The 144,179-nt window shown below is 42.4% G+C and overlaps 5 protein-coding genes and 2 pseudogenes across 7 annotated transcripts in view; 3 read left to right on the top strand and 4 right to left on the bottom strand.

The window, feature by feature from the left end:
- LOC142840284 (protein ARMCX6-like) overlaps positions 1-1,733 on the bottom strand; it is an 8,481-nt gene extending 6,748 nt beyond the window's left edge. The window contains exon 1 of the mRNA XM_075956874.1: positions 1,508-1,733. Coding sequence (XP_075812989.1) covers positions 1,508-1,733 — 226 coding nt within the window. The remainder of the gene's footprint in view (positions 1-1,507) is intronic.
- Positions 1,734-9,811: 8,078 nt separating this feature from the next.
- On the bottom strand, positions 9,812-14,130 carry Armcx1 (armadillo repeat containing X-linked 1). Its single transcript, XM_075957855.1, has 4 exons — positions 13,766-14,130; positions 12,821-12,899; positions 11,995-12,090; positions 9,812-11,729 (listed from the first exon to the last, which is right to left on the bottom strand). Exon 4 carries the CDS (start codon positions 11,596-11,598, stop codon positions 10,207-10,209), a length of 1,392 nt encoding a protein of 463 aa, XP_075813970.1. The 5' UTR covers positions 11,599-11,729; positions 11,995-12,090; positions 12,821-12,899; positions 13,766-14,130; the 3' UTR covers positions 9,812-10,206.
- Positions 14,131-40,305: 26,175 nt separating this feature from the next.
- Armcx4 (armadillo repeat containing X-linked 4) lies at positions 40,306-50,551 on the bottom strand. Its single transcript, XM_075957521.1, has 7 exons — positions 50,417-50,551; positions 49,836-49,913; positions 48,980-49,069; positions 48,607-48,689; positions 48,249-48,318; positions 42,917-47,933; positions 40,306-42,784 (listed from the first exon to the last, which is right to left on the bottom strand). Exons 6-7 carry the CDS (start codon positions 47,804-47,806, stop codon positions 40,640-40,642), a joined length of 7,035 nt encoding a protein of 2,344 aa, XP_075813636.1. The 5' UTR covers positions 47,807-47,933; positions 48,249-48,318; positions 48,607-48,689; positions 48,980-49,069; positions 49,836-49,913; positions 50,417-50,551; the 3' UTR covers positions 40,306-40,639.
- Positions 50,552-61,928: 11,377 nt separating this feature from the next.
- On the top strand, positions 61,929-84,455 carry LOC142840283 (lamina-associated polypeptide 2, isoforms beta/delta/epsilon/gamma-like; annotated as a pseudogene).
- Positions 84,456-129,392: 44,937 nt separating this feature from the next.
- Hnrnph2 (heterogeneous nuclear ribonucleoprotein H2) lies at positions 129,393-135,263 on the bottom strand. Of its 2 annotated transcripts, none has more exons than XM_075958916.1 (3): positions 135,053-135,263; positions 133,664-133,734; positions 129,393-131,592 (listed from the first exon to the last, which is right to left on the bottom strand). In XM_075958916.1, the coding sequence occupies exon 3, from the start codon at positions 131,537-131,539 to the stop codon at positions 130,190-130,192; it is 1,350 nt and encodes a 449-aa protein (XP_075815031.1). In that variant the 5' UTR covers positions 131,540-131,592; positions 133,664-133,734; positions 135,053-135,263; the 3' UTR covers positions 129,393-130,189. The 2 variants fall into 2 exon arrangements, with proteins under 2 accessions (XP_075815031.1, XP_075815032.1); XM_075958917.1 differs by having other exon boundaries at positions 133,664-133,725; positions 135,045-135,160.
- LOC142841904 (small nucleolar RNA U13) lies at positions 132,448-132,543 on the top strand (annotated as a pseudogene).
- Positions 135,238-144,179, top strand: part of Gla (galactosidase alpha) — a 9,057-nt gene continuing 115 nt past the window's right edge. Inside the window, exons 1-7 of one of the 2 annotated variants that reach the window (XM_075958918.1) lie at positions 135,238-135,655; positions 138,847-139,021; positions 140,089-140,266; positions 140,950-141,041; positions 142,588-142,749; positions 143,103-143,300; positions 143,926-144,179. The exon at positions 143,926-144,179 is cut by the window's right edge and continues 115 nt beyond it. In XM_075958918.1, coding sequence (XP_075815033.1) covers positions 135,462-135,655; positions 138,847-139,021; positions 140,089-140,266; positions 140,950-141,041; positions 142,588-142,749; positions 143,103-143,300; positions 143,926-144,179 — 1,253 coding nt within the window. In that variant the 5' untranslated portion in view covers positions 135,238-135,461. Of the gene's footprint in view, positions 135,656-136,056; positions 136,164-138,846; positions 139,022-140,088; positions 140,267-140,949; positions 141,042-142,587; positions 142,750-143,102; positions 143,301-143,925 lie in introns of those variants that run through there. The other variant, XM_075958919.1, reaches the window with a different exon arrangement.

The raw sequence follows: 144,179 nt of genomic DNA, 5'->3' as shown, positions 1-144,179 counted from the left end.
GATACTGGACTGTTAAGCTAAATATCATAAATGCATTTGTTAGGTATTTTGTCTTAAGTCAAACCTCTCTGCCGATGCAAATAATTCCAATCAAACCAAATTAGACCAAATAAAGGATGTCCATGTTTAATAGATTGCCTTACTCCCAGGTGACCCCGGGAAAACAAGGCGAGGAAAAGAGAGAGAAGGGGAGACCACGCAAAACCCAGAGACCATATGTTCATTCTCTGGGGGGCAATTTAAATAGCCTGTGGGAGTGGTCCTGGCCTTCCCTGGAGCGAGGTTATCATTTGGTGGGCTTTCTTGATCCTCCCTGAGGAGGAGTCACCATTTGGGCAGGCTTTCTTGGAGATGGGGTTTGGACTGAGGCAACTCCCCAGGGGAGGGGGCTTATGCCAGGAGCTGGGGTGAAACCCCCAGGCAAACAATCCAGACTTTTTGTATAAAGGGGTATTAGGGAGCTGGGGTGATGCTTCTGACCAAACAACATTAACTTTTACCACATTGGTCTGTGGATTCAGTGCAATCCCAATAAAAATCCTAAACTATGTGTGTTTAACAAACATTGTTTAAAGCCTATGTAGAAGGATCAGAGTGATATAGCCCTGGCCTAGCATGCCCGAGTCCCTGCATTCAATTCTCAGCTCTAAAAACAAAAACCTTACGTGGAAACAGAAAGGGCCAAGAATAACCAAGATAATCTTAAAAGTTAACAATCAAGATAATCTACAGTATCAAATTTATATTACATTATAAAACTATATTAACTGTGACAAGATGCAAGGACATTGATGCAATGATAAAGGAATAGGAAGTCTAAAATACACACCAACATAACCAACACAAAGCTGACTTGGCAATGTAGCGGGGAAAAAATGTTACCCTGCAGAAAAAGGTTCTGGGTCAAGCTAGCCACTCAGGAGAAAAATGCAATCAAGATGCCTTACAAAATAAACTGCAAGTGAATTATAAATCCAGATCTGAATGACAAAACAACAAAACTTCTATAATATAATGTATATAATCTTCATGGCATTATAATATGGGAAACTTTTGAAGAGACTAAAATTCAATGAAGAAAAAATTGATAAAATTTCTCTTTATTGGGGGATATTTCTGGGCTGAGCATGATGTTGTGCACATGTAATCCCAGTACTCTGGAGGCTGAGACAAGGGGATATCATGATTGAGTTTCAGGCCAGTTTGGACTACATAGTGTTATTCTTTTGGTCTCTGGTCCCTGTAAGGGACAAGCCACGCCTACTCCCAGTGACCTCTGACCCCTGCCCTGCCATCTTGAATCTCTCTCACTGTCCCTTTTTAGCATGTGCACACGTGTCTCTCTGTCTCTCTGTCTCTCTCTCTTTCACTCTCTCTCTTTCTCTCTCCTCTAAGTAATAAAGGTTCAGTTCTAATTCATACTATGTGTCTGTCACATGTCCCTACCCATGTGCCCACTCGCTGTTGGGAACCCGCCACCGCTCAGGTGGCAGGACCCAAGACCTACTGCAAGCTGCTCCGGGGCCCAGCACCCACCCGGCTGTTCTGCGAGCCTGCCGGGGACTTGCCAGCATTTCCCGCTTATTAGCTGCTCGGGGAACTACCTGGGGATCTTGGGCAGGCTGCTCGGGAACCTCCCGGGGATTTTGAAACATTAATTGGTGCCATGACTCGGATGATTCGCCAGCCCCAGACTTCCACCCGGGCCCGGAGTTTCCAACTTCAGGCCCCATCTGGGGATCGGGACTCTAAGCTCTGACTTCTGGGGACAAATCGTAACCAAGGAACTTCTCAACAAGGACCCACGTGTTCTATCTGCCTGGGTGCGGCCCCTCCGAACAACACCGGCTTCTAATCATGAGTGTCCCCATTTTGGCCAGTTTAATGGTCCCTTTCAACCCAGGAATTGACCGTTGAGCTCCCAGCAACCCCCCGGTGTTTCTAGGGTCGGGGGGACTTCCCCCAACCGCGGGTCTTCAGGGCCTCAGTTGTTCCCTTCGCTGGCATTCAATTCTGGCTTATCTCCTTTGCTAAGCCTGTGCCTGGGACAGCGCGGCCTTAGCCAGCCCCTCAGCTCACCCGAGCCTGGAGGCCCAGGGTCTCCAATTCTTCCTCTTTTTCTTTTTTCACTTATTTTCTTCCTTCTTTTCATCGTGACCACTGCTACAGTGCGGCCTGGCCTCTGGTTTCTGAGTACTCTGCCCAGATCCAGCTAGGCCCTTAGCACCCCATTCGTGGACCAGGGACGCCCAACCACATGTCCTGGGTGTTCATGCCATCTGCATCTCGCCTGAACAGGGAGCCCTTCTCATTGTAGGCTTTGAGGTGCCGTGTTTTTTTGCTGGTGTTTTCATGGGCTTGGCTATGGGGAGCAAGCCATCCAAGCCTAAATTGTGACTTTTTTCATACAACATGTGGCTGTCACCATCTTGGCTGAGGGCCAGGTGGGTCAGGCGACTTTATCGCCATCTTGGCTGAGGGCCAGGTGGGTCAGGTGACTTTATCACCATCTTGGCTGAGAGCCAGGTCCCCTGGCTCTCGGACCTGGCTCTCCCATTCTTAAGTATACCCTGCCTTTCCCCCAAGTGTTCACTGAAATCCTCTTGTTAACTCTATTACATGTGTTTTGCGCAATGGCATGCCTTTGATAGGGCCCATCAAAGGCATCCACGCTGCCCAATTCCTGTTCACTCTTTCTGTGTATAATAATTGTTCATTACATCTCATTTCAGATAACAAAATCATAAGTCTCATATTTTAAACTGGTATGTACTTTTAAGTCTCTTAAAAATACATTAAGCTGTTCTCTACCATTGCTAGTTCTGCTATCAACCTTATATTACAAACATTTTTCTTCTTTCTGCCTTTTTAGGAGTGTAAATCTTACCTGTTAAGAGCCAGTATAGTCAAGCTCAGACCCAACCTTCCAGACAGATTCTATACTGCAGCTATACCTAATAAACAGCCTCAACTGCTCAGAGATCTGGGGATGTGATATTTAAGTATTTAATTATTTAAAAACTTTTCATAACAAAAAGAGACAGGTTGGCTCCTAGCAGCATCTCTCTGCTCCCTCCAAAGAAGACAGAAGACAAATGGGTGCACAGAACAGTGTCCTTCTACAGTTCACTTCAACTGCTGAGCACTGACCATTGGGCAAAACTGCCTTTCGTCTAAACTAAAGACCTCTAGACGTGGACGGAATCGCTGGAATCGACAACCTAGCTGTTCAAGTCAAGGTAGGCCTGTCTTCCTACAGATTTCTTAGCCCACAGGGACTTCTGGAGCCTGACAGGCCTGGCGCTAACCAGCAAAGGTCAAGTGCAACCTTCAGCGACCGTGGAGGACCCAAAAAGAGTAGCTCTGGGTGCCAACCAAGTAAGTTCTCTGTCATTTTTTTAATTGGTAACTCAAGTAAAATCTTATCCTTCTCAAAGATCTCTGACAGTTTGATAGCTGAGAGGTTTTTCCAGGTTAACTCACCAAATAAATTTCAAATTAAATTTCTCTCTTATGCTGCCTTCCATGTGTCTAAAACTTCTGTTTTCACAAATTTGAGGAGTTCTTGTGAGTTCCAGGGAACCGAATTAAAGGATATTAAACAGGTCAGATACCCCCTCAATTCCCTGGTCCAAAAAAATTTTTACCTTAATTTAACTTTGTTCTTTGTCCTGCCAATACCTTAAACAGGATAAGGGACACCAGACATTTCCGTGCCACAGACACCGGTTGGAAACAAAGAGACCAGCTATGCCAGCATGTGGCCAGCACCCAGCCTTCCCAGGTTCCCCACCCCCAAAAGATGACACCCACAAATCAGCTGGAAGCAGTCTTGAGAATTCGCCGCCCCAATTCCTTCAAACTGTGGTGTCTAATCTCCTGTTTTTTATTGTAAGGAAGACGTAGGAATGTTATACTTTTGGTCTCTGGTCCCTTTATGGGACAAGCCACGCCCACTCCCAGCGACCTATGACCCCTGCCCCACCATCTTGAATCTCTCTCGCTGTCCCCTCTTGGCGTGTGCACATGTGTCTCTCTGTCTCGCTCTCTCTTTCTCTCCCTCTCTCTCTCTCTCTCTCTCTCTCTCTCTCTCTCTCTCTCTCTTTCTCTTGATGGAGGAGAGTCTTCTGTTCTGTGTTAATTTCATTGGCTAAATAAAGAAACTGCCTTGGCCCTTTGATAGGACATAAAATTAGGTAGGCGGAGTAAACAGAACAGAATGCTGGGAGAAAGAAGCCAAGTCAGGCAGTCACCATGATTCTCCCACTCCAGACAGACACAGGTTAAGATCTTTCCTGGTAAGCCACCTTGTGGTATTACACAGATTATTAGAAATGGGTTAGATCAATATATAAGAGCTAGCCAATAAGGGGTTGGAATTAATGGGCCAGGCAGTATTTAAAAGAATACAGTTTCCGTGTAATTATTTCGGGTAATGCTAGCCATGCGGAGCTGGGCGGAAAGGCAGCCCACCGCTGCTCCTCACTACATTCCCCCCCCTCTCTCCTCTAAATAATAAAGGTTCAGTTCTGATTCATACTATGTGTCTGTCACATGTCCATACCCACGCGCCCACTTACCATTGGGAACCCGCCACCACTCGGGTGGTGGGACCCAGGACCTACCAAGAGCCACTCTGGGGCCCAGCACCCACCCTGCTGCTCTACAAGCCTGCCGGGGACTCGCCAGCATTTCCCGCCACTAGTTGCTTGGGGAACCCCCCCGGGGATCTTGGACAGGCCGCTCGGGAACATTACATAGTGAAACTCTGTCTAGAATGGAAGGGAAGAAAGGGGCTGGAGAGATGGCTGAGCAGTTAAGAACACTGGCTGTTTTTAAAGATCATCTAAGTTTGATGGCCAGAACCCACATGGTGGCTCACAACCATCTGGTAGTGCCCTCTTCTGGTGTCTCTGAGTACCATGCACTCATGATGCACAGATATACATGCAAGCAAAATATCCATGCACATATACACACAAAATGTTTTTAAATGATATAGCTTTCTATATCAAGATAGAGATATGATTATGGATGTGAAAACCGAGCAAAATAACCTAATACCAATACTTGATAAAAATGATTTAAAATTACTCATATCTTCAAGATTTAATTATGCTTTAGCTATTATATTTTAGTGTCTATTCTTTGTTTGTAATGCACAGATTGACAGCATACATATTATATGTTGAGTAAGAAGACTGGCCAATAAATTTTATAATACTCAAATGTGCTGATTAGCACATTTATTGCAATGCTTCCTGAAGGGAAAATCGTATATATGAGCACTTCAATTGCTGACTCCAAAATTTTGGTCCAGACCACTTTTTCAAACCAAATAATTTTCAAAGCCCTAAGTGTAGTGTATCCTATCTTGTGGTCCTTATAGAACCCTTCATAATGGACTCATAATGTGGTAGAAGGAGGGACCCCTAGAGGGCTGTGAGAAAGAAAAACAAGAAACAGCCATGCGGTCTGATCAGTGTCCAGCACAGGCATGTGTGCAAGCTGTCACATACTCAACTGACCACATAGCTCCCCTGAAGCCCCTTGCCTTTGCCCTCCCTTCTCATTCTAGCAATCACTGCCTCCTACTCTAAAATAGCCAAATCACAATGTATTTAACTAGAAGACACAAAAAAAATGTATAAAAGTCCCAATCTTTGAATAGTGAAGGGTTTGGAATTTGGGGACTAATCTACCCTGGGCCTTGCTGTACACATAGAGAAAACTGTTCCTTAGAACACAGCCTGGGCATTTCTTCCCTTGGTTTCCCACAGCAGTCACAAGACTGTGGGCATAATGGCATCTCCTTCCTACTTCAATTTTATGTGCCAGCCTAGGCCCATTTGACTCTTGCCTAATCCTGGAGCCTAGTTAACTGCTTTATTTTCTGGCCAGAAGAAAGAAAACAAAGATTCACATGCTTGGACATTCCTAGAGCCCAAGTCATTGCCAGCCCTGTTTCCAGCTCCAGCTTGAGTTGTCACATGACATAGTGCCACCTAACAGGTAATGGAGGCACAAAACGAGCCTGAACCCACCCGAGGACATACACAAAAAATAATGTCCTGTAAGGCAGACTTTGACCAAGAGATAAGACACTTGGGAAAGGTGACAGAGGCTTAGGAATGTGGCTCAGTGGCAGAGGGCTCACCTGACTTTATCAAAAGCCCTGGATTTTCTCTCTAGCACCACATAAAATAAACACACACACGCTTTACATTTCCTGCCGCTGACCCTGTTCTCGGGAACTGCAATTTCATCATCTGTGCTTTGAAACATTATGTCTAGACAGTAACTAACTTTTGTGTTTGCTTTTCATCTAGGCTTACCTTAGTTCCCCCTTTTCTTTACTCGTGGTTCCTCATATTGCGTATCCGACTAAGGTGTCACCAGGTAAGGTTTTGTTTCTGGCTCTATTTTCAAGTCCTGAGCAAAGAAACTAGAAGACTTTTAATTTTTAATGAAATGAGCTCTGTGGTAAAACACAGAGCTTTGCTGCTCCTCAAAGGTAGCAGACATAAAAATAAGATTTCTATGATGGAATAGAGCAACATGTCACAAATAGTCAAAGCCTGATGAAATATAAAAGCCCCTCCACAAACCAAGTCCTTTGTCCTGGAAATTGTATTGAAAACGGATGTTTACTTGTAATGTACATGTTTAGCTATAACTAAGGTTTTATTGTTTAGATTTATTTTTCTTATTTTATGTGTATTAATATTTTACCTGCGTGTATGTCTGCATCGTGTGCATGCCTGGTGTCCACGGAGGCCAGAAAGGGTGCTGGGTCCCCTGGGACTGGACTTACACATGATTGTAAGTCATCGTATGGGTGCTGGAAATCACACCTGTGTCCTCTGGAAGAACTTAGTCAGTGCTTCTAACCACTGAACAGTCCCATAAGCAATATTTTCAATAAAAGATTAAATACATTTATAAAATAATAATATATTTTATGAGATCCTAGGTATTCTATAGTATGACCAAAACCTAGAAGCTAAAAAGAGAAAATAAGGAAATGTCAGTCACTAATCACATTTTCAGGAAAAAGAAAACATAAACAAAGCTAAATGAAGCAGTTCTCCACCAGGCCTCCTACTTTGATGGGAGCAGTATCTATCGAAATTACCCAAATTCCAGACCATTAAATAAACAACCTTCTATGAAGACGCTGATCGTAATCAACATTGATCTTAGGGAGAAAATGCTATAAGCAGGAAACATTAAGAATCTGTTGTGCTTATTAATTCTATTTCTCACAGTAATAAATTATCATTCTGTGTTTTATTTTGAAAAGGAAGTCCCATTTTATTTGACAACAAGCTATACCCTCTGCAAGCTCAGTAGACTGAGTAAATAAGGAGGCCACAAGCTCAAACAAAGCTGCCTTTATTAGAGCTCCTCTTTCACCTTCCAGGATGGTAATGGTCGGCCCCCTCTCAATAGGGGATCAAATTACAGTTGCAGGAACCTATGCAGACAGAGTTAGCCCTCCACCAGGGCTTCCATCCCTGGCCTTCCCTCCCAATACTCCCACACCCCTCTTCAAGCCCACACATGGCCCAACTCTCAACACAAACCTGACAAGGCCCCATTGGAGAGGGTGAGGCACTGTCGGTTGTAAATACCCCTTCCCTGCCCCCACCTCACCCTCAGCCTGAGCACACAGGAGACCTAACAATAAAGCTGAGACTGTTCTGGCTCAAAAGCAAGGAAGAGCCACAACTTAAACAGACAAACCAGGGACAAACTTCAGTCTGGGAAGTGGGGTAAGTGTAATGTAAGCAGCCAGCATGAAAAAAATAATCTTATGTTTTCACTATGTTCAAAGCCACTCTCCAGAGAACCTAGCAAAACCAGAGAGTCAAGAACATGAAATGTATATCACCTGCATCAATTGTCTACCCCACGCTGGAGTTTCTTTAGAAACAAGGCCGATGAAGTATGAATTAAAGAAAGAAAGCCTGTTCCCTGAGTCTTGAAAAGTTCGGCTTCATGGGGAGTGGGGACGATTTAAGCAAATGAGCCCCATTCTTAGAAAATTATCCTTGAGTGCACATTTAGATGGACACAGATCCTAAAAGTGTTTGATGAGAAAATCAAAATAGCAGGCTATCCCCTGAGTCTCTTAACATCATCCTATAGTGGCATTTCACCTGTGTTTTAGTAAATAAAACTTGCCTGAGGATCAGAAAAGTAAAACAGCCACACTGGCCAGCCTTCTAGACCAGGCCGCAATAACACACACCTTTCATCCCAGTAGCCACACTAGTTGCCATAGAAACCAGGTGGTAAGAGAAGATTATAAAACAGGAGGAGACAGCTCTCAGTCACAGTCTCATTCTGAGACTCCTGGAGGCAGGATCGCCATTTCGAACTGAGGTGGAGGTAAAAGCCAGTAACTGTTTTGCTTTTTGGATCTTCTGGTTGAATCCCAATTTCTCTCTCTGAGTTTTTATTAATCGTACTTTATCATCCTTAAAAAGAGAAGAAACTGCCCTGTGGTAAGTCCTAGGTCCTCCCCTCTCCGTCCATATCTAGGAAGGTGAACATCCAAACTGGCTAGGCTCCCACAAAGCCAGCACATTACGTAGGATCAAAACCCCGTGCCATTGTCCTTTGCGTCTCATCAGCCCTCACTGCTCTTTGGACTGGAGAGGGAGGGGGAAAGGAGTGGGGGGAGGGGGAGAAGGGTGGGAGGAGGGGGAGAAGGATGGGAGGAGGGGGAGGGAAATGGGAGGCTGGGAGGAGGTGGAAACTTGTTTTCTTTTCTCCTTTTCTCAATAAAAAAAAAGAAAAGAAAAGAAAAAAAGAGAGAAGAAACTGACTTCTCCCTGAACACAGACAATCACAGGCCAGGATTCTGCTCTTCCTAAAATGAGAGCTGCAGCCTTCCAGGTAAACACTGGTGCATCAGGAAGTGGGCCACGCCCCACACTAGGCTCACCCAGCACTTGTTGGATCCAGCTTATCTTATAATCAACCTAAATAAAAACAAATAGATGAAAATGAAACACCAGAGAGAAATTAACCAAAGAATTCTGATTCTTATTTGAGAGTAACAGGGGACATTACCACTCGAATCCACAGAGCACAGTACACCGTGCGCGTACTCAAAGAGTCTGAGGCGAAGCAAGCAATAATTCCTGACCACAGTGATTGATAAGAAGTGTAGCATCAATTGAGTGTTGAGCAGAGGGCTCCTGGGCAGACAACCTTCTTAAAGGGCTCTTTGTGTCAGGTTTAGCAGCATCCACACATGCCTGTGGTTCTGCTAATCTTCTGTTATTCTCGAACAATTATCTGTAAAAATCCTTCCTTAATAACCTGTCAGCTCCATTGATGTTTTATGAATATTTCTATAAGGACCTCCTCTTTAATCCTGACACGGGTTCACCAGCCTGCTCTCTGAAGCTGAAGTCCCACCTCCAGGCCTTTCTTCCACCAGTCTGCCCTCAATAATCTTCAGACCCTTTGTTTCTTATTCTTCAAACTTACCCTTCCCCTTAAAACATTCCCAGGGTACCACTGTATACAGTAGTTTCTGCTGCCTCTTAGCACCAATAGGAAGGGTTTGCCCATGACTAGAAGATCTTCCGGATTTTATAAACATACAAAAATAGTCTTTAATTTTATGTATTCTCTGTCTCTCTGTCTCTCTCTCTCTCTGTCTCTCTCTCTGTGTCTCTTTCTTTCTCTCTCTCTCTCTCTCTCTCTCTCTCTCACACACACACACACACACACACACACACACACACACACACACACACCTTGAGCCCAAGGACGAAGACAATGTCTTTTCTTTTCTCTGTTACTAAACATAACTTTATTGATAAAGCACAACTCTTAGATGAACAAATTTAAACCAATACAAAAGTATAGCTCATTTATGACATATAGTTACTTTACTGTCAGTTTGGGCAACCAATAAAAATATCTCCACCTAGGTAAGCAAGTTGAATTCATAAATGCTTTCTTTGTGTAAGCTCTAATATGTATTTGGCATATTTAAGATGGCTCAGTCTAAAGCCAGCATCAAGGGCTATTGATAATCTGTGATGCTCATCATCCCTAAATAGCAGCTCAGAGAATCTCTTTGCCACGCAAGCACAATGAAAATCGGAGAAGTTACAAAGCACATTGTCCCCACGTGCAGACTGAAGAAACGTTATGTCAGCAGGGCTTGGGGCACATGACAAATTACAGTTTGGTTAGCACTTTGAGAACTTTCACTTTGACCACCAGATCCTTATGACTGGCTAATGCTCTGATTTTTTTAACACAAACTCCAGACTCCTTGAATAAAAAAAATAGCGAGCTCCTGCTGAATTCTTTCCGGGAGGATGCAAGCCCTTCACTTTTTATGTTGTCATTTATATTCTCAAAAAGGGTAAGGATGTTAAGAAGAATCTCTCTATCCCATTCCTTATTAAAGAGGGAAATCAATTCTGATGGTACTTTACAACTGACCAGCTCTCTTGTCATGGCTGGATTTTCAGTAAAGTTTATAATTAGTTTCATAGTCTGTATCTTGGTGAAGTGATTTCCCAGGAATAACAAGGCAAAAAAGTCTGGAAAAGAATAGGACAGCAAATGTTGGTAATGATTGGTCACAGTCATGTTGGTTAGCAGTCTTAGTCCAGCCATCTGCACGGCTGAGTCCAGGCGACAGATCATGGTGTCGTCACACACTTGACTGATGTAAGTCTTAATCTTGCCCTGATTTTCGGAATTAACACTCAAGTTATTAAGGGCATTGTAAGTCTTTTCCCTAATAATGGGGTCTCTTGTTTTGATCAGTTTTGCAATAATTGGGACCCCACCCAGTTCACGTATGGCATTTTGATTAAATGAATATGCTGCATTGTTACCCAGTGTGACCAAGGCCACCTCCTGAGTAAAAGGGTCATTTGTTCTCTCCAAGATGTTAAGGACCTTTTGAAGGTCAGGAGCACTCAGAATATCATCAATTTTATAGGGAAAGCTGAACTTGGTCCTGCGTACAGGCCACACTGTGGCTGGGGTCTTGGTGCTCTTAGTTCGATTCTTTTTCTTCGGTTTTCCACTTGCCCTGTTTTTAGCCCTAGATCCACTCCTGCCCGGGTGGCAACCTCCACCCCTGCCTCCTGGGCAAGGCAAACTCGATGTCAGGGTCCTTCTCCCAGAGATATTACCAACCCTGATCCCTCTGCCTGCCTTCGCACTTGCTTGTTCCTTCAGGATCTTGAAAAGGGCCTTAGCCTTAGCTTCTAGGCCCCCTCCACCCTGGGATTCTGGGTGTGCTTCCTTCTTTACACCTGGACCATTCTCAGGTCCCACATCTACATCAACCTTGGCCTTTGAGTCATCCTGAGGTTTGTCTCCTGCCTCCACCCCAACATTAGCTTTAACTCCTTTCTCAGTTTTGCCCCCCGTTTCCAGTTTGTCACTACAAGACTCTTCCACCTCTTCCTCCTCCTCTTCCTCCTCTTCATCATCCCACAGTTTCTCATTCTCGTCTTTTCCCCAAGTCAGTCTGTATACACAGTAGCAGGCACCAGCCCCAATGACCATGCCCGCAGCCACACATCCAGCTTCCCGGGTGCGGCCCATGGTACAGCTGGGGTGAATTCCTTAACCTGGATACAAAGCTGGCTTGCTCTGGTCCGCAATATTCCCAGGTCAGGGGTAAAGTCTTCCGATTTTGTAGGTAGGAGAAGCTACAACAGCAGATACAGTGAGACCTGGAGGGAAAGAAGATTTCAGACTTGTGACTTATCCAATTGTGCCTTTGTACATAAGGAGACTGAATCACTTGCCTGCAAACATACAAACATACAGAGATACTGGCTAGCATTGGGGACTTGGTATCCTCTTTATTATTCCTTTCCTTTATCTGGAAGCAACTTAAGAAATTTTCCAAACACCCAGATTCTCCAATCTTATGTTCTTCTACCCATCCCAAGAATGCTAAATTGAATAAATTGATATGTTGCTTATGATCTTTACCCTTCCAGATGTCCTGAGTCAGGGTCACAGGGTCACCCTCGCAAACACTACCAGAGATCCCAGTAGTCCCTTCCTTCTTTCCAGCTTCTTGCAGATCTGCAAACAAAAGAATACAGAGGTCTGATCTGAGAATTTAAGAACCAGATAAATCACACCCAACCCAGGATATAATCCATCTCCCAGGCCCTTGCCCTTTGCTTCAGTCTTTCTTAACTTCTATTACCTTCCTCAGTGCACAGGAATATGGCATTATCTCCTTTCCCTTCCTCCTTGGATGATCAGTCTCCTGCCCCTTCCCCACTACTCGATCTGACACCTCTCCCAAAGATGACAGTATCCACCCTTCCTTGTAAAGAAATGGACAGCAGTAGCTAGAAATCAGATACACTGTAAGTGCATCCACACTTGCTTCTGCCACCCCAACCATCTTAAAGAGAGCCTATCACTCGACTGGACGATTATATATCGCTTCCCACAGCTCTGCGAGATTTCTTTCCTCCCTCATCTCAGCTTCTAAATTCACCAAACTTAAGGACTAACAAACTGGGTGCCTATTAGACCAACACCAAGGACACTGTACCACACAGTATTTTAGAATAATGTCTTCCCTGTCTCCAACCCAGCACTCGCTACAGTTAGTTCCACCTAACCATCTCCTCAGCTTCTTATCTGCAAAATGCTTCCCTTGCTAAGCTCAGGACCAAAGTAAAGAGATGCAGGGAAAGTCTAAATCCACTCGAGTTCCTTGTCATCATTATTGTCTACCCCAGTAGCCCTCCCCCCCCCCTGCACCCCAAACAGTGTCATCACGTTTCTTCCGACCTACTTGATTCTGGAAATCGGTTCTGCCTCCCTGCTTCTCGTTCGGACTGGTCTTCAGGAGCAAGATCCAACAGATACAGGCGCTTAAGCAGAGACAGAACACAAAACTTAGACCGTCTAAATGCCAGCGTTCCCAAATCTGACCTGGTTGATCAGACGGCTTTCACGTTTTTATCTCTCACCCAACCCCCAGTTCTCTAGACTCCGCTGACACCACCCTGACTCTATAGTACTACACCCTGGCATTCCTTTTTGCGGTGGTCGGCCATTTTCCCAGCAAAAACCACACCCCTTTGGGAAGCGCAGGGCTGGAGGCGGGCCCAGCGAGTAAGAAAAAACGCGAGCTATGGAAGATGACAGATCTCTTCTGTTCTTCCCAACCCAGCCCACCCCCAAAGATAGCCATTTTTTTTCTGTAGGACTATGAGAGCTGTTCTTTTTCCTGAGGTGGGGACATGGGAGGACAGGCACGTAGACTGCTAGAGTCAGTAATGATCCCGAGTTATGATAAAGCCCTAAGCCATCACCACCCTTTTATGGTCCCTGGGCAAACTCAGCTTTTAGACTGACATGCAGAAATTCGATGTCGATTATCCTTTAGCTCTTAAAGGTACTGCGCCCTACTTAATGGCAGAGAATAACAGTCTTCACTGCTTCTAAATTCTGTCTTCGTGGATGGATCCATGCACCAAATCATAATAGTTGCCCTTCCAGATTCAGAACATGCCAAAGACCCCCCCCCCCAACTTCCAAACCCTAATCTGGGGTCTCCCCTGAAATCTCTCCCTCCAATGTACACCGTTTTTTGTTTTGAGGTTTTGTTTTTTTGTTCTAAGACGGTCCGAAGACATTGCAAGAGCGTGAAGAGAGCAGACTGAGTGGCTAGCATCTCTGTCAACAGCTACCCAGAAGACAGCGATCCCAGACATCCCCCATTGGCAACACAGACCTGTTGGGATCCAGGCAACTTCTCCTGCTTCCGCAGCACGCCTGCCCGCTCAGCAAGAACACCGAGAGAGCAAACACCAAACGTAGAGCAGAATTAAAACGATGTCTGCACACGTCGGCTTCTGCTCACGTGACTGTCACGTCACCAGTGAGATCAGGACACCAACTACACTCCAGCCAGCATTGCGACAGGAGGCAGCATTTCCCTTCCTTCCCTGCCACACCAGGTCCTGATACACTGCGACAGGAGGCAGCATTTCCCTTCTTTCCCTGCCACATCAGGTCCTGATACTCATTTCCTCTTTGTTTTGTTCCCAAACTAGGAGCTTCTTTTGTGGTTAGAATTTGCCTTTCTATGGTTAACACAGAGGCAGGCTGCACTGGCCTTTTCTTTCTCTTCTAGGAATAATCCTGGCTTTTCTCTATTCCTGCCTCAAACGCTTTTCCCTTCTTCCCTCCCCCTTTCAGCTGGGAAATCCCAGCGTTTCCTGGGCACTCCTATACCAAATAGGATTTCAGAAAAGGAGACAGGGAGTGGAATTATGTTTCTTAACATTTTCTGCCCATTTGTTAAAAATCAGCTTTACTTTTACATTGAGGATATAAAATTATGTTTTTCATTTGTGTGAAGAAAAAATGAAGTAAAAGAGGAGAACCCAGGGGACCTAACTAATTGTAATATATATGCATTTATCACACAAACATTTTCTACTGATTGCAAATAGTTGCTTTCAAAATGCACTAATTTGTTTTTAAAACTGAAAACTGGAATGTTTTGAATGACTTATGAATATTCTAAGAAAAGATGGCTAGTTGTCTGATTTGAACCATTTTATATAAACTGCTCCATTTTTTTCTACTATTGCCTCAACTTGCAATTTGGTAAAATAAAAGCAACATAATCAATCCTAACTTATTTAATTAAAGTAAAACATGTATTTAAGTACCCAATATCTTTACTGCTTGCTACAAGAAAGGTTTGATGGCGCTAAACACCTGCCCCTGGATTAGACTGCAGGCTACTGAAGCTGAGACAGCTGAGAGTAGGGGGGGGGTCCCATTCTCCTTGCCCTACCAAGTGAGGAATGTGCTGCCTCCTACATTCCAGAGCCTCTCATTCCCTGTGTTCGAGCAGCTGTTTGTTGCTCAGTCCAAATACACACACACATACCCATGCATACACGCATGGGTAACTACAATAATATATGCCACCTTTATTCAGATAACACACGTAAGTGAATTTATCTGGCTCCTGCAATGCCTTTCCCCAAATTCCCAATAAGTATCTAGGCATTGCACAGGAGATCTTACTGTTTTTGCCTCCCTCTCTGCCCTTATTCATGGTGCTCCTGGTCCTGCTGCTAGCAGTACCTAAGAATACAGCTTGCTAGGCCTCTCTGGCCTCCTGAAGTCCCAGAGATCCCGGAAGAACCTAAGCTTATTTCAGGGTCACTGCCGACAAGTTCACAGTCACATTGATGACTGCTTGGCCAAATGTATTCCCAGGCCTACTGCCAACACTGACCACACTTAACCTAGAGCAGGCAGTTTCATCTGGACAACTGTTACCTAAAGTTGTGTTGAGACTCTGTGCATACAGTTGTTCATTTTAAAAGGGAAAAGAGTAAGAGCTTTTACTAGACACATACGAGTTACAAACAACTGGAAAACCCCTAAACCCAACCACTCAAAAAATATAGATATATATTCCCTCATAGACTTGCTTATCCTATGAACACTAATTTCCTTTAAATCTGTGCAAAAGTGCAGTACTATATAGAGACATCCCTGGTTTTTTCCTTGTGCAAATAAAAAGAATTAAACGACCTACAGAAAAAAAGTTGATGCAGCACTTCCAATAAACCTGCATTTTAATTTGAGAAGTGACATCTTTTTAAAATGGAGCCTTTCTGTCACACATTTATATCAAGAAAACATAAGGAACTGAAACAATTCAGAAATAGGGGAAAATAAAATAAATAATCCAACTGTTTAAATGAACAAAGAATCTGAGCAGATATTTTTACTTAAAAAAGATTGAAATATCCAACAGATTATATGGGAAAATGCTCAATAACAAGCTGAGACATCACCTCATTTTAAGTATGAATTTCTCTTCTCAAAAAGAGAAAAACAACTACTGGGAAGGATGTTGAGAATTTAAACCCTGGTACAACACTCTGCTGAGGAATAGAAAATAGTGTAACAATTATAGAAATCAGTAAGAAGTTGTTTCCAACAGTCAAAATATGTAAGTATTGTCTTAGTTATGTTTCTATTGTTGTGATAAAACACTGACTAAAACAAGCAGTCAACAAAGTCATTGTATGTTATTAAAAAGCAAACAAAAAAGAACACTTACTAACTTCCAACTTGAGGAAGAAAGTGTTTTTCCATGTTCAAATTTTCAGGTAGTTGAGGAAAGCTAAGATAGGAGCTCAAGACAGGAACTTAGAGGCAAGAACGAGCTGAAGCGGAGAACGTGGAGGAGTGCTACCTTCCAGCTTGCTCTCCATGGTGGGTTGGATCCCCCCACATCAACCAGTAATCAAGAAAATAGCCCCACAGGCTTGCCTGTAGGTCAGTCTGATGGAGACATTTCTCAATTGAGGTCCCCTCTTTACAAATATGTCTAGATGTGTGTCAAGTGGACAAAAACAACTAACTAGCACACATGCGCTCATATATACATGCACACACACACATGCACACACGCACACACATACAGATATACAAGGGAGAGAGAGAGATTGCAAAGAGATAAAGAGATGTCCGCCTGCACTCTGATGTTCAATGGAGCATCATTCACATTAGCCACATTATAGAAACAACTAACAGATGACTGAGAAAAGAAAATGTAGAATACACAGCAGGATAGCAGGGTATTCAGCCTTAGGGAAAGAAGGAAATCTTGCCATATGTGATGATATGGATATCTCTAAGAAAGATCATGTTAGGTAAAACAAGCTGGTAGAAGGACAAATAGTGTGGGATCTACAACAGTCAAACTCATAGATTCCAAGAGGTTGTCAGGGGCTCAACAGAAGGGAAAATAGGGAATTGTTCTTAAATAGGTAAAATGCTTCAGTTATATGACATGAATAAGTTTTAGAGCTCTACTGAACATTGTGCCTAAAATGAACAGAACTGAAGATTATGGACAATACATCATGAATAATGGCTTCTTCACTAATCCCAGCACTCGGGAGGCAGAGGCAGGCGGATCTCTGTGAGTTCAAGACCAGCCTGGTCTACAGAGCTAGTTCCAGGACAGGCTCCAAAGCCACAGAGAAACTCTGTCTCGAAAAAAAAAAGACTTTAAAAAAGGGGGGCTGGAGAGATGGCTCAGTGGTTAAGAGCATTGCCTGCTCTTTCAAAGGTCCTGAGTTCAATTCCCAGCAACCACATGGTAGCTCACAACCATCTGGTCTGGTGCCCTCTTCTGGCCTGCAGACATACACACAGACAGAATATTGTATACATAATAAATAAATAAATATTTAAAACTGTGTAAAGCTGACCAAAAGACTCACAGTCAAAGGAAAAACACCTTTGTCACATTTAGCCAAATAAATGTGAATTTTATATATCACAAGTTAAAATAAAATGACTATCATGGATTTTGCAATTTTATCACAAGCTTTATTTTCCCTTTAGCTGATTAGCTACTAGTCCAAATTGTGGTTATCTGCTTCATTCCCAAGAACTATTATTTGTATATTTCAATGTTATACTATTTAGCAAAGTTTCCTGTTATATATTCTTATTGAATCATAATATTTTAAAATATAAAATAACTTTTTGTACTATTTAATTCATTTTGCTTAGTTTATCCAAAATTAATTTTAACAATCCTATTTAAATTCTCATGCTTTTGATCCTTTCCCATTTCATTTTCAGTCTTTCTATGTCTATTTTTATGTGTCTTGTAAAGCATAGTTTAGTTTTCTATAAAATCAAACTGAAAGTACTCTAGTTGGGGGATTCAGCCATCCATATTAATTATAATTGCATATTTGAGGCCTTATCCCTAACATCTTATGTTGTGTTTTCTATTTTGTGTAGTTTTTTGTTGTTGCATCTTATGGGGTCTTCCTGATATGTGCCTTTCCCTTTTGCCACTGAAAACTTCTATACTATATAATAATTTTATTGGTACTTACAATCATTCATACATACACACACACACATATATATATAAGTATAATAATAAAAGTATATATATATATATATATATATATATATATATATATATATATATATATATATATTTTTGGTTTTTCGAGACAGGGTTTCTCTGTAGCTTTGGAGCCTGTCCCGGAACTAGCTCTTGTAGACCAGGCTGGCCTCAAACTCCCAGAGATCCGCCTGCCTCTGCCTCCCGAGGACTGGGATTAAAGGCATGCGCCACCACCGCCCGGCTATATATACTTTTAATATTATATTTAATATAATATTATTAATATATACATACATACATACACACAAACATACTTTTTTGGTTTTCCAAGACAGGGTTTCTCTGTATAGCCGTCACTATCCTGGAACTTTACCTATAGACCAGGCTGGCCTCAAACTCACAGAGATCTGCCTGCATTCCCAGCAACAATTATATTTTCATCAAGCATGTAAACATATTTTCTGCCAATATCACAATTTAATCACTATCAACAACTACCCTAACCTCCAGCAAGATATGATTTTTAAAGATTTGTTATTATTATTATTATTATTATTACTGTTGGGGATAGCACATGTGTATATTACTACAGGTGCCCTCAGAGGTCAGAAGTCACTGATATCCCTGGAGCTAGAGTTACAAAGAATTGTCAGTGGCCACATATGGGTTCTGGGAACTAAACTCAGGTACCTACAAGAGCAATAGTTGCTCTTGATTGCCAAGCCATTTCTTCAGTTCAAGATATGTCTTTTAATATTGTATCCTAATTCCAATTGCAAATTTGTTTGTATCATTTTGAGTATAGAGGCACAATAATATCATTATATTATTGTAGTACAACACTATGATTTTAGAAGTTCTTTCTCAACAATTACATCAAACTTTATAGATTATTTCTGTACTGGCTAGTTTTATATGTCTACTTGACACAAATTAGAATCATCAGAGATGAAGGAGCCTCAATTGAAAAAATGCCTCCCTGAGATTCAGCTCTAAGGCAGTTTCTCAATTAGTGATCAATGGGCAAGAGCCTAGCCCATTGTGGGTGGTGCCATCCCTGGGCATATGGTCCTAGGTTCTGTAGGAAAGCAGAAAGAGGAAATAGCAAGAAGGATAATTAAACTGTGGATGTTTGAAGAAACCATAGGAAGGAAATTTTATCAGGCATATTTGTAGATGCTCTTTGAATATATTTTCACACTCTGAAAATTTTGCTGAAATGCAACTCTCCTTTACTTTCCTTCTCTAAAGCGTGAAACATATATAACACACCTCAGGAACGCTTGCCCATCCATGTTGATTGCTTCATTGATTAATACAAGTATTCAAAGGAACCAGTCTACTTGCCTATCAACAGATGAATGGATAAATAAAATGTGATACATGTACATGGTGTGGGAAGTTCTATGTGTTGTTTTTATTGGTTAATGAATAAAGAAGTTGGCTTGGCCTGTGATAGGTTAGAGTAGATCTAGGTGGGGAAAACTAAACTGAATGCTGGGAGAAAGAAGGCAGAGTCAGAGACACCATGTAGCCCCACCTAAGACAGATACCGGGGACGGAACTTTACCCGGTAAGCCACAGCCACAGATTAATGGAGATGGGTTAATGCAGAATGTAAGAGCTAGCCAATAAGAAGCTAGAGCGAATAGGCCAAGCAATGATGTAAATAATATAGTTTCTGTGTGGTTATTTCAGGGCTGAGCAGCCAGGAGCAAACAAGTAGCCTCCTACAACTTGTACACAATGGAATTTTATGTGACCTTACTGTAGTATGAGGAGCGGCAGGCCGCGTCCCACCACCCGGCTAGCTTTATACCCGAAATAATTACAAGGAAACTGTATTCTTTTAAACACTGCTTGGCCCATTAGTTCCAGCCTCTTATTGGCTAATTCTCACAACTTGATTAACCCATTTTTAATAATCTGTGTAGCACCATGTGGCTTACCAGGAAAGATCTTAACCTGCGTCTGTATCAGGTGGGAGAATCATGGTGACTGCCTGACTCAGCTTCTTTCTCCCAGCATTCTCTCTGTCTACTCCGCCTACCTAATTTTCTGTCCTATTGAAGGGCCAAGGCAGTTTCTTTATTTAACCAATGAAATTAACACAAAACAGAAGACTCTCCCCCATCACCTTACAAAATGAAATCATGCTGTTTACAAGTAAGTAGATGGAAATGGAAACTACATTAGTCAAAGCAATCAAGATTAAAAAAGAGCTACCATATTTACTTTTATATGAAGAACTGAGATTTCAAAGTGTGTGTGGGGAGGTGATGTTAGGGGATCAGGAAGAGGGTGAAGGAGTCGGAGTCGTGAGGGAAATGGAAAACAGAGAGAGTAATGGAATACTTGTGACAAGAAAGGAGAAAAGAGGGTTAGCTAGAGGTAGGAAGGGAACCAGACAGACGGGGACAGGGAGAAAGGGGAAGGCTGGAGGGAGGGAAACAGGTGAAAACCAAGTATATATGTGTGAAGATGTTGTGATGACACCCAGTGCTTTATATACTTAGCTGAAAAACAATTTAAAAGAAGTGAAAGGGATACAACTAACAAAATTTTAATTATGCCCTATTCATATGATTTAAGTAACAATATTGTTTTTATCATCAAGTAATTAAAATAATGAAGAATCTACAATCCAGCAGGTTAAGTCGTGCTCCAAATTTTCAGTGCAGATGTAAGGTTTGGGTTTTAGTTTGGTTTGTTTTTTGTTTTGTGGGTGTTTTGTTGTTGTCATTGTTGCTGCTGCTGCTGTTGTTGTGATGTATTATAGACATACAACAGTCCAAACTCATGCAGCTTTGGGGAAGAACCCTGTGACCTTCTGCAGATGGCAACTTTCCTTTAAAGAAATGGATTCTGACTTGTCAGTGGGCCTTAATGGAAACTGAATATCAAATCACGGATCACCACAATATAACCTGAATTGCCCATTGTGAACTGCATGCTGCATGACCTAGTATGCTGTATGAAAATAGGGCTTCACCAGGCCCATAAAGTAAAAGTTATATGAGAAGTTTGTTCAAATGTTCACGGTTCTCACTTCTAGTTAATTCATTATACCATCTTTCCTAACCTGTACCTGGCCTCATGGAGATTTCCCTACAATTGACTGACTGAGGAAAAATAAAGTCTTGTCTAGGTTACAAATGGGTGTGCATCATCTTCAAGTACCCCCCATAGCTGTAAGACCTGTACATGATGATCCTGTGATGGTTAGGGTTCACTGTCAGCTTGACAGAATCTAGACTCACTTGGAAAGGCATCTCAGTGAGTGAGTGTCTGGATGCAGTTGTCCAGTGAGCGTGTCTGTGTGTGTAGGAGTGGTATCTTGATTATGTTAATTGAAGTGAGAAGACATGCCTGTTGTGGGTGGTAGCATTCCCTAATCACAAGGTTCCTGAACTGAATAAAAAAGAGAAAGCTAGCTCAACACTGGTATCCATTAATCCACTGTTCTGAAGTCTCGACTGTGAATGCGATGTTAGCAGTTCTCTCAAGTTCCTGCTGCCGCCGTGTCTTTGACATGATAGACTGCTACTTGGATAGACTGCCGTGTCTTTGACATGATAGACTGCTACTTGGAACTGCAACCCAAATAAAGCCTTTCTCCCATGAGTTGTTTTTGTCAGAGCATTTCTATCACTGCAACAGGAAAGGAAAATTAGACAGGTCCATTCTTGAACAATCTCTAAGGGGAGCTGTGAAGTTAAGTTGTGGGTAGAACTTAAGCAGTGCTCGTGGTTGTTTCTTTTTCTCAGAAAGAAAAATTATGGCCAATACAAGCTATTACCAGTGCTCTCTGGTACCCTCTAGAATTTGACAATAATACCTTATTGCTGAAGATACCACATTTTTGAGTCATAGAACATGGAGAAATCAATCTGGTACTCAACTAAAGGCTTCATCGCTGCTCATTAGCTTCATAGTGCTCATAGCTGCCATGACCACTATGGGGAGGGGAGAGCAATTATCAGCCCTACTCAGATGTGAATCCTGTGGCCTGCAATAATGACTGACCCTACACACAATATCCCCATTATTATAATGGGGCATGAACGTTAATGGAAGTTAACTAACCACTTTCTGATGAATCTAAGGTTTGCTCCGTGAAATGAAACCCATTTCTGGCATTAACGGGCAGGAACTTGTGGCTATATAGGTCATACCATAGGAGAGAACTTAATACTGTTATTCTGCTAACTGACATGCTATTAAAACAACTCCTAATTACTTATTGCTATGCATATCGATTAGAACATTTCTCATCCTCATCAGAGAAACTTCTTGCAGTAAATGGCAACTAACATTAAGTGGTCAACATGCCAAAAATTAGAGACTGTGCCATGCTCAGCCCTAAAAATGGGACATCTATGTAACACTCCTCACCCTAAGGCTCAGGGATCATTGCAGAAGAGGGGGTAGAAAGATTGTAAAAGTCAGAGGTGTTGAATAACTTCAATGGAACAGTACTTTCAGGCTATAACAAGGCGCTGTACATGGAAACTCATAACTATGGTGATAACATGTGAAAGGCCTATGCAAGCTCAAGGAAGACAAATGTCAGCATGAGGGGAGTGTGGCCATGAAATCTCACCCCTGCCTGGGGAGCTATTAGCATTTGATAGCCGCTAAGTGAAGGAGAGTCACTTTTCTTCAATGTGAGCCAGGCCCCAATTCTTCCAGTTAATTTAGCAATACAAATTGTACTTGATAGGTTTGAAAAAGAAGAAAACCTGAAGTTGGGTAGATAGGGAGGTAAGGAGGAAGAGGGTGGATCTGAAAAGAGTTGGGCAAGTAGGGGTGACTATTATCAAGATATGATTATGAAATTCTCAAAGTATTAATAAAAATATGTAAATAAGTAATAAAATGTTTTTAAAGGAGAGAAAAGGAAAATGTCCAAGTGATATATTGTGTTACAATTTATGTGTTTCCATCGATTTTGCTGAGTGGTAGGAACTTCAAAGGAATACAGTTGGAAAACTGATAGCTAAGAATTCTGGGGACATATATACACATAGGCCTTTCTCAGTGGACTAGAGAGATACGAAGGTATTTGTGACCCATGTGAACATTCATGAAAGCGTGACCACAGCAGAGAAAGGCCTTAATCAGTGGACATTCTGATCTGTTCAGTTGGTACCGATCAGCCTCTTTCTGCAGCTCTCTTATGTGTTTTGCAATAAGCTTATTCACAGAACTGCCACTGTGGTAAACATGGGCTCAGCAACACAGGATTATATTCCCAAAGACCGACCTGCTAAAGCCACTGCTGATTGTCCAATCCTTATGTACTGATAATGAGTCCAATATATGGCTCCTTCCCTCAGAATAACCAGCCAGATACCAGGTGACAGGCTTATTACATTGAACTATAGCCATCATTCTGAAAGAGCATGTATTTTTATTCTTACTAGAGCAGATGCTCACTCTGCATATGAATTTGTCTTCCCTAGTTTCAATGCTCCTGCAAAGCAATCATCTGCAGACTTGCAAAATTCCTCGTGCATCATTATAGTATCCAACATAACATTGCTTCTAATCAGGGAACTCACTGTACAGCAGATGAGGAACAGCAACAGGCTCATGCTCGTGGGATTCATTAGTCTCATGCCAAAGTGGGATGGCTTTTTGAGGATTCAGTTAGTACAAACTGGGTGGCATTTCCTTACAGGTAATTCCATATGAGAGTAATATTATCCAAGGAGCTGAATGTCCTGCAAATCAGTATCAAATTTATGGTGCTGCTTTTCTAATAACCGGATTTCATGGGTCCTGGAATCAAGGAGCGACAGCTCTATCATCTCTATTGCTCTGCTAGTAAATTTTTGTTTTTTAAATGCTATATCCTGCTTTCAGCAGCAAACTTAACAGTGACTCCGGTGAACTGGACATTATAACTGCCACCTACAACTTCGGCCTCCTGATGCCTCTCACTCAATAAGACTTGTGATACTACCTTGTGTTGTTGATCCTTATTCATAAGGAATTGGCTGAAAAACTATAGGTAATCTAATCCATGGAGGATTAAAGGCTCATACCCATCAAGAATGAACCATTGTCAGTTGAGGTACTTACCAAGGGCAGAGAGAGAGTAAAGAATAGGTAGAATAGTTACAGAACCCGGCAATAACCACAACTAGTTGCAGGAATGAGGGCCATGATTCTTGTGTGTGGCTCTTCCTTATTATAACGGTATAGAGAGCAAATATGTTTGATTCCATCCCTCCTTTATTATTTTTATTGTACAGCATGAGATTTATTAACTTTATATCCTGCTATTTAGGTTACAGGATAGCAAAGGGAAGTGTAAACATCACCCAAGGACTTTGTATACTCTGGAAAAAGCCTCAGTGCATTTTCAGTGGTGCAGAGAATATCTGCATTATATTAAAGAAACAAATCACTCTAGTGGTATTTTATTTATATTTTAACAAATAATATTAAGTGCCTGTCCACAGTCAAAACATCCACTTTATTTGAGCTGGAAAACTCATTAAATGAAAAAAAACAGTTATATATATATAACTATATATATATATAACTATATATATAATATATATATATATATATATATATTTAGGAGACTAATGAATCCCACGAGCATGAGCCTGTTGCTATTCCTCATCTGCTGTACAGTGAGTTCCCTGATTAGAAGCAATGTTATGTTGGATACTATAATGATGCACGAGGAATTTTGCAAGTCTGCAGATGATTGCTTTGCAGGAGCATTGAAACTAGGGAAGACAAATTCATATATATATGCTTTTTTTCTTTCCCATACATAGAAGATTCAATTTTTCAACCAAAAATACAGTTCTCAAAAGAATTGGTTTGGGCAAAATTAGTCTACTTATTTAAAATAATATTTTTCTCTCAACTACAGTTTCAATATTGATATTTCATGGACCTGTGAGTAGGTTTTAACATTTACTTTCGTTATGTCCTACTATAGTTCAAAAATATAATGCAATGTTCCACCTGTAGGTTTTAAGTAGTTTTGTCATAAAGTATTGCAATTATATATTTATATATTATATGGTATAAATTAAGTATCATTGTTATGTTTTATATTATTATTATATTTATTTCTTGTGCATTGGTGTTTTGTCTGCATGTATGTCTGTGTGAGGGTGTCCAATATGCTATTATTGAAATTATAAACAATTGTGGGTTGTCATGTGGATGCTTGGAACCAAACCAAAGTCCTCTGGAAGAGAAATCAATGCTTTCAACTGCTGAGCCATCTCTCCAGCCTCCAATATATTTTTACTTTATGATTTGTTATTGTTATTAATCTCTTTATGATACTTAATCAATAATATATTATACACATAATATATGTCGCATATATTTATGTTATATATATATATGTGCAAATACATGTAGGATTGATACTGTTTATGGCTTTAATAATCCACTGGTATCTTACAAAAAGGTCCTCTGTAGATTGATAGGTGGCCACTGCCATATGATTTCTAATTAGCTGCTTATTTCCCCACTTCTGTGCATTTATTCCTATGAAACATGTGTCAGTCATATTAAACTCTATTATAGTTTCTGCATAGCTAAGTGGTTAGACCTGACAATGCATTGGAGTAGCCAAGTATCCTCTGAGATTTTAAATAATGACTTATTTTATACTGACAAGTTTCTGCGACCAAAACCCAAAAGTAAATTACTAATTTCTTTCTGAAATATGTGATCTTAACTCCAAGTGTGAGTGTTCAGCTCCAAAGTAAGTAAAAGTCCAGAAAGAATAAAATCAGGAAAAGTAAAATAGAACTGGTTTTATGACAGTTAAAAATGTGCCCCCCAAGCAAAGTATCTCTGTATAAGTCCTCAAATAATTACACACACTTTGAAATTTTATGCAAATTTTAGTTTACAGATAAGTTTTTGTGTATTGTGGTGAAAGCAGTGTCTCAGAGAGTAGGTTCTTAAGGTTTGTGGACTCAAATTCCTGGAATTATGAAAAACAGAATTTTTATTGTTTCTATCCTTTATATGTCTGGATTGTCAGTCACCTAGGAGAATCTTGAAATGTAAAAATTGGTATAAGCCATTTGATTGCCTAACTAAATAGCTCATTATTTCATTTTCCTTTCATAGGCACAGACTGTTCAGTCAGAATGTTATTTTTGTATTTTTTTTATTTTCACACCTAGCTCTAATAGGATAAAAGGGTAGATTATTGAATCTACTCTGAAAAGAAGGGAGAATATAGATATGATAAGATAAAAAGATAGATTGTTGAATCTACTTTAAAAAGCAACTGCCAGTTTTAAATGTTTTACATTGGACTGGACTTTTGCATCTTGTATATAAATTTTGTATATTGATATAAATTTTAGATTAATTTTGTTAAAACATACTGTATATACATTTCTACTCTTGTTCATGGTATTGTACCTATATAACTCATCTAACAATGTAATACAAATTTCTAGTCTTTGAAAATTATTACCCAATTGTTTAGGATAAGAAGAAAATATAGATTAGTAGTTAGTCACAAAGTATAATCGAACTTGTAGTCACATTAGGTATGTTTTCAAGGTCAAACAAAGGTATATTTTAGATAGGTCATCTTCAAACACTTCAGAGATCTACTAAATATGGCTTTTAAGATGTTTTAATAACCTAGATTCTTTTTTGGCAATGAGACTTGTCTATTCCTGGCAGCACCAATCTACTTCAGAGAAGATAATGGGCATTGAAGAAATTCCACATGGAGTTTACTTTCTTTGTGTTGAAAGTAAACCACTGGGAAAGAAAATGGCCTTGCCTCAACTGCTGACAGTATGCTATCCGAATTGGACAAGCAGAATACAAAAGAAAGTGACTGACTGGCAAACATTGTCAAGACAAATTCAGATAAAATATTCCATATCTATTCTATCTTGGTGAGTCCCAAGTCTTGTACCTAATTTACTTTCTATCATAACTTGATTTCTGTGTCAGGTAAACAAGAAAAACTATAATATATTTAATATTCAACTCCATAAGAGACCCAAGAAAGAAATGAGTAAGCAGAAAGTGTGAGCAAGTGACTTCCAAAAAAAATGTGAGAAATCACAGAAACAGCTGATTGCCTGGACAGTCACCCAAAATTCCTCTACAATGTTTCAGGACATCTATCTTCAGACTACAGGCCTAGCATACTCGATAGACTATTCTGTGAAGCATGATATTCTGAAGGGCTGTTCCTCCTTGTCTTGACAATATTTGGCAGTCAGTCACTTTCTTTTGTGTTCTGCTTGTCCAATTCAGAATGATAGTGTTCAGCTCCCTTGTTCCCCTTAAAATATTTTAGAATTTTATTTTGTTTTTGTGTAGCAGATCAGAAAAACAAAGCATCCAAGCCACTAGAGAGTTTACCTCTATGAAATCTTCAGACTGAAAAGAGAGCAAGTTCCTGTCTCATTCCGCTTTATAATCCTCTCTAGTGCTGGGATTAAAGGCGTGCACCACCACTGCCTGATCTGTAGGGATGGCTAGTGTGTCTGTTTTGCATTCTGTTCTTCAAGCAAGCTTTCTTTATTAAAATACAAATGAACTATCACTACATTTGTGTATGTGGATATGAGTAGAGACACATGCATTCCCACCATATGCATGTAATGGTACAGCTATGATCTTGGCCTTGGTCAGAGAAATTTCTTTACAGTGTGGGAGATGTTCAATGCAGAGCCCAACCCTTTGCCCGCTGGCCCCCCAGCCCCTCAACCCCTAGGCCCACCATTGCACTCATGAACTCAGCATCTGTGGTTACCTGCCGACCACTGGGTCCATCAACAACCCATCATGGATTGGGAGGGAGCTCATGAGCCCTTCCCACCTTGAGGAGTTTTGGGTAATTAATGGCTGCTTGGAAAGAAGAAATTATTTTTTTTCAGTAAGTATTTTTTTCAGGAATGTAGTCACTGGTAATTGCTTGCCCTCAAGTAATTAACAACACATGCTCATGTAACTACCTAATTTAACTCAGTGGGTTACAAGAAAACAACAATAATAAAATAAAGACATGAGAGTTAGAGGGGAACTCATTGAAGAGAAGGGGTTCCGTAGCAGTAGGAAGGAGATGAGAGGGGGTAATGAGGAGAGGAAGTGACCAAAATACATTAGATTACATGCAAGTGTGAAATTGTTTAAAAGTAAAAAATAAATTTTAAAAAGGTATAACCATGCCAGGCAGTGGTGGCCCACACCTTTAATCCCAGCACTTGGGAGGCAGAGGCAAGCGGATCTCTGTGAGTTCAAGGCCAACCTGATCTACAAGAGCTAGTTCCAGGACAGGCTCCAAAGCTACAGAGAAACCCTATCTTGGAAAACAAAAAGTCTAGCCACAACAAGATATAACTATTTATGAATAGACATTTTTGCTGATCACCAGATTCTGTCAAGGGCACTAATGGAATGTATACTGAGTTATTTCTGAGTCTTAGACATATAATACCTCAATGTTAAAACATATTTTTTTGAGGGCCAGAGAAATGACTCAGCAGATAGAGGTGCTTGCCACCAAGCCTGTTGACTGGAGTTAGATCCCTTAGATCCGCATGGTAGAAGGAGAGAACCAGTTCCCACGAGTTATCTTCTTACCTCCACATTCATGCCACCACACACACACACACTTTTTAAACTTGTGATTTTGAATGTCTGGTAAGAATTAAACAATTTTTCATAGAAATACTAACATGTTAAAGCTAAAAGCCACTTAGCAATTTCTTTTTTCCAGATTTTTTTTAAATGACCTTTTAGATTAGCATAAAAGATAATGGTTTTTGTTGTGGCATTTTCATATGTAAGCTTCATATCTCCTCCTCCACCAGCCTCCCTACACTTCCCCACCAAAACTAAAATTGTTTCTTATGTATTTGGCTGTGAGTGAGGGGTGGGTGTTCATACCACAGCACTTGTGCGGAAATCAGAAGACAAGTGCTCGCCTTCCATCTTTACATGGCTTCCAGGGACTGCACACAGATGGTGTTAATCCCAAAGAATGGAGGAGAAAGACTAGCAACTCAAATCATCATGCCCAAATTAATTAAAGTAAGTTTCGTATTTGTGTACATAGGCTGCCTCCCCCAAAGGCAGGGTTTGAGAGATTAGCATTGGATGTGTGGAAGACGAGGCTTTGATAGCTCAGGGGTAGAAGGTTTTCAGATTGGGGATTTGGTGCACAAAATAGGCAGGGTGACAGGAGCAGAACAAATGTATAACAACTTAGTGCGGATGACCTCCTAAAACAAAGACACGGTCGCAACGTGGGCATAACAAGGTGATCACAGCAAGGTAGTCATAGGTGGTCATATAACCTTTGAAACAGAGGGAGGGTTGCAAGGGGTTATAAAGAACTATCGAAACAAAGACATGCTTCTGTTCCTGTGAACCTTAACTATTTGTAGTTAAGGTTGCTTACAGATGGGGCATAGTCCAACCCTTGAGAAACAGAGGTTTAATGATAAACAGGAATGAACCTAGTTTCTTTACTATAAGATGGCTTTTAAGCTTAAGATGGAGGCAAGCTGGTTCTTCAATTGCCCTTATGTTCTTCTAAAAGAAGACACCAAGCCGGGCGGTGGTGGCGCACGCCTTTAATCCCAGCACTCGGGAGGCAGAGGCAGGCGGATCTCTGTGAGTTCGAGACCAGCCTGGTCTACAAGAGCTAGTTCCAGGACAGGCTCCAAAGCTACAGAGAAACCCTGTCTCGAAAAACCAAAATAAATAAATAAACAAACAAATAAATAAATAAAAGAAGACACCAAAGTGTTGACAGAGATTTCTGTCCTGCCCGGTCCTGCAGCTGTTCAGTCCCAAAGAAACACACGGAGGTCTACATTAATTATAAACTGGTTGGCCTATTAGCTCAGGCTTCTTGTTAATTAATTCTTACATCTTAAATTAGCCCAGGCATTCTCATCTTGTATCTTCTGAGTTTTGGTGACAACTGCAAAACTGGTTTTTTCCTCTTCCCAGAATTCTCCTGTTCTTGTCGCCCTGCCTCTACTTCCTGCCTGGTTGCCCTGCCTATACTTCCTGCCTGACTACTGGACAATCGGCATTTTATTAAAACAATACAAAAACATTGTCTCACAGCACCAAAGAGCTCCTTTTCTCTCCCCCCCCACCTCTTCTTTTGTCCTGTCTTTCCCCAGTGCATCAAGAAAAAGTTGTATGAGGACTTAGTGAGAAGGCAGCCTTGAAGAAAGCCCTCCCTAGAAACTGCTGACATCTTGATTTCAGACTTCCCAACTTCCAAAAATTAATTTCTGTTGTTTAAACTAACAGTTCATTGTACGTTGCTTTAGTAACCTGAACAGATAAATTCAAAAACATTATGCTAGGTGAAATCAGCTGATCACAGGACAAATGTATGACCCCACTTACATGAAGTTCCTGCAGTAGTCAAATTCATAAAAAAAAAAGAAAAGAAAAGAAATATTCAAATCCTTCATCCACAACTCCAGGTTATCCAGCCCTTTCTTTGAGGGGAAAAATTAATTCACATGATTCCCTTAAGAAGTCCTTCTGGTCCAGGAAGGAGGGTTGCATTTTCATCTTTTTTTTATTTATTATGTATACAGTGTTCTGTTTGTATGTATGTCAGCAGACCAGGAGAGGGCACCAGTTCTCATTACAGATGGTTGTGAGCCACCATGTGGTTGCTGGGAATTGAATTCAAAACCTCTGGAAGAGCAGCCAGTGCTCTTAACCTCTGAGCCATCTCTCCAGCCCAAGGCGGATACTGTGCATTGGCCGGGAATCGAACCCAGGGCATTTTCATCTTTATAAGTGATAGTAAATGTTTCCTCAAGTGTGCATAATCCTACAAAAGCCAATAAACCAAACCTTAAACTAAGCTCTGAAACCAAGGCTATTACTGAAACATTAAAGTAAAACCTAGGGATCTGAAACCAGTATTAAATACAGACTCTCTTAACTCTCATGGAATGTTGTCCACTAATGTCTAAGCCCCTCCCTCACCGTTACACTTAAAACCCTTGGGACTGGTCATGGAAGCCTTAATAAATTCCATGCTTTGTGCTCTCTTTCTCTGTCTCTGTGTCTCTCTGTCTCTCTCTCTCTCTCTCTCTCACACACACACACACACATACACACACACACACAATTATAAAGGAACACATGGATGCCTGTGCCATGTGGATTCTGATGCTCTTTGTTAGCACAGTGCAACTTGTAACTCTAAACGTTTACACTTTGACACACTGTTTAGGCTCTAGGGAAATGCCTCTTTATATCTAAACAAAAGGCAATTGTGTCCAAATGGCATCAAGATTTGTGAATTATGTCACTCCTCATATAAAAGATAAACATTATTTCATGCTGCAGGAAACAAAAATTCAAAAGGTGAAAGATTTAAGGAAAATACTAGCTAACTTTCCAAAGCCAAAAATCTATGAACATGATGCATTTTTGCTTAATAAACTATCATTCCCTAGTAATGTACAGTGTCTTTTTATTGTTTCTCTGCATTTTCCAGCTTTTCTTGCACAATCAAAATTGGTGCAATATTTGCAACATATGGAGAAAAGTTGAAGAAAATTTTGCAATATTAAACAACCTGTGTAACTCTTGATTTTAGGATCTATACATAAATCAACAGACAGACAGAAAGATAGATGATAGATAACATTGGTAAAACTTTACCAAATTGTGTTCTCCCAGAGAGCAGATTGTGAGATGATATTTTGAGGGAATACTGAAATCAACCATTATGAGAAGGAAACAGGAATAAACTATAAGAGAAATCAAATTTCGCTGCACAGGTAGTGGAATTTCTCAGCATACTCTGTCAAGAATCCTGAAGAATGGGAGAAAACCTCATAGATCCTCCAAATTGAGTCCTGGCATCATCAGTGGGACACTTTATGACATCATCAGTGGATCACTGGATATGTGCCACCCTGCGAATAGGATCTACTCGTAAATAAGAAAACACTCTTCAGCCGAGGCTGTCCCCGAAGAGTTCTGTCCGCTACATTCTCTTTGGTGGCAACATTTCCAACAAATGAAGGGAATTTTAAAAAGTACCACACTCTTCTTCTTGTAAATTCTAGATCACTTTGTATAAGTTCTGTGATCAGTTCCTCAAGGATCAGGTGAAACTAAGGACAAAGTATATCCCCCGTCTCTACATTGTCTCAAAGCTACAAATAGCTACCTCTGTTTGTTGCTATCAAATATAGATCAACATCATTCTTAGAATTTGGGTTATGTGACCAGATTCTCACTTCTTGAACACATTGCCCTCTCAAGCAAAAGTTCCTACATTGTCTGGTACCTACACAATAAGCTTACTAATCTATGAACAGCACTTGTTTTTTTTTTCCTTTCTTGGAAAGGTATCTTTTTTAAGATTTATTTATTATGTATAACATGTTCAGTCTGCATGTTTGTCTGCAGGCCAAAAGAGAGCATCAGATCTCACTATAGGTGGTTGTGAGCCACTATGTGGTTGCTGGGAATTGAACTCAGGACCTCTGGAAGAGCAGCCAGTGCTCTTAACCTCTGAGCCATCTCTCCAGCCCCCAGGATGTCAATGAGGCCATAGGCAACAAGGTGAAAGGAAGGTATTAGAATAGCAACAATAGATGTGTGTGGAAGACCTGAGCTTATTCAGCCTTCTACATTCACAGGTCTGACGTAGCCCAGCTCAAATTAGCCATTTGATTTCCTGCAATCATGCATGTATTCCATCTCTACCAGCATGTGGTAGCATACCAGGCACTGTTTTTCAAAGGTCTGCTATCCTCCCCTGTAAAAGAGCTCTGCTCCAGAAACTCAGCTAGACTGTAACTTCTCCACTAACGCTTTCTTTATCAACACATGCAACGCTGATACCACATACCAGAGGGTCTGTCTTTTGTGTGGGCCAAGTGTCTGGACTGCTTGAAACTTTACTTGGGGCCATAAAACCTCCTTCCACTCCAGGCCCCACTTAACATTGGAAGTTTCTTTTGTTCCCCAATATGCAAACTGAAAAAGGGAGGAATGTGCTCCTTCCAGAACCTAAGAGGCCAGTCAGATGGTGAGATGCTTTCTTTGTGAAGAACTCTGGGAATTTGTCCCTTATGTAGCAGGATTCCTAACATTCCCCAGACCACTCAAACACTAAAAGTCACACTTAATATGGTCAGTCTCTGGTCCTTTCTGGAGTTTGGCCCTTATCTCCTATAGTGTATGTGTCTTGCCAAGGTCACCAACAAGCTACCTCTTTTGAAAGCATTGTGCAGACTCCTTTAGACTGTATTAAAGCGGGAGATATGAGAGTTAGTAGAGCTTTGGGAAAAAATGAGAAATGGAGGGTTGCCCACTCTATGTGAGTACAAGCATTTTTTGGTTTTAATGATAGGAAGACAAGCACATTTTTCAAAGAACTGAATGCTATGTGCAAAGGTCATGATAATTGCCTCTAACCAAAATACTACATATATCTGACATGAGTTTAGAGTTGCCTTAATATTTGGTTGCATTGACAATAATTTACTATCATCTTCCAGGCACCATCCACATTTTTCAGGCCACAATACTGGCTAATTAAAAGAAAGCATATGGAAATTGCATCTCTATATTTTCTAGGTCTTTAGAAGAGGCACAAAGATGTGCCACAGCCCCTCCATATAAATACTAAGTTGGCTAGGGAAAGCATAAACAATTTCAGAAGCAGTCACTTGGTCCTTTCCTCTACTAATAGCACTGCTCTGATAGGCCAAAGAACAATGGGGCTGGGACCAAATAAAACTTCAGAGATCACAAAAGTAGCTACTGTGTGCTGGACCTGGGATTTGATCTCGTTTAATACCTAATGTCCATATTTTCATGGGAACCTCGGGACTATAATGACATTTTGGGTCTCTGAGTATCCGTAGCAGGCAATTGAAAACCAATGTTTGTCCTCAAAATATTTGGTCATTCGTCTTTCCTTAGCATGTAGCTACCTAAGTCATCAAAAAGAACTGAGGACACATTCCTATGAAGTCCTATGAAGGTCATCAAGAGATAGTCATTCCAATAGCATAACCTAGAGCAAAAGCTCTCAACAACTTAGGACCGCAAACTGGATAGGGACTAGCATTTTTACTTACTGAGTTCTACATTTTTCTCTGCTCCCCACCCTTCCTCTCCCCTCCCCTCAACCCTCTCCCATGGTCCCCATGCTCCCCATATACTCAGGAGATCTTGTCTTTTACTACTTCCCATGTAGATTAGATCCATGTATGTATGTCTCTTAGGGTCCTCATTGTTGTCTAGGTACGGGACTAACTTTTTATTAAGGCAACTTTCTTCAGACTCCCAACCACCTTTGATTTCTTTTGAGTGGCTTATTAGCTGATTATTGACTGTGTATGCCTCATTAATCATGCCTTAACTGCAGTAATATTTCATTTGTATTTTAATAAACAAAGCTTGCCTGAAGATCAGAGAGTAAAACAGCCCCACTGATCAGCCTTACAGACCAGGCAGTGGTGACACACACCTTTAATCCCAGTAACCACAGAAACCAGGCGATAGTGGTGCACGCCTTTAATCCCAGCCCTAGAGTGGAATATGAGATGAGAGGAGACAGCTCTCAGACTCGGTCTCATTCTGGGGATTCCTGGAGGCAGGATCGCCATTACGGAATGAGGTAGAGGTAAGAGTCAGTGGCTGTTTTGTTTTTCTGATCTTCAGGTTGAACCCCAATTTCTGTCTCTGGGTTTTTGTTAATTGTGCTACACTTAACCCGTTCTCCATCTATAGCGCTGTTGATCATCCCTATGGGTCTCTGTAAGCTTTGACACTCGACCCCCTGCTCTGATCTTTCAGGGCGTGTTACATTCTCTTGACCTCTGAAAGCTAAGGACATCCCTGAAGGATCTATTGTCTCAGAGTCATCAGCATTTCTACTGTTACTCCTCCACTCTTAGCACACTCTTCTTCTCTGAGCCCAGGCCCCTAGAGAGGAACATCACTGAAATGATCCTCATAGCTTTGCTACCAGTGTGCACTTGGAGTTTTCCAGTAGAATATAGTCCTTGGAAAAATTTTCCTACATTATATAATACATTTTTCCTATGATTCGCCTTTATTTGATTGCTTTTAAAAATTATTTTATGTATATGGGTTATTTGTCTGCATGTATGTCTGTATAGCATGTACGTGTTGTGCTTGGGGAGGCCAGAAAAGGGGATCAGATTCCTGAAACTGGAGCTACAGATGGTCGTTAGTCACCAAGTCGGTGCTGGTATTTAGGCCTGGGTCCTCTGGAAGAGCAGCCAATGCTCTTAACCTCTGCAGCCTCTTATCTGAGTTTTTAATCCGTTCTTCCAGCTTCCTTGATGACAATATGTCTCAATAGGAGCTTTTGTTTTCCTATACTTTAAGGAACCATCTGAGCCATTAATTCACATGATTTCCCGGATCTTTGCTAGGGTTTTAAATCTTGTAAACACTCTCCAGTTGATTTATTTTCCCATCTTCCAGTGTGTTCTAGATCCACTAATCTTGTTCCTGAGATTTCACGCCTGTGCACACTCTCTCGGTACCTACGGGTGGGTACTGATAGCTAGTCAGATCTTGCAGCCACGTTCACCCATATTCTCTTTCCTATCTTATTACTTTCTATACACCCAAGAAGGTTATTCTGTGATTTAGACCTAGTTACAGGCCCAGTGGCCAAGATGAGAAGTAAGAGCAGGTTTCAAGGTTAATCAATGCCAACTTAAAGAGGAAAGGCATGTTTAAATCTTCAAGAAAGGTGAGGTTCCAGACTTCAATAGTCAAAAGTGAGACAGTTTTGAGTAATTAAAGAATTTAGAGAGATGTAGGAGATACAAAATATTCAATGGACAACATTCAAGAGGTTCCATCCGGTGAGCCACAAGGTCATATTTCTTTCTAACCAAGGCTTGGGTCTAACATAGAAGATTTGGTAATGATTATAACTTTCCTTGAAGCTTACTTTTTTAAAATAATTCCCGTACCTGCTGTTCATATTTCTCTTCCTGTACATTAAAGCTCATATAATCTGTGCAAGAAGCTCCCTTACTTTTGAATATAGCTCTTCGGTTTTAATTTATTTAAGTTACTTTTCCAGTTTTTAAAATATCAATCAGACGTAATAGCTTTCCCTATATATAAAATGTATATCATGTTTGTCAAAGTACTTAAAATTTTATTCTTAGATTTATGTATTTTTATGTTTGAGGGTTTTGTCTGCATGCATGTATGTGCACCATGTACATGCCTGGTGCCCACAGAGGTCAGAAGAGGGCATTGAATCCCCAGGAGAAGGACTTACAGATAGTTATAAACTATCACATGAGGGCTGGAAATCAAATTTGGATCCTCGGCAAGAACAAGTGCTCTGAATGAGCCTTGTCTCCAGCCCCACTTTTCATGTTTTGCCATGTGGTACCAGACAATACTTTCACCAGCAAACTCCCTCTGGCCATTCCTGTGCCAGCTCATTCCATATTTGTACCTACATAACTTTCCACCAATGGTGGGGTTTACGCTGACAACTGCTCAGCAAGAAATCTGTCTAGAATAATTCTCCCCAGGGTTTGCTTTCTTGAACAACTTCTTGTATCGATTTTTTGAAAGTTTGTTCTCCAGGGAGCAGACAAAGACAGAGAATAGCATGAAAGATTTTATTAGGGAATCCCATGGGATAAGCATCCACTAAATGGGAAAAAAAGGAAGAAGGGATGGACAGAGAGAGCCAATAAGCTGTCTCAAGTCATGTCTATCAGTCATTGGACACAAAATGCTCCCAGGAAGGGGGTATGATCTTGGGGAGGTGGCTCTCCTCAACTGATGCATTTCTGGAACTTCAGTGACAGCTGAGAGCTTTCTAAAATCACTCCTAACAAATGAAATAAGCACTTTATTCCTGTAGGGGGGTCAGGCAGCAGATAAGAGAATCCATCATAATGTGATACCATTTCTTAAGACAGAGTCTCTACATAGGCCTGGCTGTCCTGGCACTTACTATGTAAACCAGGCTGGCTTCAAGCTTGCAGAAATCCTCCTGCTTCAGCTTCTGAGGTACTAGGATTAAAGGTGTGGGCCACCATGCCTAGCCTGTGATATCATTTCTTTACAGTAAAATGTTGGTGTTTCTCAAACAGTAGATTTGAGAACTGTTTGCTTTGCTTTGGTTTGGTTTGGTTTTTATAATGCCTCACTCTTTCTGATTCAGTTATCTGGCTAGCTAGGACAATAAGTATAGACCACTGAACATGAATCAATAATACTTACACTTTACATAATAAAGAAAACAAAGCTTTTAAACAGGTACAGTTTTATGCAAACCTTTAAGTTATACCCTCCAAAAATTTGATATAATATGTGAACCTTTATTTAGCCTTTTGCTTTAAGGTTTTCAAATGTGACTGAAAGTCCTACCCATCCAAAATAAATTCTTTGATCTTGGGCTAAACTATACAAGAAATGACTATTCACTATATAAAAATGATAAAAATACAGATGAGTTTTAAGAAAAAAAAACAGATGGGGCTGAAGAGATGGTTTATCAGTTAAGAGTGCTTGCTGCTCTTGCAAAGGACTTTGGTTTGGGTCCCAGCACATACATGGTGGTTCACAACCATCTGTAACTCAAGTTCCAAAGGATCCAACACCATTTTCTGGCTTCTGAGAGCAATGGGCACACACATGGTGCACATACATACATGTAGGTAAACACTCACACATATAAACATAAAGGAAACTGTGATGGCAAATGTCTTTAATCCCAGCACTCAAAAGGCAGAGGTAGATGGATCTCTGTGAATCCAAGGACAGCTTTGTCTACATAGCGAGTTCCAGGACAACTAGGTCTACACAGTGAGACCTTGTCTCAAAACTAAATAAAGAATAAGTAAATCTTTTTTAATATTTAAAAAAATGATAAAAATCTTCCATCAGTCTAATTCTCATAAAAATTATTAATGTTCTCATAATATATAACAGTTCATTTCAGAGGCCATTTTATTGTGTGTGTATGTGTTTATGTGTGTGTGCACGAGGAGGTCAGAGGTCATCTTGGGTGTCTTCCAAGAAGACTGGTTTTCCTTCCTTTTTTGGTGTGTGTGTGTAGGGGGTATTTTTAATACTAATTTAATTTCTTAAAATTCATGTATATGTGTATATCTGAAAGTACACCATAGGTGTGTGGGTCCCCATGGGTGCTGGAAGAGGGTGTCAGATCCCTTGAAGCTGGAATTTCAGATGGTTGTGAGCTACCCTGCATGGATACTGAGAAATGTTCTCAGGTTCTTTGCAAGAGCAACAAGTACGCTTAAGGCTAAGCCACCTCACCAGTCCTCCCCATTATGTTGTGTTGTTGTTGTTGTTGTTGTTGTTGTTGTTGTTGTTATTGTTTTCAGACACTGTCACTCCCTGAACCTGGACCCGCCGATTGTCTAGATTGGCTGAGCAGCAAGCCCCAGGGATCATCTTGTTCCTGAGTCTGCAGCACAGGGATTACAGGAAAGATCTGCCAGTTTAGCTTTTTGTGTGAGTACTGGAGGTCCAAACTCAGGTAGGTCCCCATGATTGCACCAAAAGCCCATCACTGAGTCACTCTCCCCAGTCCCTTAGGGATAATTCAAATGCACATTTTTTTCTTCATGAAAATATATATGGCGTATATATGGCGTTTACAATCTGTTTTCCTTCTGAAGATTACATGCAGAGTTCTCTGCCCTAAATTCAGATGTCTATTTGAAATAACCCTATACTTTTTCACCCTTCAAAACAGTTTGAAGATGCACAACTTACTGCAAGCCTATTATTTTATTTGCTCCTAAAGATAGATTTCTACAAATAGAATTATTGGGTGAAATGGCATGCACAGGGTTGGTGAGCTGGCTCAGTGGGTAAAGGCACTTGCTGCCAAGCCTGACAACCTGAATTCAATCCCCAGAGCTCACACGGTGGAAGGAAAGAACTAACTCCTACAAGTGACCTCTGCATGTGCACCATGGCAAGCTCCTTTCCCCAACACACACACACACACACACACACACACACACACTTAAAGGTAATTCAGCTTTCTATAAACTGCAAGAATCCCACATACATCCTCCACCCTCAAACTAAACAAAACTTTTTTAAAAGCTATTTTCCCCTAATTTCCTTTTCCTCATTTTCTTTTGAATACAAGGAAACTAAGGCAGTAGATAAGGACCGAAATGCTCAGTAGCATACGCTATATGCAGCCAGCCATACAGTCTGAATGCTCACACACATATATAGATGCCCTTGCCAGTACTGTGAGGTGGAAGAAAACTGCATCTCCTCCCCTATGGATCCCAACATCACTCTTGACGGTACCGTGAAAATCAACTCCAACCAACCTTACTAAAGAAATCCTGGTATAAAAACTAAAATTTATTTTTTTCTTTCAACTATTTTTTAATTATTTCAACTATTTTTTAACTTATTAATTCAAAAACAATTTTCTTGTGCACTTATATAAACACCAAAATTGGCCACGAAAGAGTGCATGCTTCCATGGACTCCACAACCCTGAAATAAAACTGATCTTCTTTATATGTCCCCAGAAAAGCTGGAACACTTACTTGGTACAAGGCTTTCCGACCCCAGGCACAGTGAGTGACTCAGGCCTACATTCCCAATGCTTGTAAAACTGAGGCTCAAGGATTACCAGGAGTTCAAGGGCAGCCTTGTCTACATAGTAAGTCACAGAAGAGAAGTCTCACTTATGTTCTGTCCTTACCATCGCCACAGGAACTAATGGCATTTCAGATGTTATCGTCTCATGCTTCCCTGATGACGGTAACTCCCTAGCTTGTTTCCCTATTTCTCGTCACCAGTCCCGTCCTCAAGCCAACTTGGACTCATCCTGAATACAAATCGACCACATTATTTTTCTTTCATCCTCTGATCGTGAAAGTCCTTACTGTTTTGGGGGATAAATATAACGTTCAGACACTTTAGCAATCAGAGGTGCTCCATAAAGAATTCATGCTAACATCTTCACCAGTTGACCTCCTCTCGTGGCCTTCCTGCATCATTCTACCCAGGTTATCCCGAGCTGGCTGTCCCACTTCCTCGCCTTTCTTCCGCCAATTCTCCCTCCTCAGATGACCTTTTTGACCTTCCGTGGTGTATTCTTCAAGCACAGCTTGCTTAAAAAGACCCCCTTTTCCATAAAGCATTCCCTGAGCATGGATGCATCGTGGGGCAGTTTCTGCTGGGAAACTTCAGATGGGAAGCAGCTGTCTGGGGCCGGAAGACTCCTGGTTTTACTTCCGTGTAACCTTATCTTTCTAAACAGACCATAAACCCAAGGATGAAGACAATAGCTCTTTTTTGCTTCTTAAAACACACAACTTTATTGATGACACAAAAATAAAGTCTCAAATGTATAAACATAAGTCCACACAAAGGACCGAAGATTACCTTACTTATGAAGAATCAGTTTGGTTTCTGCTCATGAAGCATACTAAAAATATCTCAATCCAGACAAGATAAAAATTGACATATGTATTTCCAGAACAAGCTTGAATTCATTTGGTGTTCATAAAATTGTCCAGCTATAGACTCTCATAGGCAACATTTAGTTTCAAAGTTCTAATGCAATTTACAATGTACAGCATGTCCAGGGTATAAAATTAAAATGTTACTCAAACTTTAAGGGGAACAGATAGATAATCAGAGTTTATTTATTAACACCTCAACTCTTTCTTTCACCTCTGGGTCACTACAATCTGCTGCTAAGGCCCTAAGTTTCTTGGCACAGGCTTTAGGTCGTTGAAAGAGGAAATAAAGGGAACTTTTACTGAACCTGTCTTGAGGATAAGTTTTTGCTCTTTTTTTAAAATGACGATTTATATTTTCAAAAAGTAAAAGAGCATTAAGAATATTCTCTTTTGTCTCCTTCTTGCTAAAAATGTTAATCAGTGCTGTTGGTGCATTGGCAATGAGCAAGTCTTTTGTCATGGATGGATTTTTAGAGAAATTCACAAGCATTCCCAAAACATGGTCTTTAGTTTCTCCACTTCCCATAGCCAACAAACGGAGAAATTCTGAAATATAATTGGTAACCATATGCTGATATTCACTAGTAATAGTCAGGTGTCTTATCAATCTTAGTCCAGCTACTTGCACATTTGAATTTAAGGGATAGGTGACAGTATCTTCACATACTTGACTTAAATATGTCTTAACCGTTCTGTGGTTTTCAGCAGCAACTGAGATGTTATTCAAAGCATTTAAAGCCTTTTGCCGGACAGTAGGGTGGGGATTACTCAGTAAGCTTTGGATAACCGAAATTCCACCCATATTCCGATCAATTTCCTGGGGATAAGGATAATCAGCACTGTTATACAGTGCATTCGTGGCTATTTCATGAACAGAAGGATCTTCAGTCATTTCAACCATGCAAATGAGTCTTTCAAGATCTTCCGGGTCCAGATTAGCATCCCGTCTACAGCGGCAGTTGCAGGAATGCTCCCTGTCTCCGGCACCAGCCTTTCTGAAGCCATCTTCACCTGGAAAGCTGCTTTGGTGTAATAGCTTGCTTGCTGAACAAACTAGGGTTCCATCCCATACACCCATTCCTGCCCCAGGGACCATGGATGGATAAATATCGCTTGGTTCAGCTGACCTTTTGGCTTTCACCTGAGATGTAGATTCATCACCGTCACATCTGTTTTCATTACCAGTACAGAACCAAGACCGTATGTCAACTCCATCAGCAGTGCTGGCCTTATCCCCAGTCCCAGATTCAGAATTGGCATCGTTTTCATTTGTAGATCTGAGATCATTACTGTCCTCATTGTCAGCCCCAAACAAGTTTCTTAGACTGATCTCTTCAATACCAGGGCTGGATTCTCTACTTAGCTCCTCCTCTTCATCATCATCATCATCATTTACATTCGTAGAAAAAGTCCAAGACCCTAAGCCAGCCTCTACCTCTGACCCTTTAGAGGCTGCATCTCCATCCCAGGCCCAAAGTTCCATTCTGGTTTCAGTCCCACCCTCTGCAACAACTCCAGCGCCAGCCTCAGTCTCAAGCTTAGACCCTTTGGTGGTTGAGTCTTCATTCCAAAACCAAAACCCCATTCTGGTCTCAGCCCCTGTCTCGGCCACAACTCCAGCCCCAGCCTCAGTCTCAGCCCCAAGTCTAGACCCTTTAGAGGCTGCATCTCCATCCCAGGACCAAAATTCCATGCTGGTCTCAGCCACAGATTCAGACACAGCCTCAGTCCCTGCTCCAACTCCAGCCTCAGCCGCAGCCCCAAGCCTAGACCCTTTAGAGGCTGCATCTCCATCCCAGAACCAAAATCCCATGCTGGTCTCAGTCACAGCTTCGGCCTCTGCCCCTGCCCCTGCCCCTGTCCCTGCCCCTGCCCCTGCCCCTGCCCCTGCCCCTGCCCCTGCCCCTGTCCCAATTCCAACCTCAGCCTCTGCCTCAACTCCAAGCTTAGACTCTTTAGTAGCTGCATCTCCGTTCCAGAACCAAAATCCCATGCTATTCTCTGTCCCAGCTTCAGTCTCAGCCCCTCCCCCAACTCCAGCCTCTGCCTCAGCCCCAAGCCTAGACCCTTTAGTGGCTGCATCTCCATCCCAGGACCAAAACCCCATTCCAGCTTCTGACCCAGCACCTGCCTCAACTCTAGGAGCAGCCTCAGCACCAGTCTCAGACTCAGATACAGCCACAGCTGCTGCCCCAGCCTCTGTCCTAGTCTCCACTCCCATCTCTGCCACAGGCTCTGTCTCCGCTCCAGCCACAGGCTCTGTCTCCACTCCCATCTCTGCCACAGGCTCTGCCTCCGCTCCAGCCACAGGCTCTGTCTCCGCTCCAGCCACAGGCTCTGTCTCCGCTCCAGCTGCAGACTCTGTCTCCGCTCCAGCCACAGGCTCTGTCTCCGCTCCAGCCTCAGGCCCAGCTCCAGCCTCAGGCCCAGCTCCAGCCTCAGTTCCAACCTTGGCCTCTGTGTCAACATCAGCCTCAGCTCCAGTCACGGTGGCAGCCTCACCTCCAACACATGCGCCTGTCAAAGCTGTCTCCTCAGATCTGGTCCAGGACTCGGTACTTGGTTTCTTTTCATCCGTCAACCCAGAACTACTGATGCTTTCTTCCCTAGTCCCTGACGTGGTGGAGTCACTGGTCTCATCTTTAAAACCAGCTACAGGCAAAACAGTAGCCTCCTCTGTCCAGCACCAAGACCCTATAAAGGCCTCACTCCCAGGCCCAAACCAAAATCCTTCATTGGCCTCCACCTCAGCACTGACAAGGAATCTCCCACTGGCCTGGTCTTGAGTATCTAGCCTAGATCCTCCACTGGCTTCATTACTAGACCTAGATCCAGGCCAAGATTCTCCACTACTCTGGTTCCCAGCTCCAGGCCAAGAGCTTCCTCCACATGCTTGATCTTCAAATCCAGATTTAGTCTGATCCACAGACCCAACCCAGGACCCTCCAACGACATGACCACCAGCTCCACCCCAGGAAACTCCTCCACTAGACTGATTCTCAGACACAGCTGGCCTGGACCCTGCAGTGGTCTGCTCTCCAGCACCAGTCCAGAATCCTCCTCCCATGGCCTGATCCTCATATCCAGGTTTGGAACAGCCACCAATCTGATCACCAGTCCATGACACACCACTGACCTGAGTCCCAGTGCCAAGCCAGGGCCCGCTACTAGACTGGTTCACCTGTACTGGCTTTGACCCTCCAACATCCTGAACACTGGCCCCACTCCAGGAGCCTCCTCCAATGGTCTGACTCGGAGTGTAAGTGCAGTACCATCCACCGGTCTGATCTCCAGGGCCAGGCCAAGACTGTACATTGGACTGGTCCCTGGACCCCATCCTAGATTCTGCACCAGACTGGACACCAGAGCCGGCCCAGCATCCTCCTGCACTGGACTGATCTACTCCACCAGCAGTCAGTTCTCCAGACCCAGGCTGAGATTGTGCATTGGCCTGGTCCAAAGGCCCAACCAAGAACCCTCCACTGAGTTGGTCTCCAGAATTTGCCCATGATCTTCCAGCAGACTGATCCTCAGGCACTGACTTGGACCCTCCAGTGGCCTGGGCAATAGTGCCAGTCCAAGACCCTCCAACACCTGTCTGGTTCTCAAAACCAGGTTTGGATCCACCATCAGACTGATCACCAGTCCCAGTCCAGGACTGATTCCTAGCACCAGCCCAAGACCCACTAGACTGGTCTGCAACCCCTGATGTAGATACGCCACCAGCCTGGCCCCCAGTGCTAGGCCAGACTGCACCACCAGATGGATCTACGGTCACAAGCCTGGATGCTGCACTGGACTCTCCACTGGGCTGGGCAACAGCTCCAGCCCAGGTCGCCTTTTCACTGGCCTGATCTTCAAACCTTGGCTTGGCCTCACCACCAGTCTGATCAACAGTCCCTGTCCAGGCCACCGCATTGGTCTGGTCTACAGCCCCAGTCCAGTATCCAATACTAACTATGTTGCCAGCTCCAGCCCAAGACACTCCAGCAGCCTGGTTATCAGCCACAGTCCAGGTCCCTGTAGCCTGGTCCAAAATCCAGGACACTCCACTGGCCTGGACTGCAGGCCATGACCCATCAGTGACCTGACTCACAGCCCAGGGCCCTGCAATGGCCTGGTTTCCAGAGACAACCCAAGAACCTGCACTGATCTGGTTCTCGACCCCAGTCCAAGAACCTCCACTGACCTTGTCCCCAACCCAGACCCCCTCATTAGCCTGAGCTCCTGCCCAGAGACCTCCACTGGCCTGGTCACCAGCACTTACCCAGGACCCAAGAGCAAGCTCATTCTCAGGCCTAGCCCCAGTCCAGGACTTGATGCTCGTCTCATCACAAGCCACGGCCCAGGAACTAACAACACCAGACTTATCATTAGCCCCAGTCCAGGCTCCAACACTGGCTGCATTCTCCTCCTCGGTCCATAGACTCTCCCAGTCTCCATCTATGGTCTCAAATCTAAATTTGATCCACCGCTCAGCAGCTATCCAGTCCTCGACACCAATCCCATTCCAGTAATAATCGTGCATGTTAGGCTGAGCAGCTACCACGCTCACCATTTCTGCAGTAGGCACAGCACCCGCAACCGGCCTCGCATAGATCTTGTTGTCTACAGGGGCTGCTACCTGCAAACTGGACACACCCTTACCCCTAGCTCCAAGCAGGGCTGCGTTCTGGGATCTGACCACAGCCTGGGGCTGAGCAGAGCTCCTCGTCCCTGTTTTGGCTCCTGATTTAGTACTAGCATTGGACCTCATCTTATTCCTGGCACTCAGCAAAGGTTCATTCTGGGATCTGACCACAACCTGGGACTGGGCAGAGCCCCTTGCACCCAACCCAGCCTCTGCTTTAGGCACCATGTTGGAATTACCCCTGACCTTATTTCTGGCACCAAGCAAGGCCTCAGCCTGGGAAGAAGCCAAAGCCAGTATTGTACTTGCCCCAGAATCTGCTTTAGGCACAGAATTGGAATTGCCTTTGCCCTTATTTCTGGCACCAAGCAAGGCCTCAGCCTGGGGTTGAACAGAGTCCGTTGTAGTTGCTCCAGCTTCTGTCTTAGGCACGGCATTAGAATTACCCTTAGCCTTACTCTTGGAACCAGGTAAGGTCTCGCCCTGGGAATTGGCCACAGCCTTGGCCTGGACAGAGCCCGCTGTACCTGCCCCAGCATCTGGTTTAGATACAGCACTAGAATTCCCCTTGACCTTAGTCTTGGTACCGGTCAAGGCACTACCCTGGGAAACGGCCACAGACTGGGGACAGGCACCTGCCCCAGCCTCTGCCTTAGGCACAACATTGGGATTGCTCTTAACCTTGTTCTTGGCACCAGGTAAGGCCTCACTGTGGGAATTGGCTGCAGTCTGGGACTGGGCAGAACCCGTAGTATCTGGCCCAGCCCCTGCTTTAGGCACAGAATTACGATTACCCTTGACCTTATTCTTGGCACCAGGTGCGGTCTCACCCTGGGAACTGGTCACATTAGTCTGGGCAGAGCCTGCTGAAGCTGTCCCAGGCTCTGCCTTAGGCGTAAGGTTTTGATTGCCCTTGGCCTTATTCTTAGTACCAGGCAAGGCCTCATTCTGGCAAGTGACCACAGGCTGCGGCTGACCACAAGCTTTCTGGTCTGCCTTCGCCCCTGCTTTAGAAACGGCATTTGAGTCACTTTTGCTATCAACCTTGGAATCAGACGAGGCCTCGCCTTGGGTTTTGGTCCCAGCTTGAGGCTGTGCACAGGTTTTCACGTCTGTCGCGGCTCCTGCTTTACACTTGGCTTTGGCTTTGCCTCTAGCTTTACCTTTAGTATTAGGTAAGGCTTCACCCTGGTTCTGGGCCACAGTCTGAGCTCCTTCCTTAGGTATGGTATTGGCATTGTCTTTAGCCTTGGTTTTGTCATCAGGCAAGTCATCACCCTGAACATTGGCCACAGGCTCGGGCTGAGTACAAAAAGCCACATTTATACTAGTCTCTGCCTTGGCCACGTCATTGGTATCACTTCTGGTTTTATCCCCGGCATCAGTCTGCAAGTTGTTTTTTGTGTTTGCCTTGGCCCCTGCTTTAGCCGTGGCATTGGTATTACCTTTGCCCTTAACCTTGGCATCAGGCATGACTTTAGTCTGATCACTGGTTATAGCTGGAGGATCTGTATCAGTTATGTCTGCACCAGACATTGTCTTAAATACAACACTAGCATCTTCCCCGCCGTCACTCACAGCACCAGGCGTTGCCTCCGCCTGTATTGTGGCCACAGTCTCAGGCTGTATTATACAGGCTCTCACATCTGCCTCCGCTTCACAAATGCCATTTGGATTATCGCAAGCCTCATCCCTTGCCCCTGGCGAGGATTCAGCCAGAATGCTGGCAACAACATGAAGCTGAGAAGAAGCCTTTGTATCTACCCCAGAGCCTGCCTTAGATGTAGCTTGAAGATTCCCCTTGCCATCAGCCTCACCAACCATCATGTCATCGTTTTGGATTATGGCCACAGTCTGAGGCTGCGCAAAGGACTTGACATCCACTCCAGCCACTATGAGGGGCATATCATGGGGATGTCCATCATTGTCAACTGTGGCATCAAGTCTAGCCTCAGAGTCAGTCCTAGTCACGCTCACAGGCTCTTCCAGTGCTCTTATCGTGGCTTCTGCCACAATTCCAGTCTCATTCACGGTTCCAATCTTGACTACTTCCTTGGTCACTGCCAAGACCTCACTCTGCGTCACTGTTACTCTGTTAATCTCTGTCTCTTTTTCAGTGAATGTACAAGCTTCTGCTTTGGTCTGGGTCATTGCTTCTCTCTTGACCTCTGCCCTGTCAGCCATTGCCCAAGTGTTAGCTTTGGTCTGAGTCACTGCCTCTTTCTTGCCTACTTCCTCAGGCTCAGCATCAGTTTGTGTGACTGCCTCTTTCATGGTCACCTCCTTGGCTTGGACTGTGGCTTCAGTGAAAGTCATTGCCTCTGTCATGACCATTGCTTCCACCAAGGAACTAGTCCCAGAGTGAGTCTCTATCTCTTCCTCAAGCATTGTCATGGCCTGACAGTTGGTATCAGGGCTAACTAGAATAGGGATCTCGGTGTCTACTTCAGCCACAGGCTCACCTCCTTCTCCAGTTCCTGGTTCAGTCGTGGCTCTAGTCTCTGTGTCTGCTCCAGCCATGGCTTCAACTGTGGCCAAGGTCTGGTTCTGTACCCCAGCCACACTCTCCGTCTCGATTCTGGACCCATTTCTGGCAAATCTGCTCACACTCTGAGCTCTTCCCTTGGTTAATCTGTAAATGCAGTAACAGGTTCCGGCCCAGATCACTAGTCCTGCAGTTGCCCAGCCCACGTCTATAACGCGGCCCATGTAATCACTCCTGCTAAGGCAAGAGCAATGTATAAGAGGGCTTACTCAGGCTAGGAAAGAGGGTGGTGTTTCTGGGCAATGGTGCTTAACCCCTTAAAGGCCAGTAGAGCTGCCACCGGAAGTAGACCTAGAAGTGGAAGAAGGAAATTAATTAAACCTTCTCTTCTAACTCTACAGCATTATACAGATAGATACAAACAGGAACAGGAAATCATAGAAACAATGTACTTGTTGGGAGAAGAAGAAGATCAACCAATTTTTCATCACTTATTTCATTTCTCCTACCCTCCCCAGCGCCCAGCTATTTTCATATGCAAAATAAATTGTGTCAAGGACAGCAGAAAGGCCGATGATGAATGGATAAAGAACAGAAACTCCCAGAACTAGAGTTTTAAGGGATCTATTCTGGTTGCCATTATGACTCGTTCCCACTCATACGAACCTGGAATGAATGAGGACGTTCTCTCTTCTATCCTTTCACTGGTGAAACACCTTAAAGCATACCTTTAGACCTAGAGGAAAGGGCAGACAAAGGGAGAGATCTAGAGGAGTTTGTTTTTCTTGGAGCAACATATTCCTAGCAATTTACTCCCTCAGTGTACCCAATGTCCTTGGGTGCTATCAGACTCTTTGCCATATACCACAATCAAGGTAAGGGTTTGGGGTAAATAGCAAAAAATGGTGAGAAAGATGGCTGTGAAAAAGAAGAAAAAGCTCCTCCAGCTTGCCGCCTGTGGAATGCCCACTGGTCTCCACTAACACACATCCGAGGCAGACCTAGACAATTCGCACCCTCTTACCAGTTATAGTGATCAGAAAGGATTTCTTCTTTGCTTCCTTGCTTCCAGTGATCTCAGACTCCGAAGCAGACATGCAGGAGGATCTATAGGCAAGTAGATACGCAGGAGATAATGGAGACTGTGTCCTTAGCAGAACAGACAAGCACCCTAATTCTTAGCTCCAATGTCTGCATCGCCATCCCATCTCCAGCCTTCTTTGTCAAAGCCCAGTCCGCCCTCCCTCAAATATTCCCACCGTTTTCTTTACTGCAATTAACAGGTTGTATTGCAGCATTGTGGAAAGCAGCCATGGCGAGACAAGGCAGAAGTGCCAGCCACTGAAGCCCTTTCAAGCTCAGCCCACCCTCTTTTGTCATCCCCAGCCACTACCCACCTTCATACCAACCTCCATAGTTCCAAAACCGTCTCCCCCTCTTTTCCTTTGCTTTCAGGAATAAAAAGCCCTACTTCAAACATGAAAAGCCTGGGAACAGACAAAGAAAAGGGAGAGGGTGAGTGCTTAGTGCTTTTGATAGCCTAGCATGAAACATCTGTGTCCCCCGGTCCTGTCTTTCAGCATTTAGAGACTCAGACATAACCTAGGGCTTCATCTACACTGAAATAAATAACACAGAGAGGGAGAAAGGAAAAGGAAAAAGGGGGAAAAGAGAAAAATTATTTTTAAACCACCTGTAGGATTCTAGATCTTTCCTAAAAAGTCCACCATTTCCTTTATCAAGATGGCCAGGTAGGCATGACTATCTGGAAATTGGAGGATGACGGAAGAGATGGAGGCCCCAGATCCCGTGATTCTTCAATCATAGCCTGCCATCTGCTTCCCTGAAAGCCATCCCTAGGAGTCTCAGTACACGATACAAGGTGTGGAGGAGGGCTTTTGCTTCTGCAAAATCATTATCCCATCCCCCAAAGGCTATATCAAACAATAGTACAATCATTATACACAATAATTTCCGTTTTTCAATATCATCTGACACAAATCAAAATAATCTATAATACAGTTTTGTCCTTATTGGTATTCACCATAGAATTGAAGTGAAAAGCCTGAAGCCCGATAAAGAAACAAAGCTTAGGTAAAGTTCTCAGGCTAGCCCCACCCCACATCCTAATCGCATATAAATACAATATATTCAAATACATATATATGTACACACACAAATATAATAGTGCCTACGTGGCTGCATAGAATCCATACAGAACTTCAATGGTTCAGTATTGGTGCTCACACTAACCTCCATTGATTCTGTGCAGTTCTCTTGTCTCCGTCTTCGTTTTTCCCTCGCCTCAACCACAAACAGTGCCACACCGAACTATTGTCCAAAAGGAGAGAGTAAAGGCACTGAGTGCTTAGGCCAGCACCAAGGCCACGCATCCCAACAGCCTCCTTTTTGGAATCCAGTTGTCAAAGGTCCCTCCCCTCGTTCTGAGACACCACCCCTACCGAGCCCGCCGTCCAGGCACTAAGGCCCACCATTTTCTCAGCAAATGCCACGGTGGCGCGCGTCCCTCCTCTGAAAGGAGCAGGAAGCCCGCGGACATGTGCGGACGCCCATTGATGGAGTTAATTAAAGAGGATGGACATCTCCCTCTATATTTCCCTCTAGAGATTCTCCCCACCAGCGGCCCTGTCAAAGCACAGGGTTCCCTTGCGCAGATTCAGCCAGGGGCTGGGGGACGCGGGAGAATGGGGGGGGGGGGCTCCTTGAACTTGATCCAGCATGGACATCCCCCTCCTCAATCCATCTCCGCTGCGCCGCCAAATCCGGAGGCTGCGGCTAGCAGGGCTGTGGCGCAGCGGCCCCGGGGCCCTTACCTGATCAGCTCGCCCCCGGGCCCGATGCCAGCCCGCCGCGCGCAGGGCAACGGGGAGCTGGTAGCCAGACGCGAGTGACGACTGCACCCAAGGCTGCGTCGCTCTGCAGCTCCAGGTCACGTGAGGGCCGCACGTCATCGCTCGCCCTCCTCCCCACAACCCCCCACTGGTCGGAAGGCAGTCAACAGGACCCCCATCAGCTCGCACAAGCACCCCCCCTCCTCGGGTCCAAGCGCGGAGCCCCAGCGCGCCCCGCCCTGTCACTCATCTCCGCGCTCTCCAATCTGAGCGCCCACAAGTGTCATCACCATGTAGCGGTTGGAGTTTACCGGTCCCTGGTTACTAGGAAGGGTCTGTACCCCCACCCACTCTCAGGCCTTGGCTGTAGCCTTTTCTGCATCTTTGAGGAATCCTTTCTTTTCCTCTCAGGATACAATGCCAACGCTCCCCACCCGCTCTCTATACAACCTGCGCTCCCTTAGTAACAACCCCACCACCAAATCGCCTAGAGACAGGAAAACCGTGCAACCAAAGCCTTTACTTTCTTTGTCTGTATTCCTTTTTCTGCTAACATCATTTTCTCCCCGTGATGGGAAAATACAGTAAGGACATTTTCATTTGCCATGAAAATATTCAGGTAGTAAAAATTTTAAAGACTCATCCGTTTACACAATTTTATGACACTTTAAAAAAATGTTTCCTGGTTGCTATAAACGACTTCGGAGCTTTGAAACAGATGCGATTACTGACATTTTAAATACAATTTTTTTCCTAAACAAAGCCAGCCCGTTTTTCAATGCAATCGGCAAATTAATCTTGAAAAAGATGGCTTTCAAGACTTGATATTTTTACAGAAATAATTGAAAGCTTTTGAAATTTTGGCTGTACTTACCTTTGCCTATCAGGCACCTGAGTACTTCTTCACGGAGGACCCTGCATAATTAAAAAAGACCAAACTCGGTTGAAGCCAGTGCCTTCCTTACATACTAGTGACTAACTTCAAAGGTTAACCTGTTTTGTAGCCCTTAATGGGCTTTTTTTTCTTGGATTTTTTTACATTAGTCTCACCACACCCACAAAAGGAGCAACTGCTATCACATAGTTAGAAAGGAGGCTTAACAGGTGGAATTTTTATCCTATCGTGGCACTGGTGAGGTATCCCCAGGTTCTGCCATTTCCGTTCTGTCTGTCACCGTGTTGGTGGCGATCGTTCAGCAATTTCCAGGGCATGAAGGGCTGCGGATTGCGGATGACTTCATATTGTTAGAACACCATGGCCGTGAGCGTTCTTTCCCCCCCTCACCAATGGGAGGACAAAGTCCAGGAATCCAAGCAGTTCCCAAGAGAGGCTTTTTCTTCCTGCCTTCCTAAACAATTTTAGTGCGCCACCCGCACAAAACCCAGAACTAAGGAAGAAAATATGCAGGAGAGTCCCCAGGCGCCCACCTGTTTCCACCAGGGAATCATACTCCAAATATAAATGTCCAGGCAGTCTCCTGCTTAGAATGTTGAAATACGACACCCCAGCTTGAGGCCCTCCCTGGTGAGGGGCCCCTGTTTGGAGGCAGCCCTTTCAAGAGGTGAGCCAGAGAGCTCATTATGCCTGAAGACATTGCTAATGGATTTTCAGAACTCAAAATCTACTTTCTCTACCGACGAAAAGAATTCATTGATTGATTAACATAAAAACTTAAATCTGTATTCATGTTTTAAAAGAAGCATAGGCATTGGATGGCAAAAGAGTGTAATTTAAATATCTTTACAGATCATTAATAAAATAACCCAAATAGAAAAAAATGTCAAAGACTGAAACAGATTTGTTCACAAAGGAGAAATAAAAAGATGAAAATATCTAACAAACATATATAAAGATGCTTGATTTTAAAAATATGTGAATCAAAACAACTGTGACTTACTGTGTTTTAGCTATGATGTCAAAATTTAGAAATTCAATAATACTATTGAATGTTTTATGTGAATATGGAAATTTCTATACTCTGTTGGAGGTGGATATTCTAATTCAATCTTTTTATGGAGGGCAATTTGGTAAAATCTATTAAACAATAAAAATAAAAGCCTACAATCCTTTCCTGTGGTAATTCTATTCTCTGGTATTTAGTTACATGTATCCTTACAGAATGACATCAATACATCCTGCCACATCCGACTATGATATTCCTTGCAGTACTATTATTAAAGTAATACAAAACGTGCAATGGGATGGAGAGTTGGCTCAGCAGTTAAGAGCACTTACCGCTTTCCCGACATCATGGTACTCACACATCCAGAAGACTCACCGCCCTCTTCTGGCCTCCAAAGACATGGGCACACACATGGCATGTCCTTACATACACACACACACACATACACACACACACACACACATTTAAATGTATCATGAGTTAGAGTGATGGCTCAGTAGTTAAGAGCACTGGCTGTACTAGGCATAGTACCCCCCGCCTTTAATCCCAACACTCAGCAGGCAGAGGCAGGTGGATTTCTGTGAGTTTGAGACCAGCCTGGTCTACAAAGAGAGTTCCAGGACAGCCAGGGCTGTTATACAGAGAAAGCCTGTCTTGAAAAAAAAAAGAGCACTGGATGATCTTCCAGAAGACCAGGGTTCTATTACCACCACCCACACGGGGGCTCACAACTGTGTGTAATCCAGTTCCGGGGATCTGACTCCCTCACACAGACATAGATGCAGACAAAACAATCAATTCTCTTGAAAATAAAAATAAGTAAATCATTTGAAAAGTACCAATAGGGGAGAGATTAAGAAACTTATGATAGATTTTTATATTGTGGATGATTTTTTTAAAGTCAAGTCTCGTATGCTGAGGGGACAATGGAACTAATTCTATTGTTTACTGTTTATTTCTTGTAAGTACAAGTAAATAATTTTCTCTTATTTCTTTTCTTTATTCCTTTTGAGATAGGATCTCTCTCTGTAGGCCAGGTTGGTCAAAAACTCATATCAATCCTCCTGCCTCAGTCCTCCAAATGTTGGAATTTTAGGTTGTACCACTATGCTTAACTCTGCTTTCTACTTTTTGAGACAGGCTCTTACTACGTAGGTCAAGCTAGTCTCAAATTCGTGAGTCTTTGGCCTCAACTTCCTGATCTGCAATTACAGGCATGTCTTACCACAGCCAGCTTAATTTGCATTTATTAGCTATTGTCCTGACCACCACTTCATATGCTAGCTGATCATTTGCACTTCCTATCGGAAAATGTTACTCACGTCTTTCTCTGTTCACCTACATTTTCTCATCGATTGTAGCACTGGCGCATTTTTGTCTATCAGTTATTGTGCTGGTATACAGGATGCACATACAGTCTCTCATTCTGTCACTATCATCTCAATTTTACAGCACGTTAGACATTTGATGATCAGCTACTTAAACTGTCTCCTGTGTGGCTCCTGGCACTACATATACACACCCAAGCGTCAGCGCCATTCACAAAAAGCAGTCCATTACTGCCCCAACTTTAAAAGATGATGTATCCTATGTGAAATCCTCATTTGTGGTCAGATCCGTCTCGCTGGATTTTGTGTTCCACTGATACATACGATACATATATCTCTTACTACCTTATAATTGGTGGAGATTCCTAGCAAGTGTTGGTGTCTGGAACAATCCTCAAATATTATGCGTTTGGGGGACAAAGTCTTACCATATACTTTTGGCTGGCATTAAACTCAGAGATCTGCCCTTCTCTGCCTCCCAAATGCTGAGACTAAAGGGCTGCACCACCATGCCAAGCATAGGTAGTTAATATGGTCACCTCCTCAAACATTTATCAAAGAAGTCAGCTAAAGTCTTCTCTTTTAGCTTTTTGAAATGTACAATGCATTATTGTTGCCTACAGTCGCTCTAATGTTCAAGCATGCATACCAGGGTTTATTTCTCCTATCTATGTAACATTGTACCGCTTGGCCAACCCCTGCCTATCTTGACCAACCCTGTCCTATCTATTTGTTCCTCAGCCACAAGTAAACATTGTTTTACTCTCGGCTTACAAAAGAAACTGTTTAATGAGGGGTTTGCTTACAGTTACAGAGAATTAGTGGTGAAATTTGGTATATTATTTAGGAAAACAGTATGCGTGGTCCTATAAAAATCTAAAAAAAATGATATTTATCAATCTTTTACACAAGGCAAGGGTGTTGTGGGAATATTTTTATCCTTCTGTTAAAAATAGCAAGTACAATTTGACAGTACTATAACAGCTTATGCCCCAAGCACTGAAAATAAGAAATATAGAAGAGAGCTCAAACACCTGCTTACCAATATCTTAAAAGGTACATTTAGAGTTGGGCGGTGGTGGCGCACGCCTTTAATCCCAGCATTTGGGAGGCAGAGGCAGGTGAATCTCTGTGAGTTCAAGGCCAACCTGGTCTACAAGAGCTAGTTCCAGGACAGGCTCCAAAGCCACAGAGAAACCCTGTCTAGAAAAACCAAAAAAAAAGAAAAAAAGAAAAAAAAGAAAAGCCAAAAAAAAGGTACTTTTATTTCCTTTAGATTTTTTAGATTTATTTATTATATGTGTGTATGTGTATTTTGTCTGTAGGTATGTATGTGTACCATGTGCACGCCCAAAACCTGAGGATGTGAGAAGCAGTCACATGGTTCTCTAGAACTGAGATGGTTCCGAGCTATCATGTGGGTGCTGGTTACTGAACCTGGGTCTTCTGAGAAAGCAGTAGGTACTCTTAATCACTAAGCCATCTCTCTAGCTCTACGTTTACTTTTTATGTGTATGTGTTGGTGTGAGGCTTCCATGGCATATTTGTGGAGGCCAGAGGACAGCTTGCAGAAGTTGTTTTTCCTCTTCTACCATGCGGGCTTCAACAGTGGAGCTCAAGTCAGCAGGCTTGGTGGTGACTGCCTTTACCTAAGCCATCTCACAGACCGGTCTTACTCTGCTAGAAAGGTAAGCAACAGGGGCTGGAGAGACGGTTCAGTGGTTAAGAGCATTGCCTGCTCTTCCAAAGGTCCTGAGTTCAATTCCCGGCAACCACATGGTGGCTCACAACAATCTGTAATGACGTCTGGTGCCCTCTTCTGGCCTGCAAACATACACACAGACAGAATATTGTATAATAAATAAATAAATATTTAAAAAAAGAAAGGTGAGAACTGGAGTGCATCAAAAACTGACTATCTGATGTAATGATTCTCAATCAAGATGCTACTTCTAGGGCTAGAGAGGTGGCTCAGTGGTTAAGAGCAGTGATGTTCTTCCAGTAGGACCTGAGTTCAATTCCCAGCATCTATATGGCAGCTTACAACTGTTTGTAATCCAGCTCTGTGTGGTTTGACATCCTTAAACAGATATACATGCAGGTAAAACACCAGCGCATATTTTAAAAAATGAATCATTAAAAAGATGCTATTTCTATCATTTTGTCTATTAGTTGTAAATAATTTTTTGCATGGTATACTAAATGTTCTAATAAGTATTTTTAAAGGAGGGTGGCCAGAGAGATGGCTCAGAAGTTAGGTGCACTGGCTGTTCTTCTAGAGGACCAAGACTCAATTCCCAACTCCCCAATGGTGATTCAAAACCACACTAAACAGCAGTCTCAGGGGCTCTGATACCCTCTTTTGGCTTCGACCAGGGCCAGACATGTACATGGAGCACAGTCACACATGTAGAGAAAACAGACACATACATTAAATAAATAAATAAATAAATAAATAAATAAATAAAATGTAAGTTAAAAAAGAGGAAGTGGTAAAAAAAATTAAAAATATAATTACCTAAAATTTCAACTATTTGATATATTCAGTATATCTCCCACAAATGAAATCAGTATCTGAAAGAGGCTACCTCCATGTTTGTTGCAGAACTACTCAGAATAGTTATGATACAAAATCAAGCTAAGCAGCCATCAAAGGATGTATGAGTAAAAATGTGATAAATATAGGTCAAGCATTATTATTCAAGGATGAAAAAGGATTTTGTTCGAGGCCAACCTGATGGTCTACAGAGGTAGTTCCGGGACAGCCAGGGCTACACAAAAAAAACCCTCTTGATGTGGGATGTTCTTCTGTATACTGCGAATATGTGCTGCTTTTATTAGTTGATGAATAAAGCTTCTTTGGCCTATGGCAGGGCAAAATTTAGCTAAGAAAGTCATAGTGAAAACAGGGAAAAAGAAGGTGGCGTCAAGAGGGACACCAGCAGCCACCAGAGGAGTAAGATGCCAGAGCATTACCGGTAAGCCACAGGGTATGTGGCTGTATCCAGATTATTAGAAATGGGATAATTAATATGTAGAGTCAGCCAGTAAGAAGCCTGAGCCATCAGCCAAACAATTATAATTAATATTAAGCCTCCGAATGATTATTTCCTAAACAGTTGTGTGGACCAGCAAGTAGGAGAGAAACCAGCCCAGTGGGACTGGAGAGGACAGAGACACCTCCAGTTGCACTCTCTCTCAAAAAAAATAAGAAAGAAAGAAAGAAAGAAAGAAAGAAAGAAAGAAAGAAAGAAAGAAAGAAAGAAAGATTGATTTTACTCAAGTAGGAAGGTTGTGACACTCGTCTTAAATCCCAGCACTCAGAGGCAGAGGTAGATGGATCTCTGAGAGTGCATGGCCAGCCTGATCTACAAAATGAGTTCCAGGACAGCCAGGCAGGGCTACACTGAGAAACCCTGTCTGGCAATACCAAGAAGAGAAGAAAAGGAGGAAAGAAGGAAAAAATGGAAGGAAGGAAGGAAGGAAGGAAGGAAGGAAGGAAGGAAGGAAGGAAGGAAGGAAGGAAGGAAGGAAGGAATCCTACTCGGGTACTTTGTTCATTAGGACCACAAAAGACTCTGTAGAGGAACAGAAAGTGTAGAATGAATTTATTAGGACGGCTTACAGGATGTGGTCCAGCTAAGCCAACAGTGACTCCCTATGAATGTAAAGTCCAAGAATCCAGTAGTTGCTCAGTCCATGAGGCTGGATGTCTCAGCTACTCTTCAGTATACACTAGAATTCTGTAGGCTCTATGCCAGTGAATAATGGATTTGCTAGCAAGGTGAGAGCAAGCAGACAAAGAGAACAAGCTTCCTTCTGCCATGTCCTTTATACAGGCTGCCAGCAGAAGCTGTGGCCCAGATTAAAAGCAGATCTTCCCACCTCAGAAGATCTGGATAAAAGGTATTTCTTCCCATTTCAAAAGATCCAAATAAAAAGTGAGCCTTCACCCACTACAAATAATTAAGAAAACCGCCTCTCCAGTGTACCCAGCCAAAGCCATCGTAAACATCGTAACCAAAATAATCCTGAGTGAAAAGAACGAAGCTGGTAACATTACACTAAGTTCAAAATACTGCTGTTCATAGCTATGGTAAGCAAAACAGCACAACAATCTCATTAAAATAGAAAGGTGGAGAGTTGAAAAACAAGCCTATATATTTACATTCAATAAAATTCAGAACAAAAAAAATGTGACGGTTGCAGGACAAGGAAAAAAACTGTTTAATAAATGGAAAGCAGGATCCATACAAAGAAGAATGAAATGATGTTAAAAATAGGTTAAATACTTGAGTGTAAAGCCTGAAATTATAAAATTGTTATAAAAAAAATAGGCCAGGAAGGATATTATATGACATCATTCTGGTTAAGGACTCTTTTAGACAAAATCCCCCAAATCACAAGAAATAAAAGCAAAAATAATCAAAAGATATTGTGTTGTCTAAAAAGCTGTTATATCACAAAAATATCAACAGAGTGAAAAGACGATATATATAGGATGGCAGAAAATACCTTCAAATTATACATCAAACAAAGGGTTAATATTCAGAATATATGAGGAATTCAAACTACTAATAACCAAAGTGATTTCATTGAATTTGTTGATTAGCTTGGGGAATACTTGAAATCTTAGTAACAAGCTATTTTGATCCACAGTCATGCAGTATTTCTAAAATGTATTCATGAAACTGGAGACGTGTCTCAGCAATAGATTATTTGCCTAAAATTTATTCACTACCGCTTTTGTTTCCTTCAGGGAAATTGTATGGTCTTCTTCATATTGATTTGACACATTTCCTTTTTTAGCTATAATCCCAGATATTTTGTAGTTTTTTGTTAAGATTGTGAAACGTGGCTTTTTGTATGTTATCTTCTCCCATATTTTTTGGAAAAAATATTTTAATGTTTTTAGAAAAATTTTGCTTGCTTCTTATGAAAAAGAAATGCAGTACAATGTAACAGCAGAATTAAAGAGAAAACAGTCCTTGGAATCTAACGATGTAAAATAACTCTCAAGCATGTGTCAGGCTTCTCAGGCACATGATGTGTGGTTTTTGTTTTGTTTTGTTTTGTTTGAGGCAGGACCTCAGTATACAGCCCTGGCTGGCCTGAAACTCACTATGTAGACCAGGCTGGCTTTGAAATCAAAGAGACCTGCCTGATGTGTTTAGGTTATATGCAAATAACACATTATCTTACATAAGGTACATTAGGATTCACAGATTTGAATATCTGCGGGAGCGTCCTGGAGCTTTTATGTCCCTACAGACTGCATATGCCTGCATATGTGTTCTTGTATGTGTAATGGCATACATATACCTGTTTCTTTTCATTTCTTTCACATTTTCATGTCCAGTCAATATTATTATCTCCAGGCATTATATGTCCATAATTCAATTTCTAGTTGCATAGTTGGTTTTGTGTGGTGTTTCTGATTTATTATTTCTGAAGCTTCTTTCTGTGTTTCGGCAGTACTGGAACATTTGTTACTTCTGGAAAGGGGTTTTTCAGTTTGGTTCTTTGGTCCACTGGCTTTCTGCTCACCTAATTCTGTGATTTTTACATCTCATCTTTGATCTCTTGCTTTAAGTCCACATTCATCTCAAATTGCTCTATAGCTCACAGTGCTGCTGGCCATTTCCATCCGCTCTTCGGGGTATTTTCTTCTTCCTTAGACTCATTGCTTTTGACCTGTTAAATCGAATCCAGAGCTTCAGAGAGGTGAGAGCAGAGCCAGACCTTCCACTCTGGATTCTTTCTGTTTCTAGACTGGACCTTTCTGAAGACGCCCGCGGGATGTGCTGCTCCTGGTTTCTTTGTTGCTATTGAACTCCACTCCCCTCCACTCCTGGGGTATTTTTGCTTTGTCTTGGGGCTTTATTGCTGTTCTTCGTTTCCCCAGCCCCATTCTCCCACCCCTGCCTTTTTTATTTTTTAAAAACAAAAGAGGATCTCTGAGATGGCCTTTTCCCCCTATTCTCACACAAAAGCTACTTGTAGTATATTTTCTAGCTGTTTATGGCTGGTATATGCTATGCTTTCTAAATTGTGATGTTGTATGGAACCTTACAAACAAGTCTTTATTATTAGTTCTAAGAGTTTTCCAGGCATGATGGTGCATTCATTTAATTCCAGCACTTGAGGGTGGAGGCAGAAAGATCAAGTGTTCAAAGCCTTCCTCAGCTACACAGTGAGTTGCAGCCTGGGATACAAAAGACCCTGTCTCAAAACATAAAAAATAAAGGTTTGTCAACTGACTCTCTGATTTTCTTAAGAGACATTATATTGTATATCGATAACAGACTAGTACTTTTCCTTTTTGACATTTTATTTCACTCATAGTCCTTAGGGTCAGACATAGCCTTTTACATACTTTATTCTGTTCATTTATTACTTTTTTCTTATTGCACGGAACAAAGCCTCTAGGAAAATGTTGAATAGTAAAGAGATTATAGACCTCTGTATAATCAATCTAAATTCTGATTATAATGGGAGTGCTTTGGATAGTTCATCCTCAAGTATGATTCTGTATATCGCTTATGCTAATCATTTGCCAAGTTAAGGACATTTTCTCTGTTCCAGGAATGCTAAGAGATCATTCTCAGTAATGGATGCTTAAGGCTGTCAAGATAACTTAAAGGGTAAAGATGCTTGCTGCCAAACCTGATGATCTGAGTTTAAGGCCTGGGATCTATACGATGGAAGAAGAGAAATGACTTGGCCCATTTTCCCTCTGACTTCCAAAGGCATAGACATACGCATTCACACACATGTACAAAAAATGGTAATTTTGTTGTTGTTGTTGTTGTTGTTGTTGTTAAGATTTTGGCCCCATAAGCCTCTCCGCCAACACAATAATCCAAATCACACCAAATCAGACCAAATTAGCAGCACCCCAGGTTTAATGGATGCCAGCGCTCCCAAATGCCCCCACACACCCTGGAAAACACGGAGAGGGGGAAGGAGAACTGGAATGACTATGTGTTCATTCTCTGGAGGGCAGTTTAATTAGCCTATGAGAGTGGTCCTGACCCTCCCTGGGGAGGGGTCGCCTTTTGGCAGGCTTTCTCGGAGGTGTAGTTTGAAATGAAACAACTCCCAGGGAAGGGGGCTTGAAATGGAATTTTCCACTCAGAATTCCAAAATGGTTGCCAGGAGCTGGGGTGAACCAAACATTCCAGATTCTTTGGATAAAGGGGTGCCAGGGAGCCGAGGTGAGACTTTCAACCAAACATTTATTTTAAAGAATGGGGATGCCTAGCCAGGCTGTGGTGGTGCACACCTTTAAACCCAGTACTTGGGAGGCAGAGGCAGGCAGATCTCAGTAAGTTTGAGGCCAGCCTCGTCTACAAAACAACTTCCAGGACCATCAGGGTGACACAGAGAAACCCTGTTCTGGAAAAACAAAAAAAAAGCAAACAAAAAGAAAGAATGGTGATGCCTAATTTCAAGAAATTTTATGGTACATATTGTGGTGGTCCTATTTTTAAATGATTTTAATCTTATGCATTATAATCTTACCACACTTGAATTACCTATATAAACCTCACATGCTAATGATTATTGTTAACACCCTATTGTTAGTAATTTTTCCTAACGTAAGCTCTCTGCCAACACAAAAATCACAATCAAGCAAAATCACAACAAGCCAAATTAAGACATATCCAGGTTTAATGGGATTCCTCCACTCTCAGGTGGCCCCCAGAGGAAACCAGTAGGCCGCAAACTCAACGGGGGGGGGGGGGGGGGGAACACGGGACAGGGACGGGACACCACATGATCCTCTTTTGGGAGTTCAATTTAATACCCTGTGGGAGTGGTCCTGACGGGAAAAACAGGACCTGGCATGCTGGGATTTGGAGTCTAGACCAATACAACTCTCAGGCCTGGGGCTGGGAGCTACACTCGCAACTTAACACCTATTAGATTTCAATTTACTAAAACTTAGTTTCTTATTTTGTCAGGTATTCACTGACAAAATCAGTTTATACCTTTTTTGTTTATTTTTCGATTTTGTTTGTTTGTTTGTTTGAGACAGTTTCTTTGTGTAACAGGCTGTCCTGGAACTCACTCTGTAGACCAGGCTGGCCTTGAACTCACAGAGATCCGCCTGTCTCTGCCTCCCGAGTGCTCAGATTAAAGACATGCCTAGCAGTTTATACATTACTTTTTGGTGTACTATACTTTTCCAAAGTGGATGTCATCCACAATGAATTAGCTGGAATTTTATTCTATGGTCTATAAATAGTTTATATAGCAATGAATTTTTTTGACACCTTGCAAGTTGGAAAAGCTAACCTAAAAGAGAAGTTTGGAGTCATCTGCAGCTTCCAGGCTGCACTCAAGTGCCCTGTGAGTCTTCCGAAATTCAAGGAGACTGTCGTCGGGATGCCCTACTGTCAATTCTTGCATTCCAACTGCAAATTCCTGTCCTCTGTGCTGCTGTGAGCTGCCCATTAACAATGAATGACACACTTATGAGGGGGCAAGACTGGGAAGCAGAAGCAGTGGCAGCATGTGGTAAACCTCCACAGAGCCACGTGCTCATGAGAGCTCATCCTTAAGACATCTTCCTTTTGCACCTCGAATCTTTGTTGTTTGGTAGGATGTTCCTTAATGTTTATTTTAGTGTTCAAATTTTTTAAATTTTTTTTAGATTATTTTATTGTTTATTTGCGCGTGCACGTGCGTGCGTGCGTGCGTGCGTGTGTGTGTGTGTGTGTGTGTGTGTGTGTGTGTGTGTGTTTGCATGTACATGCAGGTGCCTGACAAGGCCAAAAAGCGGGCTTAAAGCTAAAGTTCAGTGGATAGTGAATCAGCCACGTGGATGCTGGGAACTGAACTTCTTCAGTCCTTCCTAAGAGCAGCAGTAGGCACTCTCAACCACTGAGCAATTTCTCTAGCCCCAATGGTTTTGTTTTTACTATTTAAGCCAATTTTTTTTTTGGTTTTTCGAGACAGGGTTTCTCTGTGGTTTTGGAGCCTGTCCCAGAACTAGCTCTTATACACCAGGCTGGCCTCGAACTCCCAGAGATCCGCCTGCCTCTGCCTCCCGAGTGCTGGGATTAAAGGCGTGTGCCACCACCGCCCGGCTTAAGCCAATTTTTTATTTTAATGTTTTCATAATATATGATTCATTTTTGTCTGAAATTTCAAGTTGGTAAAAAAAAACTTGTGATTTTTAGACAGGTATGATGGAGTACACCTTTAAATCCCACCACTCTTGAAGCAGAGGCTGGTCTCTGAGAGTTTGTCACCAGTCTGGATTACCTAGTAAATTCTAAGACAGCCAGGGTTGCATTGGAGACTATGTCTTAGTTAGGGTTTCTTATTGCTGTGAAGAGATGCCATGACCACACCAACTCATTTAAAGAAAACATTTAATTGGGTCTGGCTTACGGTTTCAGAGGTTTAGTCCATTAACATTATGATGGGAAGTGTACCGGCACAAAATAAAGGCAATGCAGATATCAAAGAATATTTACCAGTTTATTGTTAAACTTACTGAACCAAAGTTCCAGCGTAGCACAGGTAGCGAGGAACAAAAGGGCCGAGCCGCCTCTCCGCGCACTCTTTATTGGCAGGGATTCGCCTGAGGCAAACCCCACCCTCTAAAGGGAGCTGATTTAACCCCTTTATCTCCCCCTTTTGTCTAAATAAGACACAACTAAACCAAATATAACTATAACAATAATAACAAATGATAAATATAACAAACAATATTGAGAGCAAAAGTTTTGCTAAAGAGTAACTACAATTAAATAATCTTCAACTCCATCAAAGATCTGAGAAGGGAGTAAATATTACTTAACAAAAAAGAGATATCCAAAATGTGCAACAAATGACAGAGACAACTGACTGCCTGGGCAATCACCCAAAATCTCGTTTGCAATGTTGAGTCAACCAACTTTGGCTAAGGCCTAACATAACTGACATACCATTCTCAAATGCAAGGAACTTTCTTAGGATTATCCTACCCTGTCTTGGCAAGATAAGACAATCCTGTTTATATCTTAGTCAGTAGTTGAGGTATGGGTTTTTCTTAACCCAAAGGCCAGTTCTGCCAGGAAGACAAGCTCCCAGTGGAGTGTCTTTGGTGCTCAACGTTCTCTCGGGAGTAGAGTGGTGTTGCCAGGAGTAAATTGTGTCTCGATGGCACAGAATTCTAGGTTAGATTAAAGGCCATTTTCTACAGCTCTTCAAAGAAGCTGAAGATTATACTATCTATACTGAAAATAATCTCTATGTATCTAAAAGACCTGATTAACCTAAAAATAATATGACAAACATGTAATTCTCAATACCTATCTAATTTGAAAACTAAGGGAATAAACAATTGTGCAATGTATGAAGACAATGATCTTCACCTGTAAACAATGTCATTACTTATCAAATGTAAACAATGTTATTACATAAATAGGACCAGAGGTAGAAATGTACATTGTGATATGATAGATGTATCCATACAATATAAGCATACTCTTATACCAAAATAGAGGTAGGAACACTCACATTCAATATTCAATATATCAATATACAAGAAACAGTACCAACATAATTTTCTAAAAACAGTAAGTCACAAATACCAATCATCCCATCAACCCAGTTAATCCCCCTCTTTTTTTTTTATATATATATCCCTAATTCCATACAATATCTCCCCGTCCCCTCACCCCTAAACCAACCACTAAAAGATGTCCCTAACCCTGTGGGCAAACTCTGTTGGGAGAGGGGACGTCGTCCTCTTAGATTGCTTCTAGCTGACATGGGGGCGACGTTCTTCTTAGGGGCCCCTGTGAAAGCAAACGATGGTAAAATTCCCAAATTAACCTTTGACTTAAGAAGACTATAACTAGTCTCTGTGTGTTTCGAGAAGGTCCGGCCAGAGCGTCGTCAAAAATGTGCATCATATGAAATTGTCTCTTGCAATTGGTACCAAAAAACAGATCCAAAATTAGTGCTTAAAAAAAAATTCATGACGTCATAAAAACCAGATTGAGTTGATGTTGTGGGGCCCCATCTTCATCCTGGAAACTTCAAAAATTACTGTAGGAAAATATGTTGCTTGTTATGGGAAATTTAAACATTAACAACAAGGACTTATACTGACATATAAAGAAAGACACAGATGTGAGGGAAGGCAAAGAAAGTTTATCAAGTATAAAATTATTCTTATTCTGTCCCATTTCATGGCTCCTGACCTGAGACAGAAACTTTGAAATATCCCTTATCAACAGGCTTGGAATTGAAGAAGGACTGAGCCATAGTCCAACTCCAAAACCAGCTCTACACATTTATAAAGAAGTGTTCAATAAAACATATAAATATAAATAAATATATATAAAACCAATACTTACGATACGTATAGAATTTTATTGTTGATGTTTAATGGGTCGTATCTATTTTCCATCCATCAGTAATTAAATATTCAGGGTCCCTCAAATTCTTTGGAGATGAATATTTTCCTGTGGAGATAAGAAAAGAACCCTGCCCCCATCCTATTAGTAATCCTTACCATCTGTATGTCGGTCATCCTTGTGAATGAATTGTTATTTATCTTTTCCAAGTGACTTCTCTTCCTCAAACCGAACCTTTATTAATTTTGACGGTATCCATAATTTTTCCTCACCTGTGGAGATAAGAGCAAAACCCCTTCCCCAACGCAGCACATCTCCTGGCTTCCATTGTGAGGTTAGTACATCCTTGAAATAAACTGGTTGATTTAGTTCAGCAGACTTTTCCATTATCCAATGTCTTTCTGCAGCCGTCGTTCCCTTCTCGTTAGCGTTGAGAAAATTCAAGGTTAACAAAGCATTATGTAACCTATTTCTAGGGGTGTTTTCCACCCCTTTCTGTTTGTTCAACATATCCTTTATAGTTCGATTTGATCTTTCTATGACTGCTTGACCTGTAGGATTGTATGGTATACCTGTAACATGCTTGATATTGTAATGATCAAAAAACCGTTTCATCTTCCTAGAGACATAAGCAGGACCATTATCTGTCTTTATTTGTGTAGGTATACCCATGATAGCCATGACTTCTAATAAATGAGTGATTACTGAATCAGCTTTTTCTGAACTTAAAGCAGTTGCCCACTGAAAGCCTGAATAAGTGTCGATGGTGTGATGAACATATTTCAATTTGCCAAATTCTGCAAAGTGGAACACATCCATCTGCCAGATTTCATTTCTATGAGTGCCCTTTGGATTAACTCCTGCTGGCAGTGGCGTTTGGTTATAGAAAGAGCAGGTAGGGCATTTCTTCACAATCTCCTTAGCTTGTTGCCATGTAATAGAAAACTCTTTCTTCAAACCTTTGCTATTAACATGATGTTTTTTATGAAATTCAGAGGCTTGAAGCACACTACCAATCAATAATTGATCAATTTCTGCATTACCTTGTGCTAGAGGACCTGGCAGACCCGTATGGGATCGGATGTGTGTTATGTACATAGGGCAAATCCTGTTCCTGATCAAATCTTGAACCTGGATAAACAATGAGGTTAGTTCTGTATCATCAGGTATAAATTCAGCAGTTTCAATATGTAAAATAACTCTTTCTGCATATTGTGAATCAGTAACTATATTAATAGGTTTTTTAAAATCTCTTAGTACCATAAGAATGGCATATAATTCTGCCTTCTGGACAGAATCATAAGGACTTTGTTCCACCTTACCCAAGTCTTCTGATTTGTAACCTGCCTTCCCTGATTTATTGGCATCAGTATAGAATGTACGGGCTCCAGTTATTGGAGCATCACGGACTATTCGAGGAAGGATCCAAGAAGTTCTCTTTATGAAGTTGAGCCGCTTGCTTTTTGGATAGTTGTTATTAATGTCTCCCAAAAAATTAGCACAAGCTCTTTGCCATGGTTCATTATCTTCCCATAATTTCTTTAGTTCATCAGCAGGGAAAGGCACTATAATTTCTGCTGGGTCTATGCCTGCTAGTTGACGAAGTCTCAGCTTGCCTTTTATAATTAACTCAGAGACTTTTTCCACATAAGTTTTCAGTTTCTTACTTGGTTTATGTGGTAAAAAGATCCATTCCAAGATAATATCATCTCTCTGCATTAAAATTCCTGTAGGAGAAATTTTCGATGGTAATATGACGAGAATACAATCGAGCTCTGGATTCACTCTGTCCACATGTGCCTGTTGTAATTTCTCCTCAATCAATGTCAGTTCCTTTTCTGCTTCAGCTGTTAATTCTCTGGGACTGTTTAAATCTTTATCACCATCCAAGGTCTTGTTCAAATGAATTATTAGATCAGGTGTTATCCCAATAGTTGGTCGTAAACTGGAAATGTCTCCTAACAGTCTTTGAAAGTCATTAAGAGTCCGTAAGCGATCTCTCCGAATTTGTGCCTTCTGTGTCTTAATTTTTTGCAAACCTATTCTATAACCTAAATAATTAACAGAATCTCCCTTCTGAATCTTTTCAGGAGCAATTTGCAATCCCCATTTAGGTAACAGTATCTGTATTTCTTCAAACAGCCTGTTCAAGGTATCTATGTTTGAATCAGATAACAATATGTCGTCCATGTAATGGTATACAATAGATTTGGGAAATTTCTTGCGTATTATTTGCAATGGTTGGTTCACAAAATATTGGCACAGGGAGGGGCTATTTAACATACCCTGGGGGAGGACGGTCCAGTGGTACCTCCTCGAAGGTTGAGAATTGTTATAAGTAGGCACTGTGAAGGCAAATTTTTCTCTATCTTCTTTTTGCAAAGGTATAGTGAAAAAACAATCCTTCAAATCAATAACTATGAGAGGCCATCCTTTTGGTAATAAAGAGGGCAACGGAATTCCAGATTGCAGAGGGCCCATAGGTTGAATAACCTTGTTGATGGCCCTGAGATCTGTCACCATTCTCCATTTACCTGATTTTTTCTTAACCACAAATACAGGAGAATTCCAAGGGCTGGTAGATTCTTCTATATGTCCAGCATCTAGTTGCTCTTGTACCAGCTGTTCTAAAGCCTGTAGCTTTTCCTCAGCTAAAGGCCATTGCTTTGTCCATATTGGTTTCTCAGTCAACCATTTTAGAGGCAAGGCTGTTGGTATTTCTGAAGGGATATCAATTGCTTGTTCCTGCACAGCCCTAATGGCCGGTTTTGTCCTTTTGTAATAACTTTTAATATTCCTTTCAGAAATATGGGCTCTAGAAGTAGCAGGAATGTTAATTTGAGTATTCCATTGTTGTAATAGGTCACGACCCCATAAATTCATTGCAATATTGGCTACATAAGGCCTTAATTTTCCTATTTGTCCCTCAGGCCCTATACATTCAACCCATCTCGTGCTCTGCCTTATTCGAGATAGGGTTCCAATTCCCAGGAGCTGAACATTTACATTCTGAAGAGGCCAATATGGATGCCAAGATTCTGGGGTAATGATACTTACATCAGCACCTGTGTCCAGTAGGCCAGTAATAAAAATGCCATTTACACACACTCTCAGCTTAGGTCTTTGATCATTTATAGAAGTTTGCCAAAACACACGTAACTCATCTTTCTGATTACTATTGCTTGTAACAGTAGGCATGTGGCTTTCTAATTGTCCTGACGAGGCATGTTCTCTGCAGAAACTGGGAATGTCTGAACCATGTTTGCCATGGGGGCCTGAGAGGCCCCCCCTCTCACGTTTCCCGTCTGTATCAGGTTGCCTTGTCTATCTCTTGTAGACCTGCATTCATTCGTCCAATGTCTGCCCTTCCCACATCTTCTACATAAACCTGAAGGCTGATTCCTTCTATTCCTGTTATTTCTAGAAGACGCATTATTATTATTTCTGAAAACCCGTTGTTTACAATTCCTTTTCATATGACCCATTTTGCCACAATTAAAACATTTGGTATTCTGGTGTCTCCTTTTACCATTGGAAATTGCTTCTTCTACCCATGCTTCAGTGCCATAGTCAAATGTGTCAACATCTAGTGTATGCAAGACCCATTCTTCCAAGGACGCTGATCTGAACATTAAAGGCCTCAAGATCCTTTTGCATTCCACATTAGCATTTTCGTAAGCCAAAGACTCAATTATTATACGTCTTGCTTCTGGGTCAGGTATCCCCATTTGTACAGCCTTAGTTAATCTTTGTAAAAAGTCACTGAAGGGTTCTCTCTGACCCTGTTTAACTGTGACAAATGATTCCATTCTCTGTCCTGGGTCTTGTACTCTGTCCCAAGCCCTTAAGGCTGCTGTAGTACACATGGAGAGTATGTTTTCATCCAAATTAGCTTGTTCCTGAGGGTCTGAAAAGAGCCCTTCACCTAGAATTTTATCTAGGGAAACGTCAATTCCCTTCGCCTTTTCCTGCTGTTCTAAAAGTCTAGCCTCTTGCCTGAATAAGCATTTCCATTTTAAGTGTGGTCCACTCTCAAGGACCGCGGAGCTCAGCTGGAGCCAGTCCAAGGGGGTTGCTTTGCTTGTTGTGGCCCAAGATTTTAGCATCTCTTTAACAAAAGGGGAGTGCATCCCAAAAGACATGATGGCCTGTTTAATTTCTTTGAGATCATTCATACGGACAGGCTCCCATGTATCTTCCTTGATGACCCTAGGGTTTCTGGAACCAACCACCTTTTCTGTTGTTATTACAGGAAAGGCATGTAGAGCTGTAGGTAGAGCTTTGTGAAAATTGTCCCGGAGGGATTTATCCACAGATGTAGTTAAAATTTGCCTCTCTACCCTTTGCTCTTCTTCATCAGAATTTAGAAATTCCTCAATCTTTTCAATTCTATTCACCATTGCTTTTTGTAATGTCTGAATCTCCTGCCCAGAATTATGTTCTAAATTCTATTATGTTCTAAATCCTTCATTGAGGATTCTAGAGTATGAAATTTGTCCAGTAGAGATAACTTGTCATCTTTGGACATAATTTTTATGGCATAAACCGTGCCTTCTTGTATTGACAATCTTTCCGCCAATCTGTCATACGCTTTAGACAAAATTCGATTGTCACATTCAGCAGTTTTGATTCTCTCAGTTAACGTTTCAGTTCCTACAGAAAGGGACTGCTGAAACTTACGATCTAATTCAGCTGTTCCTTCTTCCATAGTAATGAATTTCTCCTTAACATCAGAAAGGGACTGCTGAAACTTACGATCCAATTCAGCTGTTCCTTCTTCCATAGTAATGAATTTCTCCTTAACATCAACCTGTACTTTTTTTAGATTTTGCTCAGTTAACCGAGTCATGTTAAACAAAGATTTGTTTTCTTCCTGGAGAACTTCAAACTGATTCTTGAGAAGATTGTTGTCACTCTCAATAGTTTTTAAACGTTCAACCTCTGCCTTAAGAGATTTGATCATTTTCCTATTATCAAACCAAATAGTGCTAAGGAAAATTAAGAATCCCAGGAATATCCATATATGTGGTGTGGTAGACACCTCTTGTAAGATCTCCCAAATGGTGCATTCAAAAGAACTATTGAAATAGGCTGCGGTCACGTTGTCAGACATTATTTAGAAAAGAAAAAGTTCTCTTACCTGTAATAACTGGTTCCTGCCAGTGGTGGCGAAAGAGCCCAGTTGAATCCACGTGTCCTAAATCTGAAATAAAAGGACTCAAAAACAAAATTGAAACAGACACCAGGCTGATAAGTATTTTTTTTTTTTTTGCCGGGGCTCTCAAGCCGCTGTCACGTGACCTGAGCGCTGGCGGCTGTGGGGGTGGTGGGAGGGGGAGCAGACACAGGCAGCGCGCGCGCGCCAGCGGGCGGTTGCGCACGGGAAATCTGGCCGGGGCGGCTCGGAACAGAGGCTTAGGCGCTGTTAAAAAGGCTCTGTGGATATCAAACTCACTGCTTGATACTCTAACAAGCAGCAGGGAAAATCGAGTCGCTCAGAATCTCAGCTGTTTCAGCGCGCGCCCAGAGAGACTGCTCAGAATCTCTACTTCTTCCGCGCGCACTCAGAGAGACCGCCGCAGCGACCCCGGGGTGCAAGAGACTCCGTTCGGGGCCGGTTCTCGGCAAAGCCCCACGGGGGAGGCGCCAGATGTACCGGCACAAAATAAAGGCAATGCAGATATCAAAGAATATTTACCAGTTTATTGTTAAACTTACTGAACCAAAGTTCCAGCGTAGCACAGGTAGCGAGGAACAAAAGGGCCGAGCCGCCTCTCCGCGCACTCTTTATTGGCAGGGATTCGCCTGAGGCAAACCCCGCCCTCTAAAGGGAGCTGATTTAACCCCTTTAGGGAAGCATGGCAATGTGCAGGCAAAGGCGGTACTAGCTACACGTTGACCCGAAGGCAACAGGAAACCGACTGACTGTCACACTGAGGGAAGCTGAAGAGAAAAGGAGACCTCAAAGCCTGCCTCCAAAGTGACACACTTCCTCCAACAAGACCACACCTCCTAATAGTGCCACTCCCTTTGGGGGGACATTTTCTTTCAAACCACCACAGAGACCCTGTCTCAAAATTCAAATTGTATTTTTTCAACTGTCTTCCATGTAGATATGTAATTATAGTCTCTAATGTTTATTTTCTCCTTTTTTCCTTAGTCCCAGTTGCCAAAATTTCTCAAACTCAGTCAATATTAGTCAATAGTACTATGATTGTATTTTCTCTATTTTCATTTTATCTTTCTTATGTCCTCCTTTCTGTTTTCTTGAAATTCCCTTTATTTCTTTTCTACTATAGCCATGATTTAAGTGCTAATTATACTCATTTATTTTAAATTGTCCTTGTTTTCAAGTACATATGTGAGTGTGGAAACAACTTGGTAACTATAACGCCCTCTCACAGGTACCACCAGCTGCCTTTCTTACTGGGTAGTGTTTGCGTGTGTGCTGATGCCTAATTTTATTTCATTGTATTATGTCACTGTCCCCTCAAAACATTAATTATGCAGCAAACAGATATGGCGGTGTGTGCCTGTGATTCCCACTCAGAGGCAGAAGTGTGTCAAGTTGTAGGTCAGCTTGAGTTATATAAAGAGCTTAATCTCAAGGCCAGCCTGAGTAAATATAATATGATCTAACCATCAAAAAAGTCTTCCAGTGTTTATGACATCCTTCATCATTATCGTTCCAAATTTATCTCCTGTTTATCTATGCATCACTTAATTCCTTTCTCCAGGACATTAGCTTCTTGGAAACAGGGACATTGTCTCTTCTCCACCATCACATTTTCAGTGCCTAAAGCAGGGCCTGGAATATAATAGGCACCCAACAAATCATTCTTGAATGAACAAATTATGAACAATGAATGTGACGCTTCAGATTATTGGGTTTTTTTCTTAGAAATTGGAGAGATTTCATTGTTGAATGAGGCTGTTCTTGCACGCACACAAGATTTATACCAAATACATTTGTAAAAAATATCTTCTTCTGTATACAGAGTTGTTACTACTGGAGAGACTAGCCAAATTCCCTATAATTTCTGGGTTATTGGATGGTGAACTGCATTAAGCTTTTCAACAAAGATTGTAGATATGACATTTTTCTTGGTATTCCTTCTTATCCATGGACTCCACATTCATAGATTCAACTTTGTTCAGACAGGACAAAAATGTGACTCTAATGAACATATATAGATGTTTTCTAGCCACTGTTCCCTAAACTGTAATACAACATAACTATCTACATAGCTTTTACAATACTATTAAGTATTATAAGTAATCTAAAACATAAAGTGGACGGGATCATTCACATATATTACATACACATATTTTATATGATAGAAATTGAACACCTGGGCCGGGCGGTGGTGGCGCACACCTTTAAACCCAGCACTTGGGAGGCAGAGGCAGGCGGATCTCTGTGAGTCTGAGACCAGCCTGGTCTACAAGAGCTAGTTCCAGGACAGGCTCCAAAACCACAGAGAAACCCTGTCTCGAAAAACCAAAAAAAAAAAAAAAAGAAATTGAACACCTGAAGATTTTGATGTCTTCACAGGGATCGTGAACCTTAATGGATACCAAAGATTGGCTATATATAATGTCTTCAACTCAATATTTTGAAACTATATTGTTAATTACATAAAAGACTATGTGTTAGGTGGAAATTTTCAATAAAAAATAAAACCTTTCTAAAATGAAAAAAGTAACTTAATAATGTGTGATTCTCACCTAAAAAAGACTATGTGTTATTTTTCTAAGTTACATAACCATATTTATTAACATTATATATTATCGTTTCCCATTTTAGACCTTTCTATCTGAAACTACTTCATCATATAGGCCACTATTGATAAGGTGGCATCTGTTTTCTTTTCATTAGTTTCTCTTGGTACGTCTTCCATTTTCTTAGCTACTACAATGTATAGATGGAATTTGGATTTTATGTTTAATACAATTTGGGTCTATCTCTTTTTAAGTGAATTTAGCCAATCCTTGCTGTGGTTCGTAGGCATCACACCTGGGTAGGATATTGGTTACTCCCGTCCTTGGCAGCTTGCAAAGCATCTTTTGGTACTATGGAAGCTAGTCCTTGGGGAGGAGGTTTCAGGTCAGATCTAACTCGGATCTTATGAGTCCTGTGTCTGAAGTATGTGATGTCTCTAGCGGTAGAGGCTTAACCATCCATCTCTGGCAGGCGAGCAAGGGCAACAGCAACAGCCTATATTAATTTGAGAGTCTATTTAATTTCCCTGACAAAAAGCTTAAAAAGACATTTCTCCTGTTTGGTGCTGGAGTTTTATTAGATGCTCTTGGAGGAAGCACTGTCAGTCCAAGTGGCATAACTTCTTATAAGTTAGTTATATATACACATATGTTTGCACATGTTATATCTAATTTGGGGCAAATATAAAATACATTTCCTTAAAATGTTTCCAAACAGCCATAGTGTTATTTATCCCTTCTCTCACCTCTCTTACCAGCTAAAGCACCCCTCTCTATTTTTCCCTTTTCTCCCTTCATATCTCTTATATCCTGCTATTCCTCTCTCGTCCCCCTCCTCACCACACCCCTGCATAATCCTTTTTCTAAACGTCCCTGCTTTCTTCCGTTAGTCCAGATTTTATACTCATATCTGAAAATGTGGAGCTCAGATAATAGAGAACATGTGATGTTTATCTTTCTAGATCCGGGTTACCTCATTCAACACTGTCTTTTCTGATTCCATACATTTACCTGAAATTTTCATTTCTCTTTATACCTGAATAGTATTCCATGGTACATAGGTTGGAGGACATTTCGATTGCTTTCGTTTCCTGGGTACTGTGAATAGAAGAGCAATGCCCATTGCTGGCAAGTACCTGTGGAGTAGGACGCTGCCTCGTTTGGGAATATGCCAAGAAGTGGTATAGCTGGGTCACAAGGAAGATTCATGTTTAGCTTTTAAGAATTCTCCACACTGATTACCATTGTGGCCGGACCAGTTTGCAATTCCACCAACAGTAAAGGAGGGTTCTACTTCCCCCCACAACCCCACCAACATTTGCTAGTTGTTTTGTTATTCTTAGCCATCCTGACTGAGGTAAAGATGAAATTTCAAAGTTGTTTTAATTTGCACTTCCCTGATTGCTAGGAATGGTGAACATTTCTGAGGCATTTCCTGGCCATTTTTATTTCATGTCTTTTCTCTAGTGCGTATTTTGACATCTTGTCAAATGTCAGATGACTATAGTCACATATACTCACGTTTGGGTCTTCTGTTTTGCTTCATTGATTTGTCTGTCTGTTCTTGTGCCAGTACCATACCCAAAGCAATTTTTAAAATGATATCCAGGGTCAGCCATGGTTGCATATACCTTTAATCTCAGCACTTGGGAGGCAGAGATTGGTGGAGCACTGAGTTCGAGGCCAACATAATCTACACAGTGAGTTCCATGACAGCCAGGGCTATGTAGAGAGACACTGTCTCAAATAAATGACATCCAAAGGCACAGTTTTATCTGAGAGAAAATTTTTTTATATTTTCTAAAATGTTGAACTGAGCAAAAGTGAGACTGAACCATGCAAAAGCAGTACATTCTCAGTGGAAAATAGTTTTGTTAAAGAAAAACCATCAAGCAGTTGTGTGTTTTCCCAGATGGAGTCATATTTCAGGTAACCCAAAAGTCCAGGCAGTGATGGGGATCTTTTCCTTCTCATTTAGAAGAGTGTTGATTAGTAAAAATATGAGAATGATCAGATTCAAGAGTTACCAGCTCGTGATAGCCCTCAATGAAATGATTGATACAGACAAGGATATCTGATAGATGTTTAAAGCATCAGATGCTACCCAAGAAGGAGGACCATAGCTTCACAAAAGAGGAGTTATACACTGTATTAGTCAAGATTCTCTAGAGGAACAGAAGCCAGTAGTTGTTCAGCCCATGAGGCTGGATGTCTCAGCTGGTCTTCAGTATACACAGTATACACCAGAATTCCAAAGAAGTAAGCTCTGATCCGGTGCAGGAATGGACTTGATAGCAAGGCGAAAGCAAGGAGCTGGGGAGGGGTGGGAGAGGAGAGAGAGCTGCTTTCTTCCATGTCTTTTATATAGGCTTTCAGCAGAAGGTGTGGTCCAGATTAAAGGGGGATCTTCCCACCTCAAAAGATCTGGAATAAAGGTATACCTTCCCACCTCAAAGATCCAAATTACAAATAGGTAAATTACAATAGGTAATGTGCCAAGTTGTAGGTTCCCAAGCCAGATGAGGGACAGTAGAGGGCTGACCATACACCAGACATCTCTCAGAGAGCACGGCAGGAGTGGGACTGCTCGCTACCCAAAGTAGGCTTGGGCCGACCCAACTCCATAGGGACAAAGGCCATGTCATGATAAAGTCCGTGAAGCTTCTTTTTGTCATGTGTCGCCTGCCCCCCCCCAAAAAAATCTGGCTTCTCAGAAGTCATGTGACCAGCAGTCTGCTAATCTGACTGGTAAGCTTGGAGAGTCCCTGTCCACGCTGCAGCACTTCCTCCGCCCACATCCTCTCCAGCTATAGAAGCTAGCCCTGCCATTTCAATAAACTAGCTGCCCCAAAAACAGTCTCCCAGGTCTCCTCGCCGGAAACCCTGGTCCCCAACTCTTCTGTAGCCTGGGGCATCCAGTGCACAACCTCTGATCCTGGCCAGGGGACCCACACCAAGTCATTTGGGTTTTAATCAATTCCAGATGTAGTCAAGCTGACACCCAAGGATAGCCATCACAATCACCAACAATGTATCACGCTGTAATTTAGCAGGGTCTAGTTTCTTTAAAAGTTTAGATTTATTAATTTGTGTTTAATAATGTTTTGCCTGAAAGTATGTGTGTGCACCACATGCATGAATAATGCTCATATAAGTCAAGAGAAAGAGAAAGAGAGAGAGAGAGAGAGAGAGAGAGAGAGAGAGAGAGAGAGAGAGAAAGAGAAAGAGAGAATTGAAGACTCTGAAACTGGAGCTACTGGTGGTTGTGAGCCACTGTGTGGAAACTGGAAACAGAACCTAGGTCCTCTGCAAGAGCAACAAGTGCTGTTCTCTTTCCAACTTCTTTTTTTTTTAAGATTTATTTATTTATTATGTGTACAGCATTCCTTCCTTGTGTGCCCGCATGCCAGAAGGGGGCGCCAGGTGGCTGTGAGCCACCATGTTTTGAACTCAGGACCTCTAGAAGAGTAGTCAGTGCTCTTAACCACTGAGCCATCTCTCCAGCCCTCTCTTTCCAACTTCTTAAGACATGTTTTGAAGGCTTACTCCCTAGCTAACCTTGTCTTCAAATTGGGTTTATTAAGGTATAACTTTCCCAAGCCTTAAAATTCATTTTAATAGTAACATTCTATAAGCTTTTGTTTTGTATATTTGACTTATAGTTTGGGGTCTTTGGTTTCTGTTTTTGAGACATACTTTCACCATGTAGCCCATGGGCACAGCTGGTGATATTCCAGCCACAGCCTCCAGAGAGCTAGGATTACAAGCATTCACCTCCACATCTAAGTTATGCGAATACTGACAACTGTATAAAGTCATGTAACTCCTACCACAACCAGGATACACAATAATTTAATCACCCCCACAAAGTTCCTTCATGTCGTCGCATGGAGTCAATCCTATCTCCCCAACCTGGAAACTAGTGGTCTGAATTTTGATGTTTTCAAAATATCATATAAATGATGCCCGTCATTTAGGACCCGTGTTTTATTCGATATTATGCTTTTGAGTTGCATTCACATTAGGGACTGATTGAATAGATTAATTTGTCTTTATTATATATGTATAGATAGCAAATTTTGCCAATTCATTATTAGTTAATGGACACTTGGATCTTTTCCAGGTTTAGCCAATTACCAACAAAGCTATTAAGCATATTTGCATACAAGTCTTTGAATTCATTTATATTTTCATTTCTGGTGTGTAAATTACATAAGATTTGGATTGTTAGGCAATGAAAAAGATGTATTTAATCCTGATTTAAAAGCTGCTTTTAACATGTCTTACAATCTTCCGTTCCCATCAGAATTATACAAGAGTTTTGCTTTATCCAATCTTATTTTGCACTGGGATTTATTATTATTGTTGAGGCTGGGTCTCAAGTAACCCAAGTTGGCCTCCATCTCCTCATGTACCTGAGGATAAGCCTGAATTTCTGAGCTTCCTGCCTCCAAGTCATCGTCCTGGTTTTACAGGCAGGGACCAGCACATCTGGTGCAGGCAGCGCTGAAGGGGACAGAAGCAAGCGGGGCTCTGCATACGCTAGGCAAGTGCTATCGCAGCTCAACTCCATCCTCAGGCCCTGTTCATTTAGATATTGTGCACATGGGTCCTTCATTAACTCTGCTGCTTTACAAATACCTTACCCAAGCCTATGGTTTTGTTTTTCATTTTCTTAATAGTATCTTGAGAAGAAGATTTTAATTTGGATAAATCCAGTTTATTGGATAGTCATGGCTTAGGCTCTCTGCGTCATTTGTCATTTAAGCTTCTACATTTAGGTTGGTGACACATTTTGAGTTAATTTTCATATAAGCTATGAATCAAGGCTGATTCATCTCCACATCTCTGTCCCCACCACAAATTTGTTGAAACGATTTTTCTTCTCTTGCTGCTGAGTTATCTTGACGCCTTTATTGAAAATCAGTTGACCAAATGTGTGGATCTAATTCTGTACTTTTTATTCTGGCTTATTGATCTGTATGCCTATCTCGTCCGTCCTCCAAACCGCATTCTTCATGCCTGTGCTTTACAGTAAGTCTCAAAAGCAGATCCTGTGAGTTCTTCAATCTTGTTCTTTCCCTACATGCTTTTGGCTATTCAAGGCTATCTTAGAATGAGCCTGTCAATTTCTACCCCCCCACACACAAAAAAAGGCCTGCTTGAATTTCATATCCCACAAATTTTCTTATGTTATGATTTTACTTATCACTCAGCTCAAACTGTTTTCAAATATCTATTTTATTTCTTCTTTGAATAGTACACTATTTAGAAATATACTTCTTGGGGATCAAAGGTTAAGAGCAAACCAGAAGATCCAGGTTTGCTTCCCAGCACCCACCTGGCGGCTCACACTATCTATAACTTCAGTCCCAGGGAATCTGATGCCCTCTTCTGCCCTCTTTGTGTACCAGGTATGTATGTGGTACACAAACATACAACAGAGGCAAAACACGCCATAGAAAACTAAAATAAAAATATACCTCTTAATTTCAAAAGATACAGTGAGTTCTAGTTTTTTGCTTAATTTCTAACTTTTTTCATGATGGTCAGAGAATATACTCTGAACTATTTTAATCTTTGCAGTTTGTTGAGACTTGCTTTACATTCTTTGTGCAGTTAATTTTGTAGATTCTTTTTTCATTTTTAAAATTTACTTTTAGAGTGTAGACTTGTGTATTCATTAGTCATATTAACATGATGAGTTATGCTAGTCAAGAATTTTATATTCTCACTAATTTTGTCTTATTGTTTTGCCAATGGTGAATTTTTATTCCCCATTATATTTAGGCAATAAATCACCATACAGCAATAATAGCGAATAAATTACATCCTCATGCAACCAGATAGATGATTAATGAACTGATAATGTTGAATGGGAAAAAGGCAGGCACAAAGAGTACTTTCTGGATGAGTCTATTTAAGTAAAATTCAAAAAACAGACAAAATTTACCTATGTTTTCATAAGTCCCAACAATGAGTGCACCTGGCTGGGGAAGAGGACCTCTGTGTGGTGTATAGGATGCTAGTAATGTTGTCTTTCCTAGTTTGGTCTCAAGCCAGACAAATGTGTTTATTTTGAGGCGAGTTATCAAGGTGTATATTTATAACTTGTATACTTTTAGTGACGTTCTAAACGTCATTCCAGACATAGTAACACATGCCTATAATCCTAGCCCTGGGGGCTGAGGCTGGAGTTGCCCTCTGAAGCCAGACTAAGATGGAACCGGGTTTTCTTTTCTTTCTTTCTTTTTTTCTTTCTTTCTCTTTCTTCCTTCCTTCCTTTTTTCCCCTTTTTTCTGTTTGCCCTATCTCAACCTATTTTAATCCACCCACCACTAGGTGTCAGCAAATCCCAGAAAGGGGTAGGCTCCTGGGTCTTTTTATTCCTGCATCTTTCCTGCATCATTCTTAGGTGTCAGCAAATCCCAGAAAGGGGTAGGCTCCTAGGTGTTTGTTTATTTCTGCCTCTTTTTGTTTTTGTGGATTTTCCGAGAGTTCTACAAACCTGTGTCATTTCAATCTCGGGGGAGAGGGGGATGAAATAATACCACACATAGTAAGAGAGATCCTTATCCATTTCTCATTGTCATAAAACAAAATAATACCACTCATGATCATTACCAAGTTGTCATCAGGTATCTTGACTCTATAAGCCTAGTGTCATTCCCAAAGAGAAAAACTGGTCCTCATACTTCCTGAGACTCAGTGTCTACATCTTTAAAGAGATGGCGACAGTATTATCCTTTAGAGAGTTCACTGAATGCATACTTCCATCACACATGTACAAAGGGCTAGAATCCATCCATTTAATCCCCAGCCTGCTAAAGAGGTGCACAAGGAATGCAAGAGTCCCTTAAGCAAGCAGGGCAAAATGCGGTTTTCCAAAAGCCCAGAGCACTTGGGAGATGGGGCGCCAAACATAACCTGAATCCGTGTGTTCAAGTGTCTTGAATGCTCATGGGGAAAATTTTGGAGTCCCTTGTTAGGTAGGAGATTTCCTCTGAGAGTGTTTATGCAATGATGGCAGAGTTAGCTTCAGAGAAACTGCCCTGGGAAATTACGGGTTAGAAAGCCTTACAGAGATCATGGTACTAGGGAGACAGCGGGTGGACTCACACATTCTCTCCAGGGAAAATCTACTCTCTGCTGTGACTAAAACAACAAGGAAGAGAATGGGGAGGGCGAGAGGAGGACAAGAGGAAGGAGGAGGGGCAGAGGGAGACAGTTAAATCAGACCAATGATATATAGCGGTCTCTGCAAATAGAAGGATTTCTGAGCTGTACGGATTGCAGGCCAAGGGTAAAGGTCTGCTCTTGGAAAAGATTCCTTAAGACACTAGCAGCATGGCCAGTTAGCAATCGAAAAATAGTGTCTTCCGGACCCAAGGGTCTGGAAGGTTCTATAATAAAATTTGGGGGAGGTGAACACAGGCTGTTTGCACTGGATGTGACTTGAGTGTGCACAAGCAGAGGAGCAGGCCACAGAGAAGCTGGCAGTGGTGGCCTGGGCTAGGAGGCTAGTCCATAAAGAGCTTTCGGCTACTTCTTGGTTGGTTTCTTCTATAACCAGAATGTGATGTGACCTCAATCCATAACGTTCAGCAAGAAAGAAATATAGATCGGCTAATTTTCTTCCATTTCTTTGCTTTGATGACACAGCTTGAAACTGCGTGTTAAAACGATCTTTTTAAAAATATTTTCCCAGTATCTAATAACAACATTGTAACTTAATTGAGCTAGGTCGCCCCAGTCTTCTCTTCTTTTTTTTTTATTTAATTAAAAATTTCCACCTCCTCCCCTCCTCTCATTTCCCTCCTCCTCCCCCCACACCCCTCCCCTTCCCTCTCCAGTCCTAAGAGCAGTCAGGGTTCCCTGCCCTGTGGGAAGTCCAGGGTCCTCCCTCCTCCATCCAGGACTAGGAAGGTGAGCATCCAAACAGACTAGGCTCTCACAAAGTCAGTACATGCAGTAGGATCAAATCCCAGTGCCACTGTCCTTGGCTTCTCAGTCAGCCCTTCTAGTCAGCCACGTTCAGAGAGTCCGGTTTTATCACATGCTCCATCAGTCCCAGTCCAGCTGGCCTTGGTGAGCTCTCAATAGATCAGCCCCACTGTCTCAGTGGGTGGATGCACCCCTCGCGGTCCTGACTTCCTTGCTCATGTTCCCCCTCCTTCTGCTCCTCATTTGGACCTTAGCAGCTCAGTCCAGGGCTCAAATGTAGGTCTCTATCTCTATCTCCATCCATCGCCTGATGAAGGTTCTATGGTGATATGCAAAATATTCATCAGTATGGCTATAGGATAGGGCCATTTCAGGCTCCCTCTCCTCAGCTGCCCAAGGATCTAGCTGGGGACATCTCCATGGACACCTGGGAACACCTCTAGAGCCAAATCTCTTGCCAACCCTAAAATGGCTCCCTTAATTAAGATATATACTTCTCTACTCTCATATCCACTCCTCCTCCATCCCAACCATCCCATTCCCCCAAGCTCTCCCCATCCTCCCCTTCTCACTTTTTTCTCCCCATTTCCCCTTACCCCCACCCTATTCCCGCCCCCAAGTCTAGCCATAAATAAAGGACATTTAGCCTATAATATGAGATCCTAGAGAAGCTAAATAAGAAGGTGAACCCAAAGAAAAACATAAAGTTATCCTCCTGATATTGGAAGGAGACAAGATTGCCAGGCAAAAATTGTCTTCTCTTCTTAAGAGGTAACTGAAGCTTGAGAAGGGCAATGGCACATGGGCATCTCCCCCTGTGTTTTCCCCTGAGATCCAACCCCGTCTGAGAACAGGTAGCGGGTGGAAGCATTCGGGAAGCAGAGGCAGATAGGAGTTCGAGGCAAGCCTGGAGCACCTAATGGGGATCTGTCTCAAAACAATCAGCCAGGCATGGTGGTGCATGCCTTTAATTCCAGCCTTCAGGAGGCAGAGTCAGGTGAAGTTCTGTGAGTCTGAGGCCAGCCTGGTCTACAGAGGGAGTTCCAGGACCGCACTGCAGCGGAATGAAACCCTGATACATAATGAAACAAACGTTCTGTCTGGCAGAGGACGTGACTTCAGGGTGCTGATCTAACACCTGAGAGGCTTTCCAGCATCTCCAATAGCCAAATACACTTTGTAGCATCTTCCATTTTTCATTTTGGTTCTATGGATTGATTCATGCATGCTAGACAAGTACAGACTGCATCATCCTTTCCTGTTGGTCTTTTTAATTCATTTTTTAACAAAACTGATGAAGTAGCAAGTTTCCTTATGACATTTCTATGAATACTTTTGTTTTTGTTGATCTTTGTTTCCCATGCACTCACACACATCCCCGACCCTGCTCTCTTCCTATTCCTGTTCCCAGACCCCACTTCTGCTTTTTTGTTGCAGGTAAACTTGGGCCTTCTTTCCTCTCCTCCTCAATTCTCCCTAGGCCCTCCCTTCTCTTTCCACCATCCCCTTTCTTTTTTCATGACACACATACATAAAAATTACAATCCAAGTTCTACATATTAGAGAAAATAGGGTTTTGTCCTTAATCTTCTTTGGGATTGGAGGTGGCACACAGAGTTTCTCTATGTAGCCCTGGCTGGCCTGGAACTCACTACGTAGGTCAGACTGTCCTTGAACTCACAGACATCCTCCTGCCTTCACTTCCAGACTGCTGAGATTAAAGATGTGTGCCACTATGTCCAGCCCAGATGTAATAATTTCCAGCTCCATTCACTTTACTGAAAAGCATCATAATTTTATTTTTATTTATAACTGTATAAAATTCTGTTGTGTATACATATCAACTTACATGTGATTTTTTCCTCATAATCCACTTTTTGTTTCTTTGTCTTTAAACCATGTGGGGGGGGGTCTATGTGTGGATTTGTGCACCTGTTCCTATAGGTATCTGTGGTGGCCGGAGGACTTAGATCCTGGACCTGGACTTGCAGCTGGCTGTGGGCCAGTCACCCAGTGTACGTGTGTGGAACCGAACTCTGATCTTCTGGGAGAGCAGTATGTGCTCTTAAATGCTAAACCATCTCTCCAGGCTCCCTTTTCTGTTTCCTGAAGCTGTCCGTGTTGATAATATCATAGAAAACACTGAGAACAGCATGCCTTAGTTCCCAGCATGGCATCTATGTATCATATTTAATAAGTGTCATTCCATGCCTTTTAATTCAATGTCAGGAACAAATCGTTGAAGACTAGTAACACTGAGAGCGGCAAAATTCACATACATTTCAAATGAACATAGAAAACTATGTGTTCAATCGGATCATAAAATCTACACATTTTTCCTATTCATTTAAATGCTGTCAAGCTTTATGAGCAGAATGTCTTTGTTACAAATTACAAAAGACTTCTCCGCCCAGCTTAGTCTGAAGTACCAGCTACCTTTACCTGAACAAGGCCTGCACATGAAGAAGATCATAGCAGCTTTAAATAGAGCATTAGGTTCCGTTCAAAAAACAGATCTAAGTCCTGTGCTCCCTTCGGCACCACATATGCTAAAACTGAAGCAACACCGAGAAGATTCGCATGGCCGCCATGCATAGACACTATGCAAATTTGCTATGCATTCTGTTTTTAAAAAAATTTTTGGAGCAAATTTTCTCTGTGTACCCTTCACTCTCTTGGAATTCACTATGTAGAAGCAGGCTGGCCTTGAACTCACAGAGATTCACATGAAGTCCTTCTGGATTAGCTTGTGAAATACAGGGTGAATCCTGACCCTATTATGAGAATGACTAGGAAACTATATGAAAAACAAAAAGTTGTTGAAACTCAAGGAACGAGGAATAGAATCCCACTTTTCTCATCCTCTACCAACTTTCCTCTTTCGCAGAAAATACGAGACAGAACTGAAGTAAGGACCCTGTTAGGTCCAGTGACGGTGATGAAGACTCTAATAGAGCCCGAGCCTGTGAAGGGAGACCCACCTCAGGGCTGAGCAAAGATGGTGGTGACATTCAAGCAGGGAAGGTCACAGCCAAAGCTGGTCTCAAGCTGGAGTAAGTGAGACTGAATAGACACATGAATGTTCAGAATGGGGACCTCGGCAGACATTACCTAAAGAATCTACCAGAGGGTCCGAAAGAACTGCCAGGAAAGGGGCAGAAACCTCTCAACACTTTCCTGCCGTGATTTCAGAGAGAACTCCCATGGCTGAAACTCTACTGCCTTCTAGTAACAGGGTCTCAGTTGTGGGGGGGGGGGACAGGAAATTTCAAGCAAGCGGTTGCAATGCTGTCCGTCCCTGAATTCTCATACACACCCAGAAGGAAGACAAAGGAACCACTGAGGAGAGCTGAAGGAGGAGAAAACAAGACAAAGGAAAGAAGTGCAGAAGTAGATATTCTGCTCCCCTGTGAAGCATCTATGCCACCAGGGATTCATGCTCGCTGACTGCAGACCTACCACCTACCAAAGGGGCTGCAAAACAGCCGCTCTAACTTCAGCCGCAGATGTCAGCAGGGTGGGGAAATCATTCTCATCTAAACATGTCCCTAAGTATTTCCTCCCTTGGCGGCTGTCAGGTCAGAAAGGACAGAGAAGGGATGTTCCATTGCCCGGTGGATAAAAGTGTTGTTGTTTGTTTGTTCTTTAAGAAGTGGGGTTTTTTGTTTGTTTGTTTGTTTCATTTTAAGCTTATCAAGCTGTGGAAAATAACCAAGGAAATCCCTTCTCTAATTTTCTTCAAGATGCTAAAATATCTGGCTAGAAAAATTATTTCGGCACATTCAACTTGACCTGCTCTTTTTAGTAACTGTGTAGGAAAACATATGTGTTCCCTTACTGGCTGAAGAACTGAAATTGTGGTTTTACCTGGAAAAAGTTAGTGTGGCATTGAAAAGCAAACGGGATGCCTCGGTGGACTTCATTTCAACAGTTTGTCCTTTGGAGAGCACGTTGTGCCTCGTGAGCGACCGTCTCTAGCTCTGGAGCTTCTCTGGAGGTTTTATACATTGCTCTGTGTACTTGCAAAATAAGGCAAAACGTGGTGACGTAATGCAAAGCTGCACATCCAAGACTTGGAATTCTTACAGAAAAGATTGATGGCGTATTCTCTGCTGAGGAAAGATGTTACAGATGTGAATGAAGTGCAGTCGGTCACGTGGTTACGTTTCCTGGACCACAGCTGCTCTGTTGTTCATGGAAGGAACAGCTGTACGCGCTTCTGTTACCCGTGACAACGGCGGTATTGCTGCTGTAGCCCTGGTATACTATGTCCTAAAATGGTTCTCATATAATGAAGTCCTACTTCATGAAGACCCACTTAAGTACAATAGATTTTTAGCAGGGATCTCTAAAACATAGACCTGTCTTAGAGAATTATAGCTGGCTGTCCAGATTTGAGAGCACTATTAACCAGCTTTAAGATTGTCTTTGGAATTTTGTATTTTTATTTACAGTAAGGGATTTATACCCTTTCAATACATCTTATTATTAAAATGTTTTGATAAATAAGTGTGAGGTGAGCTTGTTTAGAAGTTGGAAACTAAACACGGGTCCTCTGTTCCACTTGGACTCCTTATTGCATCATCTCCTAGCAATATAAATATCCCTCAATATATGTATTATTTTTTTGTTTTGGGTTGGGAAGTTGTGTTGAGATTTTTGTTTGTTTTAACCATATGCTTTCTGATGTGATTTGATTTAAAAAATAACAAATATTTGCTTTTGAATCACACACACACACACACACAAAATCCTGTCTTTTAATTAAGGACAACGACGATAGCTGTCACCTGGTGGTCAAAATAAAAATTGCAGTTCTGAAAGGCTCAGATCCTGAAATGGGGAAAAGGAGGGGCTTAGACTTGTGACTGAAGCCAGATCTTTCTAGAATTTACAATCCACTGCTAGCGGTGCTCTAAACACAAGATTTTCTACAGCCTCTAAGCCCCAAACTAGATTTTCGCTTTTTATCTGAACCGAAGAGAAAACTGCACGATTCTGTTGGAAGAAGTTTGAGACAGACAATACACCCAAAGATAAACCACCAAAATAATGGTTTTAATCTAAATATTCTTTGTACAACAAGTCAATATATTATGTACACACTTCCAAAATATAATAAATGTCCATAACTTTTGTCAGTTGGGCTACGTTTTTATTTTTACATTTTAAAATCATTTTTACATTTATTATTTATTTACTCTCTCTCTCTCTTTGTGTGTGTGTGTGTGTGTGTGTGTGTGTGTGTGTGTGTGTGTTGATGTGATTGTACCTCACTGTATGAGTGTAGAGGTCAGAGAACACCTTGCATGAGTCCCTTCTCTCCTTTCATCCTGTGGGCTGTGCAGGAGGCAAGGAGGTCTTTGTGCTCACAGATAAACACTAAAGGAATCTGAAATGCTAAACACATAGGGTTGTTCCTTCAAAGGAAGGCGTGCACAACCTGCTATCTGCCCAGGACCTGGGAGCTAGGAGAAGCTATGCCCAGCCACTGAAGCTGGAATCAGTCAAGGTTTTCCTTTGGGTGCTGGGTTCTGGCATGGGATGGTCCCCAGGGAATGCTCAAGTTCTGATACTATGGTCAGTTTTATTCGTTTCTTATTTATAACTCTAAATCCCTTAGAAATGGCTATTTTACTCACTTCCAGGAGCACCCTTCAGTGGAAGTAAATGCATTGACATTGTCCCGGAGAGGTATATCAGTGGGAGGACAGAGCCCTGCATTCAATCCTCACTATCTATATACAAATAAGCACATTCACAGTGCTGTCAAATTGTCGTCACCATTCTTCTCCAGTGCTTATCCTGCATCTCGGGAAGTCTAGATTCACTAAGATAATTTCCTGTTTTCCCTCCCACAGACCCTGAGATCCACCATTCTACTTTCCATTTCATACGAGTTTGGCTGCTGAGTACATTACAGAAGTGGAATCACCTCGTGTTTGTCCTTTGCTGTCTTTCTGCTTTTGCCTAGCAAGTTTTCAAACGGCTTACCCGTGGGTTATAACATTTAGCAGACATTCTTCAATTTTGAAGTCCCAATAACAGTCCACACTGTGGATATTCTGCTTGTCTGTCCACTTACATGGTTATTTCTGTCATTTGGCTATTATAGATAATGTTACTATGACCAAAGATGGGAAACTACCCCACTTGGATCTCTGCTCTTCTTTCTTTTCAGTATATATGTCTAGAAGGTGAATTATTGGATTATGTGTTAGCTCTATGTCTAATTTTTCAAGAGCTGCTATACTGTTTTCCGTGGCTCCATAGTGAGTTCAAGATCAGTTTGGTCTACACGAGATACTGTGAGAAAGTAATAATTTTAAATAAAATATAAAAAATAGTTAAGTAAGTACTGTGAATGGCAGGAAAATAGTCAAAAGTTAGGGAACAATAGAATATTTGCAAACTATATTGAGTTTCCATTTGCAGTATGTTAGGCAAACTGGCTTACTAAGAGATAGGTGAGCTAAAGCAATATTTGGACCTGGGCAAGGAGATGCATATTTGTTATTCAAGATGCGGAGGCAGGAGGGTTCTGATTTCAAGGCCATCTTTAAGAGCATAGCTATCCCGGATTACAAGAGATCCTGTATTTAAAACAGAAAGTCCTATTTTGACCTATAAAGCACTAGTTATTTAATGTCAATGAAAATCTGAGCTATAATGGTAAGTGAAATAGGCAGAATGTAAAAGAGTAAGTATATAATGATTATAATTTTGGATGGCATGTATTTTAGCTAAATGCTTCCCTTTGTGTGTTGACTGTACTCAGAGAAACACATCTGGAGTGCACACATCTATTTTCAGTAAATACATTTGAGTCAGGGAGTGAGAGTCAGGCCGACCAGACACATAGGCTTCAGCTTACACATATAGCTCTTTTTGTCTTCTTGGAAAACTTGTAATTAGGAACATACATCCAGATAGAAATGTGAAGCTAGGGAGATGGCTAAGCAGGTAAAGAAGATTGCCATCAGGCAGGATGACATGAGGTCAATCTCTGGAACCTTGAGATGTGGGGGGTGGGAGGGATGTGGAGTTGGGGGGTCTCTGAGACCACCACAGCCAGCAGAGTGATGGTCTGAGGGAAGTAAGAAGTCAGTTCAGTTCAATACAAGTAACCAGTGTTGATTGAAAATACAAGTTCTATGGATTGACTGGCAAAAACAAGGTTACAATAAGGGTCTGGGGGAGGATTCTGTGTGGTCTTGGTGACCCAGACAGTGTGAAGGTCACCAGACTATTAGTCAACTCCACTTTCAGCCTTCTGGGCAGATAACAGGTTGTGCACACCTTCCTTTGAAGGAACAACCCTATGTGTTTGGCATTTCAGATTCCTCTAGTGTTTATCTGTGAGCACAAAGACCTCCTTGCCTCCTGCACAACCCACAGGATGAAAGGAGAGAAGGGACTCATGCAAGGTGTTCTCTGACCTCTACACTCGTACACTGAGGCACAATCACATCAACACACACACACACACACACACACACACACACACACACACACACATTCTCTTCCATCAGCAGCCATCAACTGCCTATAGCTCTTCAACCAGGTTAAAGCCTTGTGTGTCCTTCTTCCACTGACTGTTATGATTTTGCTTAAGTAACTACATTGTTGAGAGTTTATGGGTACAACATTGCTTTCATGTTCAGAAGACATTAGTTTATAGAAGTTCCCCCTGGTTGCTCTTGCAACCTTTTAAATTTTGCTTCCAAGATGTTTCCTGAGCCTTGGATGTAGGGGTTAAGTCATAGATGTCCCATTTAGGGATGAGAGCTGCACAGTCACTTACTCTCTGCATTTTGGCCAGTTGTATATCCCTGTAGTAGCCTTCACCTACTACAAAAAGAATCTTCTTTGATGATGGGTGAAAAAGGCAATTATTCAATATAAGTTAGTATGTTAGTAGAATACAAGTTATATAACTTAGTTGTATTGAACAAATAAGGATAAGTATTTAGAAGGCGGTTGAAAACAAAAATGGTAGTAGTATGTTCTCGTCTAGGATCCATGATTTCTCCAGCTACAGATTCTTAAATAGGTTTACAGTAACTGGCATGAGTTACTTCCAATTGAGTGGTCTTTAAGTTCAATCAGAGAGCTATGGATTACCCCCAAGATATTAGCGTCACTATTGCACCGTCAAACATATCTCACTGGACCAGTCCCTATAGTAGTTCACAGGATGTTTAGGTGGGTAGGACTGCTGATAACTTTTCTCCACAAGCAGTTTGTATAGCATGTTTTGGCAATATGAAAGCTAGCCATCTAGGAGGAGGCTTGATAGTCAGTGCCAGCTTGATTTTCCCAAGCCCTGTGACCCAACTATGTGCTGTCTTCCACAAAAGTCTTATCCTTAAGTTCTAGCAGGCAACAACCAAGAGCAGTGACAGTAGCCTTGACTACTCCTTGCCAACAACTCAAGTGGAGTTATTCCCCACCTAGGGCTGGGCTTTTATGGCTTTTGGGGAGAGCATTAGCTCTCAATGTGTGTTAATTCAAATTAAGCCATTTTTAGCGTTATTTATTTCTCCCACTCATTTTTGATATGCTTTACTCTCTCATCCTCCTCCCCACATAAGTCTCCTTATTTTCCCCGTTTCCTACTATAGCACTTGTGTTTTGTTAGCATCTTCTTTAGAGCTCTTTTTGTTCTCCTCCTGAATGTTCACTTTCTACTTTCTTGATGTGTAGTTACAGTTCTATTGCTGTGAAGAGACGCCAAGACCATGGTTAACTCTTTTTTTTTTTTTGGTTTTTCGAGACAGGGTTTCTCTGTGGCTTTGGAGCCTGTCCTGGAACTAGCTCTGTAGACCAGGCTGGTCTCGAACTCACAGAGATCCGCCTGCCTCTGCCTCCCGAGTGCTGGGATTAAAGGCGTGCGCCACCATCGCCCGGCCATGGTTAACTCTTATAAAAGAAAAAGTTTAATTGGGGCTGACTTACAGTTTCAAGGTTTAGTCCATTATCATCCCAGTGGGAAGTATGGCAACCTAAAGGCAGACATGGTGCTGGAAAAGGAACTGAAAGTACTATATCTGGATTGTCAGGCAGCAGGAAGAGAGTCATCGGGGCTGGTTTGAGCTTCTGAAACCTCAAAGCCCACCCCTAATGACACACTTCCTTCAACAAGGCCACATCTATTCTAACAAGGCCACATCTCCTAATACTGTGACTCCCTGATGACAAAGCACTCAAATATATGAAGGATGGGAGGGAGCTTTCTTATCCAACCACCACACCTGGTTTCTATGGTTTGTTTGGTATTCATATCAGTAATTTTTAAGTTGTCTCTATTTATTTTTATTGTATGCATATGGATGTTTTGCCTGCATGTATGTCTACGCCCCATGTCCATGCAGTTCCCGTAAGAGGTGTCAGATCCCCTGGGACTGGAGTTATAGATGGTTGGTGCTGGGGGTCAAATCCAGGTCCTCCAGAAGAGCAGCTAGTGATTTTAACCATTGAGCCATCTCCTCAGCCCATATCAGCGATTTTTAAACTGTGGTTCTGGGTCCATATGTATGTCCTTGGGTCTGACCAAGGTCATCTGAATCAGAAGCTCCAAGGCTAAGGGCCAGCAGTTGGTGCTTCCATGCTTTATAAGTGCCTTGTGCTGAACTTCCAGCCCTTCCATTCCCGTTGATTAATTGCTGGTAGTTTTATACGTTATACTCTCCTGAGCTTCAGTCTCCTTGGCAGAACCATTAAACTCCCCTCCTCACTAAAGTGACTTAAAATGAGGATAAAAAACTAAATAAATCCTATAGCTTTGTTTTCTTTCAGTTCATGGTTTTTCATTGATTTTTAGGAATCACTAATTCCGGGGAGGGAGAGATGGCTCAGCGGTTAAGAGCACTGGCTGTTCTTCTAGAGGACCTGGGTTTGATTCCCAGCAACCAAAGTGGCTCAGTCACTGTCGGGGTCTGGCGGCAGCCCACACCATAAATTATTTCTCTTGACCAGACCCCAACATAAGCTGTCTCTCTCTTGACCAGCATGGGGGCACGGGTATAAAGACACAACTCATAAGGCTTTATCGGGAGGGATATTCTCTATGATCCCTCATGAAATCCTGAGTTCACATGCTGAAGAATTCCTCTCGTTTATTCTCCAAAACAGCTTTTATACCAAAACAGAAACTGAGGTAAAATCATTAGCATTCGGTTTCCTAGGTAACCAGATGACTGCCTTTTAGTCACATCCACATCTACCTGTGCTTGCTGTCATGTCTTCCTGGTCATTATGCGAGATTTGTCACGTAGGCTGAATTAGCATCTCTTTTCAGGCATCCTCCAAATTACAGAGAAGGAGCACAGCAACATCCTGACCTTTTGTTAAGTTAGCGACAGCCTGTCTGGAAGGTCACGTGGCCACTTCAGATGTGGCCTATGGCTTAATACCTTGGTTGCCATACCATATAGAAATATGGGCCTACAAATCACCTGTGACTGCAGTTCTAGGAAATCCAGAACACCCTTTTCTGGCCTCCTTAGGCACTTCAAGCACGAGGTGCGCAGACAAATATACAGGGAAAACACCAATATACATTTTTAAAAAAAGTCAAATAAAACATTTTCTAAAAAATTGTCTTGGGCTGGAGCATTAAAAAAATTGTCTCAGGCTGGAGAGATGGCTCAGCCATTATAAGCTAGGCTCACAACAAAAAACAAAAATGAACACTGTCTTATAAAAATATCACTAATTCTGGGCAGCAGACGAGATGGTTCAGAGGTAAAGGAGCTTGCTGCTGCCAAGCCAGAGTTTGATTCCTGAGTACCACAGTGTAGAAGGAAAGAGTTGACTCTTGCAAGTTGTCCTCTGACCCCCACATGCATGTATGTCATGGCATGCACATACACACACACACACACACACACACACACACGGTGGCGGGGGAGAGAGAGAGAACAAATAAAGATTAAGATAGCACTAATTCTGGGCTGGAGAGATGGCTCAGAGGTTAAGAGCACTGACTGTGCTTCCAGAGGACCAAGTTCAATTCTCAGCAACAACCTGGTGGCTCACAACCATCTATGATGAGATATTGTGTGCTCTTCTGGCCTGCAGGCAAACGTGCGCTGTATACATAAGAATTAAAATTTTTAAAAAGAAAAAAAAAGATAGCACTAATTGTAAACATCGGAAGCATTGGCTATGGTAGAAACAGTTTCCTAGATTACTTTGTAAGCCACTTTTGTAGAAACTCTTGACCTGCACTAGCATTTGACCTTTGGTATCAAGAACCTCAAATACTCCACCCTCAGATCATGCTAAGTCTGTCATTTTCTCAATGAGCATCCTGTGAAGTATCATGAAGAGACTTATTATAAATGTTCAGACCCCTGATGGCTTCATTTCTGATTACTTTTCCCTTACACTTTAAATCAGCTCAATCCCATCACTGTCCCAAAACTGTACCCTAGGGAAGGCAGAACTGAGAGGCAGAGGTCTCTTCTTCCACCCTTGAATGTCCTGAGAACTCTGTTTTGTGGGGGAAAAAAACCATCTGAGTGATTGATACAATGCGAAGCGGCCAAACAGGCCCGCTGTAATAGCAGTGCGAGGAGTAAACAGGAAATCCTGTGCAGATGGTATCTGGAGATAAAGCAACGCTATGAGATTAATTACTTCCGGGCTTCAGAAAAGAATAGAAAATTTTTTATTTGATTTCCTATTCCTAAAACGTGCTTTCCTGTCCTCCTTTATCTTCTACACAGTGGTAAGGGGAAAACGTTAAGAGCAAATCTGCAGAGAATGCCTGGCAGCCAGCAGGACTTGAACAACTTGCTAGCCTCACCCAAGCTGCTCCCTCCCCCACAGAAAGGATGTGACTTCCAGAAGCCAGTGAGGTGATGGATGGCGCAGCGTGCGCGGAAGGCTGCTGCTGTAGCCTGGCAACCCAAATTCAATTCCCGGAACTGACGCAAAGATAGAAAGAGCTCCAACTCCACAACGTTGTCCCCTGACCCCCATAATAACCACGATGAGTGTGCACATAAATGCGTGTGCACACTAAAAATAAATTTGAAAATGTTAAATACATGACACTGACATAAGCTGCAAGTAATCACTGCTTCTTCTGTAAATAAAGGTAAGAAATGAAATGTGCCAGGCGGTGGTGGTGGTAACACATGCATGCCTTTAAATCCCAGCACTCGGGAAGCAGAGGTAGGCGGATCTCTGTGAGTTCGAGGCCAGCCTGGTCTACAAGAGCTAGTTCTAGGACAGGCTCTAAAACTTCAGCAAAACCCTGTCTTGAAAAACCAAAAAAAAAAAAAAAGAAAAAGAAAAAGAAAAGAAAGAAAGACAAAAAAAAAGAAAGAAAAAATAAATGTACAAACAGTTGCATAATGTTTTCTCCCTGAAGGAGACAATACTCCAGTTTCCCTCGAGTCCAAGGGCTCAGCTGGCCTTGTCAGGTAAGTTTAGAGCTTGGCATTGGAGAGCAATCATTTCCACCTATGCGTTCCCAGTCAGATAGACTGCTGACCAGGGCAGTACTGGCCAGTCTGCGCCCCGGTGGAATGAAACATTGTTTCATGACCAGAATGATGCCTGCAACTGACCAGTCTCTCAGTCAGCGGAATAAATAATGGAATGACTAGGACCGGTCCCTGGAAGGCCTCTACTCCCCTCATGCAGGGGCTGTAATCACAATTTCTGATCAATGGGAAGAAGCAGCTTCTGACTCTGCCAGTGTGCCAAGTCCTGTTCTGTGTTTAGGAAACGTGAAAGAAGCCCTACATTTTTAGACTATGAGGAAGAAACATCATAAACAATGAAATGTCATATGAATATAAAGTCAGTTAGTGATTAAGTATTACAGTTATGAGTGTGGGAGTTTTTGCAGATATGGGGGTTATTACTCTACCAACACTCTGGGAAATGGTTGCTTCCAGTTCTAGGGTATTTAATGTGCAAAATAAATGTAAAATATCTTGTCACCCAATTTACTAAAGAATCTGTCAAAAACTATTTCAGTGGGAAAATGAAAGGATATTAAGGTCATGGCAAAAGGACATGACTAAAAACTTAAAAATGCTTTTACTGACCAAAGACAGTACTTTCCTTTGTGTGTGTGTGTGTGTGTGTGTGTGTGTGTGTGTGTGTGAACTTCACACAGAAATATTGAATCTCTCTACATCTCTCCTACCACTCCCTGCACTCTTCCAACTCCTCCTGTGTCCCATCCTTTCCCCTCAAATTCGTCATCTGTGCCTTAGTTCTTATTGTTACATATCTGTGTGTATGTATGTATATAGATGCACACATGCATATGCAACCTACTGAGTTCCTTTAGCATTGCTTATTTGCATGTGTGTCCAGAGATGACCACTTGAGACTGGGTAACCTAGTCCCTGAAGGAAGCTGATTCTTCCTCTTTCAGCAGCCATTAATGACCTAAGCTCTTCACCTAAAAGTGGGACGGACAGTGTAATACTTTTACAGGGTAATACAAATACAGGGTCTTCTGTATCCCAGTGGGCTTTGAATTTGACTTTGAACCTCTGATCCTCCTGCCTCTACCTACAGAGTGCTGGTATCACAGAAGTAAGACAACTAAACCCGGGGTTCCATGCCCCCCATTTCTAAAAAATAATGATTGAACAATTTAAAAAATGATAATAGTTCAAAATACATTAAATAGATATCTTAACGGTCAAGACAGAACTCATTGCGGCCTGGAGGGTGTCTCAACAGTTAACACTAGCCATTCTTACACAAGACCCAGATTCCTTTCCCAGCACCTATATAGTGGCAACCAACCATTCGTAACTCCAATCCAGGGGCTCTGACCTCCTCGTTTCTGGCTCCTATATGCACCAGGCATGCATATGGTGTGCAGACACAGATACTGGCAAGATACTCATACATAGAACTTTTTCTAAGTAATTAAAAAGAAGTTAACGTTCAGAATAAATTATTCAGTCATATGAAAAGTATTTATCATAAGGATATATATTAAAAGTAAACAATGATATGATTTCTTATCAGACTGGCAAAAATCCAAAGTTTTGTCTGCATAGTGTTCTGGTGAAGCTATGGGCAAGCACTTTCATGTCACTTTGATGGTAAGAATGTAAAACTGTACCACCCCACTGGATGGGAGATGGTGGAAATCCTGCTCAATTTCCCCTTTCACCTAACAAACCCTCTTCTTGAAATCCATCCCAAAGAAACACTGACAAAAACCCACTATGACATATGTATGAGGTCATTCTTTACAGCTCTCTATGTAATACCAAGATAGTTTTTTTTAAAAAAAAATTAACTAGAGCTGGGCGGTGGTGGCACACATCTTTAATCCCAGCACTTGGGAGGCAGAGGCAGGTAGATCTCTGTGACTTCGAGGCCAGCCTGGTCTACAAGAGCTAGTTCCAGGACAGGCTCCAAAGCTACAGAGAAACCTTGTCTTGAAAAACCAAAAAAAAAAAAAACCCCACCAAACTAAAATGTTCATCAGTAAGACTATTTGGATCAATTTCAGTATATTAATTAGATGAAGTATTTATGAAGCAATTAAAAATGAAGACAATGCATTTCATATACCTTGAAGTGATCTTCTGATCTATCACTAGGTGAACAAAATCAAAATGGAGAAAAACATAAGTATACTACTATTTATCTAAGAAAAAGAGGGGCATTGCATTCATATAAGACATAAGATTGGATGATGGGGAACTTCAGCCAATCACATTCTGTTTAGGGTGTGTCCTCCTGGAGCCACAGAAAAACAGATAAAAGATCCAGGTGAGCTTGCCTTCTCCTTTCTTGTTCCCTGTGCTTCCGGATCGTTGGAACCCTGGGTTTGTAAGTTCTCTTTCTTCCATTTATTAAAAGCTGAGTCTATTATATTAAACTGGTCTGGTTAATTCTAAATACCGATCGACCACGCCCCTTCAATTGGGGGCTGGAGAGATGGCTCAGAGGTTAAGAGCACTGGCTGCTCTTCCAGAGGTCCTGAGTTCAATTCCCAGCAACCACATGGTGGCTCACAACCATCTGTAATGATATCTGGTGCCCAATTCTGGCCTGCAGAGATACATGTTGACAGAGCACTGCATACATAATAAATAAATAAATACTTTTTTAAAAAAGACATAAGATTTGGTAGATAGAACTACCAAATTTGGGCAGTGGCGGTGTAAACTTTTAATCCCAGCACTCAGGGAGGCAGAGACAGGCGAAGCTCTGTGAGTTTGGGGCCAGCCTGGTCTACAGAGGGAGTTCCAGGACAGTCAAAGCTACAGAGAATCCCTGTCTAGGAAAACAAAAAGGAAGGAAGGAAGAAAGGAAGGAAGGAAGGAAGGAAGGAAGGAAACTGGCAGATAGATAGATAGATAGATAGATAGATAGATAGATAGATAGATAGATAGATAGACAGACAGACAGAAAGACAGACAGACAAGCAGGCGATGGATAGACAAAATAGACAATTTTTCTTAATTCAGGACCCCAGTAGCTCAGGCTACCGATTGTGTGTATTGGAAGTAGCTGGGCAGATGAACTTTGTGAAGATCCACAGGCACCTAGGAGCCCACCTTTCCCACTGTGGACAATACCAAGATTTCTACAAAGAAAGTTAATTCAGTTAAAGAGGCAGTAAATAAAGAGGTCAGGAGATCAGCAGCCTGCTGGTTAAAGCTACTGCTGCTGCAAAAGTTGAAACAAAGCCCAAAGCAAATGTCAACAGGAAGAAGATAAGCCTTGAGGGAAAAGTTCAAGCATTCAGGAAAGAGAGGCAAAATGAAATCGCACAACAGAGGCTAGCAAAGACCGCAGGAAACAAAAACGAAGAAGGACAGCCCCACCCTTGTTGGGACTGAACAGAAAATCCAAGAACAACTGACATCTTTATAGCAAGTCTCATTGCTGACCCCAGTACTTCCCTCCTGTAGCACAGAGTCATGGCTGCCACCAATTCTCTCTAAAATGGACGCGTTTTAGTATTCAGTAGCTCCAGGAACACATTTTTTGAGGCATGATCTCATGTAGCCCAGACTAGCCTCAAACTCACTGTATACTTGTCTTGAACGCCTGACCCTCTAGCTGCCACCTCCTGTGTGATGGGATTATAAGTGGATGTCACAATGCCAGCTGAAAATGAAGCCACTTGGCGATGTTCTTGTCAGGGTTGCTGCCTTTGCAAGAGTCTCACAGACTGACCTGGAACTCATTACGGCCAGGCAGGGCCTTAAATTTGTGCCAGTCTTCCTGCCTCATCCTGTCCAGTGCTGAGAGATGGTAAGTGGGAGCCAACACACGAGGCTGTAAATTCATATTTATAGGAAGGAAAAAATTTCCATGTCATTTAAAAAAAATGTTTTTAGTAGATGCAAGTGTTTTGTTGAGGTGTAAAATCGTGGACAAATCATGTGCAGGCAACAGTAAACAAGAGAACTAGATCTATGGAGAATCTGAATCCTCAAAGCCCACCAACAGGGACATACTTCCTCCAGCAAGGTCACACCTCTGAAACCTACCTGAACAGCACCATCACCTGACAAACTTCCCTGGGCAGCATCATCAACTGACTTGGTATTCAAAGATCTGAGCTTGTGGTGGACATTGTCATTCAAACCATCACAGCAACAGAGTGAGACCATCATCTCAGCAAAGAAAAACTCCTGAGAAACCTGAAGGGTTATACCTGCCAATCTCAGTTTTAAGGAAAATGACAGCAATGAGCTGGTAAGGCACATTTAGTCAGTTAAAATCGCACAGGCTTGGGGGCTGGAGAGATGGCTCAGTGGTTAAGAGCATTGCCTGCTCTTCCAAAGGTTCTGAGTTCAATTCCCAGAAACCACATGGTGGCTCACAACCACCTGTAATGAGGTCTGGTGCCCTCTTCTGGCCTATCTATACATACAGATGGACTATTTATACATAAAAAATAAATAAATATTTTTAAAAAATCGCACAGACTTATAACGGTACTGTCCCGGCTTCATTTGCCACCCTTGGAAGATGATTCCAATGGAATGCAAGCTTCACTTCACAGACTGTGCCTCTCTCCTCAACCGGTAGACAATTGAGGCAATGAACCTCAAGGAATTGGCATTAGCCCAGAAGGAAAAGGCTGGGACCCTTGTACCACTGGGTGGGGAGGAATGGAAAGGTGTGATGTTTTCCGAGAAAGAGAGTTCACACAGTGTTTAAAAATTATCGGACCATCTCACGGGACAGACTATGTCCCGTGACAGGGCTATGTCCATGATGGGTAAAACATATCTTGACCGGAATTGCTCAGTTATGCATACTTCTTATCCTCTGGTAAAGCCTATACCTCCCTGGCGGTGTCACGAAGTTAATGGACTGCTTGCTTAGCACATTGAAAGCTAGCATTGCACAAACCAGATATGATGGTGCATGTCTATAACACCAGCACTCAGGATGGGGAGACAAAAGGATCAGAAGTTCAGGTTACTTCCTCAAGACCCAGCAATACCACTTTTGGGTATATATCCAAAGGATGCTCAGTTGTGCCACAAGGACATGTGCTCAAATATGTTCATAGCAGCTTTGTTTGTCATAGCCAGAACCTGGAAACAACCTAAATACCCCTGGACCAAAGGATGGATAAAGAAAATGTGGTACATTTACACAATTGAGTACTACACAGCAGAAAAAAAATAACGACAGCTTGAATTTTGCAGGAAAATGGATGGAGCTAGAAAACATTATTTTGAGTGAGGTAACCCAGACCCAGAAAGGCAATCATTACATGTACTCACTCATAAGTGGTTTTTAAAAATAAAGCAAAGAAAGCCAGCCTACAAACCACAATCCCAGAGATCTTAGACAACAATGCAGACACTAAGAGAGACTTACATAGATCTAATCTACATGGGAAGTAGAAAGTATAAAAAGACAAGATCTCCTGAGTAAACTGGGAGCATGGGGACCTTGGGGGAGGGTTGAAGGGAGAAGGGGAGAGGCAGGGAGGGGAGCAGAGAAAAATGTAGAGCTCAATAAATATCAATAAAATAAAAAAGAAGAAGTTCAGGCTATACAGTGAGTTTCAAGGCCAGACTGGGCTATGTGACATATTGTATCAAAAAAGACAGAAATGATTTGCATGCATCTTAGTTGGTAGAGTGCTTAGTACACATGAAGTCCTGGGTTTCATCCCCAGCACTGCATTGATGTGGGATGCTCCTCTGTATGCTGTGAATACATTTTATTACCATTGGTTAATAAAGAAGCAGCTTTGGCCTATGGCATGGCAGAATAAAGCCAGGCAGGAAATCTGAGCAGAGATATAGAGAGAGAGTAGGTAGGGTCAGGAGACACCGTGTAGCTGGTGAAGGAGAAGGATGCCAGAACCTTACTAGTAGACACCACAGCCTCATGGTGATACACAGATTAATAGAAATGGGTTAATTTTAGATCTAAGAGCTAAGTAAAGAATATTTCTAAGCCATTGGCTAAAGACTGTTGTAATTAACATAGTTTCTGTGTGATTATTTGGGTCTGGGCAGCCAGGAAGAAACATTCAGTCCCCATCTACACTGCACAAACCTGGCATGGTGATACATGTCTGCAGTCCTGTGCTACACAGCTAATTTGAGGTCAGCCTGGAATACAAGACTCCATCTCAAAACAAACAAATACCCTGGCCCTCTTTTTAGGGGCTGGAGAGATTGTCTCGATGGAGAGATTGTCTTAATGGTTAAGAGCACTTGTTCTTTTTTTTTTTTTTACAGACAGACAAAATTTCCTTTAATAATATGTTGGGAAACTGATAGAAGCATCTATAATAGAAAACACATATAGGGTGAATACATAGTAATTACACATGTTGGCCATATTTTAATGTTAGATCTAGCTAGATATGTTTTCACTGTTGTGAGAGCTCTCTTGAGCCACCCAGAACCAAAATAACCATACAGAAACTATATTAATTAAATCACTGCTTGGCCTATTAGCTCTAGCTTCTTATTGGCTAGCTCTTACATATTAATGTAATATATTCCTATTAATCTGTGTATCGCCACATGGCTGTGGCTTACCAGATAATGTTCGGTCCCAGCATCTGTCTCTGGCAGGGTTACATGGCTTCTCCCTAACTCTGCCTCTTTTCTTTCAGCATTCAGTTTAGTTTTTCTGCCTACCTCTATTCCCTGTGCAGGCCTAAGACAGTTTCTTTATTAACCAATGGTATTCACAGCATACAGAGGGGAATCCCACATCATTTCATGTTTTTCTTTTTTTTCTTTTTTTTATTAATAAAAGGAGAATAAAAAAACAAATTTCCACCTCCTCCCAGCCTCCCATTTCCCTCCCCCTCCCCCCACTCCTCTCCCCCTCCCTTTCCCCTAGGACTTACCACAGGGCAGGGAACCCTGACTGCTCTTTGGACTAGAGCACTTGTTCTTACAGACAATCTGAGTTCAACTCCTAGAAGCCACACAGTAGCTCATAACCATCCAGTTCCAGGAGATCTGATATTCTCCTCTGATCTCCACGGGCACCAGAAATGTACACAATACACATACACTTATGCAGGCAACATAAAAATATGCATAAAAATAAAAATCATTTTGGGGGAAAAAGCACAGCAGGGGCTGGAATGAAGTCTCAGCAGTTAACAGCACAGACTGCTCCTCTAGAGGACCAGGGTTCCACCCCCAGCACCCACCCAGTGGTTCACATCTGTCTGTAACTCCAGTTCCAGGGAGAACTGACACCTTCTTCTGGCCTCTGCAGGCACCAGGCATGCACCTGGTGCACAGACCTATATGCAGGCAAAACACCCATATGTATAAATAAACTGTTTTTACCTGGCTGGTCTGAAATTCACTATATAGATCATTCTTGCCTTGAACTCAAAGATATGCTTGCCTCTGTGTAGTGAGGAGTGGTGTTGGGCGCCACTCTGTAGTGAGGAGCGGCAGGCCACTTCCCACCGCCCAGCTAGTTTTACCTGAAATAATTACACGGAAACTGTATTCTTTTAAATACTACTTGGCCCATTAGTTCTAGCCTCTTATTGGCTAATTCTCACATCTTGATTAACCCATTTCTAATAATCTGTGTAGCACCACAAGGTGTGGCTTACCAGGAAAGATATTAACCTGTGTCTGTCTCGGAGAGGAGAATCATGGCGACTCTGCCTCACTTTCCTTCTTCCCAGCATTCTGTTCTGTCTACTCCGCCTATCTAATTTTCTGTCCTATCAAAGGCCAAGCAGTTTCTTTATTAATTAACCAATAAAAGCAACAGATAGACAAATGACCCACCTCCATCACCTCTGCCTTCCAAGTGCTGGGATATCTGTCCCTTTAATTGGCCTACTGAGTACAGGTAGCAAAGCCTAGCTGTTGGACCTTCAAGGAAGGATCAAGGCTTTGAACACAGCAACTCCAGTAATACTACAGCAAACATAGTTGGGGGCTGAAACTTGCTTTGGTCACATGGATCTGAGTCTTTCTGGCAGCTGACTTATGAGCATATTAGGAAACTACTAAGACTGGACAAGTTTGAAAGACCATGAGGAAAGGTTTGAACAAGTCCACTGTGGGTTGGCTGGGGAGTCTCCTGAGAGATGTTCACAATTCCCACCCTTGAGGAAAGCAGACAAATGTGTTGGTTGACAGACATCCTGGAATGATGCACAAATTGGACCTACTAAAAGTCTACTTGCAGTACATGCTCCAGAAAAGGACTCAAGCTGTGTCCCATGCTTGATCCAGGCAATCTCTAGAGACCTGGTTTGGAGACCTGACTGTTTTCAGGTCTTGTAGGTAGGGAAGCGTTCACTAGCAGGGCATCCAATCGAATGGAAAACAGAGCTAAGTACAAGGAGCTCAGCTCAGAATTCAAGCTCTGTCTTTAGGGAAGTAGAGCGATGCAAAAAGCAGCCCTGAGGCAAGTACAAGGAAATGACTCAGAACTGAATCACTGAAGAGATCACAGGAATCCTCAGCTGATGTCTCTCACTCAGTACCCATCTCTGCTTCCAGAAGCCTCATTTCTGCCAAAGGGCTGCAACTGTGTATATTCTTTGCACTTCTGTGCTAACCACTGCTGGGGAGCTGGGGTCCAGAAACAAGCTCCAGGATAGGCAGAGCCCATCACCTTCTCAGTGGAGTCTTGCTCTACTGACAGGATAGAAAGACGGGAAATTATGAGCACAAGAGATGGAGAAAAAGCCGCTCACTAATGAATCTGGCTAGCATCAGAAGCTTCAACACAGCTGATAGATCAAAGCTGCTTATAGAGGTGTGCTTGTTTTCCTAAAGGCTTTTCAAATAAAGATGCTAAAAACAACAAACTGGGCTGGGCAGTGGTAGCCGATGCTTTTAATCCAGGCACTCAGGAAGCAGAGGCGATGGATCTCTAATGAGTTCAAGGCCAGCCTGGTCTTCAGAAATTTCCAGGACAGTCAGGACTACACAGAGAAACCACGTCTCAAAAAAACAAACAAATAAAAACCAAACAAACAAATAAACGAAAACCAAGCTGTACTTATCAAGGGCCAGAATGCTAATGCTCTTAACTGTATTTAGATCATTTCTCATCCTTCAATCTAAACACTGCATCTCAAGACATTCTTGCAAGTTACAAAGGAAAATTTCTTAAGATTAAAAGAAAGTAAGTAAACAGACTCATTTTTACAGTTTTAGTTTGTATTAACACCTCCCCCTTTTTTCCAAGACAGGTTTCTCTGCAGCTTTGGAGCCTGTCCTGGAACTAGCTAGTTCTTGTAGACCATGCTGGCCTCGAACTCACAGAGCTCTACCTGCCTCTGCCTCCTAAGTGCTAGGATTAAAGGCGTGTGCCACAACTGACTGGCCAAACCTCCCCTTTTTATAAGATAGGGTGTCTATGTATAGCCCTGGCTGGCCTGGAACTCACTAAGTACAACAGGCTGGCCTTGAACTCACAGATATCTGCCTGCCTCTGCCTCCTGAGTGCCTCTGCTTCCTAGTGTGAGGGCTAAAGGTATGTGTCACCACAGCTAGCGTTTTTTAATTTTTAAACTTGACTTAATTTAAATTTTGCTTGATCTTTAAACCTTGTAAATTAGAACCTTTGAAAATGTAACTCAAAAAGCCATAGCATCTCACAAGAACCATTCTGAAGACTCCTAAAGACATCCCTATTCCTAAAGAGCCACATTTAAAGACGAAGTGTGTACTGTCCCTTATCACTCCTTCATAAGCGTGACAATGTCCCTTCACTCTGACTGTAGTGGAGAAGCAAGCTTTATGTGAGTGGAAATCCCTAAGTGGGGAACTCCTCAGATGGATGGAAATCGTGCTGACACACCCATGAACCTGGTGAGCCCATGGGTATGTCTGCTCTGCATTCACAAGACTGAATTCCATGAATGAAAGTTGGAGCAAGTTATTGTAAAGTTTTTTCAGCCCAATAAGCCTCTTCGCCGACGCAATAATCCAAATCAGACCAAATCAAACCAAATTAGAAAAAGCCCAGGTTTAATGGATGCCAGCGCTCCCGGGTGGCCTTCTGGGAAAACACGGAGAGGGAGAAGGAGAACCAGGAAGACCACAGAGAGGGAAAAGGAAGACCAGAAGACCACATGTTCATTCTCTGGGGGACAGTTTAAATACCCTGTGGGAGTGGTCTTGACCCTCTCTGGGGAAGGGTCACCGTTTGGGGGCTTTCTCAGAGGTAGAGTCTGCACCATGGCAACTCCCATGGGAAGGGGCTTGAAATGGAACTTTCCACCCAAACATTCCAAAATGGATGCCAGGGGCTGGGGTGAAGCCCCTTCCAAACAGTTATGAAATGTTCTCAGGATACTCTTAGTCTGGCACCAGACAGAACTTTACCCATCCCTTTTACAATATCCCTTTCCCCTCACCTCAGAGAATAACATCCTTTAGGTACGAATCAGCTCTGTTGAAAAGATAAAAGAACTCAGTTTTGACAAAAATAAAATAAAATAAAATAAAAAACCAGTTCCAGAGATGTCCTAAACTTGAACATAATGGCCTGAAGATGGATGGAGGAGAGCCGAGAGAAGTTAGGAATCTAATGGATACAGATGGAATCACCATAAACCTGTTCATGTGGAATATTTGCTCTGCATCCCTGCGCAGCTGGCCATCAAGGCCACTGCATCCAGAAGCTTTAGAGGCTGCTATTCCAAAAGCAGCAATAGTTCTCTGTATGGCCTGCCTCCTACTCCACTGTTCTGCGCTTCAGCTATGGTAAATGCATATCTGACAGAAAGAATGCTTCCCCTCCCCGTTCTAGCAAAGGGGTTGTATTGCTGTAATAGACACCATGACCAAAAGCAACTAGAGGAGGCCAGAGTTTATTTCTGTTTACTGTTACAGTCCATTATGAAGGGAAGTCAAGGCAGGAACTCAAGGCAGGAACACACGGAGGCCATGGAGGAGGGCTGCTTACTGGCTTGCTCTTTGTGGCTTGCTCAGCCTGTTTTCTTATATACAAGAGGCCGGGCCCTCCAACATCAGTCACTAATTACAAAAATGTACCACAGGGTAGCCTATGGGCCAATGGAAATATCTTCTCTGAGGCACGGCAATAGCGCAAGCGCAAGCAAGTGCGTGCAATCTCACAATAAATAAGAAAAATTGGCCGCCACAACCTGTCAGCAGACCAAAAGCTCAGTTACTAGTGATGTGCTCCTAGCCAATCACAACATGCCAGCAGTGACCTCCAATTTCAAAAGGACCGACTAGAAACGTGCCTGCTTCGGCTTAATTTCCCTAACCCTGTATAAACCACCAACCTGTTTACAATAAAGAGCTTCTGTATGGGAATCTCCCTGAGTCTGTGCCTTTGACTTCACATCTTCTCACCCCCTGCCCCTGGAAAACGGGGACTGCACACAGGTGGCAGCAGCAAGCCAGCAAAAACTACACCTCTCAGATGTGGTTCCCTCTTCTAAGATAAGTTTAGGTGTGTACTGAGTTGACAAAAACCAACAAGCACACTCTCCGAGGTTTGCCACAAATACTTCATGTTCTAGATCTGGAAGCGTTTCCCAGCTACTACTAAGTTTTGCTTCTGGTTGTTGTGGATTCTGTAGTGGACCCTTGTACTGGTTGGTTTTGTGTGTCAACTTAACACACACTAGAGTCATCCAAAAGGAAGGAGCTGAGCAACCATGAAGAGCTCAGTAATCAGCTCCTCTCCATGGCCTCTGCATCGGGTCCTGCATCCAGGTTCCCTACTTGAGTTCATATGGAAGAGTAAGCCAAATAAACCCTTTCTTCCCCAACTTGGTTTTTGGTCATGGTGTTTGGTCATTGCAGCAATAGAAACCCTAACTAAAACACCCCCTTTATTTCAGAAACCCCTTTGTCTCATGAGTTTTTGGATTAACAGTTTATAGCCAAGTTTGACGTGCATTTTCATAACAGGATGTTCCTTGTTTAATTATTTTAGGATAGGATGAACTGATCCAGAATAACAGAAAGCGCAAATTGCAGGAACCATGAAGAATCTTGGAGCAGAACTACCCTAGACACTTGTCAAAATGCAACTTGTTGGGCCCATTCTCAGGGTTTCTAAATCAGTCACCTGAAGGGAAAATTCACATTCCTAAGGAAGTCGCGTGGCTGTAGCTGCCGCTACTGCTACTGTTGACGGTAATGATCCACAAAGCCCTTGCTGGAGACCGCCCTAGGTTTTGGTCTTTATTGGTTTGGGCCTTTTGAAACCAAGTGTCTCCATGTAACCTGGGCTAATCTGGACTTTAAGATTCAGTAGAGAACTGCAATAATAGGTGGATACCACAACTAGCTCAGGACATGCGTGTGATTATTAGACCCTCCAACGCTCTGTCTGATCCTGCCAAATAACTCCTCTGTGCAATCTAAAATAAATCCTCGTACACTCAAAGTCTATGGAAGTGATAGGGTGCCTCCTTAGCATGGGTCAGCCCCTGTGTTCAATCTTCAGCACCACAAAAAAATTAAAATCAATCCAAAACTAATTAGCTAGGGATGTGGGTAGGCTGCCTACTTTATCTGCCATCAAACCTTCCTAGGTGGCATTAGATTTGAGTGTCAGGTCTCTGATGAGGGAGATTGCATACACATTTGTGTTGTTGTTCTAGCGGGGACGGTTGACCCTTGCAAGTCTCTAATGCTGACCACGGATCCTCTCCAGGCTCTCTCTCTTTTCTTTTCTTGAAATCAGTGTTGGACGAAAATGAAAGAAAGGGTTAGTTGCTTGTTTCTCAGCAAGTTCACCATGGTGAGGTGAAAGAATCATGGGATTGTTTACAGTCATGGGGGGGGTGCTTGTCTTTGAAGGTTATACGGGGTCCCCAGTCCCCTCCTCACTTTCTCCTTCCTGTCTGTCATGAGGCGAACAAACTCTGTTTCACCCAGGGTCTAGAAACACATAGAAGTGATCATGGACTGGACACTTAGAAACTGTGAGCCAAATAAATGTTTTCCTCCTTGAGTTGTTTCTTTTTTTTTTTTTTTTTTTTTTTTTTTTTTTGGTTTTTCGAGACAGGGTTTCTCTGTGGCTTTGGAGCCTGTCCTGGAACTAGCTCTGTAGACCAGGCTGGTCTCGAACTCACAGAGATCCGCCTGCCTCTGCCTCCCGAGTGCTGGGATTAAAGGCGTGCGCCACCATCGCCCAGCTTCCCTTGAGTTGTTTCTATTCGATATTCTGTCACAATTATGAGGGATGTAACCAATAATACAAAATCTATAGGGTTGCCGGGCGATGGTGGCGCACGCCTTTAATCCAAGCACTCTGGAGGCAGAGGCAGGTGGATCTCTGTGAGTTCGAGACCAGCCTGGTCTACAGAGCTAGTTCCAGGACAGGCTCCAAAGCCACAGAGAAACCCTGTCTCAAAAAACCAAAAAAAATTTAAAAAAATAAAATAAAATAAATAAATCTCTAAGGTTATAGGAGTGTATCGCCATGCCTAGCTGAAAAGACATATGTTCTTATAATATACACCAACACAGAAAACTCTCAAAATAATTATACGATGTGAAAAAAATCAGATAATATATTCTGATTATTATCCCAACCCTCTAATTTCCCTCCCACTCCAGTCAACCTCTCCTTCCCTACAAGTCCCTCTCTTATCTGCATGACTTTTTGCTTTGTTTTGTGACCCTGTGAGCCTAACTAGGCCATCTGTGTGACCATGAGTTTGGAACTATCCATTGGAGTCTGGTAGGTTCATCTACGAGGACTGAACTGAAGACAATGGCTGCCTATCTCCAGGAATCAACTAGTAGTCAATATTTCATCAGGGAGAGAGAGAGGGAGAGGGAGAACCCAGTAAGGCCCTCCCTAATCCGTGATTGGCTAATGACAGTCTCAGTCTTGTACAGGCCTCATAGAAGCAACCCAGGAGGAGTTTGATGAGATCAGCCTGGGCTATGTAGTGAGCTCCAGGGCTACCTGGATTACAGAGTGGAATCCTTTTTCTTTTGTTCTTTTCTTTTTGGTTTTTCGAGACAGGGTTTCCCAGTAGGTATGGAGTCAGTCCTGGAACTCGCTCTGTAGACCAGGCTGGCCTCGAACTCACGGAGATCTGCTTGCCTCTGCCTCCTGAGTGCCGAAACTGAAGGCGTGCACTGCTGCAAGCCTCTCCTTAGTCTTCTTATTCAGAGCACCAGATTACATTTGCTACCTCCTTGGCTGTTGTAACAATTAAGCAAGATAATGTAGGTAAAATACTTTGTTTACTGAGAAGCCACTTTATTGGGCTTGGCTCTTTTCTTTTTCTAGGTGGTTGAGAACCTATAATCTTTGGTGGCATCTGGCTCTCCTCCACTGGACATCAAAATTTTGTTATACTGACTGCTGCAGGTACGCAGAAGCATTATACTTGCAATGTGATGCCTAAATCTATCATTGCAATCACAAAGCTTTTTAAATTTGTTTTTGAGATGGGTTTTTGATGTATTCCAGCTGACCCTCAAACGCACGGTTTTTAGCAAGACAGAGGGAATTGGGGAGAAGGGCAAGGCCTGTCAGACCCACATGACCCAGCTGGCTAGCGTCTGTTCATTGCCTCTGCTCTCCAAGTGTGGGATTGCAGGCCTGCAGAGCCATGTTTGGCGGTATGTACCACATAGCCCCTTCTTTCCTTCCTACCTGCCCTCCCTCTGGCCCCCCTCCCTCCATCCTTTCATTGTTTTCTTTTGCTTTGCCTTGTTTTGGTTTTTGAGAAAGGATTTCTTATAGCACAGACTGGCCTGGAACTTACCACATGGCCAAAGATGACCTCAAACTCCTGACCGTCCCACTTTTACCCCTTGAGTATAGGGATTGCTGGCAGGCACTACCATGCCTGGTGCATATCCAATTTCTTCCTATATAATAAGCAGCCTTGTGTGGTCAAATTGAAATAGTTACTAGTTGCTATTCTGTTACAAAATTGAAGACAAGAGGGTCCTTTTGGCTTCGAGAAGCTCTCGGACTTAGTGACAAGCCTAGCCTGCCTGTCTTACCGTGTATAATAAAACATTACAGAAACATCAGTAAATACAATATCTTGTGATTTTTCTCTCTCCTCCAGACTTTCCCAGATGACTCATTTCTGCCCCATAGAAATGGCGGGCAGAGTCAATAGAAGACAAGGCCTGTTCGGTTCGCTCCTTGCTGTCCCATTTCTGAGAATATTTTTTTAATATTTATTTATTTATTTATTATGTATACAATATTCTGTGTGTATGCCTGCATGTCAGAAGAGGGCACCAGACCCCACTACAGATGGTTGTGAGCCACCATGTGGTTGCTGGGAATTGAACTCAGGACCTTTGGAAGAGCAGACAATGCTCTTAACCTCTGAGCCATCTCTCCAGCCCTTCTGAGACTATTTTATGCTGTACTAGTTAGTTGACCTCAGAGCTGTCTCCTGCAGAGGAGATTCAGTGGAAAGAGAATGGGCTCTTCTGTGTTGGTCTTGGTGCTAGGGTTTGTTTTCATATAGAGGGGCTGGAAAATAAAACTCACTATTGAGTTTTGGAGTTTAGAAAACTTGCTGGTGAGAACTTATTTCTAGGCAGACACTTGGTTGTGTGACAAAAAGCACTATTCTCTACCGCCAGCTGTCACTTTGGTTTGGTGTGTGTGTGTGTGTGTGTGTGTTTAATAAATATGTATCAATAGTCCAACCTTTGTGGGTTTCGATTTCATTATATCAAGTGTTGATGTTTTCCTAAAACTAAAAGCCATTCAGTTTAGCCACAGAAGTAATCGATCAAGAAAAGCTTATAATCTTCAACAAGTCTTTGATCCAGTAGCCACCTGCCTACACACCTATTTGTTCAATTGCCTCCCAAAGATTTACGGGTACTTGGGCCAGGTGCTAGGCATTGGGTAGGGTGAAGGGTGGGGACCTCAGAGTGGAACAGAATTTATCTTGCACAAATGAAACAAGTCCCCTCTAGGGACCTCTTATAAGTGAACAGCCTTTGTGGGGTCATGGGAAATGGTAGAAGGGGAGAGAGGAGGAAGGGGGGAGCAGAGAAAACTGTATAGTACAATAAAACAATAATATATATTTTTAGTATAATAATATTAATACTATATAATTAATATATATATGAAATAAGTGAACAACCTTCTAGTTGGGGTACAAAAGTGAGGAGAGTTTTGGAAGGAAGAAAAACATTTATTGAACATGGATTGTATCATATTCATGAGATCCTGGAAAACCCATTAACTGCCAAGGGGATTGCTGACTCTCAACTGCAGGCAGCAGCATCTTAGGGTCTTCCCCGGAGGTGGGACTCTGAGGGACTAAGACCCAGCATTGTCCTCTTCCTCTCGTCCTCTGTATGTCTCAGATGGTGATAATAGTATCTAGATAAAGGTGCTATTGGCTGTTTGTTTATTGTCTCTCATGCTGAGGGATATCTTGTTCATTTGGGATGATCAGACTTGAACTTCTTGCCACTTCAGAGGTGCTATCGCAGGGTACGAGTCTATCTAGGGGAATGAAAGGTTGGGTCTCCCTTCCTAACACAAGGCACAATGAAGCAAGTATGAATAAATCATTATGACCTAGGTTTAAACATGTGCTTTGCACATACTTGTCTCGAAATGTGTACTGTGCATTTGGTCTTTTCTCTGCTTTACACACTATAATTCCCAGAAGTTCAAAGTCTTTCCCAAACCCCTGATAAACAGTTGAGGAATTGCCCATATCTGGTCTTAGAAAAGTTTACATAGCAAATTCCTTTAAGGCAGAAAGAGAGATAGCCATTTTTCCTGCCTTTGTTAAGAGGTAGTATTGTCCTGATCTTTTAAAAGCACTGTGCTCTATAGCAATTTATGAAAACACAGGACTATTTAGAGAAAAATATGAACTAGGGGAAATTGCTGTTGACATCTGAGCATATTTTCTCTAGTTTGTAAAAATAAAAAAACCAACCAAACAAGCTGTGACTATATAATCTTAAAATCTCTCTTTCAAAAATTGGCTTTATAACATGTATGTTTTTGTGCTGACTAGTTTTTTTTCTGTTTGTTTGTTTGTTAGGTTTTTGAAGACAAGGTTTCTGTTATGGTAAAATGCTGCAGATCCCCGAGTTGTGGCAGTGGGCAGCAGGCACAAGACCATGGTGAGCCATGAAGGTAGCTGGTCCCAGGCAGGGAACCATATAGCAGGTGAGAGACAGAGACGTATTAGACATGCTATGCAGAGAAAGAGAGTATTTATTTAGTGAGTTATGGAAAGGAAAGGAAAAGGGGGGAAGGGGAGAAGGGAGAAGAGCAGACAGAGAGAAACAGAGAGAGAGAAAAAACAGAGGGGGGTAGTGGGGAGAAGGGAAAGAGGCAGAAGCTGCCTCTTCAGGAGAGATGGAAAGAAAGGAGCTCAGGCTGGAAGCAGAAGAAAGATCTGCTTGCCTCAGTGGATGGGGGGTGGAGTGGGAAGGAGTGGCAGGCCTTGTCTCTTAAAGGGACAGGACAGACCATTACAGTATTGTATAGCTTTGGCGCCTGTCCTAAAACTAGCTCTTGGAGAACAGACTGGTCTCGAACTCACAGAGATCTGCCTGCCTTTGCCTCCTGAGTGTTGGGATTAAAGGTGCATACCACCACCACCCGACTGTGCTGGCTAGTTCCATGTCAACTTGGCACAAGCTAAAGTTATCAGAGAGGAAGGAACCTCAGAAAAGGAAATGCCTCTAGCAGGCACAGTAACATAAGCCTTTAATCCTAGCACTTGGAAAGTAGAGGCAGGAGGATCTATGTGAGTTTGAAGCCAGTCTTGTCTAAGTGGTGAGTTCCAGGACAGCCAGGGCTAATAGTGAGACCCTGTCTTGAAAGAACAACAAGCGTGCCTCCATAAGGTCAGACTGCAGGCAAAATTGTAGGGTGTTTTCTTAATTAGTGATTGAGGAGGGAGGACCCAGTCCATTGTGGGCGGTGCCATCTCTGGGCTGGTGGTCCTAGGTTCTATATGAAGGCAGTTTGAGCAAGCCATAAGGAGCAAGCCAGTAAGCTCCTTGGCCTCTGCATCAGCTCCTGCCTCCAGGTTCCTGCCTTGTTTGAGTTCCTGTCCTGATTTCCTTCCATGATGTACTTACCTTGTGGAAGTGTAAGCCGAATAAACTCTTTCCTCCCCAACTTGCTTTTGGTCAGGATGTTTCATCACAGCAATAGAAACCCTAAGACAGTTCCCGAGTGTGGTTTCCAGAGCCAATTCTAGGACAGTCAGGGTTACACAGAGAAACCCTGCTTCAGAAATAAAATAATATTGCCTGTGAAAATTGAGAAAAGACAAAAAAAGGGGGGGCTGGAGAGATGGCTCAGAGGTTAAGAGCACTCACTAGCTGTTCTTCCAGAGGACCTGAGTTCAATTCCCAGCAACCATGTTGTAGCTCACAACCATCTATAATGAGATCTGGTGCTCTCTTCTGGCCTGCAGGCAGAACATTATATACATACTAAATAAATGTATTTAAAAGAAAATTAAAACTTAAAAGAAAAAAGACAGTTCTCTCTTTCAGACCAATGTCTCAGGAGTATTTGCCTTTAAATTTGCGTGTTTTCTCACTTATTGTCACAAGCAGATTCAGTCCACAACACCTTAGCCAGGAAACCCTCTCTAACCACTCCTGTCCTCTATTCCCTACCTCTAGAACAGACTGGACCAAATAGGGGCTTCCTAGCTATTCCTTTATTTATTTATTTATTTACTTACTTACTTACTTAATTATGTATGTATGGTTTTTTTTTTCAAGACAGGGTTTCTCTGTGTAGTTTTGAAACTCTCTCTGTAGATCAGGCTGGCCTTGAAGTCACAGAGATCTGCCTGCATCTGCCTCCCAAGTGCTGGGATTAAAGGCGTGCGCCACTTCCATCCAGCAAGCTATTCCTTTATAATGGTTTCCTATGCAATAAAAAAGCCTTTAAAATCATTTTTAGGAAAGCTATTTCATTTCTCAAAGCCCTAGTCTCTTTATGGATCTACAAAGTTCCACTTTTTATTATAAAAAAGAGATGGGAATTTAAAGGTCTGTCCTGTCCTTTTAAGAGACAAGCCCCGCCCACTCCCCCCCCCCACTGAGGCATGCGGATCTTTCTTCCCAAGCCAGTGACTGAATGTGCTCTACTAGTCTCACAGTGGCCTAAGAAATGACTTAAGAGAAGAATACGGGCTGAAAGGGAAAACTAGGACATAGCTTAGAAATGCTGAATAAACCAGGCTGAATAATCCCAGCACTTGGGAAGCAGAGGCAGGAGGATCTCTGTGAGTTCGAGACCAGCCTGGTCTACAAGAGCTAGTTCCAAGACAGGCTCCAAAGCTACAGAGAAATCCTGTCTCGAAAAAACAAAAAAGAAAAAAAAAAGAAAAAAAGAAAAACCAGAAAGAGAAAATGCTAATTAGCCGGGCGATGGTGGTGCACGCCTTTAATCCCAGCACTCGGGAGGCAGAGGCAGGCGGATCTCTGTGAGTTCGAGACCAGCCTGGTCTACAGAGCTAGTTCCAGGACAGGCTCCAAAGCCACAGAGAAACCCTGTCTCGAAAAACCAAAAAAAAGAGAGAGAGAGAGAAAATGCTAATTAATCATGACAAGGAAACAATTGTTCTTTGGAACCCACTTATTTTATGTACTTTGGACTACAGGGGCAGACACCAAGTGAAGCTTGAATCCAACTCAGGAATATTTCCCATTACAGTATTGTTTTTTAATTTGGTGCTGAGGCTTGAACCCAAGGCCTCACAGCCGCTGAGCATGCACTCCTCTACTAAGCTACACTGGACCTCACATGCATTCATTCACTCACTCATTCATTCATTCATTGCCGTCCGGTGGTAGGACTGAGGGTGTCCTGCATGCTAGGCAAACAACTTGGGATTATTCTCTAAAAACATCTGAATGTAGGTAGGAGAGCAGGAAGTGCAAGGGAAACTAGTGTTTGACACTAGGTCACGTGCTCCATTCATCCAGGGTTTCCCATTCAACTTACACAACACTATAGTGAAGAGTCAGAATGTTAACTTTACTGATCAAGTCGACCCTTTCCTAATGCTGTCACCTAACTGCTAAGATGCCAAACCTTCTGTAAAACTCAGTATTTTCCTAATAATTTCAACTGCATTGTATGGGTGTGCCGGATTGTTTATGCCCTCACTTATTCATATACATATCAGTTGTTTTCAGTGTAGGACAGCTATGAATAACAATAAGTAGAAAAGGCTGTGTGTGCATGTGTGTGTGTGTGTGTTCGTGTATGTGTGTGTGTGTGTGTTTATCTTCCCTAGAGATGGACTTGTTGGGTCACAGAACAAACAAGTTTATCTAGCTGATTTTAAAGAATTGAGCCTTCCAAGATCTCCTGAGTAAATTGGGAGCAGGAGGACCTTGGGAGAGGGTTGGAGGGGAGGGGAGAGGAAGGGAGGGGAGCAGAGAAAAGTGTAGTGATCAGTAAATACACACACACACATATTGAGTCTTCAGCTAGGGTGTGTGGAGTGGCTCACATCTTTCACCCCAGCACTTGGGAGAGATAGGTGGTTCTCTGTGAATTCCAAGCCAGCGTGGTCCATAGAGAGGCCCTGTTTCAAAAAAAAAAAGTGAGCCTTACCCTTCAGTCTCCTGCCTTGCCTGGATTTTACGTAAATTAAATTATTCTTCACAAAATGGAAACTACACATACTTGCTATAGAACATTGGAAAATACATGACAGATATGGTGGGGCAGGCCTGTATTTCTAGCACGCAGGTGGCTGAAGCAGAAAAGTTGTGAGTTTGCGCAAAAGCTAAGCTACAGAGTTCCAGGGCAACTGGAGCTCCTTAGGAAACCCTGTCTCAAACACAAGGAGCTGGGGAGGGAGGGACATGAGATGGCGCAGCTTGTATAGGTACTTACCACCAAGCCTGGTGACCTCAGTTCAGTGTTTGAAACCACGTGGTGGAAGGAGAGAACAGACCGCTGCAAGTTGTCTTCTGACCTCCACGTGTGCAACATGGATTGCATGTGCACAGTCCCCTCTAAGCAATCAGTCAATCAATAAGAAATTTAAAAAGTAAATGTGAGTTGGACATGGTGGTGCGTGCCTTTGATCCCAGAACTCAGGAAGCAGAGGCAGGCAGATTTCTGTGAGCTTGAGACCAGCCTGATGTACATAGTGAGTTCCAGGACAGACAGAATTATATAGTGAGATACTGTCTATAAATAAATAAATAAATAAATAAATAAATAAATAAATAGTCAGGCATGGTGGTGCACACCTATTAATCCTAGCTCTTGGGAATTAGAGGCACAAGGATCCGTACCAACTACATAATGAGTTTGAACTCAGCTGAGACTACATGAGACCCTGTCTCCAAAAAAGAACGAAAGAAAGAAAAAGAAAAGAAAAAAGAAAATCCAAGGGAAAAATACAAAAAAAGGAGGGGGGAATGAAATCTCCAATAACAGGGCTCAAAAATTCTCTTTTCTTTCTGGGGTTCAGTGTTGATTACTGGCTGTCTTGAGACTGCAGAATCCTAGCTAGAGATTTTCTGGAAAATTAACTGAGCAGACTGTCAAGCATAAAATTAATTTGCAAATCCATAGAGAAGCTTTCTATGGAAGAATCGGGGCTCAATATACTATGAGACTCAGTTCACACAGAGCCTCTAATCAGGCCCAGAAAGGCAAACAACTGCCAGCCTTCCAGAGCTTTCTTCCTACACAGCACGGGAGACAAAGGAACACAACAGTTTATTCTGCTCTGGCAACCCAGCTTGTGCCTATTAAGAGAAAAATGCTTAGATCACATCATAATGCATACTGCATTTATTCTTCTCTGGCAACTCAGTATGCACCTAATGGGGGAAAAAAAACGTGTAAAAAGACCATATTATAACGTGTGCTGTGTTCACACAAAGGAATACAACACAGTCATTAAATATGATTATGGAGGCCTACGGCTAACAATAGTAAAGGATGATAAGGAGCAATTTTAGGACAAAGGTTCCTTTAATGGTCGAGATAATATGGATGTGATGCCTGGCTGCAAACCTAGCTTAAACAAATGAGACAGCTTTGCTGTCCTTCCATTTCATCATCTTGAAAAGGAGATAAAAATAATCTCCCACTCATTAGGCAGCTTTGAAGATTAAATAAAACACGGTGACACTTAGAAAGCCCTTAGGAAAAATAAAATGGGATTCATAGTAAATATACCATTGACAAGCTGACAATCAGAATTAGCCACTCACTTCTCCAGTTCGCTAGTCACCCCTCAACCTGCTCTCACCCTCCAGCTCACTGAACCTTCGTCTCCATTCTCTTCGAACTTCCAACAGCTTGCCTTCCCATTGTCTCTCTGTGCACGTGACCACACTCCATTTACATAAAAAAAGGATGATTGTGCGCTGTCAGAAAAGAGCGCCCTCCGTCTTCCTGAACGCAATCACGCGGGGTCCAGCTGCTCGAGCAGCCTTAGGAAGAGTCCCTCAATTAAGACGTCCATGACCTTGCCTCCTATGCTCCGCCTCCATTTTCGGACCCAGATCCTGCTCTTTCTGAATAGATGTACAATAGAGTGTAATCCCTTTCTCTGTTCGACTAATCACTCCCAACAGATGCTTAATTAGGATCTTTTCACAGCCACAACATTTCTCCCTATTAAAAAGGGCTTCTCTCTAGCACTTGGGAGGTGAGGGAGGAACTCCAGGACATCTCTGGCTGCTTAATATGTTTGAGGTCAGTCTGAGCGATGTGAAATTCTGTCATAATAAATAATGATGATGATAGTGGTATCTCCTGACCTCTCAAATTCCTGCTACACTATTACATTCCCTTTACAAGCAAACTGCTTCCAATAATTCCCTATAGTCATTGTTTTCTATTTTATTGGATAGTCCTATCAGCCAGTCATACCTCAAGTCACTCCAGTCAGGATTTCTACCCATCATTTCACAAAGATAGATCTGGCATATGCATGGTACCTCATGCCTATAATCCCAGCACTCAAGAAGCTGGAACAGGAGGATTGCCATAAGTACATACAAACCTGATCTACATAATGAGCTCTAAGCCAGCTTGGATTGCAGAGTGAGATCCTTTTTCAAAGAAAGAAAGAGAGGAAGAGATGAAAAAGGGAAGGAAAGAAGGAAGGGAGGGAGGGAGGAAGGATAGGAAAACAAAGAGAACCACCTTAAGACCCCACCTTAAGGCGTCCATACTCACCAGCCCCCATTTCTTCTATCATTGACTTCAATGATTGAAGCCTCTCCTATTGTTTTTTAAAGGAAGTTTCTAGATCTTTCCCTGTCTCCCTTGCATGCTGGTCCTCCTTTATTCTATATGAAATGTTTGCTGCTAGTTCTTAAGGCCATTTCTTGTCTTCTACAGGCTCATTCTGACACTATTTGACTTAAGCCTCGCCCGTGGTTTCTTTCTTTATTTTTCTGGTTTTTTGAGACAGGGTTTTTTTGTAGCTTTGGAGCCTGTCCTGAAACTAGCTCTTGTAGACCAGGCTGACCTCAAACTCATAGAGATCTGCCTGCCTCTGCCTCCCGAGTGCTGGGATTAAAGGCATGTGCCACCATTGTCCGGCCTCACCAGTGGTTTCAATTAACGCCACCTGAATACAAATAGCTCACACTTTATACCTCCAGTCTGTAGACTCCTCCTAAACTCTAGATCCTCCCCTGCAACAATCTATATGGCTTCTCTTAGGTACATTCAAAGTCACCTACATTACAATATATCTAAGGCCAATCTCACACTCTTCATCCCTGAATTTGGTATCAATTTTTCTGACCAGTACCTCAAATCAAATATCCAGGAATATAAAAAAGAAACTAAGGGGCTGGAGAGATGGCTCAGAGGTTAAGAGCACTGACTGGTCTTCCAGAGGTCCTGAGTTCAATTCCCAGAAACCACATGGTAACTCACCACCATCTGTAATGAGATCTGATGCCCTCTTCTGCATGCAGGTATACATGTAGGCAGAACACTGAATACATAATAAACAAATAAGTAAATCTTTGTCAGGTAGTGGTAGCTGCACATGCCTTTAATCTCAGAATTTGGGGGCAGAGACAGGCGGATCTCAGTGAGTTCGAGGTCAGCCTGGTCAAAAAGTGAGTTCCAGGACAAGTGTGGACTGATATACAGAGAAATCCTGTTAAAAAAAAACAAGAAAGGAAGGAAGAAGGGAGGGAGGGAGGGAGGGAGGGAGGGAGGGAGGAAAGAAAGAAAGAAACTAAGAAATTGAATTGACCTCCTTTTTTTTTCAGACAGGATCTCATGTAGTCCAGACTCCCTCAAACTCACTATATGCACATCCAAGAACAGACTTGAGTTCCAGAACCTCCTGCCTCACCCTACCAAGTAGCAGGATTAGAGGCTTGCATCTCCCCGGCTGAGAAAGTGTCCTTGACACCTTACCTAACATTCAGTCAGAACCTCCAGATCCCTCCTGGACAGTCTAAGAAGCTCCATTCCTGCCTCTCCAAAACCCACCCTCTCAGAGAATCTCCAAACAAAGGAAGGCACCAAAAAGCCCAGTTCCACTTTCTTGGCAGCTGTGGCAGCTTCCGCCCTTGAAGTTGCCAGTCACCCAAGTCCCTGCCTAAAGCGGTCAGTTTTTGACCATACTTGGGCACAAACCCAGCTGGTGGCGGACATGCTATCACCCCTTGCCTACAATCTATATAATCTTCTTTCTTTCATTTGTGGGCATGGTTTCCAGTCCCATCTCTGGGACTGGAGAATTTGTCTAGGAGTTGCTTTGCTCAAATACACCCATTGTTATATTTTTTTTTCAATTTGGCTTGATCTGGTTTATTGTGTTCAGCAGAGAAACCTATTACTGGGAGACAGAAAATCCTATTAACCCCCTCACTCTCTTTATAAGTTATAGAGAAAAGAAACCAAAGTCATCTTTTTCTTCGCTAGTTGACAAAATCTTTTTGTATTTCCAAAAGTATCAACAATTTCTTCATAAAAAAAACTATCAGTACTGCAACAGGCATCATCTGGGTCTTTTCAACAACTCTAACAATTTCTACTTTGAAAAATAAGGGTCAGATTTCACAGGGCGAGGGTTAAGTTTCAGAAGAATGTGCCCCCACACACCTCAGATGCCATGTCTTTGTGGAGATTTGTATAATCAACCATCTTTGGCCCTCCTTAACTTTCAACTCCCCTCCCCGTCTCGGAGGTTTGGGTGGGGCTGAATGTTCCATTCATCTTACTGTGCCTTAGTCTTAGATTTTATTTATTTATTACTATGGGGAGGCAGTTGTCACAGTGCACATCTGAAGGTCAGAGGACAGCTTTGTGGAGTCAACTCTCTGTTTCCAGCATTTACATGGGTTCTGGGGCTCAAACTCAGATCACCAGGTTTGCAGGTTTTCCATTGAGAAGCTATTATGATCCTCATTAAGGAGCAAAAGGCATTCATTCTAAGAAATTCCAAGGGTTTTAGAAGTTGTATGTCAGGAAACAGTAGTGAAAACTGCCATTTGCCCTACCCAAAACTTAGGTTGAAATTTAACTGCCATTCTAACTGTAGTAAGTAGCAGGAGAGCTGGGTGTCGTTACTGTTCGCTCATCCTCTGCACCCAGCGCAGTGCCTGACAACAGGCATGGGGTCCTAAAAAATAATTGCAGGAGCCAGAAAGATGTCTGGCAGCATATGCTTTTAACCCCACAACTTGAAAGACAGAAGTCTCTATAAGTTCAAGGCCACCCTGGTCTACATAGTGATCTCTAGGCCAGCCAGGACTACATAGGAGAACCCTGCTTCAAAAAACAAAAAGAACAGATTCAATGCAATGCCCAGCAAAATTCTTCAAAGACCTCAAAAGAACAGTACTTAACTTCATATGGAAAAGCAAAAAACCCAGGATAGCCAAAACAATCCTGTACAATAAAAGAACTTCTGGAGGCATCACAATCCCTGACTTCAAACTCTACTACAGAACTACAGTACTTAAAAACAGCCTGGTATTGGCATAAGAACAGACAGGAGGACCAATGGAACCCAATTGAAGACCCGGATACCAATCCACACATCTTAGAACACCTGATCTTTGATAAAGAGGCAAAAAATATCAAATGAAAAAAGAAAGCATATTTAACAAGTGGTGCTTGCATAACTGGATATCAACATGTAGAAGAATGAAAGTAGATCCATATCAATCACCATGTACAAAACTCAAATGCAAATGAATCAAAGACCTCAACATAAAGCCAGCCACACTGAACCTCATAGAAGAGAAAGTGGGAAGTACACTTGTGCACATTGGCACAGGAGACCACTTCCTAAATATAACCCCAGCAGCACAGACACTGAGAGAAACAATTAATAAATGGGACCACCTGAAACTGAAAAGCTTCTGTAAAGCAAAGGACATGGTCAACAAGACAAAACGACAGCCTACAGAATGGGAAAAGATCTTCACTAACCCCACATCAGACAGAGGTCTGATCTCCAAAATATACAAAGAACTCAAGCAATTGGACACCAAAATATCACATAATCCAATAAAAAAATGGAGTACAGACCTAAATAGAGAACTCTCAACAGAGGAATCTAAAATTGCTGAAAGACACTTAAGGAAATGTTCAACACCTTAATCACCAGAGAAATGCAAATCAAAACAACTCTGAGATTCTATTTTACACCTGTAAGAATGGCTAAAATAAAAACCACTGATGACAACTTATGCTGGAGAGGTTGTAGGGAAAAGGGAACACTTCTGCATTGCTGGTGGGAATGCAAGCTGGTACAGCCCCTTTGAATGTCAGTGTGGCGATTTCTCAGAAAAATAGGAAACAAGATCCAGTAATACCACTTTTGGGTATATATCCAAAGGATGCTCAGTCGTGCCACAAGGACATGTGTTCATATATGTTCATAGCAGCTTTGTTTGTCATAGCCAGAACCTGGAAACAACCTAAATGCCCCTCAAGCAAAGAATGGATAAAGAAAGTGTGGTACATTTACGCAATTGAGTACTACACAGCAGAAAAAAAATAACGACAACTTGAATTTTGCAGGAAAGTGGATGGAGCTGGAAAACATTATTTTGGGTGAGGTAACCCAGACACAGAAAGACAATTATCACATGTACTCACTCACAGGTGGTTTTTAAACATAAAGCAAAGAAAGCCAACCTACAAAGCACAATCCCAGAGAACTTAGACAACAATGCAGACACTAAGAGAGACTTACATAGTAGAAAAAGACAAGATCTCCTGAGTAGATTGGGAGCATGGGGACCTTGGGGGATGATTCAAAGGGTGAGGGGAGAGGCAAGGAGGGGAGCAGAGAAAAATGTACAGCTCAATAAATATCAATAAAAAATGTATAAAAAACCCAAACACACAAAGTCATGCATACTGTTCTTGCAGATGACCCAAATGAATGTAGAACCTCCATCAGATGGCTTGCAACAGTTTATAGCCAGTTCCAAGGGGATCCAAAGCGTCTGGCTTCCCAAGGCATCCGCACTCACATGCATGCACATAACTACTTCCATCTCCCTCACATACACACATGCAATTAAATATAAAATAATTATTTTAGGAAGTTTTAGGTGGATGTTTTAAGTCAGAGTCTCACTATGTAATTCTGGCTGACCTGGGACTCACTATGTAGGTCAGGCTGGTCTTGAACTCACAGAGATTGACCTTCTCTGCTTCCCAAGTACTAGGCCTAAGGATGTGTGCCATCATGCCCCTCTAAACTAAATCCTTAAAGAATAATTGTCCTCCTAGGTTTGGAGAGATGGCTCAGACATTAAGAGCACTACGTGCTCTTCCAGAGGTCCTGAGTTTAATTCCCAACAACCAAGTGGTGGCTCACAACCACCTATAATGAGATCTGGCGCCCTCTTCTGGCCTGCAGACATACATGCAGACAGAACGCTGCATACATAATAAATAAATAAATAAATCTTTAAAAAGAATAATAATTGTTCTCCAGGAAACCAGACTATTATATATTAGCATAAATGTTGTATCTAATAGTATCTTTTTTTCCGAAAGAAAGTGAGCTACATTATTAGTTAAAGGTAGTAATGGTGTGAACCGAAAGATGGCTCAGTGGGGAAGAGTACTTACTATGCAAGCATGAGGACTTGAGTTTGAATCCCCAGAACCTATATCCAAAAAAGACAGGCCCACTCGGGAGGCGGAGGCAGGTGGATCTCTGTAAGATCGAGGCCAGCCTGGTCTATAGAGTGAGTTCCAGGGCAGCCAGGACTGTTACACAGAGAAACCCTGTCTCAGAAAAAAAAAAAGACAGGCATGACAGCACAGCTTGCTGAGAAGCCAACCTAGCTGAAGAGAAATAATGAAGCCCAAGTTCATTGATAGAATGGAGCAGAGAAGTGACCCAACTTTGGCCTCCTCGGGCACACAAATCCACCACCACTACACACACACACATACACACACACACACACACACACACACACACACACACACCACAGGCATACACTGTAAATACCACACAAAAAGAAAATAATAGTAAAGATAGATTTTTAAATAGGCTTTAAATTTTTTAAATTATTTTATATGTAAAGGTCATTTTGCCTGCATGTATACCTGTGAACAGTGCATGTACAGTTCCCACAAAGGCCAGGAGAGGGCATCATATCCCTTTGAGTTACTTTGTGAGCTGTCACATGGGTGCTTGGAATTAAACCCAAGTCCTCTGGAAAAGCAACTTGGTCTCTTAACCACTGAGTAGCTCCTAGATAGGTTTTTGGTAATATTCCTATAATAATGGAACAGGGGTTTCAATATAGAGCAACTCAATTCCATATGCTGTGTTTGGTTTTTGTTTCTTTGTAAGACAGGGTTTCTCTGTAGTCCTGGAACACACTCTGTAGACCAGGTTGGCCTCAAATTCAGAGATTCACCTGCCTCTGCCTCCTAAATGCTGAAATTAAAGGCATGTGCCACCACCACGTACCTCATAAGTCCAAAATTAACAAGAATAGTGTAGACTTAGAGCCAAGAATCTGAGTGAGGATGTCTCTGACTGGAAGACTACTAAGAGAGATATTAACGGAAGGAGGATTCCTACTAAAGTAGCCCTTTGTAGATTCACAGAGTTGTTCAAGCCATCACTACAATAGACATTTCGGACATTCTTAAAATGTCCATTTGTTTTTGGTTGTTTTTTTGTTTGTTTGTTGTTGTTTTTTTTTTTTTTTTTTTGGTTTTTCGAGACAGGGTTTCTCTGTGGCTTTGGAGCCTGTCCTGGAACTAGCTCTGTAGACCAGGCTGGTCTCGAACTCACAGAGATCTGCCTGCCTCTGCCTCCCAAGTGCTGGGATTAAAGGCGTGCGCCACCATCACCCAGCTGCTTCATGTCCATTTGTAACCATTCCTCAGTCTCTACCTGCCAGGCAGTTTTTGGAAGTCGTCACATTTAATGATTAAAAAGAATGGCCTATGGTAGCTCAGCCAAAATAATAATAATAACAATAATAATATGATAATAACAACAACCAAATGAATAAACGACAACCCCACATGAACTGTGCCAAGCCCTAGGTGCTAGCCCTGACACCACAGAAGAGATATTTAAAAACAAAAAGCACACGTAGAAAAATTGGAGAATGATAAATATTACTCGTTCCGGTTTTTTGCTCAAAAACATTTAGAGACTAGAAACCAGCATGAACTATCTCTGCATGGTAGCGCAGGCCTGAAGCCTCAGCACTTGGAAGTTGAAGGCAGCAGATCAAGTGGGCCTCCACAGTTCACACAAAACAAAGCAAAAGGAGAACAAGTAAGTGTAAACTAGGGAGAGGAGGCTCAACAAAAGTGGTAAAAACATTTTTAGAGATTCACTACAAAAAAAAAGGAAAGTGCTATGGGTAGAGAAAGAAAACAACTAGCGTGTTTTCAGAACTTTTAAAAGTTCCAATATGGTGTTGTGACAGTTGGTGAGCTGTTTGTCCTTGATCCCATCATCGATAGGAGAGATTCAAGAACAGAAGGAAAAAGATTAATCACAAGCCATAAAAGTTGGATCAACACTCAATTGAAAATAAACTCGTATCCTGCCGCTTTCTGCACGCCAAGCCAGGAGTACTGTGTAGGGTAACGTGACACCTTCTAGAGGTGCTGCAGGGCCCTTCCCACAGGCTCGTGAAGCTGCCCTCGAAGCAGAGTCCCCGATTGGGGGTGGGAGGAGACTATCGAGCTTCTGACAACCTTGGCTGGAGGGGATCACTTATTGGCAGTGGGGTGGCTGTCCAGACTTCCTTATCTTTGCCTATGCCAGCCTTCCCACCTTGCTCGGTAGGACCAAAAGCGGAGGGAGAGGTCTGAGAGGGTGGGAGAGACAGCTCAGACTTTCCAGATGCCTGGCTAACAAAGGTGGTATTTATCCCTCTCTCAGCTCTGCAGACACCTTCCGCGTCTTCCTTTCCTTGCCGCGTCCGCCATTCATCACTCTTGACCACTCCCCCATTTGCTTCGGTAACCCGGTGCCACCCCACCCCATCCCACCCCCCCCCCCCAGGCTCTAGCCGCCATTTCCTGGCAGCCTCTGCCCAACTCCTGTCCCTGAATTGGAAGATGCTGGGGGGAGCGGGTTGTTTAAGGGCCTCCGGAAATCTGGAGAGGAACAGATGGATTCGGGGCCAAATTCTCCCCAACCTCCTGAGCCCCAGCCCCCACTCCCATCCCCCTTACTGTGAGCTCCGGAGTGAGAACCAGCTTGCAGACTGAGAGAGGTTCCAGCGCTGCTTGCTCACAGATGCCCTCACCCACAGGTTCCCGGGAATGGCTACACAATCCCACGAGGATCCCAGACATGTCCTTCACTCCCCGACCCCCATTATTTCCTGCTTCCCTTCAGCACCAGTTTCTTTCCTCAAGATAGTTGACTTTCTGAAACTCAGTTTCCTCATCTCCAAAGAGTTCGGAATGGCAAGGAAACCTAATGGCATCGTGGATAGGAGAAGCAGATCAAGTACAAAGGATAGCAGAAAGAGGAAGGAGGGTAAAAAGGATTTTGGGAAAGATTCTGGCAATGTTCAATTAGACCTTCTAAAAAAGGGTTAGGGATGCTAGTGTCTGACATAGGCAAGGTTCAATCCTGGGCTTCCCTCAACTTGTAAACAAACAAATATATAAATGAAAGAAAGATAGGAATAACAGATAAGAGTTGGTCAAAGCCAGGCAGTGGTGGTGCAGGCCTTTAATCCCAGCACTCGGGAGGCAGATCTCTGAGTTTGAGGCCTGCCTGGTCTACAAGAGCTTGTTCCAGGATAGGCTCCAAAGCTGCAGAGAAACCCTGTCTCGAAAAATCAAAACAAACAAACAAACAAGAGTTGGTCAAAGTCAGGCACTGGTGGCACACACCTTTAATCCCAGCACTCAGGAGGTAGAGGTAAGCAGGAAAGCGGATCTCGGTGGGTGCAAGTCCAGCCTGGTCTACAGACCTAGTTCCAGGATAGACTCCAAAGCTACAGAGAAACCCTATCTCAAAAAAAGGTGGAACTGGGCCTTTAATCTCAGCACTCCGGAGGCAGAGGCAGGCAGATCTCCGTGAGTTCTATGCCAGCATGGTCTACAAGAGCTAGTGCCAGGATAGGCTTCAAAGCTACACAGAGAAACCCTGTCTCGAAAAACAAAACAAAGAGTTGGTCAAATAGCACATTAGAAATAGATAAATGGAATCAGGTGCTGGGGGCACACACCTTTAATCGCAGCATTTGGGAGGTAGAGGCCAGTTTGGTCTACAGAGCAAGTTCCAGGACAGCTAGGGCTACACAGAGAAACCCTGTCTTGAAAGAGAGAGAGAGAGAGAGAGAGAGAGAGAGAGAGAGAGAGAGAGAGAGAGAGAGAGAGAGAGAGAGAGATAATAATAAATTGGACACTTAATGGAGCAGCAGTTAATCTGCTCGCTTTTCAAAAACGTTCCAATTTATTTTTGAGACAGGGTTTCTCTGTGGCTTTGGTGCCTGTGCCAGAACTAGCTCGTGTAGACCAGGCTGGCCTCAAACTCCCAGAGATCTGTCTGCCTCTGCCTCTTGAGTACTGGGATTAAAGGCGTGAGCCACCACCACCCAGCAAAAGGTTCCAATTTTCCTTTGCTTTATTTTGTTTCTAAGCATGCATTCCCTAACACTCTGCACTTCACTCTTTCTCTAACCTGAAGAGCATGGCTTTCTTTTTTCTTTCCTCTATCTTCTGCCTCCAGGCAGCTACCAAGATTTACAGTTTGCTGCCCTGAGATCTTTCTTTTAGATTAATTAAACTGTCCTCAAGCCTGGGGTGGGGTAGAAAAAGCAGGCTGTAGATTAAAGGCACTGGCTACTCCTAGAGTACTCCCAGCACTTATAGGGTGGCTCATTCTAGTTCCCCTCTTCAAGCTTCCACTGGTCCCACACACACAGTGGTGCACAGATAAACATGCAGGTGAGATACCTACCCATATGCATCATTTTTTTAATGTTCAGAAAAGAAAGGAGGGAAAGAAAAGGGATAATATGTTAAGAAGACACCATTAACTCTCAGCTGTTGCCACTCAGTACCGACCTCTTCTTCCAGAAACCTAACTTCCATCAGAGGGCTATAGTGTGTGTGATCTGTGAACGTCTGTCCGGGCCAGTGTTGCGGAAGGTGGGAGTCTGGTTTCAAGACAGGTCCGACCTAAACTCTCACCTCCTCTGTGGAGACCTGGTGACCCCACGGCCATTCTGCTGTGTAGTCACAGGGCTGCTTTGCAGTCAAGGTGGGAGCGGGTTGTAAAAGGGCTCTCATGATACTCAGCCTGGTACTGGGCAAGCAAATGGATTTCACTCCTTCACCAACTGCCAATAGCTCTCAAGGCCCATCTTGAGTGGGGGGAAATCTCATTTTTACTGAAAGCACGAGAAATCCTCTTGATGGAAAGGGTGTTTCCCTGTAATCCCAGCACTTGGGAGGCAGAGACAGGCGGATCTCTGAGTTCGAGACCAGCGTGGTCTACCAAGGGAGTTCCAGGACAGGCTCCAAAGCCACAGAGAAACCCTGTCTCAAAAAACCAAAAAAAAGGTGTTTCATTTGCAAATGAATTTGGCATCACATTTTCTTATTGTTTTGCTGGGGGGATGAGTCAACAGTCTTAGAGGGCTACATATGATTGTCTATATTTGGATACCCATTTTAAGGTCAGATGAATGAATTCTGGAAGGAATGAATGAATTGATGAGTTACGGAACCCACACACATACATAAATAAGCACATTAGCAGAACACATTATGTACTTGTTAAAAGACAGCTTGTTGGGACTCACTCCCTGACTTTCCCAATCACTTCAATCCATCTGGGGTGAAACATTGCATTCCCAAGGAAGCCTGAGATCATGTCGCTGCTGCTGCACAAACCACACCAGGTCACTGACACAAGCTATTGTGGGAACAGTTTCAGGCCATGATTATTGTAGCTGACAACTTTTCGCTAATATTACCAGGTACCTCGACCCAATGGAGTGGGACATCCTCTTTACCTCTTCCAATCCTCCCCTGGGTAACCTTTGTGGTGGGTCACCAGCGGCGGTGGGGTGTGCCTACAGATGTGTGCAGTACCCAGGGATTGGTGTTGATGCCCTGACAGGTACTGCAGTCTCTTTGCTACCTCTAATACTGGCCGCTGAAATCCTCCATTTTTTCCTTTGCCTGTTCTATAGAGCCTGATTTTTTTAACGAATTTATTGTGGTAGGAGACACACCATATGGGCAGAGGACAACTTGCTGGGCTCTGTTCTCTCTGGGGTGGGTCCCCAGGTGTCAAACTCTGATGAGGGATGGCAGGAAGCACCTTTACCCGCTGAGCCCCCTTGCTGGCCCCAATTCAATGGAGCGAAGGGCATTCTAGCAAGCCAGGATTCAGCTCTCCTTTTCTGGGACTTGGTGACATCTAGTGGCTAACTGGAGCTTTTTCACTCATACTGAGAGAAACTTCTGGAAAAATTACTCAGCAATGTGGAGAGCAAAAACGCTTTGAATTTATTTACTCCTCTCAGAAAGGGTTCCAAATGAGCTCAGGAGAAAAGGGCAATCATTCCAATCCGTTATGGCACAATGGCATAGGAGTCAAATGGATTTCCTACTTTCCTGTCAATTGTAATAGAAATGAGAAATAATTTAAAAAAAAAAAACAACCAAAAATATAAATTAGAATCCATCAGCGAATCTCAAATCTCACGGCCATCTTTTTTTTTTAATTTTCAGAAACAATGCTTAATAAAGTATCCCTAAATACAGGACCAATTAATATAAATTTGGTATCTGCATCCAAATCTGTATACCTGTATACCACCGGATATTTCTTTTTTTTTTCTTAAGGAATTTATGTTTTTTTTATTATCTTTTTTTTTAATTTATTTATTTATTAAGGATTTCTGCCTCCTCCCCGCAACCGCCTCCCATTTCCCTCCCCCTCCCCCGATCACGTCACCCTCCCTCATCTGCTCTAAGAGCAATAAGGGTTCCCTGACCTGTGGGAAGCCCAAGGACCGCCCACCTCTATCCAGGTCTCCTAAGATGAGCATCCAAACTGCCTAGGCTCCCCCAAAGCCAGTACGTGCAGTAGGATCAAAAACCCACTGCGATTGTTCTTGAGTTCTCAGTATTCCTCATTGTCCTCTATGTTCAGCTAGTCCGGATTTGTCCCATGCTTTTTCAGACCCAGGCCAGATATTTCTATAGACGTTAAAGAATAGGCAACTCAAAGATCTAGTTTCTGGGCAGCTAGCTATCCAGAAATAGGTAGTTCCTGTGCAGCTGTTACTGATCTGAGGGAATCCAGGACTAAAGATCAGTGAGAGGTGAAACAGCTACCCACCGGGAAACAGATGTGTAAGATACCGGAGCAGAAGGGCCACAGGTGCTCAAAATACTCCCCTGAGGTGCAAGCTAAGGTAAACAATCAACTGTGGCTTGCACTTCAAAAGAAATGTTGAACTACTTGCGCTAAAAGTGGGGAGAAAACTGGTATCATAAAGCTATCTCTTAACAGTTCCTTTTAGAGTCGGGTGGGGCTGTGGTGGCGCAGGCCTTTAATCCCAGAAGAGGCAGGTGTATCTCTGTGAGTTCGAGGCCAGCTAGTTCCAGGACAGGCACCAAAGCCACAGAGAAACAGTCTCGAAAAAAACAAAATCAAAACCAGTTCCTTTTAGGATTAGACTTTAGCAGTGGGAGAATGGTGAGCTGTCTCAAAACGTGGCCTCGAGTAATCTCAGCACAATATCTCAGAACCTTCCCAGGATGGGGTCCAGCAATGAGTCTTTAAACATGTTCCAATGACACTAATGCAGTGTCAGAGAACCAGTGGCTTACATACTTTAGATCGTCTGCAAACCATAAAGGGTATTTGAAGGTTTTTATCATCAAGCAGTGGTGGTGCACAACCTTTAACCGCAGTACTCAGGAGGCAGAGGCAGGCAGAACTCTGAGTTCAAGGTCAGCCTCGTTTACAAAGTAAGCTCCCAGACAGCCAAGGCCACACAAAGAAACCTGTCTCATAAAAAGATGGAAAGAAAAAAAATCGAAAAATAAAATTGCAGGGCTAGAGACAGCTTAATATGTAATGCTTGTTGTGCAAACATGGAAGACCGAAGTTCACATCTCCAGCATCCATGTAAAAAAACCAGTCGTAGTCATCCACACATGTAACCTCAGTGTGGCCATCAGCAGAGACAGGAGGATCACTGGAACTTACTGGCTGCCAGTCTAGCTGCAGGCTCAGTGAGACAATTGAGAGCAATAAAACAGGGTACCCAATGTTTTTATGGTGAACTTGAACACGCACAAATCCAACACAAATCCAACTAACAGGGATTTGGATGTAGCCCTGCTAGTAGAGTGCTTGTCGTGTATGCAGGAAGCCCCGGGCTTGCTCCCCAGCACTGCAAAGTGACACATGACCAAAATTCCAGTACTTAGGAGCTAGAGGCAGGAGGATCAAAATGTTAAAGTTGCCGCGGTGAACACATTTAATCCCAGCGCTCAGGAAGTAGAGGCAGGCAGATCTCTGTAAGTTCAAGGCCAGCCTGGTTTTATAGAGCAAGATTCAAAACTGGCTCCATAGCTACTGAGAAACTCCTGTCTTGAAAAACCCAAAACATCAAAATTTAAATGTCATTCACAGCCTGGAATATTTGAGACCCTGTCTCAAAAAGAAAACTGAAAATTTACATTTAAACTACAGAGAACTTTAAAAGTTACTGTGTGCCCATATAATAGAACATAATTTAAAAAAAAAAAAAAATCAAACTACTCAAGATTTTTCCAGTTTTTAAAAGGAAGATTTATTTAACAAGTTTCACTTAGTACAATACATCTAAATGGAATTCACAATACAAGGTAAGATTTAAACCAAAGCCTCAGAATTCCATACAAACAACATGACCAAACTCCTAAAGTATTGGTATCACATCTCAAAATTGTCCCAGATCTTTTTTTTAAAAAAAAAAGTGAAAGTGTACACTCACGTGCCTTACAGGATATTAAACCAAAAAGCTAGAATTAACAAACATGCCAAATGTTGTCACTTTGAATCATAGACACAGCTCCTATATTTGATTTTTACAGAAAAGCATGTTTCTCAACATGCATCTGAAGTTTCTGATGTATTGTGGTATAAGAGCAACATTTAACATAAGTGAAACTGCTTTAAACCTAAATATGCTTACTGCTTAAATACACTCCTACAACATAACTAACTTGAGGAAAGCTGAAAGTGGATTTAACAGTTATGGTCAATACTGAACTTGTTATTACGTCCTAGATGAATATTTCAGTGTTCAAAACTGCTGAGCTTAAAGTTTGAAAACAATCTTAACTTTCACTTTACAGTAAGCATGAATCACAAGCTTGTAATGCAAAACTATTAAACTTAAATTTTGTTCTTAAAAAAAAAAGGAGAAAAAGGAAAGAAAGAAGCTGACCAATAGTGATCAGAAGCAATTGTATTACCCATTTACCGAGCATACTGGATATGCTGGACATCCTTCCTACTCTATCCAGTTCCTATAAATGCACAGCTGTTATTCCTGGAGCTGTTTGATGTTCCTTCTCTCCCTAAGCAAGGTTTGACTGATAGTCACTCGAGTTTTCCTGAAGAACTTGGTCATATCCACTCATACTGCTCTGACCTCCATACCCACCACCATACCCACCACTCAGCTGCTGGCTGGCAGGACCTCCATAACTAGACTGGTTGGATAAACCCATCCCTCCCATCATCTGGCTACCATAAGCACCACCGCTTGCCCCTGCTGTAGAATTCAGAAAGAGCTCTACGTAGCTATGATCGTAAGCTCCTCCGCTTGTCCCTGCAGTAGAATTCAAGAAGAGCTCCACATATCTGTGCTGCATATTAGCTTTATCTTTTGCCATAGCTGCCACGGCATCTTCATGAGTAGCAAACTCAACATCTGCCTCGCCTGTAACTCTGCCGTCAGGTCCTATTTCAATGTGTACTCTCATGGGATTGAGAGGTGAGAAGAAATTGTAAATATCATTCTCAGTGGCTCTGTATGGTAAGCCCCTCATGTGTACACAGTGCCCCGTGGTGCTCTGGAAACTGGACCCACCATCTCCGTATCTATGATCAGACATTCCTGAGAAACAGTAGTTTAGGTCTCTTCCAAATCTATCAGACCCAAAGCCATACCCGTCATTATACCCTCCATAGTCATCATAGCCTCCGTACCCTCCACCATAGGCACCCCGCCTCATTCTTTCGAACCCAGCTCCTCTGCCAATGCTATTATACCCTCTTCCTGCCCCTGGCCTATCATAAGGACCCGGGCGCTGCATAGTCATGAGCTTTCGAGGCGGATCATAGTGGGTCCGGACTTCAGCTCTGCTACTCTTGAAGATCTCAATGTACCTGTGCCCTATTCTTTCCTTGTGTTTCTTTAAGGCCTTTTCAGCTATCTCCTGTGAAGCAAACTGCACAAAGGCCTCCCCTGTGCTGCGCCCCTGAAAGTCCACCGGCAGTGTCATCCCATTTGGCACAATTTCCAGCCCCGAAAAGAACTGAACAATTTCTTCCTTGCTACAGCCAAATGGGAGTCCTCTAAGCCGTACAAAGCCATCATTGGCAGTATCAGGACTATTCGGACCTGTATGCTTTAACACCCAATCCATTTCAACACTGTTGGACTTGAATACTTCAACATATCTGTGTCCCATGGTTTCTCTGTCTTTCTTTAAAGCCAATTTCACTTCATCTTCAGATTCAAGTTCGACAAACGCTTCACCACTTGGTCTGCCTTCTCTGGTGTAGATGAAACGAACACCTGATGTGCCATTCTGGATTTTGCAATCAGAGAAGAAGCGCATCACTTCCTCGGCTGAGCAGGACCAGGGGAGGCCCCTGACCTTCACCACGAACCCCTCCCGGCCCTCTGTGCTCAGCATCATGGTGACTGTTGGGCTCTTGGTGGCAAGCTTGGTTCAACACAATTTCAATGTGGCTTTAAAAAAAATTAGAAAAGTATTGTCATGAAAAATTGTACACAATATACTAAGAGAAAACAAAACTGTTATAGAAGCTCACATCAGTAACTTCAAAAGATAGCCACACGGACAAAAAGACTGCATAAAACTATTAATTCATTCAATTAACAATTTCTTATTCCATTTCTATATGCATATATCCAGTATAATGAATAGTGATTATTTCTTGGTAGCAGTACTATAAGACTTGCTTCCATGAATATATACATGGAATATCTTAGTACTTTTTTGAATATTCTAAATTTTCTGCACTGACCCAATGCAGTAACACCATAGAGAGAAAATTAAAATTAAAGGTAACAAATAAAACTATATCTCATTATATACAAATAAAATTTTCTTTAAATCAAAAAACAAACAAAACTAATAAGATACAAGGCCATTAATATCCTAAGAATATAAACAATGCATGCAAATCAATAAAATACAGAACTATTAAAGCCTAAGAGAAAAAACATTAATGGGAATTTACATATTCAAGCATCTTTTAGATGCTAGGACCAATACTCAGTTCTGATGCATAATAATCAACGAGCCCAGAAAGGGCTTACAGTCCTAAAGGAGAACTGTATGCCTTTACCAAAGGTAAGTACAAATACACAGAATAAAGGAGGATCGGTTGATGAAGTGTTAACAATTGGAGGCAGAATGGTTAATTGAATCAAACGATCCTGATCCTATTCAGGGATCCAGAAACAATTTATAAAAAAAATTTTAATAGAGAACAAAATGGAAGGAGACAGAAATCAAAAGACAGGGCTGTCAAGAAAGAGGTAAGATCCTGAGGGTTCTATTTAATACAAGGAGGCTAGACTCTGGTTCACAAGCATGATGATTCAGTATTCACACCACTGTGTGACATATACCTCCCCCAAACCTTAAGACATTGGGACATTACTGCTCTGACGCTGGGTGTGGAGAAGGGAATATATATATAGCACCTTTTATGGATTTTAAACAGGAGTGATGTCACTATAGCCCTTTCAGACTTATCGCCCAGGCAACTGGAGCCTTCAAACAGAAGACCGGGGGGCTAGGTGAAAAGAGCAAATTAAAAAATGACCTCTTAGAGATGTGTCAAGAGATCCATTTAAACAGCAGCAAAGAGGTAAGGGGAAAAATGCTATCTGCCTAAATAAAAAAGTGGAATCTGTAGGAATTGATAAAAAAAAAGATTATGGATATTAAGAGTTGATAGGTGTGGTGGTATTCAGGAAGCAGAGGCAGGTGGATTTCTGTGAGTTCAAGGACAACGTGATCTGCTTAGTAAGCTCCCCGAAAGCCAGGCCTGCAGGGTGAGACCCTATCCCAAAACAAACAACAAAAGAAGATATAGGACTGCAGGCAACTAAGAAATAATGAGTGGGAGAAGTGGGAAGAACACACTAATTAGTCAAAACATGCTAACACCCAATGGTCAGTCCTGAAAACCCATACACTAGGCTGAGCAGGCTGGAGTTGGATATTCAGGAACATGCACACACGCCGCCAAGTAACAACTCAGAAAAAGAGGCCACAAATTTGAAAGAGAGGAAAATGGGGAGGTATTTAAACATAGGAGGGTGTGAAGGGAGGAAAATGATGTAATCATAACTTCAAAAAATTTAAATAAAGCAGAAAAGGAGTATATAGGGAAAATGTCTGGGAAAGCTTCAAACTTCAATCACTGGAAATGAAATTTAAGTAAAATAAACATTTTTAACACCAATCAAAAACAGTGGAGATTAAACTGTGACAATAAGTCAACATTATTTACAACTAGAGTTCTCTAGAAGGATAAAAACTGCTAACTATTCTGGAAAAATATTTTCACAGTATTTACCACACCTTCTGAAAGAAAATCAATCCACTTCAGGTATGTGCCTTAAGGAATTATCTAAAATTAACAGCAGGACTTATTGCTGGAAAGGCATTTTAGGGAGAAAAGTGGACCATTATACAATTAATATAAAGTTATAAAAATTTTAAATGAGTCAAGACCAAAGCCATTTTATAACCTCAATTATGTTAAAGTAAAAATTCACATACCCTTTGACCCTGCTAGAGTTTCTTCCAGGAATCTGCTCGACAGAAATACTTAAGAATGTTTGCTGCAGCAACTGTAATGGCAGAAAATGAGAAAACTCAATAGCCTTCAACAGAGACGGATAAATTCTATTTCTACCTTTATACGGATTTCTATGCAACCACTTATGAAAGACGTTTGCGCTTACCTAGAAAGATTTCCAAAATACATTGAATGAATGAATATATACAGTATAATCCTACTCCTATTACAATACAAGCATAAAACACAGTGTATAAACGTGTGAGAGATGATCTGAAAGGAACTTCGTATAAGATAAATTTGGGGACCAAATGGAGGGCAAGGCAGCAGAGGTGGCTTTTCACTTTAATACTATACACTTTCGTAGTCTTAATCCTTTAAGCTCACTGTATTGGAACAAACGTAATCTTAGAAAAAAAAAAAAAACAAGCATGGGAAATACGACCAAAAAAATTTTAAAACCTTTTTGTGTGCGCTGATGGCGACTGGACCTCACATGTTAGCAGCGGCTATGGAGTCTATGCGTTTTTCCCATTCTTTTTTTATGCATGCCTAACGGTCTGCTGAAAGAATAATTTGACAAAACATCCCAGGGACGACGGTGATTTCTACAGCACTCTGCCTCAATAGGTCCTCCCTTGTGGCTGGGAGGTTTTGCTTCCTTACATTTCCTGAGAAGGCCACCAGGACTCTGTTACCTAACGTAGTAACCAGGATTTGTGAGTTAAGAATCTGTGTATTTGTACCTGTGTTACAGCACACTTTTTGTAACAGTAATAAGAGCTGGAAAGTGTCCCTTTTAAACGAATATATTACTTTTCGAATGACCAAAATTCAACGCGTAGATCGTTCTAAGCAGAAAAACAAACGTTCAAATAATTAAGTAAACGCATTTACTGGGCGCCTCTCGAGCACGCAGTAATAGCCCAGCTCACACTCTAAGGGTGGAATTCACCCGGGACCCCTCGCGACCACCGGGCGATTTGAACAGTTGAGCGCCTGAATGGATGGAGCGGTACTCCGGCCGCGGGTCTCATTATGTTTTTTGGGGGTTTTCTCCTAACTCCGGGCCGTGTTTTTGAAACGCTTTTCACCTTACGGGTCCCTCTTGCGAGAAGAGGAGGAAAGGTTCCCTAGACCCGGCCACACGAACCGATTCACAAAAACACGCACACAGTCACGACCGCACGACCGTCCACCATTTCCCCACCAGGCGCTGCGCAGGCCGCTTCCCGACACTCGGGGAGGGGGAGGGGGGAGGACGCGGAGGGGGGGGAAGCCGAGCACGAAAAAGGCGGAGGCGACCCCGGATTCCGCTCTGCTCTTCCTTATCACCACCCAGGGTCCCCAGTTCCCACCCACGCACCAACCTCCAACGAGACCGGGGGATTTTCCTCCTTCTTCCCTCAAACAGCTATAGCGAGGCGATAGACGACGACCAGAACTACTTCTGCTCACGTAAGCGGTTGATCACGTGAGCGCCTACGTCATGTGAGATCTCGGTCACGTGAGCAACTCTCGGCTTAAACTCGGGATCACTGAGGTGCCGCACTTCCTCCCGGTTTGGAAATGGGGTGGACCAAGGTAAAGAGAGCGCCAATCTTATTGGTTAATGTATGTCTTACGTGATTGTTCATTGGTCTACCGCTGGCGCTAACTGTCCAGTTGCCTGAGAAACGATGATGTCATTATTAAATAGTTCATCCATGATTGGTCCGCCCCAAGGGTAAACTTAAAGCTGATAGCTGCAGGAAACTGAACTAAAGAATTCCTGTGACCATGGAGGTTTTTAGCGGAGATCCGCGACTGGTCTGTGAGCTTGCGCTTCCACCCCTGGCTTTAGTTTTTTTGGGCGTTCTTGGGGCCAAAGCACTGGACAATGGCTTGGCACGTACTCCTACAATGGGCTGGCTGCACTGGGAACGGTTCATGTGCAACCTCGACTGCCAAGAAGAGCCTGATTCCTGCATCAGGTATGAGATATTGAGTGGCCATTTCTCTTTCCGTGTGTTTCTTTGGGCGTATTTGGTAGAAGGAATGGGAACATTTGAGCTGAAGGAGTAGATCCCCTACTGTTGCTGCTTCTTTATCCCCAACAAAACATCCATCCGGGATCTGGACTGCCCCTAAACTGTGAGCTGCCCCGAGATGAGAGACAGCCAGCAAGCCACTGCTTTGCTCCCGCTCCCTCTCTTTCTGCACTGGGAGCTTTTCATATATAATTTGGTTCAATGCAGACACTTTGGGTTTGTATTCTGCCTTTGTTTAGTGATAGCCTTGAGCTAGCCATAAGCACAATTGGAATGGGTAGGAGGATGACTAAGACCAATGTCATTTTTTCTTTTTGGATCACGGGTTCTTTGGCTGTACTGAAGCGAGAGTTAGAGAAACCATGAGATCACTGAGATGTCCCTCAACCCCTTTTCCTTGAGTGTGGCATCAGGCTGGAAAGTTGACCTGAAGGAACTTTACACATCAAAGGTGAGAGTTGAGACCTGGCTGAAGCTATCTGATGTTTACAATACTAGTTTGCAAACTAGCATCTTTTTTTTTTAACTCAAGGAGCTCTCACACACACACACACACACACACACACAAAGCTGTAAAATCGCTGAGCGAGGTGGCACAGGACTAATCCCAGCACTCCTGAGGCAGAGGCAGACGAATCTCTCTGAGTTCAAGGTCAACCAGGGCAGCAAAGTGAAACCCTGTCTCAAAAAGAAAGACCTTTAAAACGGTTATCTCACACAGATGAACTTGCAGTTAAACCCATTCTAAAAACCAACCACCATTCCTGCCCTGACCTCCTCAATTAGGCAAATGAGACAGATGTCTTTATCCTGGCATGTATAGAAAACTGAATTGTAAGTTTAAAAATCTGTGGGCATTTTTCTAGGGAAGAGATTTTTTTCTTTTCTTTTTTTTTTCTTCTTTTTTGGTTTTTCGAGACAGGATTTCTCTGTAGCTTTGGAGCCTGTCCTGGAACTTGCATTTGTAGACCAGGCTGGTCTCGAGATCCATCTGCCTCTGCCTCCTGAGTGCTGGAATTAAAGGCATGCACCACCACTGCCTGGCCCCCTTCCTTCAAATTCTTAAATGAATCTGTGATTTCAAAAAGATTAAGCACCAAGTATTAGGTAGTGAGTGGTTTCTTTAAAAATATTATTGAAAACATAAAAAGGTCACCCAGTGGCGCAAAACTGCCTCTACAGGCAGCTGCCACAACACCCTCTCTATGTTCACGAGTTATTTCTCTGAATGCCTATAAAGATAAAATCAGGGTGTTGGTCAGACATCATAAAAGAAACCGGCTTTTTAGACTAAGTCTTGTTTGTTTTTCTTGATATTTGGGGACGTGGCCGCGGGCCTTGCGCATGCTAGGAAAGTGCTCTATTACTAAGCCGGATTCCTTGCCTTTGGATTTGGGGACATGGTCATCCTATGTGGATCAAGCTAGTCTTTTGCTACCACTTCCTATTTGCTGGAGTTACAGGCATGCAAGATCATGCCCAATTTAATTGTTTTTTAAATTGGGCTGGGGTGGCCGGGCGGTGGTGGGGCACGCCTTTAATCCCAGCACTTGGGAGGCAGAGGCAGGTGGATCTCTGAGTTCGAGACCAGCCTGGTTTACAAGAGCTAGTTCCAGGACAGGCTCCAAAAAATACAGAGAAACCCTGTCTCGAAAAACCAAAAAATAAATAAATAAATAAATTGGGCTGGGAATGTAGCTCAGTTGGTACAGTGTTTGCCTAGCATGTGCACAGCCATGGCTTTCGATTTCCATCATCTTGTAAAGTGAGAATGCTGGTGCACATTTAAATTCCACTCCTCTGGAGGTGGAAGCAGGAATATCACAAGTTCAAGTCCATCCTATGCTGCACGATACATGTAACCTCAAATGTGCAGAGTATAGTACCTTGATAGATGGAGATATCTGTATGCTATAATTTATTTTGCAGTCCTCAGTAAATAGCTACTTGGATTCCTCAATTTTTGTGCATCCTATTCTTATTCTTATATTACAGGGTTTCTCTGTGTAACAGCCCTAGCTATCCTGGAACTAGCTCTTATAAACCAGGCTGGCCTTGAACTCAATAATCCACCTGCCTACTTCTCCCAAGTGCTCGAATTAAAGGCGTGTGCCACCACGAGTTGAGTTTTTATTGTGAGCCTGGTGGGAATGTGCACACCTTTAATCAGATACAGAAGCAAGTGGATCTCTGGGAGATATAGGTCAGCAGTCTACAAGGCTAGTTCCAGGACAGCCAAGGCTACACAAAAATCCTGTCTCAAGAGAGAAAAACAGGAAGGTGATTGTGAAACCTTGTATTCTCTGGGGAAGCTACAAGACTCATGGCATGAGATGGGTGGAGCTCCTTCTGAAGTTTCAAATAACAGTAATCTTTGTGTTCTAATGCCATGCTACATGCAGTAGCTTCCCTTCTTTTATAGCACATCTTTTATAGCATTTCATCTTTTAGGTGAGCTCTTCAAATCTTTTGCCAAATTCCTTCAAAAGTCTGTTTGGGGTTCAAGGTTTTCTGAGCCAAGAGTAAGATAATGTTTCTCCATTTATTCAAACCACTAAGGAGCATGAGAATTTTAACATGGTTGATAAACATAATACTCTCTAGATAGCTTGGCCTTTTCTGTTTGTTTTTATTTCTGTTACTATTGTGAATGAGATTGTTTCCCTGTACACAGAGAAAGCTGGTGCAGAAGCTGTCTATTCTGCTGACTCTTACCCTGTTGGGGTTCCTCTATTTGGATATAAGCCAGGCAGGCCTTAGACCTGCAAATCGTCCTGCCTCATTTTCCTCAACAGCCAGCATTTCAAACCTGTGTCACCACAACTTCTCAGCCACAATAACTTCGCAATTTTTTTCATATGTCTCATTCTTATTTCAATTATTTGGAGGTTTTATTTCTTTTGTGGTTAGGGATGGAACTGAGGGCCCCACCCCTTGTGTGAGTCCTAGAGCAGAGATCATGGGCGGTGAGGGAGAGGAGAAACAGGAAAGAGTTAATTTTACCTCGTATGGGTTGTAATTATTACCACAGTATCACTGCATTTTTAGAAACCCAAATCCCAAGGTGCCTTACACTGGGAGCCCGTGGGCCTTCATCTCATGAACTGGAATGACTATTGGAAATTCTCTTTCAGCGAGCAGCTGTTCATGCAGATGGCAGAGCTCATGGTTTCTGATGGCTGGAAGGACGCAGGTTATGAATACCTCTGTATAGATGACTGCTGGATGGCTCCTGAAAGGGACTCAAAGGGCCGCCTTCAGGCAGATCCCCAGCGCTTTCCTAGTGGGATCCAGCACCTAGCTAATTATGTGAGTTTGGAGTGGAATGTTTCTTTTCTTATGGGTCTGTGTGCACTTAAAAAAGCTTATTGAGAAACAGGCCACGTGTTACTTCAAAATGGTTGCTGTTAGCTGTTCATTATGTTTATCCTGATGGAATTATCATCACATCAGCATATACACATTTCACAATAGTTCCTGAGCCTGAGGCCTGCCTGTCTTGTTGAAACTTTTTTTTTTGCTGAAACCACTGAATTCTCTAGAAGAAAAGGAGAGCTTGGTTGTGTCGAGCATGCTTGTATTATCTCTATGGCAACGTGACAGACTACCACAGTTATACCACTAATGAATTTTAAAAAATGAAAGCAAACATTGCAGAGACTACTGAAGACAGAAGAAGCCTGATGTTAGCTAAGGGTCATTAAGTAGGTTTTATTCAGGACTATAGGAAAAAGGGTCAATCCACGTGGACAAATGAGAATCTACAACCAATGAGCAAATACTGGGAGTTCAGTAGATGGAAAACTACTGGAAAGGAGACATCAAGTCAGGAAATGGTATGACTTAGCAGGATTCTTGCATTAAGTAAGCTCACCCAGATTCAGAGAGGCTTAACTGAAATGTAGTTAGCCTTTCTCAAGATAAATCTGTTGTCAGGCAGTGGTGGTGCATGCCTTTAATCCCAGCACTCCGCAGGCAGAGGCAGGTGCATCTCTGAGTTTGAGGCAAGGCTGGTCTACAGAGAGTTCCAGGACGCCAGGGCTATTACACAGAGAAACCCTGTTTTGAAAAACTTAAAAAAAAAAGATAAATTTGTTCCAGTTTTAGAAAGAGACTGTGGGATCCCATGAGGAATATTAAAGTGGTCACAGCTTTTCCTCACTTCTGTGCTCCAGTTCACCATGTATAGTTAGAACTCTCTTAGCAGAGCTGGAGGATTTGTGCTCTGCTTCCAGCAAACTCAGCTAAGAAACTGGAGTGGTTTAGGGAAGCCCCCAAGCCTTGGGGAAAGCTCACAGCTCTCTGCTCTTAGCCTTAGTAAGTTACCCTCCTGTTTTAGAAAACTACTTCCTGATTCATCTTTCTTCTCATTTCAGGTCCACAGCAAAGGATTGAAGCTAGGAATTTATGCAGATGTTGGGAATAAAACCTGTGCAGGTTTCCCTGGGAGTTTTGGATACTATGACGTTGATGCCCAGACATTTGCTGACTGGGGTATAGATCTGCTAAAATTTGATGGTTGTCACTGTGACAGCGTGACGTCCTTGGCAGATGGTATGTTTTTTTCATTACATTTATTTTTAAAATTATGTTATAGTCAACAAAATCAAAATTATGGTGTGTGTGTGACTGACTGTTTTGTGTAGGGGTGTGTGCTATGATGCCTGTTGAAGTCAGAGTGTCGACAACTTGCAGGAATTGGTTCTCTCCAACCTTTTGAGTCCCAGGGATCAAACTCAGGTCATCAGGTTTGCCTGCAAGTACCTTTACTGGCTGAGCCATTTTACCAGCCCAAATAGTATGGTTTCTTCCTGAAATACAGCCATAATCATTTCTTAGACTTTTGGTTAACATCAGCTGAAAGATCAAGCCACAGAGACAAGAACTTGAGGGCCACAGGGAAGCTGAGCCTTAAAAGAAATAATCCTGGTCATTTATTCATACATGTGGAATTCATCCATGCCTAACCATGGCATATATTGTGCACTTGTGATTCAAGGACTCTGAAAATGAATTATAATGAGTAATTCTAACTAAATCCTACCTGCTGCTTTACCCCTGCCTTTCCCTCTATCTGCATCCTCTCTGCACCACCTCCTCATTGCAATCCCAGCAGAGAGTAGCCTGTCCCTGTCACTGCTTTACAATATAGACATGGATTGGAGCTTCTTCAAATGTTCAGCACCAGCTGGGGATTTCCTTCTCTCCCTTATTTTACCCATTGTTTTCTCACACAGGTTATAAGTACATGTCCTTGGCCTTGAACAGGACTGGGAGAAGCATTGTGTACTCCTGTGAGTGGCCTCTTTATATGAGACCTTTTCAGAAGGTGAGCTAGTGAGCCCAGAATCTAAATTTCAGAACGCTTATAATTACAGCCGAAGCTTCTGCTAACCAGAAAACTGTGTTTGATTTTTTTTCCCCTTTTATTTCACTGTTCACCAGAAAATCCTGCCAATGTTTGCTCCAAATTCTATCTTGAATTACTCACATCTGTCATCCCCACCGCATCTACACTGGCATTCCAGGCCACTCTCTGACAGCCTGATGATCTCTCTACTTCTGCTCGCTTCCCTGCCCCCACCATTTTCCAAGCAGCAGCAGAACTGCCTTCTGAGAAATGTCAAGGGCATCCCATCAGCCCCCTCCTTAAACACTCCCCCCCCTACCCCCCCCCCCCCGCTTTCCTTCCATTCCACTTGGAATACAATCAGGCTCCGTTAACCTGCCTCTTGCCCGCCTCTCCATCCCCCAACAGCTCTTTCCCTCCCTGCGCTATTTTTCCTTCTGTTCATCACATACTGTATTTACCTTGTCGGTGTGTATTCACTGTGCATGGTACTGGGCAACACAAAGACATTTTCATAAAAGTCTATGTCTTTTCATAAAAGTTGCTGACATAAAGTCTTTTCAGAAAAGTTGCTGACAAGCCTGCAACCAAGATTTTAAAAGGGTTGGCTACTTAACATTGAAATCTGACCAGATGCTGCAAACTTGAGTCTTCTCCATTTTAAAATAGTCTGCTGCCCATTTACTCTCTCATCATTTGCTGCTTGGTTTCCCTGTAAGAGCGTATCTTTATTGTTTACTTGTTTGTCCATCTCCCCACTAGAGTGTAAATCCAGGACGGTAGGTCTTTCTCACTGAATCAATCCCTATTATTTTCTTTTTTTTCTTTGTTTGTTTTTTTTTGTTGTTGGTTTTTTTTTTCTGGACAGGGTTTCTCTGTGGCTTTGGAGCCTGTCCTGGAACTAGCTCTGTAGACCAGGCTGGTCTTGAACTCACAGAGATCTGCCTGCCTCTGCCTCCCGAGTGCTGGGATTAAAGGCGTGCGCCACCACCGCCCGGCCCTATTATTTTCTTGAAATTTTTAGATAGTCTTTTTCCTCAACATTGTAGCCCTTGGATATCACACCTACATATCTACATAAACTGATTCATTCCACAAATTACTTGTCTCGGATTCAGATTTTATCGTGTTTAATGGCATCCTATATAATTTTATAAGCCTTATTTCTACTTATTTAGATCATTGTAATTATTTTATTACAAAAATAGAAACATGCCCACTTTAGGCTAGTTTACAGATTCCAGTCAAAAACAAAGTTCTTTCATAATGCCAGGCAGTACCTAGGCAGTAAAGTGCATAGCCAGCATAAATAATATTAAAGTCACTTTAAACAGGAACTTAAAATTATATGGCCTACATATGAAGTGAACATCTTCTAGTGAAATTCCCTTACATTTAGAACTCCAGGCTTTGTTATTTGTTATGGGGAGACTTTTGATCTGTATACTATAGAGGCCATCAGTGCCTCCTTTAAACTGGATCATTAGCATCTCATAACAAGTTAACCAATTCTGTCTTTTTATAGCCCAATTATACAGATATCCAATATTATTGCAATCACTGGAGAAATTATGATGATGTTTATGATTCCTGGGAAAGCATAAAGAATATCTTGACCTGGACAACAGCTAACCAGAAAGAGATTGTTGACGTCGCTGGACCAGGGGGTTGGAATGACCCAGACATGGTAAAGATCTGAGCCCTCCTCATTCAAGAGCTGGTAGCTTTGTTTCTGTTGATGCCTCTCTAAGGATGGGTAATGGTCTAGGAGGGAGGAGTCTGGGATAACCATTCTGGGGAATTGGGGTGAGGTCTGCCTCCACAGGTAACAAAGTCACCAGTTGTTAAAATCCACTCCCAGCTTTCCCGGTAGGAAAGCAGGTATTTTATCTCTTCCCTCGAGAAGAGGCCCTGTGTGTTGAACATTCCAGTTTTCCTTAATGCTTCAATATGAACACAAGGATCTCTGTGCCCCCAAAACAACAAAAAAACCAAACATTTGAATTTTCCCTTGCCTCATTCCTTTCCTGTTTGTTCTAGTTAGTGATTGGCAACTTCGGCCTCAGTTGGGACCAGCAGGTAACTCAGATGGCCCTCTGGGCTATCATGGCAGCGCCTCTACTCATGTCCAATGATCTCCGACAAATCAGTTCTCAAGCCAAAGCTCTACTTCAGAATGAGGATGTAATCGCCATCAACCAAGACCCCTTGGGCAAGCAGGGGTACTGTTTTAGAAAGGTAAGTAGTACTTCCTGGGAGAAAACTGACCAGGAAGATACTATCCTGCCTTAAAGTTTATCATTTGCAGTATCTCATGATGGCCTTTTAATACTCAAGTACCAAATTATCTTAAGCCTAACTGTGATACACGAAGAAATGATTGGCTTATTTTTTAGTTGTTTTTCCCTTGAATTTGCGAACTGAGTAATTAGAGCTATTACTGAGTTTTTCCTTTGTTTGGTTTTTCGAGATGGGGTTTCTCTGTGCAGCCCTGGCTGTCCTGGAACTCCCTCTGTAGATCAGACTGGCCTCCAAGTCAGAGACCCACTACCTTTGCCTCCTGAGTGTTGGGAGGATTAAAGGCGCTCAGGATCCCAGTGGGTTTTTTTGCTTGCTTTTCAAAACAGGGTTTCTCTGTAGTCCTGGCCGGCCTCGAACTCAGAGATCTGCCTCTGTATCCCGAGTGCTGGGATAAAAGGCGTGCACCACCACCACCTGGCTACTTTTTAGTTTCTAAAACATCCTGCTGGCTGATCTTAATTTTTCCTCCAAGTTTATGATAGTTCTGACAATAAGGCTGAATATCAAGTAAGGCCAGTAATGGGGTCCCCACATGCTTACACTTCTTTTCTTGACTTTTCAGGAAGACAACATTGAGGTTTGGGAAAAACCACTCTCAAACTTAGCCTGGGCTGTAGCTGTGAGAAACCTGCAGGAAATTGGCGGACCTCGTTCTTACACCATCCAGGTTTCTTCTCTAGGTCAAGGAATAGCCTGCAATCCTGGTTGCATCATCACGCAGCTCCTCCCTGTGAAAGAACGGCTAGGCTTCTATGAATGGACTTTAACCTTAAAAACACGAATAAATCCCTCAGGCACTGTTCTGCTTAGGCTAGA

This window comes from Microtus pennsylvanicus, chromosome X (assembly GCF_037038515.1).
Source record: "Microtus pennsylvanicus isolate mMicPen1 chromosome X, mMicPen1.hap1, whole genome shotgun sequence".
Classification (NCBI taxonomy): Eukaryota; Metazoa; Chordata; class Mammalia; order Rodentia; family Cricetidae; genus Microtus; species Microtus pennsylvanicus.
The sequence above is the reverse complement of the archived record's forward strand: the minus strand, read 5'-3'. Positions and strand labels throughout refer to the sequence as shown.

What these genes read in the sequence shown, in the direction of transcription:
- Armcx1 (XM_075957855.1), bottom strand. Translation starts at nt 11,598, where the DNA reads ATGGGCCGCACCCGGGAAGCTGGATGTGTGGCTGCGGGCATGGTCATT.
- Hnrnph2 (XM_075958916.1), bottom strand. Translation starts at nt 131,539, where the DNA reads ATGATGCTGAGCACAGAGGGCCGGGAGGGGTTCGTGGTGAAGGTCAGG.
- Armcx4 (XM_075957521.1), bottom strand. Translation starts at nt 47,806, where the DNA reads ATGGGCCGCGTTATAGACGTGGGCTGGGCAACTGCAGGACTAGTGATC. An exon ending in ATGTTGACACAGAGGCCAAG is followed by an intron (nt 42,785 to 42,916) that starts GTTGGAACTGAG and finishes GCTGGAGCGGAG; the next exon opens with ACAGAGCCTGTGGCTGGAGC.